We start from the raw sequence: 144,179 nt of genomic DNA, 5'->3' as shown, positions 1-144,179 counted from the left end.
AAAACAAAGATGTCAAAGGACTCAGGGGAAACCTACAAAGATTTCTGATAACTAAAATTGCAAGAATTTGAGTAACAAAATAAATAATGATAGTATTAGGTTATAGCACAAAGATAAGAAATGTGCATAAATTAATAATGATGCAAATTAATAGATAAATAGATAAATAAAAAACCTGAGAAGAAAGCTATTCTTTACAGATAAAATCCAAAGAGTATGTATGATAATGTTACCATGGAGAAGAATGGCACACAGCTATAACACTTAACCAAATCATCACACTTAACATTGTATGTAATTGAACAACAGACTTGGGTCTTTTCATAGGACACGCTGAGACATATTTAGCATGTTTCCAGGCATGCCTACCAAAACAAATGTGCATATCTGACTTTAATCATAAACATCTAACAAACCCAAACTGAAGATCATTTTAAATGACCAGTACTGTTCCATCATTTCAATGCCATGAAACACAAGGACCAGTGCCATTCTGGACTGAAGGAAACCAAAGAGACATGACAACTGAATGCAATTGTGTGGTCTTGTGGCTTTCTTTTGCTGAAATAAACCTTCCTGGGAAAAGTGGAGAAATTGAAACAAAGCCTATATATTAGATGATATGTATATTAACATTATTCATCTCTAGATTTTGATAATCATAGTTTCTTTGTGTAACAGAATATCTTACATTCAGTAAACATCCACTGAAGTATTGAGGCTTATATAGGCATCACAATTTCCCCCTTATTCTCTTGCAGCTTAGAAAAATAAATTTTACATGAGGGAGAGAGAGAGAAAAAGACCTTTGTGGAGATATTGTAAAATACCAAAGAAATTCATTTATTATTTTTTGGTTCACTTAATTTTTAAATTCAATCAATATTGAACTGAAAATATTTGTTAGTTTTATCTCCTATAAGCTTGTTCATTTCACCTAATTTTTGAGATTTACTTGGAAAATTTATTTCCTATTATTATTTTAATTTCAAATGTATCTATAATTATGCAGCGACTTTTTATGCTCAAGTGTGCTTATTAGTTTATGTCTCATATGTACTGTATAATATTTTTATTTGGTGATCAATGCTTTGAACCTCGATTTGTAATCTCTTGCATTTGAAAAGCATACCTATCTAGTCACTTCATCAGCTTCTCATACAGGAAAGCCTTTAATAAACTATGTTTGATGATTATGTCACTGAGGAAAATGGCTTTTTCTACTTTATGATTCAGGCTATTGATTGAGTGTGTACTTTTGAAATAAATTTCTCTGTCTGGTCAGCAGAATTTCAGAATGATTGATCATCAACTCAGAGGTGAATTAACAAAGCCCTTTGACATATTTCATAAGTATAGTCAAATTATTCACATAACATCATTTTCAATGTTATTACTTTTGAGCAGTGTAGCATTTGTAAACATGTGAATTAAACAAAAGAAGTCAAAATATTGATATTATATATATCTATATTTTTTAAATCACTGATGATAAGCACTATGTTACTTTTGGTCCAAATTGAAGTGTGCTAAGTATTTTTAATTTTCCAACAATATTTGAAGTTTATGGGTTTATCTAGGAAATTCTTACATCTTGATCATTTCTGGAACTTGTGTTACTCTACTCTGTATAAATTAAAATGTATCATAGACATTACATCCAATTATACAGTTGGATATAGTGTGTGTGTGTATATTATAATTGGATACATACATGTTTTCTGTCTCTGCTGACAGCACCTACAGTCTGTGACATCTAAGTAGCAACAAACATACCCAGAATCCAGGTCTTTATTTCTAAATGCTATTCTTGGAAAAACTAGGACTCCTTGCAAAAATGGCTATTTCTAAGTCTGATTGCATGAAAATACAAAATAAGGGGTTTCAGGCATCCGCTGGGGGGTACTGGAACATGGAACATATCCTGCAAATAAGGGAAGGCTAAGTGTAATTATGTCTTTTTTAACTATGAACAACTATAGCATAATTTAGTATAAAGCCAATACAAATTACATTCAAAAGATCCTCTTACCTCTCTTTTATTCTTCCTTCTGTATGTAAGCATTTTGAATTGCTTATCATTTTTTGGTTTCTCTTCATTTTTCCTTTCAGACAACATAAGCTTATAAACACATATTTATGTACAACTTTTTTCTACACCAGAGTACATTATAAGCACTCTTCTGATTATTATTTTGCTTTGATTTATGACATATGGTGGAAATAATGTGTAGCAGTGTTTATTTCTTGATAACTGCATAACAATGTATTACATGAAAGTATCATGTCTTTTAAACTGCTTCCCTATGGGCAAGTGGGTTATTTCAAGACTTTTGCTATTCCCAGGAGTATTTCAGAGAATATTTTTGTTCGTTAGTGATTTTATATTTGTGCTAGAGTAATGTTGGAGTAGATTGCTGGAAGTGGGATTTCTTTTTTCTTTTTTTTTTTAATTAAAAAAGATTTTTTTTTTTGGAAGTGGGATTTCTTGATCAAAGGATAAATTCTTAAATAACTCTGCTAGAAAATGCCAAGCTCTCTTCCAAAGAGGTTGTTAATAATTTGCATTGGTTGTTACAAATGCATAAGAATGCAGTTTATCCACAGCCTCATTCACTATATGTTTTCAAAATTTAAGATTTTTCAGTGAGGAATTGTGAATAATGGTAGTATTAATTGCATTTGCCTTACTATGTATAAAGCTGAACTTCTCACATGTTTAAGCATTCTGTGTGTTTCTTTTTCCTGTCCATATATTTTTCTGAATTTCCAATGGGTTGTTTGCTGCTTCTCAATTTTTTGAAAATCTATCACTCAGGGCACAGTCACTTTGGCATATAATCTGGTATTATGTTATTTATTTTGCTGCTCAAATTGTTCCAACTTCCAGCTTTGAAAGCTTTTTAAGGTTGGTTTCTGAGTCCTTCTGACACATCCCACCGTCTTGTTTTATGGACACTTCCTTGTTTGTTGGCACAAGATGTTCCAGGCTTATCCTGTATGTTTCCTGCCCCAATCATAGAATCAAGAAATACTATCTCAAGGGTCACTGGTTTTTTTAAATTGCAGGATGGTGAAGAAACTAAGATCTGAGAGCTTGGTGTGCTTATTGCTACTGTGGTACTGTTGCTACTCTAGACCGTTTTAGAGGATGAGGAGAGACGAGGCCTTTCATTCATTGCTGGTGGGAATGCAAAATGATAAACCTTCCCTGGAATACAGTTGGTGGCAGTTTCTTATACAACTAAACATACTGTTACCAGATGATCCAGAACTACTTTCACTGGTATTTATCCAAAGAAGATGGAAATTTATATCCAAGAGCAAGTCTGCACACAGATATTTATAGCAACTTTATTTATAATTGCTAAAACTTGGAAGAAACCTAGATGTTCTTCAGTAGGTGAATGGACAAGTAAACTGTGTTACGTACAATGGAATATTATTCAGCACTAAAGAAAAATGAGCTATCAAATTATGAAAAGACATGGGGAAATCTTTTTTTTTAATAATAAATTTATTTTTTATTGGTGTTCAATTTGCCAACATATAGAATAACACCCAGTGCTCATCCCGTCAAGTGACCCCTCAGTGTCCGTCACCCATTCACCCCCTCCCCCTGCCCTCCCCCCCTTCCACCACCCCTAGTTCGTTTCCCAGAGTTAGGAGTCTTTATGTTCTGTCTCCCTTTCTGATATTTCCTACGACATGGGGAAATCTTAAATGAACATTACTAAATGAAATAATTGAATCTGAAAAGACTACCTACTATGTGGTTCCAATTAAATGGTATTCTGGAAAGGCAAAACCATGAAGAAAGTAAAAAGATCAGTGGCTAGCAGGGGTCTTGGAGGAAGGAGGAATGAAGAGATGGAGCACATAAGATTTTTACACTAGTAAAACTCTTCTGTATGACATCATTATGATGGATACAGATCATTATATATTTACCCAAATCTATAAATTGTAGACTGTAAAGAGTCAACTGTAACTTAAATTATGGACTTTGGTGATTATGATGTGTCAACACTGATATATGGATTATAACAACTGTACCACTCTAGTAAGGAATGTTAATAATGGGAGAGGCTGTACTTGTTGGGGGACAAGAGATGTACATGAAAAATCTCTGTATTGCTTCCTTAATTTTGTTGTGAAACTGCCCTAAAAATAACATTTTAGCAAAAAAATATATATAACCAAACCAACAAATATAATAAGATAATCAGATCTTTAATGTGAACTTTTATATTAATCTGGCTAAGAGTTTGATGAGTTTAATGCAGCTATATATGTCCGATATTTCAATATATGCTGGTGTACTCCTTTCCCCTCATCTTGGCTTTATTGCTCCACAGAGAGAGTCTGCACCTTGGATATTATTCAAGTTTAATTTGCTATTTCTCTACTGGAGGGTCGTTGGGTGCTGGCAGCAGGGTGGGGAGTGGAGTGTCATATCAGGTACTGATTAAATCAGGCTTTAATGGGACTGTTTCTAGAGTGTGGCCTTTGAAAGTATTTTTGTTCCTTCTGGAATGTATGTTTTCCTGCTCTCCATTCTTTTCATCAATATAGCACATTCTAGATATTTCCATCATAGCACCTGTAACACTTTGAGTGATTTTCATATTGGATTCACTTAGGACAATCAACCATTTCAAATCTGATCTGATTTAATTCATTGCTATGACCCCTGGATTTTTACAAGATCAGTCAGTAATATGTGCTCATTAAATACTTTTACCACAGTAAAAATAAACTCTCTAACTAAAAGAGTATCTATTTCAAATGCATTCCATCATGTGGATTTTTAAATTATTCATTCACACTTATCTGAGATTAACTGAATTAATGTATTCTCATCTTACTTGATTTACATTCTGAATTTAATAAACATGCTGTGAAAACATCAGTAATAAGAAAAATATTTTTGACCACTGAGGGGAAGAGTGATATGACACTTCTTTAAGAAATTTTTCACTCATCTGCTGCAAATGAAAAGTCTCTCTTCAATGGTTATTGGAAAATAACAAAAGAAAGGAAAAACATGCTTGTCCACATTAATGATTTGTCATTGCTAGAAGATAGAAGTTATTGATCTCTCCAAAAATGACATTCAATACTTGGATAATTCTATCAAAAATTAGTAACACTTGGTTTTACTCTTTCAGATATTTCAAGTATAGAAGTCATAATATATGGAAATAAAATTACTCTTTTTATTTTTAACCTTGAAATATGATTGTAAAATTTTCACTATGACTGTTTTGTGAATAAGGCATTTATCTAAGCTATAATATTGGGCAACCTTTTTGATATTTTGACTCAATGGTGTAGCATATTAAGCAAAGTGAGGTTGGTTCCAGGACAGATTTGATTGGCTCCAAGTCTTGAAATGCCTCCAGAACAACCTCATACATCTTTAAAGGAGGATAAAGAGAGAGAATTAAACCGAAAACAAACAAAAAAAAGAACAAGATAGAAATGGATTTCTGATTTTAACCAGTCTATGGGGGTAATTAAATATAAATATCCTTCCACCCTTGATAGATCCAAAAGGCAATTCTCTCAGATGAAAGAAAAGTACACTTAATCTCCTTTCCTAAAATGTTAACTTGGTTGTCCTTTAAATAAATTTCTGTCAGTTACAGCTTTGGTAAAAAGCATTTTATCAGGAGAGCCTATTTATAGAAAAAATGGATCTATCTTACAGATGTTATAGTGAAATAAAGAATAACTTGACTTTGTTTTTGGTTTATGGGGAAAACACAAGGTTAAGAGCAGGTGATCAGCAGTCACTCGCCAGCCTCTCTGTCTCTTCTTCGTTGTTGTCTTTATCTTCCTTGTCTTGGAAACCCAGAGATGCTTTATATGCAGTAGATTACATAGAGAGATTCCATGTATTAGTTGTTTATTACCAGAAGAAACATAATGCTTCTGCAGAAATATGAGAACCTAAAACTGAATGTTCAAAAATACCTTTATTAACTCACTGCAACTTTTCAGGGGAAGAAAAGAGCTCTGAGGAAGAGTATTATAGAGCTATATTTAATTTTACTTGATCACTTTGTCAGTTTTGCAAAAACAGTCTTTCAATGTGGCTGAGTAGCATTGTTAATAAAGGCAGAACATAAAATGGAAGAATATGTTAGTTTCTTTTCCACGATATAGAGATAAAAACATCCATAACAGTGAGGCAAGTTCTGAGAATATACAGGAGAGGCAGATTTAAAGTCAGCCTGTCAATATTTCAAAATAGGAGGTGACAGAAAATATTGACATATTTCAAAAGGTTAATAATGCATTTCATAAAGTATATAAAAGTTATTTCCTTCTTAGGGCTTAAAATGTGACAGCAATGTATAGTTATACATAATCCATGTTAATAAAAAATATTTACCTTCTTGTGCTTTGAGCTATGCAGGCAAACTCTCCTTTCTCCAAATTTCTATGGCCTCAAATCTCATTATGTTTAATTATCATTTGTAATAGGAATAATAACAATATCCAATTTCCTGAGTGGTTACTCTGGCTCAGACAGTGTGACAAGGGATTTATAGACATAATTTCCTTTCCTTTCCTTTCCTTTCCTTTCCTTTCCTTTCCTTTCCTTTCCTTCTTTCCTCACAAGACCACTGTAACATATATATCCTACATTTTTCAAAAGATTTTATTTATTTTTAAAAGATATTATTTATTTTTATGAGAGAGAGAGAGAGAGAGAGAGAGAGAGCAAGTGAACACAAGCTGGGGGGAAGGGCAGAGGGAGAAGCAGACTCCTCACTGAGCAGGAAGTCCTATACAGGCCTCAAAACCAGGACCCTAGGATCATGACCTGAGCCAAAGACAGATGAGCCACTCAGGTGCCCCATTTTTCAGTTTTAAAAATTAACCATTTATAATGAATCACCTGCAACAGTTCACACAGTTGACAAATAAATAAAACACCCAAACCAGATCTAATTCCAAAGCCTAGTTTTCTATTTATGTGGCATGATGATAATTGAAATATAGTATGATAAACTTAGGTTATTATAAGACATTTAATAACCTTAAAAACCTGAAATGTATCAAATTATGTATGGAGGAGTTTTAGTGTTAAGTGAATTGTCTTATTTCTTATTTGTGTTAAGGATTGATTATTTTTCCCATAGTTAATCACATTTTGTTCATGGTAGAATTTCTAATTTTTACTACTTATAACTTAACCATGTTCTATATTGTGTTGTTACTCTTTGGGTATAATTTTCTCTTCTTGGATGGTAAAGGAAAAAATCATAACACTTATTATTTTATTCTTCATATTGCCAAATAGACTATCATACAAACAGCAAATCCTCAATATTTATTTTAAATCCATGGATAGAGTGGGCTTTTATAATATTTTAGAATAGCAAGATCCTTATTCATTTATAGCTCAGTTACTCTCCAATCAAAATACCCATTAACAAGAATAAGTGAACATTCCCTTTGTTGCACCCCATTTGAGAATGCTTATGTGTAAAAAAACATGTGAAAATCTCTGAAATGATAATGAGTTATAGGTAAAGAGGGAAAATATTACTTTGTATGTCAAGGTATTCACAAAATGCATTTATGTATATGACATCATATACATATAACATGGGAAGGAGTAAAAATTTAGTGCATTACTCTGGAAAACTGTGTGGAGGTTCCTCAAAGAGTTAAAAATAGAGCTACCCTATGATCCAGCAATTGTACTACTGGGGATTTACCCCAAAGATACAGATGTACTGAAGCTGAGACACTGGCATCCCAATGTTTATAGCAGCAATGTCCACAATAGCCAAATTGTGGAAGGAGCCTCGGTGTCCATCGAAAGATGAATGGATAAAGAAGATGTGGTCTATGTATACAATGGAGTATTACTCAGCCATTAGAGATGACAAATACCCACCATTTGTGTGGTATTCTTCAACGTGGATAGAACTGGAGGGTATTATGGTGAGTGAAGTAAGTCAATCGGAGGACAATCATTATATGGTTTCACTCATACAGGGAAGATTAAAAAAAAGTGAAAGGGATTATAGAGGAAAGGAGAGAAAATGAGTAGGAAAAATCAGAGACTGTGACAAAACATGAGAGACTCCTAACTCTGGGAAACGAACAACAGGTAGTGGAAGGGGAGGGAGGTGGGGGAATGGGGTGCCTGGGTGATGAGCACTGAGGAGGGCACTTGACAGGATGAGCACTGGGTATTATACTATATGTTGGCAAATTGAACTCCAATAAAAAAATATACAAAAAAATTAGTGCATTGAGAATGGGTTCAAACTTAAATGATTATCATCTTAATACAGACTTCTGTATTCATAGGATGTTATTTATAAACCTAAGGGTAACCACAAGTCAAAAATCTGTAATAGGTATGCAAAAAATGAAGAGGCAGGAATCCAAGCATATCACTAAAGAAAGCCATCAAACAACAAGGGAAGAAATCAAGAGAAGAGAGGGACAGACTAGAACTACAAAAACATCTGTAAAACATGTAACAAAATAGAAATGTGTACGTACCTATCAATAATCACTTTGAATGTAAATGGATTAAATGCTCCAATCAAAAGACATAGAGTGCTAGAATGGGAAAAAAAAAGCAAGACCCATCTGTATATTGACTACAAGAGAGTCATTGCAGATGTCACATCTACAATGCAGGTTGAAAGTGAAAAGATGGAAAACACATTGATCATGCAAATGGAAGTAGAATAAAGCTGAGTAGCAATACTTATATCAGACAAAATAGACTTTAAAACAAAGGCTATAACAAGAGACCAAGAAGGCCACTACCTAATGATAAAGAGAACAATCCAACAAAAAGATGTAACAATTGTAAATATTTATGCACCCAGCATGGGAGCAACCATATACACAAAGCAACTATTAACAAACATAAAGGAGGAAATTAATAGAGATACAAAAATAGTAGGAGATTTTAACACCTCACTTAAATTAATGGATAGATAATTCACTGAGAAAATTAGCAAAGAAACAGACAGACACATTGGACCAGGTAGAGCTAATATATATATTCAGAACATTCTCTCCCAAAACAGCATAATACACATTCTTTTCAAGTACACACGGAACATCCTCCAGAAGAGACCACAGGTTAGGCCACAAAATAAGACTCTACAAATTGAAAAAGATTGGAATCATATCATGCATCTTTTCTGACCCCAGTGGTATGAAACTAGAAATCAATCACAGGAAAATAATTCAGAAAGAACACGAATTCATGGAGGTTAAATAACATGCTACTGAACAGTGAATGGACTAGCCAGGAAATCAAAAAATACATGGAGACAAATGCAAATGAAAACACAATTGTCCAAAATCTTTGGGAGGTAGCAAAAGCAGTCATAAAAGGGAAGATAATAGCAATACAGGCCTATCTGAAGAAGCAAGAAAAATCTCAAATAAACAACCTAACCTTACACGTAAAGGAGCTAGAAAATGAAGAACAAACAAAATCCAAAGTCAGTAGAAGGAAGGGAATGAAAAAAGATTACAAAAGAAGTTAAATTGAGATGAGAAAAATATATCAATGAAAGCAGGAGCTGGGCTTTTTTTGAAAGATCAAAAAAATTGATATACCTTTAGCCAGACTTGAAAGAAAAAGAAAGAAAAAGAAGAAAGAAAGAAGGAAAGAAAGGAAGGAAGATGGAAAGAATTCAAATAAATAGAAGAAGCCTAGAAGATATCTGTATATTCCTAGAAACACACTTACCCCAAAACTGATTCAGGAAGAAAAAGAAAATTTGAACAGGCCAATTACCAACAATGAAATTGAATCAGTAATCAAAAAACTCCCAACAAACAAAAGTCCAGGACCAGACAGCTTCGTGGTGAATTCTACCAAATGTTTTAAAAAGACTTAATACCTAATTTTCTCAAACTATTCCAAAAAAGTAGAAAAGGAAGAAAAGCTTCTACATTCATATTATAAGGGCAGAATTACCCCAATACCAAAACCAGATAAAAATACTGCAAAAAATAAAAAATAAAAAAACTACAGGCCAATACCTCTGATGAACATGGATGCAAAGATCCTTACCAAAATATTAGCAAACCAAATCCAACAATATATTTAAAAAAAAGCATTCACCATGATCAAGTGGGATATATTCCAAGGAGGCAATGTGATACATCACATTAATAAAAGGAAGAATAATAACCATATAATCACTTCCATAAATCAGAAAAAAACATTTGAGCACAACATCCATTCATGATAAAACTCTCATCAAAGTAGGTTTAGAAGGAACATACTTCAACATAATAAGGGACATATATGAAAAACCCCACAGCTAACATCAAATGATGAAAATTGAGAGCTTTTCCTCTAAAAGCAGGAACAGAACAAGGATGTCCACTTTCACCACTTTTATTCATCATAGTACTTGAAGTCCTAGCCATAGGAATCAGATAATAAAAGAAATAAAAGGCATCCAAGTTAGTGGGGAAGAAATAAAATTTTCACTATTTGCAAATGACCTCATACTATATAGAAAAAAACCTAAAGACCTCAGCAAAAAAACTACTAGAACTGATAAATGAATTCAGTAAAGTTGTAGGATACAAAGTTAATACACAGAAGTGTGTTGCATGTGTATACACTAATAATGAAGTAGCAGAAAGAGAAATTATAAAATAACTTACAATTGCATCAAAAAGAATAAAATACCTAGAAATAAAATCCAACGAGATGAAAGGCAGTACTCTAAAAACTATAAAACCATGATGAGAGAATTGGATGACACAAACAATGGAAAGGTATTCCATACTCATAGACTGGGGGAATCAATATTGTTAAAATGTCCATACTAAACAAAGCAATCTATAGATTTAATGCAATCCCCATCAAAATACCCAAAACGCTTTTCCTAAAATCATCCTAAAATTTATATAGAACCACAAAAGACCTCAAATAGCCAAAGAAATCTTGAAAAAGACCAGAACTGAAGGTATCACAATCCCAGATTTCAAGGTGTACTACATAGCTGTAGTCATCAAAGCAGTATGATAGGTGGCACAAAAGTAGACACATAGGGGCAGGCCAGGTGGCCCAGCGGTTTGGTGCTGCCTTCAGCCCAGGGTATGATCCAGGAGACCCTGGATCGAGTCCCGCATTGGGCTTCTTGCATGGAGCCTGCTTCTCCCTCTGCCTGTGTCTCTGCCTCTCTCTCTCTCTCTCTCTCTCTCTCTCTCTCTCTCTCTCTCTGTCATGAATAAATAAATAAAATCTTTTTAAAAAAATAGACACATAGATCAATGAGACAGAACAGAGTCCAGAAATAAATCCACATACATATGGTCAATTAATCTTCAACAAAAGAGGCAAGAAAGTACAGTAAAGAAATGAGTCTCTTCAAAAAGTGATGTTGGGAAAACTGGACAGCTACTTGCAGGAGAGTGAAACTGGTACACGCACACACAGGCACACACACACAATAGAATATTATTCAGCCATAAACAGGAATAGAGTTTGCCATTTGCAACAACATGGCTAGATCTAGAGGATATAATGCCACATGAAATAAATCAGTCAGAGAAAGACAAATACCATATGATTTCACTCACGTGGTATTTAAGAAAAAAGAACAAAGGAAAAAAAGAAGAAAACAGAAGGGAAGTGATGGGAGAAAACAAAAAATATCAGGCTCCATTTTTATTTTTTAATTTTTAAAGGTTTTATATATTTATTCATGAGAGACACAAAGAGGCAGAGACACTGGTAGAGGGAGAAGCAGATTCCCTGTGGGGAGCCCGATGTGGGACTTGATCCCAGGACTCTGGGACGCCTTGATCTGAAGGCAGACGCTCAATCACTGAGCCACCCGGGTTCCCTAAAAGACTCCTTTTTTAAATATTTTATTTATTTGACAGAAAGAGAGAAAGAGAGCACAAGCAGGCAGAGGGAGAGGGAAAAGCAGGTTTTCCCTGCAGGGTTGAGAGCCCAATGTGGAATTCGATCCCAGGACCCTAGGATCATAACCCCAGCCTAAGGCAGACACTTAACTGACTGAGCTAACCCAGGAGCCCCCAGACTCTTAAAAATAGAGAACAAACTGGTAGTTGCCAGAGGGGAAGTAGGTGAGGAGAGGATGAGTGAAACAGGTGAAGGGAATTAAGAGTGGGATTTATTGTGATGAGCACTCAGAAATATATAGAATTGTTGAATCATTATACTGTACACCTGAAATTAATATAACAATGTATGTTAATTATACTTGAATTAAAAATAAAAAAATAAATTTAAAAAAGATTAGTCTTTGGTGGAAGCTGGTTAAAAACACAGTTAAGGTTAAGGATATGCTCACTCTCCAGTGCAAAAGTGAGTCAGATATGAAGTATTGATCAAATTTTTTAAAGATTTTATTTATTTATTTATTCTTGAGAGACAGAGAGAGAAAGAGGCAGAGACACAGGAAGAGGAAGAAGCAGGCTCTCCCAGTATCATGTCCTGAGTCAAAGGCAGACACTCAACTGCTGAGCTACCACCCAGGTGTCCCTTTTTCAAATTTTCTAAGAACTTTGGTACTACTACATTTTCACTTTCAATGTGTTTAAATACATTCTTATTTGAAATTGTGGAATTATTTCAACAGTTTTTAAATATGATACAATAGAATGTGATATAATTTAAATAATATTTAAATGTAAATATTATAAATATAAATAACACAAATATAATAATTGTCCTTATTAACATACTTTGGTTATAAATGATTAGGTGAATGCTTCTGAAAATTCTAAAGAATTCGATGTTTTCTCATAAGAAAGAATGATTTCCTTAAAAAATGTATGATGTTTAACTGAGTTAAAGATACTCTCAAAGGCGAATATAACTAATACATTATGATCATTATAATTAGGGTTACTATTTGTAGCTACTGATGTGTATTTTTTACCTAGAGATATTTGAATTTAATAATATTGGACACATAAATAAACTAAATAAATAAACTAAATAAATAAATAACTAAATAAACTAAAATTACATAATTTAAACTAAATTAAATAAATATACTAAACATAAATAATAAATAAACTAAAAATTACACTTGTACTGATTGTGGTACACTGGAAAACAATTGTCTGATAAGCCTTTCATTTTCATATGCTAGCATATTTGAAATGTAGTAACTGAAGAAGCAATACAATTTTTGAGAAGGTGCTTATGGAGACCAGTAAGAGCATATTTCCTGTTATTTTCATTAGTAATCAGTCCCATTATAATAATCACAATTTGTATAAAATAGGAAACATATTTCATTAATTTCTCAATATACTATGCATTTCTTCTAAAAATTGACTTATATCATCATAATTTTAATACTGAAAGAGCTATCAAAATTGCATCTTATTATTTGACTCCTTAAAGATGGTTTACATATTCTTCATCTGAAAGTAAGGAAAATATATAATATTTTTTTTAGTGTAACCTTTACTTTAAAAGTTAATTAATTCCCCTTGATTCCAAACTTTACTCAAAGGAGTTTTTTTGTATCTGTCCTGTTTTTTCCTGTTTTTCCATAAGAATCTATATAGTTCACTACTTACTGTCTTATCCTTAATTTGTTCACCTGCTGTTCTAGCAACCTTAAAATATCCAAATATTTTTTTACATTTAAACTTAATATTGAAATGGAACTTATGGCAATTAACATTCAGGTATAAATTTCTTATTCTTTCAGGAAGAATTTAAATATTTCAACATTTTTTCATCATATTTTAATTGATCCTTGATCTTCTAAAAAGGCAGTATCGAGATGCTATTATAATTTCCAATGTGTATTTGTGTCTATAAATGTGTGTGTTCCATTCTACATACTATACTTCCTGTTTTTCATTTAATAAAATATTTCAGAGATGGAGATCTGGCACTTTTGCTGCATACACACCTTCCACCAGAGGATGAAAGGGAAGGACAAAAATAGATGAGTTAACCTAATTTTAATTGCTACAACCATTTCAACTAATATTTCTTCTATGTATTGTATTCCACAGTATTGAATAGTGTTTCATATGAGCTTGATAAAGGGCTATTTATAATCTATGCATATCCTTTTTGGGGGGAGGGGCTCTAAATATTCTTTATTTTTGTGTGTGTGATTATTTTTATTTATTTATTTATATGTTTATTTATTTATTATCTGTCTTAAGTTTTTATTTAAATTCCAGTTAGTTAACATAGAGTAATATCTTGAAGCAAATAAAAGGTATTAGGAGACAAATTGACAAATGCCTAGAATTTTAAAATTAAAATTCTTAAAATTGAAAATCTGTATAGAAATTCATAAGAACTGTAATGGAAGTATATTAGAAGTTTTACTTGTGTATCTAGCTAAGTGAAGATCACTAAGATCTAGAATCTATTTCTTAAGGATAAATACTCCAGAATATATTCAATTATCAGATATTGGAAATCATGGCCTCATTTTTTTAAAGATATAGTTATTTATTTTAGAGAGAGAAAGAGAATGAACATGCACACACCCATGCATGAGCAGGGGGAGGGGCAGAGGGAGAGAAACTCAAGCAGCCTCTGTGTTGAGTAGGGAGCCTGTTGTGGGACCCAATCTCACAACCCTGAGCTGAAACCAAGAGTCAGGTGCTTAACTGACTGAGCTACCCAGATATCACATCCATTTTTAGTATAATGAATATTGAATTTAGCTAAGCATTTGCTAGATGCCTCATTGGAAAAAAAATCATAATGTGGTCTCTCTTACAATATATTTAGCTAATTTATAGAAGATTCCCATAAATAGGTTGTGTTCCTATGACTTCTTTAGAATATTAGTGAATAGATTAACATCAAAATAAGAGTAATAAAGAACTTTGTCTTTGTTCAATATCTTTTAATTAATAATTGGTTGAACAACAAGAGTAGGAAACAGCAGCAAGAGTTATATTCGTTAGGAAAGGAAAAGGAATGATAAAGAGGAGATCACATTAGAACCCACCCACTCTGATTCATATGGCTCAAAATCTCTCAACTCTTTACATTTTAATGTGTTTTTATTATATTATTTTGTGTCTTTCTCCTTACTTCTGCTAACAGATTATTACATCAGTAATATTTAATGTTTCAGAGAAAACCTTTCCATGATAAAAGAGTCCCTGTTTGCTTAGAAGTGTGGAGTGATGTAATGTGTGTAATTCCTTTGGATATTTTTCCCTCTAAATTTTATGCACACTGTCATACTTACTTTGAAATATAGAAATACAGGGATAGCAAATGGAAACACTATTTGTTTAGCAATCAGCTGCTGATAATAGATAATACTCCATATTATAGCTCAGAATCAGTATTCACTTAACACTGGCATATCTGAAGATTTGGCGATTGTGTGTTACGCTACTAGATGCATGTCTTACAGGAACTCTTACAAAATGTACCAAGATGTACAGAAGCGTTCTGTATAACTGCAAAAAACTTGAAGACCATTCTCATAACTGCAAACTATAACAAAATTGACAACATGCTGTTGTATATATTAACATGATTAATATTATACAGGAAGGAAAACATAGTAACTGCTGTTACATTTAACCGATATAAGAACCTTAGAAATGAAATAACACATGAGAGTAAAGTGCCAGAATATTTCATATAGTTAGATGGTTTTGTGTAAAGATAAAATAAAGCAAAATGAAAAATATTTCTGGTACACACATGTGTAAGTGATAACATGGTAGTGGACACTGGTGCACACACGAAAGGCTCCTTACCCCAGACACAGGGAACATTGCCTGTTGATGGCTCACAGTTTAGTCTTAGCCCAGGATTTACCCTCAATTGAGGAGACTATGGTTATGATTTCTCTCTCCAAGGCAACCTGCACCCAAAGATGGTTGATCTAGAGGTGGAAGGTAGAAAGTCCACCTCCCTTGAGATCTCAATTCAACCATTAATAGAAAGACTAACAAGCTATTAGCTATGAAGGAAATATATTAGCTCATTGAACTTGAGATACTATCCATAGGTATTCAGAAATACTCTTTCGCTTTTAGACTCTCCCCTGAACCACAGGGAGTGGTTGCAAGTACATGTACATTGATAAAGAGGAAATCATGGAAATCATAGAATCCAGAATCTGGGGAAAAATGTTTGGAATGCCAGTATACTGGCAGAGTTCTAAGCTTCTCTTCCAACTTTTGAGAAATATATTGGAGAAGATTAAAGCTTTCTTAAAACACTTTGTGTGTAGACTTCTGGAGATTGTATTCCAGGATAAGAATGAAGGTAGGGGAGGCCTTACTTTGAGATTGCACCCCCTCAATTCAGTGAGGATGGTGGATTTTTGCAGTGGCATTTCCAGACGTAGCTCTTACTATCATAGTCAAAGTAAACATGTTTTCTAACATGGGCTGCAAGTCCAGGGTAGAAATTATAATGGTGGGACCCTTAGAGATTGTTGGTGGTCTTTGATTAGTCATATGTTCTAAGGACTTTAGTGTGTGAGCAGTGAACTCAAGTTTTACTTGATCTATGTGAATGGAAAGAATTTAGTCTGGCTGATGAAGGCTGTATTTGAGAGTCATACGTTTTAATCCATTTTTATATCAGAGCCAGTTCACAGATTCAGAGTCCATAAATGAGAAGAAATTTATCCACATAAAAAAGAAACCTGAAACATTCTCAAGTATGTACTTAATATTCCCAAGGCTTTCCCTAAAAAGAAAAACAAACCTATGAAAATATTCCAATAGAACTCATAATTTGGGGATTTACCGTGAACTAACATTGAGGTGTTGTAAATCCCTGAGAATAGAAAATGTCTCTGTAGTCTACTAATCAGAGTTGGCAAAAAAGTTTCATTTTAGGACTTTTATATAGTGGGATAGATAGAGTTAGTGCCTCAAGTTTTGATCATATTCATAGTTCTCAAATCTATAGTTTTGAAGTTTGGATAGAACTACCAAAAGGAAGAAAGGAAGAAGGATAGGGAGGAAGGAAGGATAGGAAGGAAGGAAGGAAGGAAGGAAGGAAGGAAGGAAGGAAGGAAGGGAGGGAGGGAGGGAGGGAGGGAGGGAGGAAGGAAGGAAGGGTAATCTCTATAATAGTTCCCTGACTAGTGAACTAGGGCTATTATCACCAGAAAAAAAAAAATGTGTTAAAAGCCTCTCATCTACCTCTCTACTTCACTCCTTTCTAACTACATAATAGTAGTTGTTATTAAATTCTGTTTAATTCATTTGCTTATTTACTTGGCCTATGTAGGAGACATGTAGGTTCTGGAAACTGACAGTAGGTCATCATCAACTTGTTCCGGTAGTCGCTCCAATTGCAGCTGCCATTCCAAATGCAATCTCTTTAGTGAGGCGAATACACAGAGCCAACATCTAGTGTACAGATATTGATTTGGCCTTTTTGTTTTTGCTACAGTTATTAACCAAGATCATTAGAAGCCACTTGATTATACTTGTCAGTGACAGCAGTACTTCACCATCCCCTCTCAGGGCTTTGTCAGAGCTTAGGTTCTCTGTCACAATCCACTCTGAATGAAAGTTAACTATTTTGTTATCCCACAGAATATCATGTTGCTCCACTACTTCGATGACATTATTCCAATTCAGTCTAGAGAGAGGGAATTGGCAGGTATGCTAACTTCCTTAAAGGAGACATGATTGGGATCCCTGGGTGGTGCAGCGGTTTAGCGCCTGCCTTTGGCCCAGGGCGCGATCCTGGAGACCCGGGATCGAATCCCACGTCGGGCTCCCGGTGCATGGAGCCTGCTTCTCCCTCTGCCTGTGTCTCTGCCTCTCTCCCTCTCATTCTGTGTGACTATCATAAATAAATAAAAATTAAAAAAAAAAAGGAGACATAATCATGCCATGGTGGTAAAGTAACTTCATGAAGATAGAAGGATCTACCCCAGAAGTTAAATTTAGGGAATTAGTTGATTTGAAGCTTGTATCCCAAATAGCTTACAGATTCCTATACTTTGCCCCCTTATATCCAAGAAAAAAAAATTGATGAGACTTTCTGGATTCTGGACAAATATGTTTAATTATGAAATGATGTGCCCAACTATCCTAAACTGTCAATTACATTTTTTGGGTTATCATCCCATACATATATGGATGTGTAACAATAATCCATCTTTAAGTTTACTGTAGTATGGAAGATAAAATCAAACAGTCCCAAAGGTAAGTAAGTAAGGTTTTTAAGCTCCCTATTCATTTTATCTTCAGCTCACTTGTGGGGCCTAATGGCGAGTTCCTTCTGACCCTAAAACTGAGAAAGAAAAATACTAGAACCTAGTTTATAAATGTGCCTATAGTTCATATTCCATTACCTGATTATAAACTGCTGCAACATAATAGCCCTGCTTAAGAGTGCCTAGAAGGTACAGTAAAAAAGAGAAATCCACTATTTGCTGAATTTTATGCAGTAGAACTGGTTGTTAACCGTGCTTAAAAGGGAAGATGGTCTCACTGACAGAAATACACCTGTTAATGGGTAGTATTCAATATTTTGACTGAATGGTCATGTTCCTAGAAAAGACAATAAGATTGGTGGTTAAGAGGATGGGAAAGATACATACAAGAGAGTACAAGAGAGCACTAGGAATGGCACAGAGTATTGGCATATTTTCATCCCACACTATGAAACTATTCTACAGGTGACATGTGGATATGACATGCTCAGTCCCACCTAAATTCTATTTACAAGCCCTTAGTCATAAGGCAGCACCAACTATAAGGGAACAATTAGGTGGACACTATGACTTGCTATGGATGCTAAATATTTTCTCAAGTCAACATAATGATTACTTAATTGGCTCATGGAAAAATGAGCATAGTATTAGGGATGGAGATTACATATGTAATCAATAGTATGGGATTTCCTTTCACCAAGGTTGACCTTATTCTTGCCACTGGAATAAACTGCCAAAAGCAGATACCAACACTGAGCCTCCAATGGGGCATGATTCTTGGAGAAGTGAAGCCAGCCTCCCAGTAGAAGAATAATTCGGTATGAAAGGTCTCTATGAAGATCAAGAGTAGGTATATTAAGAATAGGTAATGGTTAGAAAAGAAAATTAAGTGTCAGTTGGAGCTTCCATAAGAATCTACCAGTGACAAGGCAGCTTACACAACATGAACTTTTTTCACAGTTCTGGAGGCTGGAGTCTAGATCCAATTGTTTGAGTGAGGTGGAAGAGAACAGAGTACCAGAGGAGGGGAGTTAATGGAATTGTGAGAAACTAGAATGGTCATTGTCAAGATTTAGTAGACATATATAAAACTGAAGGTAACTTTGAAATCAGTTATCTGAGATCCAGCTGTAAGAATTCTGTGTCCAACAAGCAAAACAGATGATTCTGAGAAAGTGAATTATGGACAAGACATTGAGAAACACTGGATTATAGGGCTAGATGGATCCAGAGAATGTGGAAGTCACTCAAGATGACAACAGACATAGGATGGATGGCAAAGCGAGGCCCTAGCACAAGGTTCTATATTTCTTACCTTTTGATTATAGTGCCAGGAAAAAAATATAATGCCTTGAATGTAGTTTGAATAAATGGGAAGAATTGCAGATTTAAGAAATTTGAAAATTTTACAGTAGTTAGAACACACTTCTTGTATCATGTTCAGACATGAGTTCAATGCTTTCCTAGTGGATGGGATTTTATTAAGTGATGGAAATGTTGATGAAACCAAAACAAGGGTACACAAAATATGACAAAATGAAGTAATTCTGTTAGGCCTGGAAGAGAGAATAGTCAGGGCAATTGTTTCAATATTTGGGGAAATAAAAATGGAAGCAAGCATTTTAAAAATATATATATACTCTATATACTCTCTAACTCTAGAAGGCAGAGCTAATATCAATGAGTAGGAATTAGAGGAACTTCAATTTTGGCTTAACACAACGGAATTTTTTAATAAATAGAACTTTCTGAAGACGAATCAGACCCCCCCATTTAAGCCCTGATTTTTCCACCTCTGATTGTGTTTAGGCAGAATTTGGATTGTCACTCGTCTGTGATGATGTGAAGGAATTTGTGTACCATATTTGAGACTAAATTACTTTCTAAACGTCACTTGGAATCTTTCAAAGAATAAGATTTCAAGATTTGCATTATTTTGTAATTTTAAAAAAACCAAAATACATTAAAATCTCAAATTTGTGCCTGTAATATACCAAAACAGTATGAATTATTTACTCATAGTTACGCGACCTGGAAAATAATAAAAATATGGTTCAACACTGTACTCCTTTAGAAAAGAAGTAAAATGAGCTTGAAGTAGGGATTATGGTTTTGTTTTGTTTTTTAAGTATTAGAATTCACACAGACGTTCAATGAGACTACTGTCAGCAGACCTCTCACGCACAAGTGGCAGGAGTCTGGCTGCAGGGAAGCTTCTAATCCTTTTCACTGCAGGAGTTTTCTCTGCTGTGTTCTCAGATAATCCCTGTTAACAGTCAGAGTGACAGGAACGAGTGCCACAGCTCTAAATGCTGAAATGTGCCCCTCTCTTCCCAGGCTCCACTCACCTCCACCGGGTATCTCAGCTCAGCCAGCCTGCGCCGCTGTAATCAGGTACTGGCCCTTGGTCCTTAGTGATTTGGCCTCAGAGGAACTTTCCGTGCGATGCTGGAGAGAGAATTTAACCATGAGCCCAGTTTATCACATTGTCTTGCTGGTAGCTTAGTTTATTCCTACGGAGAGTCGTCACTGGTAACGCCACTGGCAAGCATCCACGCAGTAAACCGATCTAAAAACGCCTGTGGGGGGACACTAGCCTCTTCTGCCGCACCTCACCAAGCTTCTGGACTCAAAAAACACTACGATCCACCCTCATATTTGCTCATAGCGATATCTGCAAACAAAAATAGGCTCTCTTCATGACATGGATTATTAAAATCAATCATTTTGGTACACGTCATTTCCATATGTAGATATATTTTTGTTGCAGGAAAAATATTCCTTTATAAGATTCTTGCTTTCAAAAAAAAAAAAAAGGAAGAAAAGAAAAATATATGTCAAACGCCTAGTCTAAGATAAAAAGTGATGTTTCTGATTTAACATGTTTAGTTTCTTTTGTCTTTATTTTTTTCAGAAAACTATTTAAAGGAGCATGCTTGAGGCATATATTGACAATTTAATCCTAATTAGTATACTTAGTTTGGAAACTCTTAGTTTCCATCAAAGAGTTAACAGTTATCCTGACTTTCAGTAAACTTTCTCAAGACTATAAAGTCCATTTGACAAATTTGAAGGATGCTTAAAATACGATGGCTGGAGAAACCAGTTCAAAATGAAATGAAACTTATAGTTCAAAATGAAATAAACTAGTAACTGAAAGGTACATCAAAATGAGCTACGACCGATTGTAATGTATCCATGTCAGATAACTAATTTTAGAATAGGAATTAGGTTTCATTTTCATTTTATTTATTTTAGGACTTCACATGATTCTTTAAAAAGTTTATTTTAATAAAGCAATAAAATAATGAATAAATGATTCTGTCCAAAAAATAGAGAATGCTAAAAATGTTTAACAAATCAAACTAGAAATTATTACTGATAACTTAAAATGACTGATTATTTCAAAATGTTTTGCTCTCTTTTTAAGATTTTAAAAATTAAGTACATAAAACATTATCAGCTTAACTCACCAATAATTTTAGACAATCTTATGTTTTGACTTGATCCAAAAGCAAAATTCAGAACAAAACCATTTCCATATGTAAGGAGCTTGGTCTGAAAAGAATTTTTAACTAGGACTCCTGGGTGGCTTAGTTAGTTAAGCATCCAATTCTTGGTTTTGGCTCAGGTCATGATCTCATGGTCCTGGGATCGAGCCATGCATCAGGCTCAGCTCTCAGTGTGGAGTCTACTTGTCCCTTTCTCTGCTCCTTCCCCAACCTTCTCTCTCTTATAAATAAATAAAATCTTAAAAAAAATAAAAATAAAATAAAAGAATTTTTAATCAACACTTAAGGAAAATGACAAAAAAATAATTAAAATATATTACAGCTTTTGCTACAATGACCCAAAAAGACAAATTCAGATCTCTAAAACTTACTTAAAAGAAAAATATCTGGCAGTACCTGGGTGGCTCAGTGGATGAACGTCTTGTCTTTGACTCAGGTCATGATCCCGGGGTCCCGGGATCAAGTCCTGCATCAGGCTTCCTGCAGGGAAACTGCTTCTCCCTCTGCCTATGTCTCTGTCTCTCTCTGTGTCTCTCATGAATAAATAAATAAAATCTCTAAAAAAAAAAAGAAAGAAAGAAAAATCCTGAGTTATTTCCTTAATGTTTTGCAGTATATTATGAAAAAAGTAATTATTTTACAAAATTATAAAATAGCAAAAATACTCCTGATCGATTGTATTTTCCTACTTTTGAAAGGCACATACACACTGTGTAGTGATTACTGTTCATATAACCTGGAGAGCTCAAGTACATGATTAGTATGCTTTAAGAGCAGTATTTTCTTTTTCTTTTTTTTCTTTTGAAAGCTAAAAAAGAATGAGAGTACATGAAAAGCAGAGGCAGAGGGGCACCTGGGTGGCTCAATTCGTTAAGCATCTGCCTTTGGCTCAGGTCCCCATCTCAGGATCCTGAGATGAAGCCCTTCATCAGGCCTCCTGTTCAGCGGGGAGTCTGCTTCTTCCTCCTTCCCCCACCCCCCACTCATGCTCTCCTCTCTCTCTTTCTCAAATAAATAAATCTAAAAAAAAAAAAAAAGGAAAGAAAGGAAAAAAGAGAAGTAGAGGTTCTCTTTGAAAAGGTTCTCTTTGAAGAGGTTCTTTTAGTAAAGCTAATTCTCTAAAAGTAAAGAAAATAAAAGGGTGTATTTGTGGTTAACTTATACATTAAACATGAGGGTTCATGTTAAAGCTTTATTTTTTTCTACAAACTTAGGGACTATATTTATTTCCAAGAGAGTGTAATCGATTTTTGGAGTCCACCAGGCTTAATTAGGAGCATTTCTCTACTGTTCCTAACCATAACTACTTATGGGTAAACAATGTATCAGATAAGAGATAAGGGGAGTGAGGGATGTAGGGGGAGGTGAATAATAAGCTCACAAGAAATCCTCAACCTGACAAAAAATGAGGGCAAGTATAAGATGCGATCTGAATTATAGACATTTCCATAGCAAAAGAAGAGCCTCTCCAGCCCTCCTATTTCTTACCAGTATCAGGAAAAAAAGAAAATTTTACTTGGAAAATATTGCAGTTGTGGCAAGTAAGAGAGCATGGAAAGCCTAGGAGAAAAGTTGGGGAGAGTATCTTGAGGAAATTAAGTCTCTCAAAAGCATTTGTGCATACTAGCGAACTAAGAAAGCTGCATGCATGCTGAAGGTCAGACACATTATCAGAAAAGACCAGAAAGATGCCAAGTTTTCACCAATGGCTGATCTCTGGACTCAGTGAAAGCAATAATTGAGAGCTGAGCCAGATTTCTAAATGGACTAGCTAAGTCTTAAAGGAGTGGCCAAGCACATAGTTTCTTTTTATCTATCTATCTAATCTATCTAATCTATATACCTAACGATCATCTATCATTTATATATCTGTCTTTATCTTCTTTTTTTTTTTTTGGCTCCTGACATTGACAAAAATCTTTGTCAAAACCCTCACTGAACACAAGTTAAGAAATAGGCAATTAAGAGACAACATGTGCCAAAGAATATAGAGTTTACAAAAGCAGTTTAGAAAAAAACAGCCATAGAAGAAAGCAAGATACAAAACAAACTTTAGGAGGTGAAGTATTGTGATTTCCAGAGTTGCTATAATATTCAAAAGGTCAAATTTTCAATAAAATATAGGAAATATGCAAAGAAACAAAAAATATGTCCTATCAAGGGAGAAAAATATCAAAAACAAATATGTCCCTGAGAAAATAAACATTAGACTTAAATTAACTATCTTAAATTTTCTTAAAGACTATCTTAAAATTTCTCAAAGAACATCACAAAGAGTTAAAGGAAACCAGAAGAATGATATGTGAGCAGATAGGGAATTTCAATAAAGAGATAAAAAATATAAAAAGAAACTAAATACAACTTTGCTGAAAAGTGTAATAATTGAAACGAAAAAGAATTTCTTTTTTTTTTTTAAAGATTTTATGTATTTGTTCATGAGAGACACAGAGAGAGGGAGAGACATAGGCAGAGGGAGAAGCAGGCTCCATGCAGGGACCCTGATATGGGACTCGATCCTGAGACTCCAGAATCATGCCCTGAGCAGAAGGCAGGCACTTAACCTCTGAGCCACCCAGGCATCCTGAAAAGGGGGTTTCAATAGATTTGCACAGGTAGGAAAAAAGAAGCTATGAATTTAAAGATAGGTCAGTTAAAATTATATACTCTAAGAAGCAGAAAGGAAAATGAAAGGAGAAAAATGAACAGAGCCAAGGAGACCTCTGAGACACCCACAAGTATACTAACACACATACAACAGTTATCTCAGAAGAGGAGGAGAACTAGGTATTTTCCCAAGGTATATAAAAGTACTGATTAGAAGGGGCACTGCCCCCCCCCCCAATGTTTAGGCAGCACTATCAATAATAGCTAAATTGTGGACAGAGCCCAAATGTCCATTGTCCATCAACAGATGAATGGATAAATTATAAATGTCTATATACAATGGAATGTTAGCCATCACAAGAACGAAATCTTGCCATTTACAATGATGTGGATAGAGCTAGAGAGTATTATGCTAAGTGAAACAAGTCAGGCAAATGATAGGCAAACACCATAAGATTTTTTCCTCTATTAAAAATCACCCTGTCAAAATGAGGCAACCATCAAAGTTAATTGGTTGTGCGGTTCTAGTAAATGCTGTTCACACATAATGGATCTAGTTGATTTATTTTCTATTACACTAAATAACCAAAAAAAAAAATCTCATTTTGTATATGTATTTTTTGTTAGATTTCAGTTTACTCATGAGAGTCATCCTTAAGGATATATTTCATTAAAGCAGTATGAAATAGCTTCCGTTTAACAGGCCTGCATTCATGGAAATTATGTGAAAGGCCAAGGCATGCATGGTACGATTTGGCTGATTAGCACTCATTTTACTTTCACCAGACAAAGCAATTATATTCACATAGGAAAAACTAATACTGTGAATATTAGTTTTTCATTGATTTATTCTCTTAACAGTAGCAGACTCACTAACTTACCATAAATTACTGATCAAGAACTATTTTAACACAGAGACATAGGCAGAGGGAGAAGCAGGCTCCCCACGGGGGAGCCCAATGCAGGACTTGATCCCAGGATCCCAGGATCACATCCTGAGTATAAAGGCAAATACTCAACCACTGAGCCACCCAGGTGGCCCTTAACCCTTATTATTTAAAAATAATAACAATGATATAAAAAACAAAGAAAGGCAGAGAATTGGTTCACTGTTGAGACTATAGAGACAGGATAAATGCAATCTATTTCCATGGATTGAATTTTAATTTTTTGCAAAGAGAATCATTGTACAAGACGTTATTGAAACAATTGGAAAAATTTGAATCTGGGCTTTCTATTAGGTAATAGTCTTATTAGTCATTGTATAATTTCCTAATTTTGGTAATTTTACTTTGGTTACATAATGAGAATTTTCCTGAAATGCTGACAGAAAATATTTAACTCTGTACTATAATTAAAACATAAAGCTTACAGGGGTGCCTGGGCGGCTCAGTCCATTATCCTCAGTCCATGACTTAGGCTCAAGTCATGATCTCAGGATCCTGGGATGGAGCCTGGCATTTGGCTCCTCCCTCAACAGGGAGTCTGTTTCTCCCTCTCCCTTTGCCCTCGCTCATGTCCTGTCTCTCACAAATATATAAATAAAATCTTAACAAAAACTAAAGTTTAGAGAATGTATCATTCACCCACACCATTTGTCTTTATCTAGAAAACAGTAAATAGTTTGTTATTAGCTCAATGTTCAAAATGACATTTTTGTGCCATATTATAATAAATAAGAAAATAAAGAATAATATTGGCAGAGCATATGACATCTCAGTTAATCCTCAAATTTATATGGCAAAGAAAATGTTGCAACCATTTTCTCAATAAACGTCCTGCATAAATAAATAAATAAATAAATAAATAAATAAATAAAAATTTAAATTCCTAAATGGAGCTCACAGAAGTTTACTAATTTGTGTAAGGCTCTACATCTAGCCATGGTGAGGTGGAGATTTAGTCACAGTGAGTATAATTCCAAAGTTTACAATATAATTACCAAAACTTCCTAGCTGAATGAGCCAGGCTACCAATTTGGGTGAAGTTAAAGAGGGGGAAAAAAAAGTCTTCTCCCTCAGATGTCAGTAAATTAGATGATAAACAAGCAAGCATTTTATTGCATTCTCAGTAATGTGGCCATTGTCTTATAGACTCAAAACTTTAAGAGTTTATAGTCTAGCTAGAAAATAAAACAAATATATAAGAAGCAAAAGAAGTAATTTGGACAAATTGTAGAAAATAATTTAGAAATTTGTCCTGTTCTCCTTTACTTAATATTTAAGCATTCACCTTAAAGTTCTCCTAGTCTAGGATGCCAGGATTCTGATATACATGCTTTCTCTTTACATTTTGCAAACACGCCATGGTAATCCTAACAGGGCAGTTAGCATATAACTTTTATGATTTTCTTCCATGAATGAGGTGGCTTGAGAAGAGCTGATTAAGTGTCTTCAGCCATCTTCAGAAAAACAAAACAAAACAATGAAGCAGTCTCGACTTTCTGGAACAAAGTACTGAGAATTGTAACAACAGTCCTTATCACTGCACTGTGATCAAGCTATTTCAATAGTATAAATGCAGTAAGTAATTCAGATGTTGCTTCCTCTGATGACCTCTTATGTGGCTTGAAGGGAGATCTTCATCATTAGAATGTGAAGTTAATGAGATCCATAGTAGATTAATATAAGAAAGCCCATTATATGTTCTTACCACCAACATATTGGTGATTGCCTTGATGAAGAACTAACAGATACTAATAACCAAACTAAAAGGCAATCTTCCAAACTAGAAATATGAAAATTCACAGACGTGCCTGTATTCAGAGGGTGGAGGGGAAAGACTATTTTCGTAAAACCCAACAAATACATCTCTTTGGATAACACCTATTTTCCCTCAAACCAAATGTACTATTATTTTCAAAGAGTTCTTGAATGATATTTCTTTTTTTTTTTTTTTTTGGAAAATTATTTCAATGGACTTCTTTTAAAACAAAATAAGGGGGATCCCTGGGTGGCTCAGCGGTTTCACGCCTGCCTTTGGCCCAGGGCGCGATCCTGGAGTCCCGGGATTGGGTCCTGCTTCGGGCTCCCTGCATGGAGCCTGCTTCTCCCTCTGCCTGTGTCTCTCTCTCTCTATGTCTATCATAAATAAATAAAAATAAATCTTAAAAAAAAAAGAAAATAAGTTGTAATTAATTAGAATCTTAAAATTACGGGCAGCCCACTTGGCTCAGCGGTTTAGTGCCGCCGTCATCCGGGACTGATCCTGGAGACCCAGGATCGAGTCCCACGTCGGGCTCCCTGCATGGAGCCTGCTTCTCCCTCTGCCTGTGTCTCTGCCTCTCTCTCTCGATCTCTGTATCTTTCATGAATAAATAAATAAAATATTTTTTTAAAAGAATCTTAAAATTAACTTTCAGCTTGTAGGAATTATTATTTCACATTAGTTTTGTCAATGGTGCACTTAATTTTACCTAGATAGTTCAGAGTGGAGATTTGCTATTCTTCGTAAATACTGGGCATCTGAATTGACATTTTCTGTTTTAAGAAGTTCTCACTTTATAAAGGAGGGCCTGTCGGGGATTCCTGGGTGACTCAGCGGTTTAGCGCCTGCCTTTGGCCCAGGGCGCGATCCTGGAGTCCCGGAATCGAGTCCCAGGTCAGGCTCCAGGCATGGAGCTGCTTCTCCCTCCTCCTGTTTCTCTGCCTCTCTCTATGTCTATCATAAATAAATATATCTTTAACAAAAAATAAAGGAGGGCCTGTCTTCCACTGTAAACATTGAAAAAGCCAAATACTTTCCCAGCTTTCTGGCTGATCACACATCTACACCATGTGACTTAAACTTAGTCTATCTATCATGTGTTCTTACTTTGAAATTTGATTTTCTACAATGCAACAGCTACTTTTTGATATCCTGCATAGTGTCTGCAGCTACTTCAGATTCTTATGGGTAGAAGTGACAGAAATGCTGGCAGCACCACCCTTTGTTACGTGAGCTGTGCTTTCTGTAGCAGCTCTACTTAAAGATGATGCAAGTGGTATTTCCCCAGGATGAATCCTACAGAATAATAAATAGAGCTTATTCACTTATTCATTTTTGGATACGTGTCTAGGAAGTGCTGTTCTCAGTTTTCCTGGATATGATGGAGCAATCAATAAGAAACTAAGAACCTTAACTAAATATGAGAACTTCCAAGCATCTTGCCTCTAATAGAGTAATTATAAATGGACAGTCAAGCATTAGCTGGAGATGTCTCTGCTTACAAAAACTAAACTGCAGTAGAAACTAAAATAAATCACACAACTCCTCTTCTTCCCCTCATTGCTAAAGTAAAAACTTCTTTTCTAATCTAAAAGACTTTAAATAATTATTCTGTTATCTTTTCTCTTTATTGCTGTTCATCATATTAATTTTCACCCTATTACTCATTAACAAAAATATTGAAAGAGATTTTCACAGGAGATTCCACAACCTGAAACTCTAAGATTGATTAATGTTTTCATATTATAAAGTGTTTTACGTTACAGAAGGCATTGCTTTCTGAATTTTATATTGGATAGTATATAGGAGGACTTCTCAGAATATATATGTTACTAATCAATAGTATGTGTTTATATGGTTAAAGGGAGCATCACTGCAAATATTCGGTTATTTAATTAATATTAAGAAATTATGATATAAGATGAAAGAGCTAAGTGATTACCCAAATTGAGATAAAAATATTAAGATATTCAAGAATATTGTGTGATATACTTTGAATTACCAATTACTTCTGCATCAGTAGAGCTGTGTAAAATCAGCATGTTGTTTATAAAATTAAAAGAGGAAAGTAAATGTTTTTATCTCTGAGCAGCATGTTATGGAAGATGATTTTCAATGATTAAAAAAACGCAGCAATTTTCTTTTATCTAGATGGATTGCCCACTCACCATCTTCTAGAGGCTGCCATTTATAATGATCTTACAGACCTACTTTGCATCACAAATCACTTATCCTTCAGCAAAACAAATACTGATGAAGAGGAAGATTATTTATAATTAAGTAAACAGCAAATGTTTGATATTTTAAGCAACTGATAAATTTCTTGTACCATGGTGTATATTTATATTCTCAAGATCTAGGACCAAATGTTTACTATTTACTATTTTTAGATATCAAAATATAATTTAAAATAGTATTTACCATTGATATAACAGATTTACATAATTGAAATTGTGTCAGTAAATTATGTTTAGAATGAGAGTAATATAATCATATTAGATTATTCTAGAAAGGACAATATGCTTTGAAAAAGAGATAAAGTTCTATTTCTGCAGTGGTAAAATCTCTTAGTTCAGAAACAGTTATAAATTTGGGGGCAAATCTGAGGAAAAACCCCACCTTTTGATGACATCCAAGAGTAAGGGAAAAAAGGCAAGAACCGAACCCCTGAAAGAAGAGAAACACTCTAGGTAAAGCCTTAATTTCATGGCTGGTTCACTGTACACATTCTCAAATTTGGGGCTATGGAGAGATGGTGCTCATGTAAACTCAGCCATCTTACTTGCCTGAGGAGGTAGTTTGTAGCTGCCTTGGAGATAGTTACTAAAAGGGAAGATCCTGGAAAGGAGGAAGTCACAGTGTAGTAAACCAAAATCAGATTAAAAATTTCACCATGTTTTTAAATGACTTGAAAATGTGTATGAGCAAGCCCACACTCCAGAGCACTGAAGGCAAACGAAGACCTAGAGAAAGTTTAGAATACTCTGTTCTCTCTGCTATGGTTTCTAGTTCACCCACTGAAGCCTTCACCATCTGAGACAGCAGGTTTTTATACAGCAATCTCAGAACTGAGCTCCCAACTACTCATCACCAGGTTTTGTCTTCTGTATCTTAAGCTAGTATTTGAATCATGGTTTCTATTCCACCTTAGCTGGTAACCTCCAGGTGTAATGGGCTCTATGATTATTTCTCTCTTTGAATTCACAGTTTTTCTTTCCTAGCTTCTACTCTCCTTCTCTTTCTCCTTTCCTCCCCCCTACTTTTTCTCCCTTCCATCTTTCCTTCCTTCCTTTTTCTTTCTTTTTCCTATAAGAATACCTTCTGATTTTCTCTGTCACATCAACCCTTTGGACAGGTAAAAACACTTTTATCTAGAGTTATAGTTGATCATTTTGAGAGTGGCTTCTTTGAATAGTTGACCTGCTGTATTTCTTGAAAGAGAAGCTCATTGCACAGTTTTAGAAAAATAGTAAACAATACATCTTTTTGCCTGGAGATCAAATTCATTCTGCTATGTAATTGAGTCAAAGGTTCCATGACTCAATAGTTGTTTTGTTTTTTTCTATCTCAGTATAATACTCATAAAAGGAATTTCACTGTGAGGAAAAATGACTGAGGATGTACTTATTTTATAACTAAAGTTTAACTTTCATCATAAGTAAAGAAGATCAAGCAATCAACTATCTTTATCTACCTATAGAATTCCAATTTTATTTCTGTGATGCTGTCAGGTGCAACTAGATGGTGAATTTGCAAGACTGTGATGAAAGGTATGCTAACTTTTATATTAGAGTAAATCATCACAGTTTGACATTCCTTAATAAAAAGATCAACAAAGATCAATGACTTAGTCACTGGTTTTCACAAACTTTATCCCTTTTACAACAACATAGCTATTTTCTACATTGTGAGAAACTGAAGTAAATGCCTAGAGGTAAACTAGTGACACAAAAATATAGAGGTGATGTATACATCTGGTCTGCAAATGCTGTTGAAATGTATTGTATAACTCATATTGTTATCGATCTGCAGATATTCCACATATTATTTTTTTAATATTTTTATTTGTTTACTCATGAGAGACACAGAGAAAGGAAGAGACATAGGCAGAGGGAGAAGCAGGCTCCCTGCAGGGAGCCCAATGTGGGGCTCCATCCCCACACCCATAATCACAACCTGAACTGAAGACAAACTCTCAACCACTGAGCCCCACAGGCTTCCCCACATATTATTTTAAAAGTGATTTAAAATTGATATCATTTGGGGGGCCCCTGGGTGACTCAGTTAGTTAAGCTATCCAATTCCTGATTTTGGTTCAAGTCATGATCTCAGTCAGTATCATGAGATCGAGTCCTGCATGGGCTCCATGCTCTGTGCAGAGTCTTTTTGAGATTCTCTCCTTCTCCCTCTGCCCCTTGCCACCACACTCTCTCTCTCTCTCAAATAAATAAATAAAATATTTTAAAAAATTGATATCATTTGAAAATGTGTTCATTATTGATTTCACAATCAAGCACTTTATATAAAAATATCTTTATTAAAGATGCACAAAAGGTTCTTATCACTAATGTTTCATAAACTTTAATATGAAAAATTTATCCTGTATTTAAGAAGCTATTTTTTTACATAGGAGTACATTAAAAAGTATTTGATAGCATTAAAAAAGGATCTGGTAATCTATTTTTATTTATATTTAATGTAACTATATTTATTTATTTAAGATTTTATTTACTAATTTGAAAGGGAGAGAAAGAGAGAAAGCTCGTACTAAAGTATGGGGAGTAATAGAGGGGAAAGGAGAGGGACAAGCATACTCTATGCTGAGCAGGTTGCCTTATGCAATCCAGGACCCTGAGATCATGACCTGAGCTGAAGACAGATGCTCAATAGACTGAGCCATCCAGGCTCCCTTCGATGTAACTATATTTACAAACCAAGGTTTGACCAGCTATTCTTTGCTGCAGGCACATTATCTGTCAAGATGCTTTTATAGCTCATTTTGAAGCAAATAAAACATACACGTCTTTCTTTAATGCTTGTTGTATCATTGGTGAGTCTCTTTTTAGCTATAAAAAATTGGATGCAAAACCAAGTTGTCATGCTTCATGAAAATAATTTAATGTTGAGTAACACTTTCAAGTGGCTAAAAAATGATTAAGCAGAATTGAGGGGTACACAATTAAAAATAAAAATGTCTGGTCTATATTTTCCTAACTTATGTCCTCCTAAAAGAAACCACTTCTAAAAGTTGTTGTAATCTTCTTGATAAAATTTACATATCATGCATATATGTCTGTTCCTGAGCTTGAACTATTTGTTAAACTGCTAACAAAAAATTTAACTTATGGAAACTATATCTGCCTTTACATTCACTGCTCTTAAATTTTGAGTTTTGTGGTTATTTTTATTTATTTGATATATTTAAGTTTGTTTTTTTTTATTTTATTTATGATAGTCACACAGAGAGAGAGAGAGAGGCAGAGACACAGGTAGAGGGAGAAACAGGCTCCATGCACTGGGAGCCCGACATGGGATTCGATCCCGGATCTCCAGGATCTCGCCCTGGGCCAAAGGCAGGCGCTAAACTGCTGCGCCACCCAGGGATCCCTTATTTGATATATTTAAAGAAGGAGGGTCAAGTCGGCGGAAGAGTAGGGTCCCCAGGTCGCCTGTCCCCACCAAATTACCTAGATAACCTTCAAATCATCCTGAAAATCTACGAATTCGGCCTGAGATTTAAAGAGAGACCAGCTGGAACGCTACAGTGAGAAGAGTTCCCGCTTCTATCAAGGTTGGAAGACGGGGAAAAAGAAATAAAGAAACAAAAGGCCTCCAAGGAGGAGGGGCCCCGCGAGGAGCCGGGCTGAGACCGGGGCGAGTGTCCCCAGGACAGGAGAGCCCCGTCCCGGAGGAGCAGGAGCTGCACCAACCTTCTCAGGCGGAAAGGGGCTCGCAGGGAGGTGGAGCAGGACCCAGGAGGGCGGGGATGCCCTCGGGCTCCCGGGGACACTAACAGACACCTGCGCCCCGGGAGAGTGCCCCGAGCTCCCTAAGGGCTGCAGCGCGCACGGCGGGGCCGGAGCAGCTCGGAGGGGCTCGGGCGGCGGCTCCGCGGAGGGGGCTGCGGGGCGGGAGCGCGAATCCAACAGCGCAGGCCCCGGAGCACAGGGGCCGGGACACAGCCCAGTATCCGGCCTCCCCCTGGGACAGGCAGAGGCCGAGAGGGCCCAGGACAGCAAGGACGCTCCTGCCCCGAGCTGAGCGGATCAGCGGCCCCGCCCCGGAGCCTCCAGGCCCTGCAGACCCAGAGCTTCCTAGTTACTGTGGGAGCTGACTCCAGGCTGCAGAGCTGGCCAGCCACTGGGGTTGTTCCTCCTGGGGCCTCACGGGGTAAACAACCCCTGCTGAGCCCTGCAGCAGGAGGGGCAGAGCAGCTCCCCCAAGTGCTAACACCTGAAAATCAGCACAGCAGGCCCCTCCCCCAGAAGACCAGCTGGATGGACCAGTTCCAGGGGAAGTCAAGGGACTTAAAGTCTACAGAATCAGAAGATATGCCCCTGAGGGATTTTTTTTTTTTTCTTTTTGATTTGTTTGCTTCTCCCACCGCCTTTTTTTCCCCTTTTCTTTCTTTTCTTTCTCATTTTCTTCTCTTTTTTTTCTTTTTCTCTTCCTTTTTTCTTTTTTCTTTTTCTCTTTTCTTTCCTTCTTTCTCTCCTCTCTTTTTCTCCTTTTCCCAATACAACTTGTTTTTGGCCACTCTGCACTGAGCAAAATTACTACAAGGAAAACCTCACCTCAAAAGAAAGAATCAGAAACAGCTCCTCTCTCCCACAGAGTTACAAAATCTGGATTACACTTCAATGTCAGAAAGCCAATTCAGAAGCACTATTATACAGCTACTGGTGGCTCTAGAAAAAAAGCATAAAGGACTCAAAGGACTTCATGACTGCAAAATTTAGACACAATCAGGCAGAAATTAAAAATCAATTGAATGAGATGCAATCCAAACTAGAAGTCCTAACGACGAGGGTTAACGAGGTGGAAGAACGAGTGAGTGACATAGAAGACAAGTTGATGGCAAAGAGGGAAACTGAGGAAAAAGAGAGAACAATTAAAAGATCATGAAGATAGATTAAGGGAAATAAGTGACAGCCTGAGGAAGAAAAATCTACGTTTAATTGGGATTCCCAAGGGCGCCGAAAGGACCAGAGGGCCAGAATATGTATTTGAACAAATCATAGCTGAAAACTTTCCTAATCTGGGAAGGGAAACAGGCATTCAGATCCAGGAAATAGACAGATCCCCCCCAAAATCAATAAAAACCGTTCAACACCTCGACATTTAATAGTTAAGCTTGCAAATTCCAAAGATAAAGAGAAGATCCTGAAAGCAGCAAGAGTCAAGAAATCCCTGACTTTCATGGGGAGGAATATTAGGGTAACAGCAGACCTCTCCACAGAGACCTGGCAGGCCAGAAAGGGCTGGCAGGATATATTCAGGGTCCTAAATGAGAAGAACATGCAACCAAGAATACTCTATCCAGCAAGGCTCTCATTCAAAATGGAAGGAGAGATAAAGAGCTTCCAAGACAGGCAGGAACTGAAAGAATATGTGACCTCCAAACCAGCTCTGCAAGAAATTTTAAGGGGGACTCTTAAAACTCCCTTTTAAGAAGAAGTTCAGTGGAACAATCCACAAATACAAGGACTGAATAGATATCATGGTGACACTAAACTCATATCTGTCAATAGTAACTCTGAACGTGAACGGGCTTAATGACCCCATCAAAAGGCGCAGGGTTTCAGACTGGATAAAAAAGCAGGACCCATCTATTTGCTGTCTACAAGAGACTCATTTTAGACAGAAGGACACCTACAGCCTGAAAATAAAAGGTTGGAGAATCATTTACATTCAAATGGTCCTCAAAAGAAGCAGGGGTAGCCATCCTCATATCAGATAAACTAAAATTTACCCCGAAGACTGTAGTGAGAGATGAAGAGGGACACTATATCATACTTAAAGGATCTATCCAACAAGAGGACTTAACAATCCTCAATATATATGCCCCGAATGTGGGAGCTGCCAAATATATCAATCAATTAATAACCAAAGTGAGGAAATACTTGGATAATAATACACTTATACTTGGTGACTTCAATCTAGCTCTTTCTATACTTGATAGGTCTTCTAAGCACAACATCTCCAAAGAAACGAGAGCTTTAAATGATACACTGGACCAAATGGATTTCACAGATATCTACAGAACTTTGCATCCAAACTCAACTGAATACACATTCTTCTCAAGTGCACATGGAACTTTCCCCAGAATAGACCACATACTGGGTCACAAATCGGGTCTGAACCGATACCAAAAGATTGGGATCATCCCCTGCGTAGTCTCAGACCATAATGCCTTGAAATTAGAACTAGACCCCACCAAAAAGGAGAATTACACACCAATATCCCTGATGAACATGGATGCAAAAATTCTCAACAAGATACTAGCCAATAGGATCCAACAATACATTAAGAAAATTATTCACCATGACCAAGTAGGATTTATCCCCGGAAGACAAGGCTGGTTCAACACTCGTAAAACAATCAATGTGATTCATCATATCAGCAAGAGAAAAACCAAGAACCATATGATCCTCTCATTAGATGCAGAGAAAGCCTTTGACAAAATACAGCATCCATTCCTGATCAAAACTCTTCAGAGTGTAGGGATAGAGGGAACATTCCTCTACATCTTAAAAGCCATCTACGAAAAGCCCACAGCAAATATCATTCTCAATGGGGAAGCACTGGGAGCCTTTCCCCTAAGATCAGGAACCAGACAGGGATGTCCACTCTCACCACGGCTATTCAACATAGTATTGGAAGTCCTAGCCTCAGCAATCAGACAACAGAAAGACATTAAAGGCATTCAAATTGGCAAAGAAGAAGTCAAACTGTCCCTCTTCGCCGATGACATGATACTCTACATAGAAAACCCAAAAGCCTCCACCCCAAGATTGCTAGAACTCATACAGCAATTTGGTAGCATGGCAGGATACAAAATCAATGCCCAGAAGTCAGTGGCATTTCTATACACTAACAATGAGACTGAAGAAAGAGAAATTAAGGAGTCAATCCCATTCACAATTGCACCCAAAAGCATAAGATACCTAGGAATAAACCTAACCAGAGAGGTAAAGGATCTATACTCTAAAAACTATAGAACACTTCTGAGAAATTGAGGAAGACACAAAGAGATGGAAAAATATTCCATGCTCATGTATTGGAAGAATTGATATTGTGAAAATGTCAATGTTACCCAGGGCAATTTACACGTTTAATGCAATCCCTATCAAAATACCATGGACTTTCTTCAGAGAGTTAGAACAAATTATTTTAAGATTTGTGTGGAATCAGAAAAGACCCCGAATAGCCAGGGGAATTTTAAAAAAGAAAACCATATCTGGGGGCCTCACAATGCCAGATTTCAGGTTGTACTACAAAGCTGTGGTCATCAAGACAGTGTGGTACTGGCACAAACACAGACACATAGATCAATGGAACAGAATAGAGAACCCAGAAGTGGACCCTGAACTTTATGGTCAACTAATATTCGACAAAGGAGGAAAGACTATCCACTGGAAGAAAGACAGTCTCTTCAATAAATGGTGCTGGGAAAATTGGACATCCACATGCAGAAGAATGAACTAGACCACTAGACCATTCAAAGATAAACTCAAAATGGATGAAAGATCTAAATGTGAGACACGATTCCATCAAAATCCTAGAGGAGAACACAGGCAACACCCTTTTTGAACTCAGCCACAGTAACTTCTTGCAAGATACATGCATGAAGGCAAAAGAAACAAAAGCAAAAATGAACTATTGGGACTTCCCCGAGATAAAAAGCTTTTGCACAGCAAAGGATACAGTCAACAAAACTCAAAGACAACCTACAGAATGGGAGAAGATATTTGCAAATAACATATCAGATAAAGGGCTAGTTTCCAAGATCTATAAAGAACTTATTAAACTCAACAGCAAAGAAACAAACAATCCAATCATGAAATGGGCAAAAGACATGAAGAGAAATCTCACAGAGGAAGACATAGACATGGCCAACAAGCACATGAGAAAATGCTCTGCATCACTTGCCATCAGGGAAATACAAATCCAAACCACAATGAGATACCACCTCACACCAGTGAGAATGGGGAAAATTAACAAGGCAGGAAACCACAAATGTTGGAGAGGATGCGGAGAAAAGGGAACCCTCTTCCACTGTTGGTGGGGATGTGAACTGGTGCAGCCACTCTGGAAAACTGTGTGGAGGTTCCTCAAAGAGTTAAAAATAGACCTGCCCTACGACCCAGCAATTGCACTGCTGGGGACTTACCCCAAAGATACAGATGCAGTGAAACGCCGGGACACCTGCACCCCGATGTTTCTAGCAGCCATGTCCACAATAGCCAAACTGTGGAAGGAGCCTCGGTGCCCATCGAAAGATGAATGGGTAAAGAAGATGTGGTCTATGTATACAATGGAATATTACTCAGCTAGTAGAAACGACAAATACCCACCATTTGCTTCGATGTGGATGGAACTGGAGGGTATTATGCTGAGTGAAGTGAGTCAATCGGAGAAGGAAAAACATTGTATATTCTCATTCATTTGGGGAATATAAATAACAGTGAAAGGGAATAGAAGGGAAGGGAGAAGAAATGGGTAGGAAATATCAGAAAGGGTGACAGAACATGAAGAATCCTAACTCAAACGAACTAGCGGTGGTGGCAGGGTAGGAGGGCGGGGAGGTGGAGGTGAATGGGTGACGGGCACTGAGGGGGACACTTGACGGGATGAGCACTGGGTGTTATTCTGTATGTTGGTAAATTGAACAGCAATAAAAAATAATTTTAAAAAATAATAAAAAAACAAAACAAAAAAATTATGTATTATTCTGTCAGTATTAGAAAATATATTTTAGTGTTTTAGTAAGCCTACATATTTGTCATTGTCTGTAATCTCCTTTTCACTTACCAGCTTCTATTACAATATTATTTCAAGAATTGACTAGGTTATTTATAACATTTATAGTCTCATCATTCGGTAACTATAATTCAATCTTTTGCATTTTTTGTAGGTTTATTCTAAAGGGAAAACTAGTGGACAGCATTTACACTATTAAGATTATTAAAAATATTAATGTATACATAAAATTGGATGTTAAAGCAGTAGAAAAGGGAATTTAGCCTAAATCCACTAACTGTGCTTCTCTAGGTAAATGATTCAGGGGTAAAAAAAACTTTAAGTTATTTTTATTTAAAAAAAATTTTTTTAAAGATTTTATTTCTTTATTCATGAGAGACACCAAAAGATAGAGAGGCAGAGACACAGGCACGAGGGAGAAGCAGGCTCCATGCAGGAAGGCCAGCGTAGTACTCGAGCCCGGGACTCCAGGATCATGTCCTGAGCCGAAGGCAGATGCCCAACTTCTTAGCCACCCAGGCGTTCCTTTTTAAGTTCTTTTTAAATTCCAGTTAGCTATCACACGGTCTAATCGTATCAAGTGTCTCACTACAAGTAAAGAGCTATTACAAAACCATTGACTATATTCCCTAGGCTGTAGCTTTTGTCCCCATGACTATTCATTACATAGCAGGAAGCTGATATCTCCCACTTTCTGTAACCCATGATTCCCATCCCCCCTTCCACTGTCCTCTCTGCCAACTACCAGGTCATTCTCTGTATTTATGAGCCCGTTTCTGATTTTTGTTTATTCATTTACTTTGTTTTTCAGATTCCACATATAAGTGAAATCATATGGTATTTGTCTTTTTCTGTCTCATTTAATTTACCTAGCATAATACCTTCTAGGTCTACCCATGTTGTTACAAATGGTGAGATCTTATCCTTTTTATGGCTAATACTCCTCTGTATATATATGATCTTTTCTTTATTTATTTACCTACTGATGAACACTTGGGTGGCTTCTGTATCTTGGTTATTGTAAATAAGGCTGTAATAAACAGAGGGGTACATATATCTTTTCTAATTAGTTTTCATTTTCTTTGGGTAAGTACCTAGTAGTGGTAATTACCTAGAATGGTGATTTTATTTTTGATTTTTTAGGAACCTCCTTACTATTTTCCACAGTGCTTGCACCAATTTAGATTCCCACCAATAGTGCACGAGGGTTCCTTTTATTCCACATCCTTGCCAACATTTGTTATTTCTTGTGTTTTTATTCTAGCCATCGTGACACGTGTGAAGTGATATCTCATTGTGGTTTAGATTTGTGTTTCCCTGATGATGAGTGATGTCCTGAGCCTTTTTTTAAAGGAACATTTAGAAAGGTGACTAACTTCTAAAAATCATTGTGTATGGTAATATCTCTCTTGCCTGTTTTGATTTAATTTGCAATCATGTGTTTCTAACCATAAGCTTTCAAAATTCTGGAGGTATTGGTCTCTTTGCAGTCAATATTATTACTATAATGTCTGATTCTAATGTGATTCTTGTTAGTGTCCTGTTCTTTACCTTTTAAAGCAATTAATATCCTCTTGTGCTTACCTTGCACATTTGTTTCAAGCTATAGTGATCAAGACAGTATGGCACAAAACAGGCACATAAATCAATGGAACAGAACAGAAAATCTAGAATTAGACCCACAACTATATGGGTCACAACTCTATGGTCATTTAATCTTCAACAAAGCAAGAAAGAATACCCAACGGAGAGAAGACAGTATCTTCTGGGCAGCCCTGGTCGCGCAGCGGTTTAGTGCCGCCTGCAGCCCGGGGTGTGATCCTGGAGACCCGAGTTCGAGTCCCACGTCAGGCTCCCTGCACGGGCTCCCTGCTTCTCCCTCTGCCTGTGTCTCTGCCCACCCCTCCCCTCTGAATAAATAAATAAATAAATATTTAAAAGTTTAAACAAAAAAGAAAAAAGACAGTATATTCAAAAAATGGTGTTGGGAACTGGAAAACAGGTGAAAGAATGAAACTGGACAATTTTCTTACAAATTACATGAAAATAAATTTACAATGGATGAAAGAACTAAATGTGAAACAGGAAACCATCAAAATTGTAGAGAAGAACACAGGCAGTAACCTCTTTGACATAGGCCATAGCAGCTTCTTACTAGATGCTTCCCTTGAGGCAGGGGAAGCAAAAGCAAAAATTAACTATTGGGACTTCATCAAGATTTAAAGCTTCTACACAGTGAAGGAAATTCAGTAATCTTTCACATGAATTCATAATATTCACCACTTTGTTTTGTAGTGGTTAAATGAAATTTCAGCCTCAAAATAGCATATGGTAAAATTACAATTTTGTAAGTCTTTAATGATACAATGAATAAAACAAGAAGTACTAAATAGATATGAAGAGTTGCATAAAGGTCATGTATTCAGGTGGTCACACTTCAGGGTTTTTAGTATAAAAGGAATCAGAGTTCATTTTTATTTCAATATGCATTTATATAAGCATTTGAGTATGCTTTCTGCCAAATTTCTTGGTATCATTCATAATGTTTTCACATTTCCTGTCAAAATCCTTGAGGGTTACATCAAAAATGATTCCATATCTGTCATAGTCTTAATTACTTCATATCTTCTCTATATTCTAAATTTTTCACACATTTTTAGTGGCTTTAAACTTATGGCCAAATTTACGCTTTTAAGATGTTTGTGCAACAAAATAAATGAAAAACTAAAAATACTGAATTATCAAAATGAAGACTAAATGAAAAACTAAAAATATTGAATTATCAAAATGAAGACTGAATTTTGATGAATTTATTTATGCCCATGTGTGACAAAGTGTTTTGAGAGCCCCAAAATACAATTTTTCTCTACATATTTGAATGAAATTAATTTCCCAGAGAAAATATCCATACTCAATATACATTCTCTAGTTTTCATTACATGGATCTATTTCCAGGTACCCTTATTCTGAGAAGTAGGGAAGCAAATAAATCAGAGGGGTCCATGAAACAAAAGCAATTCAATTAACATGCATGCCTTTTTCTGATGCTGAGATCAGAGAGATATTTCCCTAGGGATTTGCCATAGGAAGAGCAGTATGTAGTATAAAAGGAACAAATACCTCAGGGATGTTTCTTATACTATCTCTCATTGCATGATGATGGCATCTTGCCAAAATGCAATTCTGTAAATGCTCTTGTAGTAGGAGGTGGTAAAATTATGTGGTCTGGACTGCTAGTACACTTACACTATGGGTTAATTTATGGATAGCTATTAGAGCATTTAGAGATATGAGTGCAGTGCTTACCACTCAGAAATTTTCCCATAAATATTATGTCTCTCAACTTGCTTTTCATAAATATTGAGTTGTAGCAGATTTGAGTTATACATCCTGACAAGCAATTGGATTGTGACCATTCCATATTAATGATGAAGTGCAGACTGACATGGTTAGCAGTCAGCTGATCTGGGGAAAAGAATAAACGTGACTTGTGAAAGCTCAGGTAGCTAAGAAGGAAATATATCATGATAAGGAAACGACAACAACCAAAAAAAACTTAACACTGCACAGAGATGGCCTAAGCACATACAAAAGGGCACGTATACATTTCCCCTACCAAAAGTTACAAAATAAAGAAATATATTCTCAAGATCTTTTAAAATTTTGTTTTATTTTATTTTTGCTGTTGTTGTCCAAGGGTTATTGAAGATATTACAGCACAACGGAAAGATTCAAACAGCTCCCCGTGTTGTTTTGAGATTCATCCCAACTGCAGGCTGAGTGACCTGCAAGTTGGACAGGCTTCCAGAGTCCAAGAGTTTCAACATCAACTTAGTGTCAGGATCTACCTCGATGATTTCCTGATCCAGGGCTGAAATCTCGGGCATGTAATTCTCCCTCCTTTCTCTCTCCTCCTCTTGCAACTGGATGGAGATGGCTCTCCTCGGGCCCGCTGAATCCGCTTCATCCAATGTGTGACGTAGCCTGCGATCTCGTTGCGGAGCTTCTTGCTGGGGATGATGGCAGTCTCCTCGCACACGTGCTTATTGGTGTGGAGGTCCTTCCCCAGGCGCAGGTAGTACTTGTCGATGACTGGGACTGCCGTCTTCACGGTTTTGGTGTGAACGCGGCCCACGTTGGCGGGTATAGTACTAAAATTTTGTTTTAATCCCACTGGAGTTAACATACAGTGCTGCATTAGTTTCAGGTGTACAGTGTAGCTATCTAACAATCCCGACCTCACCTGGTGCTCATCAAGTTAAGTGTACTATTAATCTCCTTCCCCTACTACCCCATCCCCTACCCATCCTCCCTCTGGTGACCATCTGTTTTCTACAGTTAAGAGTCTGCTTTTTGGTTTGTCTCTTTTTCTTCCTTTGTTCACTTGTTTTCTTTAATTCCAACTATGAGTGAAATCACATGGTATTCGCTTTTTCTCTGATTGACTTATTTCACTTAGCATTATACCCTCTAGCTCCATCCATGTCATGACTAATGGCAAGATTTCATTTTTCTTGTGTGTGTGTATATATATACACACACACACAATATCCCACTGTGTGTGTGTGTGTGTGTGTGTGTGTGTGTGTGTATACTACATCTTCAACCATTCATCAATGGATGGATGCTTGGGCTGCTTCCATAATTTTGCTCTTGTAAATAATGCTGCAATAAACATGGGATGCATACATCCTTTTAAATTAGTGTTTTTGTATTTTTTTGGTAATCAGCTGATCATAATGATCTTGATACCAAGATCCTAATGAGCACCAAACATTGGCCCATGGACCCAACACATTTTACATTTTTTATGCTGGGATACTGTTTTAGGGAATAAAGAAGACATTTAAAATTAGAAAATTTCACAAAAACATCTAGCTTCCATAATGTATTAGAACATACAGTTTAGAAAAATATTTCTAGCTTCTTTAATATATTAGAAAATATGGCCACAGTCAATTCACAATCTTTTATGATAGTATTTTGCTGGAGTTATGCATAGTTTGTCTCATTTAGATGGTACATGCTGTATCATGAGTCCTTGTAGAGATTTGCTTTCATGGCTCCTACCAAAAACATAGCTCAATAAATGCAAACTTGGAATATTTTTTAATATTTTATTTGATATATATTATCTATATAATAAATCACACATAGAATGTGTTTGTCCATTTCACTGTTAATACATATTTTAATTGATTCAAGGTTGTGTCTCTAAATAATTAAGCCACTTTACTGTTGATGGCATATGGCCTCATTTCCATTAGGTAGATTCCTAGAAGTTACACTGGTGTCTTAGGATATGTTTAGTAGACATGGCCATTTTTCCTAAAAAAAAAAAAGAAAGAAAAAAAAAAAGAAACAGATTGCTAGGAGTGTTTGAGAGTTTGTTTCTCATCTGTTATTGACAATTTGTTTACATATTAATTCTTAGTCTATTTCTGTAGGTATATAAGGGTATCTCACTTTGATTTTTCATTTAAAAATCACTGATAACAAAAAACACAAAGTCCTTTGTCATATCATTATGAGAATGAGGCATTATCTTCATTGAATTCCTGTTCAAAACTATTACATATTTTTTAGTGAGACTGCCCTCTTTTTCTTATGGATTTGAAGGTGTTCTTTATATATATCAGATGCAAGCCATTGCATGATATATGAAAATTATTTGGGGAACAAAAGTCATTAATTTTAATGATGTCAAATTTATTAAATAAAATGTTCATGTAAGTTTAATATGATTTCATGGCTTTGATGAATCTGTGCTTATTTCAGGATTATGAAAATATTCTGTAATATTATCATCAATAAGTTTTATGGTTCTACTTTTCACATTCAGGACAGCAATCCATCTGGAATTGATATTTGTTTATGCTGTAAGGTATTTTTCAAGATCTTTTTTCTTCTATGTATCAGTTAAACCCAGCACCATTTATTAAAAGATGATTCTTTCTCCAAACACATCTCAGTGACAGGTTTTTAAATCCAGTGGCCATATTTGTATTGAAATGGGTCAGAAATCTACTTTTTCCCATTAGGTGGTTTGTCTATTCTGTCACCTTACCAATTTGTTTTACTTCTTGTGGCATTATAATGAGTCTTGATGTCTGATGGTATGTGCTATCCAATTTTATTTTCTTTAAGATTATATGGGTTTTTCTTGACACTTTTCATTTTCCTACAATTTGAAGAATCAGCTTTCAATTTTGACAAAGATGTCTATTAATACTACTGGTAAATTTGGCCAGTTATGGTATGTTTAGCAATATTGAGTCATTCAAATCCTGAACATATATTTCTATTTAATTAGATCATCTTTAATTTGTCTCATAAATGTTAGATACTTTTGGACTAACAGAATTTTAGATGTATTCCTAGGTACTTGATATTTTCTATCATTTTTATAAGTGACTGCTTTTCAAATTTTATCCTTTAATTATTTGGCACACAACTTTGTTTTATTCAAGAAGTTTGTTGGCAAAATTCATTTATTTTGTTTAATATTTTATCTTCAGATTCTTTGGATTTTTCTACATAAAAAGAAAGTAAATAAAAAGATTTCCATTTTATTCTTCAGATAACTTCAATTGTGTTTCTTTTTCTTTTCTTACTAAAGTTCTAGAGCTTTGGATGAAGTGGTAATGATGAGTATTTTTATATCATCCCTCATTTCAAAGGTAAAGCCTTAACTATTTCACCATTAAGTATAAAATTCACTGGTGCTAGTTTTAAGAAATATTTATGAGTAATATTTTTATGAGTTTTTTTCCTGAATGTGTCTTGTATTTTACCAGATGACTTCTGTGTTTCTATTTGAGATGGTCATGTAATTTTTCTTTTTCACCACATTAAATGAAGAAATAATTGAGTTTTGAAAGTAATCTCTTTTTTTAAGATTTTATTTATTTATTCATGAGAGACACAGAGAGAAACAGAGACATAGGCAGAGGGAGAAGCATGCTCCCTGCAGGGAGCGCTATGTGGGACTCCACCCTGAGAACCTGAAGTCATGATCTGAGCTAAAGGCAGACACTCAACCACTGAGCCACCCAGGCATCCCATAAGATTATAACACCAGTTTGAGTTTATACCAACTTAATTTTAATAACATGCAAAGACTGCTCCTTTAACTTTTCTATCCCTACTCCTTTCAGTTGTTGATGTCACAAAATCACATGTTCATAACGTGTTTCTTAAAAGACTAATAATGCTAATGCATTCATCTCTAATTATGTAGAAAACTATGAGTTATAAACTAAATTGATAATAATACTACCTTTTAGACTAGTACTTATTTTATTTTTTAATGTTTGCTATTAAATCATGTAGAAAACAAAAAGTTAAGTTACATACCCTTGTTACAACATACTAGCTTTTAAAATTGCCCATTTATTTACTTTTACTGAAAACTTTATTTCTCTATATGGCTTAAATTTACTGGCTAGTGTCCTTTCAACCTGAAGGATCTCCTTCTAGCATTTTTGCAGGGCAGAGCTAATTTGTTTATGTGAGAATATCTTTATTTTTTCTCATTTTGTTTTATTTTTTTATTTTTTAATTTTTTCTCATTTTGAATGACCATTTTGCTGGATATAGGATTCTCAGTTAATATTTTTCGTTCAGCATTTTGTATCTATCAACTCACTGCCTTTTGGTCTCCCAAGTTTTTGATGAGAAATATGTTAACAATCTTACTGAGGATCCTTTGTATGAGATGATTCATTTCTTGGCTGTCCTTCTAAAATTTACATTTTTCTTTGTCATAGTCTTTTAATAGTTTGATTACCATGTGTCTCATTGTGGGTCTCTTTGGCTCAATCTACTTGCACTTCATTAAGCTTCTTGGATGTTAATATTCACATATCTTTCAAATTTGGGAGGCTTTCAGATATTTCAAATATTGTGTTTCTCATCTGTTTTCAAATATTGTGTTTCTTCCTCACATCTCTTTGTGGGACTCCCATGATGCATATATTGGTCCACCTGATGGTATCCCACATGTTTCTTAGGCTCTATTCACTTTTCTTTAGTCTTTTTTCCTTTCTATTCCTCAGACTTGATACTTTTCATTGTCCTATCTTCACATTCACTGTTTCTTCTCTTACATGCTCAAATAAATCTGCCTTTGAATCTCTTCAGCAAATTTTTCATATCAGTCACTACACTTCTTAGCTCCAGAATTTCTTCTTGGTTTATTTTATGTTTTCTATTACTCAGTGTTATCTCCATCTTGTTCATACATTATTTCTTGACTTTCTCCATGGCTTCCTTTAGTTCTTTGAGTATCTTTAAGATAATTGTTTTGAAGTTTTTGTCTAGTAGATTCACTAACAGGTCTTTTTGAGGGACAGTTTATGTTGGTTTGTTTTTTCCTTTGAGTGGATCATAATTTGCTAGTTCTTTGTATGCCTTGAGATTTTAGGTTTATTTTATTTTATTTTTTTTAATTTTTATTTCTTTATGATAGTCACAGAGAGAGAAAGAGAGAGAGGCAGAGACATAGGCAGAGGGAGAAGCAGGCTCCATGCACCGGGAGCCCGACGTGGGATTCGATCCCGGGTCTCCAGGATCGCGCCCTGGGCCAAAGGCAGGCGCCAAACTGCTGCGCCACCCAGGGATCCCGAGATTTTAGGTTTAAAACTAGACATTTGAATCTAATAATGTGGTAACTCTGGAAATCAGGTCCTCTCATCCCTATCTTCCCTAGGGTTTGCTGTGGGTTTTGTTTGTTTCATTGTTGTAGACTCTCTCTGTGCTGAGGATCAGGATCAAGTGTAAAGGTAATGTTTTCTCATCTTTTCTGAGCCTGTGTTTTCCCATTGTCATGCACAAAGTCTTTCTAATTTCCCCTGCATATGCAGTGTCTTTTGAATGTGCTAGTCTTCAGTGTCTGGCTCCCAAAGGAGAAAAAGAAAAATGAAGATGGAGGGAATAAGCTGACTCTTTAAGTCCTATGAAAGTCACTTTAAATGCTCTGGAAGGGAGAAGGGCTTGCAACAATGGGAGGAGGTTCAACAACAGTGGTTGCCCCCGTGTCAGTCTGCATGTCTGATAACAATCAGTTATCGGATTTCCAATATTTGAAGGGCAGTGCCCTTTTTTTCCCATCCTGGCTCCCACATGCTCTGTGCAGCTGACCCTGAAACATGTATGTAATTGCCTGTGGTAGCAGACAGGTAGCTACTATTGTGCTAAGAACTGAACAATCCATTTAACTGCAACTTGCCACCTACGCTTTCCACTGGAAGAAGCAAGCCAGAGTTCCAAAATAGTTACAGCAGACAGGTTCTACCAGTGCAGTTGTTGACTAGGTAGGGAGACAGATTTCTGCTGCTTTCCACTGCATGGCCCTAGAGTTACTTCAAACAATTTTCTTAAAGTTCTTTTTTGTTTTCTTCTTTCTCAGATACTGAAAATAATATGTTCCAATGTCCTATTTTGTTTTCACATCTATTGACTTTACTTTTTGTTTTTGTCAGTTTTTACTTTCTTAGGCATGTTCAGTGATTGATTTAATTCTGCCATGTACTGACTCAGCTGTGGGAAAGGTTGCATTTCTGTTAGGGTTCCATTTACCTCTAAATAATTTTCACTACTAGAGCTTCATCAACTGAAACTGTCATGCATATTAGAGATTGAGACTATAACCAGGGCATTATCTGCTGTAGAAATCTTAACTCTAAGCTTTCAACTCTGCTTTTCAGAGACTTTTTGCTTTGTCCCTTAGCCTCAGGTCCCAAATAACTTCTGAAATTACCAAACATTTTGAGGGAAAAACTGGCAGACTTAAACCTCAATTCACCATTCAGAATTCTGGCTCCTTAATGCTTAATGTGTCATTGTTACTGTTATTGTATTCTCTCCAGCCTTTGATGATTATTGAAAGCTATGCTGATTTAGTCACTTTTTATTTTAATGCCTTTGCCCAAATTGTGGGAATGTTAATCTCTTGCCTTGTGCGTAGAAATAACCAATGTTCTTAAGGAAAAGTGACAGCAGAGTTGTTTACTTTCTCCATGGAAATGCCTTCTGCAACATTTTGTGCTTTTAATTTTTGATGTCCCAGCATGGCTATAACAACATTTGAACTGAGAGAGAGAGAGAGAGAGAGAGAGAGAGAGAGAGAGAGAGACCAGCCTCAAGTAATCCTACTGCCATTTATTACCTGTCCTTAAAAGCTACGCTGTGTCATTTCCTTTGGAGTTTATTGATCGAGGCAGTTACACAGATTCATCCAGTTTACAGGGGAGAAAACATAGATTTACCTCTCAATGAAAAAGTGGGAGTTAGAATAAATATTTGTACAGCTATCTTTGAAAACTACATTCTGCAGTATCTAGATTATTGTGATTACTAACTTTATATGTCTTCTTGACTGGGTAAAGATGCCCAGATAGCTGGTAAACATTATTTCTGGGTGTTTCTTTGAGTGCATCTCTAAAAAAGATTAGTTTTTGAATCAGTAGACTTAGTAAAGAAAATTGCCTTTACTAATGTGGGTGAGCATCTTACAATCCCCTGAGTGCTTAAACAGAACAAAAAGGTGGAATAAGGGTAAATTTTCTTTGTCTGCTAGAGCTGAGACATCTGTATTCCCCTACTGTCATAAATGGGTGCTTCTGAATCTATCTTGTACCCTCTTCTATGATATTTCTAGTTCTTGAGGTTTTAGACTCAGACCAGGACTTATGATCAGCTCCCCTATTCTCAGGCTATCAGACTTGGACTGAACTTGACTGCCCTTCCTGTTTCTTCAGTTTGCAGGTGGCAGATCATAGGACTTCTCAGCCTTCACATGTGCAGGTCAATTCCTATAGTAAAAAAAAAAATTACCTCCATACTAATTTAAAAAGACATTACTTCTCTAGCGATCACTTTCAAACCCAAAGTTCAATCATATCCAATAACTAAAGAACTGATGTTGCCTTGCATCTGGCAGTTTCCTTCAGCAGGATAAATATCTAGCTATAACATTATGAAATCTGAACACAGTACAAAGATTAAGGCAAACAATGCAGCAAAACAAAACCAATGGTATTAAAATTAACTTGAGGTCAGTCTATGCCACCAATGCCTGTACCAGAAATGCTTTAGAGTAGCTGAATTCAGGGTGAATCAGAGGTCTACATGTACTCCAGTAGAAAGTTTAAGGTAGATGAATTCAATCTGTAAAATGTTAATGGGTAACAAAGCAATGTCAAGATTAGATTTCATGACTGTAAAATAGGCGCTATCATGAGGTAGAGAGAGGCAGTATAAAAATCTCTTGCTTGTCTGCATGCAAATAAACGCCATCTCTCTGTTCTTCTATAAAAAAAAAAAGTCATGCACTTAGAAAGCAAACCTTCATATCTATGCTAAAATGGCAACTTCTGGATGCTGGGTGCTCAGCACCAAGTGTTGTACTCATCATCCCCCTGGATTATATTTTTGGTTTAAGTTAAGCCTGAGGCTGGTGAACAGTAGCTACACACCTACATTGTGTGTTCTATGAATGCTAGCTCTCTTGAATTTGGATACTGGTTATTTTTTATAGAGTGTAAACCAAGTTTTATATTCTATAATGCAAACAGGTACCTATCTGTTTCTAAATAAAACTGTTTACATTAAAAAAAAGTTATCTTTTTTTAGATATCTATCTATATCCATACCTACTGGTTACCCAGAATATGATCTTTCTACATAGATCAAGTAAAAATTGACTTACCATTTGAAAATATATCACTTTAAAATAAATAAAAACCCAGGTTTCCAATCTTAAATTTTAAAGCTCATGTGAAGTTAAAGCAACAGGAAGGTATGTGACAACAAAATTCCCTTTGGCTTTACAGAAACTAATTTGACCTTCCTACCCCTCATCTAATCTTTTCTTCTTTCTTTTTTGGAATCCTGGTGGTATTTATCTTCTGTCAAAATCAGCCATCATGTGATTTAGGCTAATGTTAAATTAAAAACTCCCAACTGGTAAGTGTACTTGTAGCAGGATTTGAGGGCAAACTAGTTTCTTGTTATGTATTATTCCATTTAATTAAACTGTTTTAAAGCATAGATTCTGTTATCCAAATGGTAAAGATAAAAACTTTCAAATGATACTTTTTATGCTGTTGGTATAAAAATGGTTATCCAAATAGTAAAGATTAAAAAGCTTACCTTTAGCCTGAAACCCAAGAGGTGACAATGCCTGGATCTAAATTAGGACCTGGAATAGTGCTTGCTCCCAGGAGCCAGACTGGAAAACCTCATGATCCACAAGACACTGGGCAGAGTTATATAGATGGGTGCCTCTATGATCAAGAATAATTTTTTCTAGATTGACACTGCTTTAGTTTTGCCTAACAAATCATGAAACCAATATCTGAAAGAATCAAACTACTAAGTAACTTAAATGCATCCCAGAACAAAGCTCAATATTTTTAGGCATATAAAATATCCAAGACTCCAGCCAGGTAAAAATTTATAACGTCTGGCATCCAGAAAAAGATTACCAGGCATATCAGGAAAATAAGATCAATAAGGAGGAGAGAAATAAATCTCTTAAGCTCAGTGCAGATGTTGGAATTAACAGTGAAATACATTATATCAGTTATTAAAAATGTTTTCCATTTTTAGTTTCAGGTCCAACATGTAAAGGCCTTGAAAGTTGCCTTTCATAGCTTTAGAACATGTATAAACTGAAAAAAACTGGTTCTTAATGATTTTTATTGAAGTTTACAGGAAATTGAAGCAGCAGACTGCCCAAGTTCTGGAAAACTGGGCAAATACAGAAAATCATAACCAATATCATCTTACCTTGAGCAGAAGCCACTGGAGCAATAGGAAGGTAGAAAGCCATAAATAATTTTGACAAATTCCGGATAAGGTAGCATAAGCCTGAGAAACTCTAAGGGCTTAGTCTTAGGAAGCCACCATACTTCCAGTGGTTTTCACCTCCAAGTGAAACAATTTCTCATTGGGAAGAGCCTAAAAAAATCCTCTACTTGATCCAGCAGGAAGAGGGAAAAGTAACCAACTTGAATTATGCCTGGAGTGTTGTCCCAAACAAAAGCCTACAACTAAGAAAAACTTTACCTGCTTCCAGCCCCACTGGCCTTCCTGACTCACACTTGTGGAGGATACAGGGACATAGGACCTCTAAAGACTGGCATGCATACATAAGATAATAGAGTGCTTCACCTCTCCCACATCTTAGCACAGATTTTCAGACTTGCAGTACAATAACAGTGAATTATAGGCAGAAGAAAAATTATGCCAGATGGGAATATTCATCTATGCAAAGGAATAAAAAGTACCAGAAATGGTAACTACATATGACATTTTTTTCTTATTTTTTAAAATGACTCTTTAAAAATAACCATGGAATATGGAATGTAAAACATATGTAAAAAATCAACAGTGCAATAATAGGATGGAAGTCTGCCTGAGATAAATAAAAGTATACTATCTTAAGACACTTACAATGTAAGCATGAAGTATGCTGTCACTTGAGAGTAGATTGGTAATTTAAATGTGTATTCTATAAAACATAAAACAAGAACCAAAGTCATAAAGAGCTAATTCACTAATAAAGTAGATAAAATGGAAAAAATAATATTCAATTAACCCAAAAGAAAGCAAAAACAGAAGGAACAGAGACAAAAAAAGAGATGGAGCAAACAGAAAATAAATTACAGGTTGATCCATCTGAGCCTAACTGTAATGGTAAACACATTAACTATAAGTTGCTAATTAAAAATTCAAGACAGTTAGATTTGATTAAAGTGTAAAGCCAAACTGTACTGCGTATAATGAAAAAACAAAACAAAACAAAACAACAACCACTTTAAAAAAAAGGTACAGCTAAAAAATAAGAAAAATATAGACCACAATAAAGCTAATCAAAAGAAAACTTGTCTATGTTAATATCAGGTAAAGTAGTTATCAGAACAGAGAATATGCCCAAGGGCAAAGAAAGTCATTTTAGAACAGTAAGAATTTGATTATTGAAGAGGATTTTTTTAATCTAAGTATTTACATACCTCATATTGAGCCTCAAAACATAAAGATGCAAAATAATACAAATGCAAGAGAAATAGACAAATCAGTATTTATAGCAGTAACTCTCACTCAACAATAAAACAAATATTCAGAATGTCAATAAGGATATAGAATACTTCAATAAAGCACTTTGACCTAATCGACATTTATGCATGTCAGAATACTCATTTGCTTCAAGTACACATGGAATATTTATCAAGATAAGATATATTTTAGATTATTAATCAAATATCAATAAACTTAAAAGGGTCCAAATCTTACAAAATATGTTCACCACCAATATGGGACTAAATTATAAACCAATGAGAAGACAACTAGAAAATCCTAAATATTAAAAAAAAATCCTAAATATTCAGAAGCTCAATAATAGACATTTAAATAACAAATAGATGAATGAAGAAATCCAAAGGAAAATTAAAAGGCACTTTGATGGAATGAAAATGAAACAAAGTATTTGCAGGATGCCACTTTAATATTATTTACAAAAAATTTATAGCAATAAAGGCTCATATTAAGCAAAAAAAAAAAAAAAAAGAACTCAAGTCTCAAATCAGTGACCTCAATTTCATCTTACAACACTGGGAAAGAGGTCACCTGGGTGGCTCAGCTCAGTTGGTTGAGTGTCTGCCTGCTTCTCCCTCTCTGCCTGCCATTTCCCCCTGGTTATGCATGCTCTATCTGTCAAATACATAAATAAAATCTTATAAAAAACCAAAACAAAACACTGGGAAAGAGAGCAAATTAAACCCAGAGAAAGTGGAGAAAAGGACATAATAGAGATTAGAGTATAAATTAGTGATATCAAAAGCTAGAAAAAAAAAAAGTAAAAAAAAGAAAGAAGGAAAGAAACCAAACTGGCCCTTTGAGGAAACAAAATTGACATACTTTTAGCCAAACTGATCGGGGAAAAGAGAGTGACAGAAAGAGCCAACATCAGGAATGAGGGGGGTCACATCATGATATCTACTACAGATTTTTAACAAATAGTAAGAGAGTATTATGAATAATTTCATGCCATTAAATTTGAAACTATGACTGAAATGGCCAAATTTCTTAAAAGACACAAACTACCAAAGTTCATTTAAAGAATAAACAGGTATTATGAGTAGCACTCTATTAAAGAAGTTGAATTTATAGGTAAAAAATCTTCCCACAAAAAAAACTTAAGGCCCAGTTCTCTTCATCTGCTAATTCTACCAAACATCTCAGGAAGAAATAGGAAAAGTCCTACACAAACTCATCCGGATCATTTTAAGAGAAAGAAAATAATTTCTAACTCATTATATAATACTACTATTACTTTGCTACTAAGTCTAGACAAGAATATTAAAAGAAGGGAAACGACAGCTGATAGCCTTCATGAACACAGATGCTAATATTCCAAACAAGAGTTGGCCAAGTGGATTCCAATCATACACAAATACAAGAATGCATCATGATGAAATAGGGTTTATCCCAGAAACTCATGGTTCATTTAAAATCCAAAAATTAATCACTGTAATATTGCAACACAACAACACTCATTCAGTTAGGTATTATCTCTATCTACTTTCACAATACATTGGTGGAAAAGAGCAGCCAGGAAGAAATATTATGGCTTACAACATCCAATATTTCTTACATGGTCCTATTGAGAAGATTGCTAATTCCTAGTCTATGTGGAAAAATCTGAAAATCCACAAAAAAGCTACAAAAACTAACACATGAATTTAGCAAGGCAGCAGGATACAAGATTAACATACAAAAATTTTCGTATATCAACAACAAAAATTGGAAATTGCAATCTTAAATGCATAATAACATGAAAGTATGAAGGCCTTAGGAATAAATCTGAGAAAAAGATATGAAAAACCTGTATACTGAAAGTAACAAAAAGCTCTTGTGCCATATGAACAAAGGCCTATATAAATGGAGAAATGTACTATATTTGTGGTTGGAAATAATGAGGGTTATTAACTAAGATAGCTACTCTCTCTAAATTGATTCTTAGCTTCAATGCAAATCTCATCAAAATTGTAAGAGGCATCTTTCAAAAAAAATTGGCAAATCAAACGTGAAATTTAAATGGATGTACAAAGGACTTTGAAATGCCAAACAACTCTGAAGGAGAATAAAGTTGGTTTGTTGGGAAAATTAAGATTTTAGCATCTATAGAGAACTTCAGCTCATGCTTTGCTTATTGTTATCATTACTGGCCTCTGCACCACAGCCTTGGGTAATATAAATAAAACCAAAGCCAACATGACAAGAGGCTTGAAACTGCACCAGTCAGAAAGGACAAAACAGTCAGGTATGTTTTAGGGTGTACTTAATCTAACTGGCCCAAGAGGAAAAGCAGGGCTAAAAACATGCATATTTGATATATTTATGTGCATATGGATTTTTCTTGTTTTAATGAAAAAGAAAATAAAATGTATGGGCCACCTGAGTTCTATGTGCACATTACCTTGGTGTCTTTATAACCAACATTTCTGACCAGGGGAGAGGCCAGAAGTACTCAACAAATGTGCATATAGCTAAATGTAAGAATAACAATCCTTCAGAAAAAAAGAATAACTAACATTATCTAAAGTCTGCCAGTTCAGGAAGAAGATGAAACCTTAAACAAATATTTAGAATTTTAAGCAAATTGAATATAAAAGAGGAGAAGATTGGATAAAATACAGAAAGAACACCCCAACGCTATAAACTCAGGTTGTTCACAGGATACAGCCTTGACAGATATGTATAAAGAGGAGTGAGAAAAAGCATTTTTTTTCCTGAGATGTTATTTACCGAGAGTAACTGCTAAATTTATCAAAAAGATTGGTGGCATGCTATTAATACTAATGCCAAAAGACTAACATGATTATTCTGCATTCCTCCTTACATAGAAAAATGAACTGATTTTTGTCCCCATTTTGGTGCATAAAACAGACTTCACAGACTAAAGAAGATGCAAAATACTGAAGTCCTTCTTTGGGGAATTTGTTACTGTTCTGGAACAATGTTTTTTTGTCGTTTGTTTGTTTGTTTTAAAGATTTTATTTATTCATTCATGAGAGACAGAGAGAGACAGAGACACAGGCAGAGGGAGAAGCAGGCTCCATGCAGGGAGCCCGATGCGGGACTCGATCCCGGGACTCCAGGATCAGGCCCTGGACCGAAGGCAGGTGCTAAACTGCTGAGCCACCCAGGGATCCCCTGGAACAATGTTTATTTAAGTTGTGAACTTTACCCTGGAAATGCTTGCTGCCAGAAAGTTCGCCTCTGGAGACCAAGCCCTACATTTCCTTGCTTGTTGGCAATGACAGCAATGACACTAACAATCACAAAAGTGGGTCATTCTTCTTCTTTTTTTAAATCTTTTTTTTTAAAGATTTTATTTATTTATTCATGATAGTCACAGAGAGAGAGAGAGAGAGAGGCAGAGACACAGGCAGAGGGAGAAGCAGGCTCCATGCAGGGAGCCCGACGTGGGATTCGATCCTGGGTCTCCAGGATCGTGCCCCGGGGCCAAAGGCAGGCACTAAACCGCTGCGCCACCCAGGGATCCCAAAGTGGGTCATTCTTATGAGAGTTGTGTCTAGATAGTGAGTAGAGAAAACATGAAGGAGGTTATAGAATATTGATGTAAAGAACAGCCTCAACTCTATGTTTGAAAGGGCAACTCTGTAAAATTAGAGGTGTCAGAGTAAATGAATTGCCCAACAAACAAAAAAATAGTTGCACATAAAATATGAACTAGCACGTAAATTCCACCAATCTCTTTGACATTTTTAATAGAGCTATTGATTTACATTTGTGACATAGTGCTATACAAAGTAAGTAAAACAGACATGACTGTGTATGATGCATGAGAGAGAAAATTCTCCTGAAAATGTAATTCATTTTTCTGAATACAAGATTTATCTTGTCATATTTGTCTAATGGCATCATCAGAATATATAAGATATTTTATACATCTATGGCTTCATATCTGTTACCAATACATTTTTATTTGTGGGTAGATATTGATGGTTAGCATTCTTTTTTACCAAGTCTCATTCATCCTTGCTTTGCAAAATATGTGGTTCTCCTTTGAAAGTGTTCCCAAGCACATGTTCCCTCCTGGGGTGGCAGAATGATAAAACTGAATAAAAACTGATGTATTAGCAGTGTGACCTAAAACACTTAATTCACAAAATTAAATTAAAATTCCTAATTTGGTTTGTCCCAACCTTAAGAAAATTTTTATATGTGGGGATCCCTGGGTGGCTCAGCGGTTTAGCACCTGCCTTCAGCCCAAGGTGTGATCCTGGAGTCCCGGGATCGAGTCCCGCCTCGGGCTCCCTGCATGGAGCCTGCTTCTCCCTCTGCCTGTGTCTCTGCCTCTCGCGCTCTCTCTCTCTGTGTGTCTCTCATGAATAAATAAATAAAATCTTTAAAAAAAGAAAATTTTTATATGTAACCCTGGTTTTGCCTCTCATCATATATTTCGTTTCTCTATAAGTGCTTCTTCTCTTTCTGAACAACTTAAACTATGAATAGCCACGTCATCAAATCCTGCTCTTAAAAATTATCTGATATCAACTGATCACTAAATGCATATTTAATTATTATATTCTTGTACTGATTACTGTAAATGTATACTGAAAAACTTCTCTTTCTCTGTGATGTTTACAGTTTTGCTCTTATGAGAAATCTCAGAACCTATAATAAATCACCCTGGGGAGCTAATGAAGACACAGGGCAATGATAGTGGCTTTAATGTTTGTTTGTTTGTTTGTTTGTTTATTCTTTATAGGTTGGGGAAGGGCAGATGGAAAAAGAGAAAGAGAATCCCCAGCAGGCTCCATGCTCAGCATGAGCCCATCCAGTGCTGGATCTCAGGACACTGAGCTCAGGACCTGAGCTGAAATCAAGAGTCAGATGCTTAACTGACGGAGCCACCTATCCCCCTCAGGGCATTATTATTCTGTAAAGACAGATTGGCATGTTAGAACTTTCTTGTTTCCTTACAATTTCTCTCCACTAGTTTTTGTCTCCATTGTTGGAGCTATGTGTAATCAAAACAATTTCAAGTTATTCTCTAAATGATATTAAAAGAAAAAAATTCCGTTATTAAAATAAATAAGCTGACTTTCATCGTACACACTATTGGCTATAGACCCCAAATAATGAAGAAATACAGAAACAAAATTCAAGGTAAGGTAAGGGATAACTATCAGTGCTTTTAGTTTAATATCAATAGCCTAATCTATCACTTTCCTTCCATAGAGCTACATTTTCCCTTTTTCCATGACATAGGACAAAGAATAGAAGGGAATCATTTGCTTTTCTGGCATTGGCACATTTGTAAACAGACCTTTTAATCCTGATGTTTTAAGTAATGCTGGTTAGCAATAAATTCCCAGATCCCATCCTTTACACACACACACACACACACACACACACACACACACAGAGAGAGAGAGAGAGAGAGAGAGAGAGAGAGAGAGAGAGTCATGCAAAGAAACTATGGAGTTGCCAGGTTGGGATATTGTTCTGTTTTGGCACCTCATTAATTGAGTCCTGCTGGGATTCGCTTTGGAAATGATATATTTAATTTCAGCAAAAGAGAAAGAAAAGGGAATCGAAACAACGTAAGTTTTTAACCTGGAACCGTCTGTTGGTTTGAATCCTCATAATACAGACTTTCAGTTCTTTCTAATGGTAAATAAATAAATAAATAAATAAATAATCCAATAAAAGGAATTTGGGCTTTTTTACTCTTTATCTCCCTGACAGAATGTGAGCCATCCCACACAACCTAAATCAGAGTAGGAATAAATCAGTCACCAGAGCACAAACTTAATCTTTTGGCAGCTAAACAGGAGCTAAGGGAATGCAGTGCTTCCTTGCATAAAAATTTTTTCATATGCGCAACGGACCAAAGCAGTTCACACAGAATGAATATAAATTTTCTTTCCCATTAGCATGTGAAGCTGTTTTCCCACCACCTTTACAAACCACAAATCTCAATTGATTTTTCATTTGCCCATATGACATATTGTCCAGTTTTCTTAGATTAGGCAAATTGTCTAAGGACTTTCATAATAGTCCTCATAAATTTTAGAACTCACTGAGGATATAAATTTCAGTTTTGATATAATCTGCATAAAGTTAGAAGACCTACCTTCCTCATTACTCTGAATACTGGATTTCTACTGATTAAATTTTATATGTTAACTTGGTGTCAAGCTAAGTCAGCTTTGTTTGACTCATCCATTTACTTGACTAAATCATAAGTATCCTTTATATCTGGAAGGTGAATCCATTCCATGATGCAATAGTTCATTTGTTGTGCTTAAGTATAAATGTATTTGTGTACTCCCCAGATCTTAGGGACATGTTTAGCCCTTTTCTCTAGATTACTGGGATAATTTTTTTAATAAAGTAAGCTAAGGGATCCCTGGATGGCCATTGGTTTGGTGCCTGCCTTTGGCCCAGGGTGCGATCTGGGAGACCCGGGATCGAATCCCACGTCGGGCTCCCAGTGCGTGGAGCCTGCTTCTCCCTCTGCCTGTGTCTCTGCCTCTCTCTCTGTCTCTCTCTCTCTCTCTCTGAGCTATCATAAATAATAAATAAAAATAAAAAAATAAAGTAAGCTAAATAAATAGAAAGTAAAAACAAATAAAACACCAAACATAAAAGAGGTAGGGGAGGAGGGGAAGACGGCGGAAGAGCAGGGTCCCCAAGTCACCCGTCCCCACCAAATTACCTAGATAACCTTCAAATCATCCTGAAAATCTACGAATTCGGCCTGAGATGTAAAGAGAGACCAGCTGGAACGCTACAGGGAGAAGAGTTCGCGCTTCTATCAAGGTAGGAGACGGGGAAAAAGAAATAAAGAAACAAAAGGCCTCCGAGGGGGAGGGGCCCGCGAGGAGCCGGGCTGAGGCCGGAGCGAGTGTCCCCAGGACAGGAGAGCCCCGTCCCGGAGGAGCAGGAGCTGCACCAACCTTCCCGGGCGGAAAGGGGCCCGCAGGGAGTTGGAGCAGGACCCAGGAGGGCGGGGGTGCCTTCGGGCTCCCTGGGACACTAACAGGCACCTGCGCCCCGGGAGAGCGCCCGAGCTCCCTAAGGGCTGCAGCGCGCACGGCGGGGCCGGAGCAGCTCGGAGGGGCTCGGGCGGCGGCTCCGCGGAGGGGGCTGCGGGGCGGGAGCGCGAATCCAACAGCGCAGGCCCCGGGAGCACAGGGCACCGGGACACAGCCCAGGATCCGGCCTCCCCCGGGACAGGCAGAGGCCGGGAGGGCCCAGGACAGTGAGGACGCTCCTGCCCAGAGCTGAGCAGATCAGCGGCCCGCCCGGAGCCTCCAGGCCCTGCGGACAGAGAGCCCCGTAGTTACTGCAGGGGCTGACTCCAGGCTGCAGAGCTGGCCCCGCCACTGCGGCTGTTCCTCCTGGGGCCTCACGGGGTAAACAACCCCCACTGAGCCCTGCACCAGGCAGGGGCAGAGCAGCACCCCCAAGTGCTAACACCTGAAAATCAGCACACCAGGCCCCTCCCCCAGAAGACCAGCCAGAGGGACCAGTTCCAGGGGAAGTCAAGGGACTTAAAGTCTACAGAATCAAAAGATACTCCCCCGTGTTTTTGTTTTTGTTTTTGTTTTTTATTTTTCTTCTTTTTGATTTCTGATTGCTTCCCCCACCCCTTTTTTTCACCTTTCTTTCTTTTTCTTTCTCTTTTTCTTCTCTTTTTTCCTTTTTTTTCTTCTTTTTCTTTTTTCTTTTTCTCTTTTCTTTCCTTCTCTCTCTTTTTCTCCTTTTCCCAATTATACGGCTACTGGTGGCTCTAGAAAAAAGCATTAAGGACTCACGAGACTTCATGACTGCAGAATTTAGATCCAATCAGGCAGAAATTAAAAATCAATTGAATGAGATGCAATCCAAACTAGAAGTCCTAACGATGAGGGTTAACGAGGTGGAAGAACGAGTGAGTGACATAGAAGACAAGTTAATGGCAAAGAGGGAAACTGAGGAAAAAAGAGACAGACAATTAAAAGACCATGAAGACAGATTAAGGGAAATAAATGACAGCCTGAGGAAGAAAAACCTACGTTTAATTGGGGTTCCCGAGGGCGCCGAAAGGGCCAGAGGGCCAGAATATGTATTTGAACAAATCCTAGCTGAAAACTTTCCCAATCTGGGAAGGGAAACAGGCATTCAGATCCAGGAAATAGAGAGATCCCCCCCTAAAATCAATAAAAACCGTTCAACACCTCGACATTTAATAGTGAAGCTTGCAAATTCCAAAGATAAAGAGAAGATCCTTAAAGCAGCAAGAGACAAGAAGTACCTGACTTTATGGGGAGGAATATTAGGGTAACAGCAGACCTCTCCACAGAGACCTGGCAGGCCAGAAAGGGTGGCAGGATATATTCAGTGTCCTAAATGAGAAGAACATGCAACCAAGAATACTTTATCCAGCAAGGCTCTCATTCAAAATGGAAGGAGAGATAAAGAGCTTCCAAGACAGGCAGGAACTGAAAGAATATGTGACCTCCAAACCAGCTCTGCAAGAAATTTTAAGGGGGACTCTTAAAATTCCCCTTTAAGAAGAAGTTCAGTGGAACAATCCACAAAAACAAGGACTGAATAGATATCATGATGACACTAAACTCATATCTGTCAATAGTAACTCTGAACGTGAACGGCTTAATGACCCCATCACAAGGCGCAGGGTTTCAGACTGGATAAAAAAGCAGGACCCATCTATTTGCTGTCTACAAGAGACTCATTTTAGACAGAAGGACACCTACGGCCTGAAAACAAAAGGTTGGAGAACCATTTACCATTCAAATGGTCCTCAAAAGAAAGCAGGGGTAGCCATTCTTATATCAGATAAACTAAAATTTACCCGAAGACTACAGTGAGTGATGAAGAGGGACACTATATCATACTTAAAGGATCTATCCAGCAAGAGGACTTAACAATCCTCAATATATATGCCCCGAATGTGGGAGCTGCCAAATACTTAAACCAATTATTAACCAAGTGAAGAAATACTTAGATAATAATACATTTATACTTGGTGACTTCAGTCTAGCTCTTTCTATACTCGATAGGTCTTCTAAGCACAACATCTCCAAAGAAACGAGAGCTGTAAATGATACACTGGACCAGATGGATTTCACAGATATCTACAGAACTTTACATCCAAACTCAACTGAGTACACATTCTTCTCAAGTGCACATGGAACTTTCTCCAGAATAGACCACATACTGGGTCACATATCGGGTCTGAACTGACGCCAAAAGATTGGGATCGTCCCTGCATATTCTCAGACCATAACGCCTTGAAATTAGAACTAAATCACAACAAGAAGTTTGGAAGGACCTCAAACACGTGGAGGTTAAGGACCATCCTGCTGAAAGATGAAAGGGTCAAGTAGGAAATTAAGGAAGAATTCAAAAGTTTCATGGAAACTAATGAGAATGAAGATACAACCATTCAAAATCTTTGGGACACAGCAAAAGCAGTCCTAAGGGGGAAATACATCTCAATACAAGCATCCATTCAAAAACTGGAAAGAACTCATATACAAAAGCTAACCTTACACATAAAGGAGCTAGAGAAAAAACAGCAGATAGATCCTACACCCAGCAGAAGAAGAGAGTTAATAAAGATTCGAGCAGAACTCAACGAAATCGAGACCAGAGGAACTGTGGAACAGATCAACAAAACCAGGAGTTAGTTCTTTGAAAGAATTAATAAGATAGATAAACCATTAGCCAACCTTATTAAAAAGAAGAGAGAGAAGACTCTAATTAATAAAATCATGAATGAGAAAGGTGAGATCACTACCAACACCAAGGAAATACAAATGATTTTTTTATATTTTTTATTTAAATTTATTAACCAACATATACTACAACATTGCTAAATCCATTTTTTTAATAAATTAATTTTTAATGGTGTTCAATTTACCAACATACAGAATAACACCCAGTGCTCATCCCGTCAAGTGTCCCCCTCAGTGCCCGTCACCCAGTCATCCCCACCCCCCGCCCTCCTCCCCTTCCACCACCCCTAGTTCGTTTCCCAGAGTTAGGAATCTTTATGTTCTGTCTCCCTTTCTAATATTTCCCACACATTTCTTCTCCCTTCCCTTCTATTCCCTTTCACTATTATTTATATTCCCCAAATGAATGAGAACATACACTGTTTGTCCTTCTCCGACACTCTACTTCTACTTCACTCAGCACAATACCCTCCAGTTCCATCCATGTTGAAGCAAATGGTGGGTATTTGTCGTTTCTAATGGCTGAGGAATATTCCATTGTATACATAGACCACATCTTCTTTATCCATTCATCTTTCGATGGACACCCAGGCTCCTTCCACAGTTTGGCTATTGTGGACATGGCTGCTAGAAACATCGGGGTGCAGGTGTCCCGGCATTTCATTGCATCTGTATCTTTGGGGTAAATCCCCAACAGTGCAACTGCTGGGTCGTAGGGCAGGTCTATTTTTAACTCTTTGAGGAACCTCCACACAGTTTTCCAGAGTGGCTGCACCAGTTCACATTCCCACCAACAGTGTAAGAGGGTTCCCTTTCTCCGCATCCTCTCCAACATTTGTGGTTTCCTGCCTTGTTAATTTTCCCCATTCTCACTGGTGTGAGGTGGTATCTCATTGTGGTTTTGATTTGTATTTCCCTGATGGCAAGTGATGCAGAGCATTTTCTCATGTGCGTGTTGGCCATGTCTATGTCTTCCTCTGTGAGATTTCTCTTCATGTCTTTTTCCCATTTCAGGATTGGATTGTTTGTTTCTTTGGTGTTGAGTTTAATAAGTTCTTTATAGATCTTGGATACTAGCCCTTTATCTGATATGTCATTTGCAAATATCTTCTCCCATTCTGTAGGTTGTCTTTGAGTTTTGTTGACTGTATCCTTTGCTGTGCAAGCTTCTTATCTTGATGAAGTCCCAATTGTTCATTTTTGCTTTTGTTTATTTTGCTTTCGTGGATGTATCTTGCAAGAAGTTACTGTGGCCAAGTTCAAAAAGGGTGTTGCCTGTGTTCTCCTCTAGGATTTTGATGGAATCTTGTCTCACATTTAGATCTTTCATCCATTTTGAGTTTATCTTTGTGTATGGTGCAAGAGAGTGGTCTAGTTTCATTCTTCTGCAAGTGGATGTCCAATTTTCCCAGCACCATTTATTGAAGAGACTGTCTTTCTTCCAGTGGATAGTCTTTCCTCCTTTGTCGAATATTAGTTGACCATAAAGTTTAGGGTCCACTTCTGGGTTCTCTATTCTGTTCCATTGATCTATGTGTCTGTTTTTGTGCCAGTACCACACTGTCTTGATGAACACAGCTTTGTAGTACAACCTGAAATCTGGCATTGTGAGGCCCCCAGATATGGTTTTCTTTTTTAAAATTCCCCTGGCTATTCGGGGTCTTTTCTGATTCCACACAAATCTTAAAATAATTTGTTCTAACTCTCTGAAGAAAGTCCATGGTATTTTGATAGGGATTGCATTAAATGTGTAAATTGCCCTGGGTAACACTGACATTTTCACAATATTAATTCTGCCAATCCATGAGCATGGAATATTTTTCCATCTCTTTGTGTCTTCCTCAATTTCTTTCAGAAGTGTTCTATAGTTTTTAGGGTATAGATCCTTTACCTCTTTGGTTAGGTTTATTCCTAGGTATCTTATGCTTTTGGGTGCAATTGTGAATGGGATTGACTCCTTAATTTCTCTTTCTTCAGTCTCATTGTTAGTGTATAGGAATGCCACTGATTTCTGGGCATTGATTTTGTATCCTGCCACGCTACCAAATTGCTGTATGAGTTCTAGCAATCTTGGGGTGGAGGCTTTTGGGTTTTCTTTGTAGAGTATTATGTCATCGGCGAAGAGGGAGAGTTTCACTTCTTTGCCAATTCGAATGCCTTTAATGTCTTTTTGTTGTCTGATTGCTGAGGCTAGGACTTCCAATACTATGTTGAATAGCGGTGGTGAGAGTGGACATCCCTGTCTTGTTCCTGATCTTAGGGGAAAGGTTCCCAGTGCTTCCCCATTGAGAATGATCTTTGCTGTGGGCTTTTCGTAGATGGCTTTTAAGATGTCGAGGAAAGTTCCCTCTATCCCTACACTCTGAAGAGTTTTGATCAGGAATGGATGCTGCATTTTGTCAAATGCTTTCTCTGCATCTAATGAGAGGATCATATTGTTCTTGGTTTTTCTCTTGCTGATATGATGAATCACATTGATTGTTTTACGAGTGTTGAACCAGCCTTCTGTCACGGGGATAAATCCTACTTGGTCATGGTGAATAATTTTCTTAATGTGTTGTTGGATCCTATTGGCTAGTATCTTGTTGAGAATTTTTGCATCCATGTGCATCAGGGATATTGGTCTGTAATTCTCCTTTTTGGTGGGGTCTTTATCTGGTTTTGGAATTAAGGTGATGCTGGCCTCATAGAACGAATTTGGAAGTACTCCATCTCTTTCTATCTTTCCAAACAGCTTTAGTAGAATAGGTATGATTTCTTCTTTAAACGTTTGATAGAATTCCCCTGGGAAGCCACCTGGCCCTGGACTCTTGTGTCTTGGGAAGTTTTTGATGACTTCTTCAATTTCCTCCCTGGTTATTGGCCTGTTCAGGTTTTCTATTTCTTCCTGTTCCAGTTTTGGTAGTTTGTGGCTTTCCAGGAATGCGTCCATTTCTTCTAGATTGCCTGATTTATTGGCATAGAGCTGCTCATAATATTTTTAAAATCATTTGTAGAGGAGGGGAAGACGGCGGAAGAGTAGGGTCCCCAAATCACCTGTCCCCACCAAATTACCTAGATAACCTTCAAATCATCCTGAAAATCTATGAATTCAGCCTGAGATTTAAGAGAGACCAGCTGGAATTCCATCAGGGAAATACAAATCCAAACCACAATGAGATACCACCTCACACCAGTGAGAATGGGGAAAATTAACAAGGCAGGAAACCACAAATGTTGGAGAGGATGCGGAGAAAGGGGAACCCTCTTACACTGTTGGTGGGAATGTGAACTGGTGCAGCCACTCTGGAAAACTGTGTGGAGGTTCCTCAAAGAGTTAAAAATAGACCTGCCCTACGACCCAGCAATTGTACTGCTGGGGATTTACCCCAAAGATTCAGATGCAATGAAACGCCGAGACACCTGCACCCCGATGTTTCTAGCAGCCATGTCCACAATAGCCAAACTGTGGAAGGAGCCTGGGTGTCCATCGAAAGATGAATGGATAAAGAAGATGTGGTTTATGTATACAATGGAATATTCCTCAGCCATTAGAAACGACAAATACCCACCATTTGCTTCAACGTGGATGGAACTGGAGGGTATTATGCTGAGTGAAGTAAGTCAATTGGAGAAGGACAAACAGTGTATGTTCTCATTCATTTAGGGAATATGAATAATAGTGAAAGGGAATAGAAAGGAAGGGAGAAGAAATGGGTAGGAAACATCAGAAAGGGAGACAGAACATGAAGACTCCTAACTCTGGGAAACGAACTAGGGGTGGTGTAAGGGGAGGAGGGCGGGGAGTTGGGGTGACTGGGTGACGGGCACTGAGGGGTCACTTGACAGGAGGAGCACTGGTTGTTATTCTGTATTTTTTTAAATGAACACCAATAAAAAATAAATTTATTTAAAAAATAAAGAAAAGAGGTAGAAACTCAAAACATAACAGAGCCATTGATACCGGTAGTAACAGAGATATTTTTTAGCAATAAGAAAAAGATATATTTCCATTAAATGAATGAAATAGTTGACTATTCGTTAGGAACAAAATAAAGCAATAGTCCTAGCTCTAAATACACAATATGCATTTCAGATAGATTAAATATGTAAACACTAAGAAAATTAAAAGTATTCTTTTATGATATTATAATAAAGAATGCCTTGTATGCATAAAAGGCCTTCTACCAAGAGCTGCAGCCATGAAGTGACAGATATGGCATTGTAATAATTCATTATAAAGTTAAAATTAACACCAATTGATAAACTGGACTGTTTGCAACATAGATGCATTCACGAGATAAAGTCATTTATAATACAAAAGAGCTTAAAATTCAATTCAATTCAAAAAAGACAACGCAATGGACATTTCAGAAAAGGACAGGGTTAATATATGTAATTAGTATATGAAATATGTTACAATATTATTATATGATACACTACAGCTTGCAATCACAAATAAGACATTTCATTTATAATAGAGATATAATAAATATTTTAGCCTATTGGACTGACAAAATGTTATTCAATTGATAATTCTTTTTTTTAAATTTTATTTATTTATGATAATCACAGAAAGAGAGAGAGAGAGAGAGAGAGAGAGAGAGAGGCAGAGACACAGGCAGAGGGAGAAGCAGGCTCCATGCACCAGGAGCCAGACGTGGGATTTGATCCCGTGTCTCCAGGATCGCGCCCTGGGCCAAAGGCAGGCGCCAAACCGCTGCACCACCCAGGGATCCCATTTTTTTTTAATTTTATTTATGATAATTCTTAAATGACTATTGATAATACTTCACATTATTAAGGGCTTATGGAACCAGATACTCTCATACATAATGTGGCAGCATGAAAATTGGTAAAATTGTCTAGTTTTTAACAATGAACATCAAAAATATCAGCAAATGACTATTGATCAAATATATAAACAAATCATTAATCAAATAAATTATCAAGTAAATTCATAGAGGGTGATATTAAGCAGCTATTGAATTATGATACACATACATTCTTTTTTTTAAGATTTTATTTATTTCTTCATGAGAGACACAGAAAGAGAGAGAGTGTCAGAGACACAGGCAGAGGGAGAAGCAGGCTCCATGCAGGGAGTCCAGTGCGAGACTCGATCCTGGTACTCCAGGATCATACCCTGGGCCAAAGGCAGGCGCCCAACTGCTGAGCCACCCAGGGATCTCCCACATACATTCTTAATATAGGCTTGGACTTGTGCTCTATCTACACCAATGTGTTCAATTATTTGGACTGTTTTTTTTTTTTTTTTGAGGATTCTTTAATGGCCTATGACTCTTTCCATTGAATTTCCTGAGGCCAATGACATTTCTTACAGAGTGTACTTATGATTTGATGCTCAGCTGGTGGTTTTCTGGGGTTCATCCCATGCACAAGCACACACACACAGACACACACATGCATATATGCATATACTCACACACACACTTTTGGGATCATGATCCACCATCAAATAACTTTGTTTAGGACTTTTCAGGATATTCCAAATATGACATCCCTCTGAGATGTTCACAGGAAACACAGATAAATTTCCTCCCTTATGTCAAAAAGCAATTCGCCTAGCATCTAATTAGAACAAAGATTGAGAGGAGTGTGAAGACAGATCCAACAAAGCATGTTATATATACTTACCTCAAAAGCAGATTACCCTTAAAGTCAAACAGACATATATATTCCCCATTTAGAAGCAAGTCGTGTCCCAGGGCACCCTATCCTAACAGGGGGTCACACTGGGGGGACCTGGGCTGGACTTCGTGTTCTGCTGGGCCACTTACTTTGGGACTTTTGTAGGACATCAGGAGTTCTGACACAGGAACTCTTAAAAAGATGTGCAAGCAATCTCTTTACCTTTTGAATTGTGATGGAGTCTGTCAAAGAAAAAAACACCATCAGTTCTCTCAAATGACAGTTACCTATAAAACTAGCTCACCTGACAAGCCCCCGGTCGCAGTGCTTCACAGTATCAGGTTACCCAGGCAGACCATTAGGGGGAGGCTCGCCTGCCCCTGGGATGGAGAGCTGGTTCCACCCCTGACCTGGCATGTGGGAAGCTGTGGGAAACAGAGCCAATGTTTGACCCAAGTGCCCTTTGACAATGGGTTTTCATTCCTTTGCACTGGTGTTTAATATTCCCTTCTTGATATGAATAAACCAGAAATCATATTCTGTGCACAGAGGAGTAAGTGGGAGTAAAATCATTAACTATCTAAACCTTTGTGATTACTCCCTTATAGATTCAAATGAGACGTTATAGAAACAAAAGTCACACATCAAATAGAAAGCTTCGTAAGTCCATTTTATAAAGTGTTTCCTCATCTTTAAAGAGTATTACAAATCAAGCAGGACCATTTTGAATTAAACTTTCATTAACTGAAGACTTACTTCTTCAAGAGCAGTCATAGGGGTGCCTGAGTGGCTTGGTTGGTTAAGCTTCTGCCTTTGGCTCAGGTCTGGTCTCAGGGTCCTGAGATCAAGCCCCAAGTCAGGCTCTCTGCTCAGTAGGGAGTCTGCTTTTCCCTCTTTGCTCACTCTCTCTCTCTTTCAAATAAATAAAATCTTTTTTTAAAAAAAAGCAGTCATGGATATAGCTGGCTATAGAATAAAGAATTATGTTCCATTTGGGTTCACTGTTCAGTCCCTGTTGTCTTTGCTTGTCTAAATGAATCTTCTCCCTTATCTGGGGTGGTCAGTTAGTGCCTCTCTATTCTGTTCTCTTTCTCTCTATCTCTCTCCTCAGTCTTAGTGCTCAGGTTTGGATTAATTCTAATCATTGACTCATGACTGTTACTACCCTCATTAGTCAGGGTTCTCTGGGGAAACAATAGATAGATGATAGATAGATAGATAGATAGATAGATAGATAGATAGATAGATAGATGAAAAGAAGAAAGAAAGAAAAAGAAAAGAAAGAAAGAAGGAAAGAAAAGAAAGAAAGAAAGAAAGAAAGAAAGAAAGAAAGAAAGAGAATACAATGAGGCCTCATCTGACCTAGCAAACATAGAATGATTTACTCTAGAATAGAGAGAGTTCTGTATGCACATTGTCTATTTCTGAGCTATTACATTGATCAATCTGCTTCTCCAGATGCCAATAGTACAGATTTAATCACTATAACTTTGTATCAGGTATGGCATGCTATTCTTTTTATTTTGTCTTCTCCAGCAATGTCCTTGCTATTTTTGATATTGTGCTATTCTATATAGAGCTTAGAGTCAACTTTCAAAAAATACAGCAATAATTAACAGGACATATATTAAATTTCACTGAATCAAAAGATCAATGTGTTAGGGCAACTGATCTTTACAAAGGGAATAATTATCTATTTATAAAAATCTTTAAAACCACAAGTAAAAAGTCTTTTTATTACACAATTAGTATATATATGAGTGAAAACAGTGAGTTTTCATAGCGATTGTACACAAAAATGTATATATAAAAATATATAGCAATGTCTACAAAAATTATGTTTTCTGTTTCTATTCTGTTTGTATAGAAATTCAAAGTGTTGTGCATATTGCTCTTTTACTTAGCTACCTGCTAAATTCATTTATTATAGTATCAATTAATATATAGATTATTTATGACTTTATATGCAGGCGATTGTATTATCTATAAATATGAAAAAAATGAATTGTCCTTTCTATGCATTTAATTTCTTTTATTTATGGATAAGCTATAAACTAATAATATATGAATGGAAGTAGTGAAAATAAGTCCTTTTTTCTTGTTTCTAATTTTAAAGGAAATGTTTCAAGTATATCTGGATGTATACTACTGTAGTAGTTTCACGTTTAGACACACTTTGTCATGTGTGTAGACTAGTAACTGAAAGAAGCTTATAAAGCAATGAAACAGTTTCTTGAAAGTTTGGTAAAAATCTTCTCTAAAACCATCTAAACACAATGATTTTTTTTTGAAGTACAGTCTTAATAACCCTTTCAGTTTATAATGGTTTCAATTTATAACAGTTTAAGGATTCAGTAAGGCATAATATACGTCAATGCAAATTATTTCAGTACATCATAGTCATAGGATTATGAAGGATTTAAGAATTTTCTATTTCATCTAAGTCAACATTTTCAAATGTTTTGCTATAAAGTTATTATATGGGATGCCTGGGTGGCTGAAGGGAGCCTTCTTCTCCCTCTGCCTATGTCTGTTCTGTGTCTCTCATAATTAAATAAATAAAAATCTTAAAAAATAATAAAATAAAGTCATTAATATAATGCTTTCTTATTATTTGGATCTCTGTTGTATATATAGTTATGTTTTTTCATATAAACCTCTATTAACTCATTTGATAATCGCTAAAACCCACTTATATGCATTATTTTCTTCGTTTTACAGTTTAGAAAATTTAGTCACAAAGTAGCTAAGTAGACATCTAATGGTTGGCAAAGTTAGGATTTGAACTTTACCAGTCTAACTCAGGTGCTCATCTGCCACCTTATACTGCTTTATACAGGATTTTTATCTGTGTGCATAAGAATTTAATCATTTTTTACTGATTCATTTGTGGATAGAATTGAAGCAGGTTAAAATCACTGACTGTGGGAAGTCCGGGTGGCTCAGCCTTCAGCCCAGGGAGTGATCCTGGAGACCTGGGATCGAGTCCCATGTCAGTCTCTCTGCACGGAGCCTGCTTCTCCCTCTGCCTGTGCCTCTGCCTCTCTCTGTGTTTCTCATTAATAAATAAATAAAATCTTTTAAAAAAATCACTGACTGTAATGTTAATCTAGTTATAAAAGAGCCATAAGATACATGGACACTTGGAGATATTTCAGCTATTCATTTTTGAAGGAATATTTAATTTTTTATTACTTAAGTACAATTTTAATAATTATTATTATTTCCATCAATTTGACAGTATTCATTTACTAATTATATTATAATAGTTACTATAATTATTTAAAATCACTGTATTATTTCTTCACACCCTTCTGTACCAACTCAATCCCTCCTTATACACAAGTTTCTAGGGACGACTGGGTGGCTCAGCCGTTGAGCGTCTACCTTTGGTTCAGGGCATGATCCCTGGGTCCTGTGATTGAGGCTCACATAGGGCAACCCACAGAGAGCCTGCTTCCCCCTCTGCTTAGGTCTCTGCCTCTCTCTGTCTCTCATAAATAAATAAAAAAATCTTTTTAAAAAAGTTTCTGAAAGTTTTATTTTTTAAAAATTCTCAAATTACTCCAATAATAATCTCTGAATTCCATTTGTGGTTGTTATGATGTAGTTGAGCATTAAATCTTTCTCAAAGGCATTTGTGTTTGTGTTGGGTTGTATCTATCTACCTAGGGAGCAATTTTGTGTGGGCTGATATCTAAGGCTGCAATTTTCTTTAAAGCAGGGAAACATGGTTTGTTTCCAAATTTTTTGTGGCTTCATTTCCAATAGGTACCTGTTACAATATTGATAAATCATAATTCAATACATGGCTTTTCACTATAAATGTGAAAAATTTATGATGATAAAATTGAGTTTCTTGTAAGATGGGGTGCTTTTCTTTTGATAGGGGAATGGATTTTTAATTCAGACTCATTGATTCCATAATCCTGTCAATTTTATTTATTTTTATTTTTATTTTTTTAAAGATTTTATTTATTTATTCATGATAGACATAAAGAGAGAAAGAGAGGCAGAGACACAGGCAGAGGGAGAAGCAGGCCCCATGCAGGGAGCCTGACACGGGACTCGATCCCAGGACCCCAGGATTGCGCCCCGGACCAAAGGCAGGTGACAAACCGCTGAGCCACCCAGGGATCCCCCCTGTCAGTTTTAAATAATAATGACAGTAAGTAAAAGAAAAATCTTCAAAGCTAGTATCCCTTCAAACGTATGCATACATGTCAGAAGTGAACAAAAGAACAAAAGTATGGTTTTCTTCAAATTTTTCCCAAACATTGTGTATTTATACCCTATCACATCAATGCCCACAGATCTTTGGTGGTTACTTTTTTGGAATTAACATTTGCTATGCATATATTTCTATCCCTGTCCCCACTGGCATGAATCTAAAGAAAGCTACTATTTTACATTTTATGACTCCATAATGTAAAGTAAAGCTTAATTTTGCATTTCAAAATATCACAACATAGAGTTGAGTGGGAAAAAAGGGGACATAAATGTTAGAATTAATAGCATGACATGTGAATTTATGCTATTACTGGCATCTATGACTGAAAAACTTTGAACACAATCTGGAAACTTCACTTAAATAGTACATATTTGCAGTATCGGACTCTAGCATATACTAATTCATTAGCTCTCTGATGGTTTCTATAAGATTTCTCCTCTTCAACTTTATTACTGTCCATCATTGTACAATCCAGTCCTTCTGTTATCATCCATTTTCTCTTCTTCTGCCAAAATTTAACACTCCACACACAAAAAAAACTATTCACATTTAAATTATTAATCCCCTCTCAATAAACATGGGAATCAAAATTTATGCCAGATTGGACACTTAATTTTTAATAACATTGTCTGTTTTATTTTATATTTGCATAATTTAAATAGAATATATCTTACTTAAGGGATAGACTTGCTACTTTTAGCTGCTTACAGCCCTAGGATAGTTCAGAGTATGTTTTCAATAGATAGCTGTTGGTTTTTTAATTGGTCTCTCATCAAAAGCTGCAGATATTCTCATTAATTCTGATAGGATTTTGGACTGATACTAATGGAAAACCATGTATCAGATTTTTAAATTATTTTGTCCTACAAGAAAGATTAATCAATTTGGGAAGTTGGAGGTTCAATGGCTTAAATGTGAAATTCTGAAATATTGTAGAGAAGCACTTGGAATTCGAACTCTTTCCAGGCTCACGATGAAAAGAAACATTGTTCATTTATTACTGGGCTCAAATTGTGGAGAAGGTTTGTGCTATTTGTGCTTTTGCTTACAAATTCGACATAAAAAATACAATTTTATTTTGGTTCTTAATTGAGTAAAAATCTACTTTTGATTACTATCTTACACAACATACTGCTTGAATGATAGCAGTAAAGTAATAACACAAATGCAACTACTGGCTAGCTAGCTGCACTTTTGTGACTGGAAGTGGGGGTTGAGGGGATGTAATGAGTCATTAACAAGGTATGGGATGAAAAAGGACTCATGACCACGTGGCATCTATTTCAGTAATTATTTTTAAATTACTATTCTGCTTTCCACTAAATTTTCTTCTCCAACTCTCCAAATATTATTCCTTTTACTGTCATAGATATCAGCCACAGCAGAGGAAATGAATTATAAGTACATAATTCCCTTTGAAATAGAGTAATGTTGTAACTAAATCACCTTGAGCTCTATTTCTGAGTAATGGAAGATACTTTATTCCTGAAGAGAGAAATACCACTCACATATACTAGAAAAAAAGCTATCTGAAAATAAAAAAAATATTTACAAGGATATGAAGACCTTGGATAATATTGTTTCCTTGTGGTACTATATTTATCAATTCTGGCACATTTTAAAATTATAAAATGAGTCAAATATGATTTTGATACAATCTAGAAACATGTGATTCTTTCCATTCTTCTTTATAAATCAGCTAATATAACATTGAGAACCATGAAGGTCATTACTAGGTCCAGTGTTCCTTCTGCCTTTCCAATCACAGATTCTGAGCCCCTCCAGGGAGAAATAGTAACATAATAACATTTCCAGATAGAAGTCTGAAGTTGGTTGAATTCTGTTTTTTCAGAAAGATAAATTTTGTTCTTATGTAAGGTGCTAAGATAAAGTAAATATATTGCAGTTATAAGTTGTTTTTCAATTCTGTCAGCTTGCTTATGGAATTAATGTATCCAGTTCTATCAAATGGTTTGTCTCAATAACTGTATTAAAATCTCCCAATTTATAAATCAACAAAATTTTCAGAGCATCCCTAGCTAACTGCAGGTTGAACAACAGAAGACTCAGATCTAGATCACCAACATTGCCTCATGACTGTTTTTTTTACCACATTATCCCCAACTAGCCTATTACATCCTCTATAAAATTAGTCTATCAGCAGCATATTTCTCATAGGTTTGTTGTAGGGAATGGATAAAATCATGTATGTAATGCATTCAAAATAGTATTCGATGCCTCTTAACACAGTCAACCAATACTGAATATTATTTCTTCAGAAGGCACTATTATTGTTACGGCATTCATTTTGCAAGTATTTAGGGAATGCCTACCGTGGACAAGTCACTACTTGAGCTACTGAGGTTTCAGGGGGCTTGAAGACAGACCATAGCCATTGCTTTCATAGAGCTTGCCTACTACCATGAGAAATAGCAATAAAGAAGACAATAATAGTGTAAGCCAGACAGGCAGTAGAGCTAAAGAGAAAAAAGAAGAAAGAAGAAGAAAGAAAGAAAGAAAGAAAGAAAGAAAGAAAGAAAGAAAGAAGGAAGGAAGGAAGAAAGGAAGGAAAGAAAAAAATAGTGTGTATGCAGGGGTGAAGGTTGAAATTTCTGGTAAGACGGAAGACAAGTCTACAATGTACACATTTTTAAGACAGATGAGTGAAGAGGATCATCTAGGGCAGAGGAACAAGTGCAGAAACTGCTTCAGGCATGGGCTTGGTGTGTCTGAGGAAGAGAGAAAGGCCAATGAGTAGTGTGGAAGAAGAATGGAGCAAAAGGGGTGCTGAATGGAGATAGTTTTCAGGACTTTTGATATCTGGAGGCTTTAGTGAGTAACAGGGAGGACTTTGGCTTAATGGTGAGCCATGTGAGCATGTGCAAGGTGGGAATGGTTTACCTTTAGCCCTTGTGGAACCTTCTTGGCTGCTATATAGAGAATAGACTGACAGAACAGAAGGGGCAGCTATTAAGAGGCAATTGTATACTTCAGCTAAAAACAGAGTCTAAAAGCCCATCATGGTAGTGCAATTGTGGTGTATCATGGTCTAACATGGATGAGTTCTGGAGACAGACCTGATGAGATTTGCTGGCAGAAGAGATGTGAGGGGTGAGAAACCAGAGATACCAAAAGTGATGCCAGAGTTTTGTTCTGAGCAACGAAAGGATGAGCTGCCAAATGTTTTAGGCACATTAAGTTTGAGCTGCTTACTATATATCCAAGTGAACATGCCCATGGTATGTCCGCAATCTCCCTGAGCAATCCAAACATTTTGATTTATCACATTCAAATCATTTACCTGATATCATTTAACTGACTGGTCACTATAATGACTTGTTTTAGGTCTTGGCATGTTTTTGCTGTTTACACATAAATTTAAAGATGTTATTTTGAGTAAATTTGTACATTTTTAATAATACAGGAATATGTACATCCATATATAAGTGACTACAAATATGAATGTGTGTATACTCACATACACGAGTGTTCTACATAGCACATTATACACAAATGATTAAGGGGACAGTGTATCAACATTAGGAAACTTGTAAAAAAAAACATTAGGAAACTTGTACTTAGCTTCATGGTTACCTAATTTTTCAGAGGTCCTTGTATGGCAGATAATGATCTGAGTGGCTTGTCTAGCCAGGAAATTCTTTGAAACTAAAGAACAATCAGACATAAGGAACCCTTGTTTTGTATAGGGAAACCATCTGTTGGCTTCTTCCTGTTGACTGCTACAGCCACGACTACACATTCGGATCACCTGGTGTTGGGGTCCTATTCCCACTGCAACAAATTATGACAGGCACATTTATCTTCTGGTTATATTGGCTAGAAGTCTGATATGTGGTCTCCCAGGGATAAAATCAGAGTATCCACAGGTCTGAGTTCTTTTCTGAAGACTGTAAGATAAAAGAATCCATTTCCTTGCCTCTTCTCCAGCATCCACAGGCCACCTTCATTCCTTTGCTAATGGCCCCATTCATGAATTCTCAAAGCCAGCAAAGTGGGGATGAATAGAGTCTTTCTCACGGGCATTGCTCTCCCTTCTGTGATCATGTCTCTCCGACATGAGAAGCATTCTCTATTTTTAAGAACTCACGTATTTACATCAGGCCCATGTTGATAACCTGGGATAAGCTCCCCATTTCAAGACACTTTGAACATTAATCACATCTGCAATGTCAATTTCTCCTTGTGAGATAATGACAGGTACTAAGCATTAGGATGCAAACATCTTTGAGTGGCTGTTATTTTGCTTGCCACCTATGGGAACTTTTCAAAATACACAGCTACTTGGGATATACCTTACAAATTCTAATTTCTTTGTTCCAGATTAAGACCAAGGGATCAGATTTTATTGAAGCTTTCTGGTTATAAAGCAGAACCAGACTTATGAATCACAGCAGATTATGGCTATCAGTCTCAAATTTTAGTGTGCTTAAGAAGCACCCACATACCTTGTTAAAAAAAATGCAGATTTAGATTCCAAAGTTCTGGTGTAGAGGTGCTTTACTAGTCAAAGTTCAGTCTGTGGACCAGCATTAGCCAGGATCTTGTTAGAAATGCTGAAACTCCAATCTACTAAACCAGAATCTGAATTTTACCAAGTTCCTTAAGCAACTTGTAGGAACAAAAAAGTCTGAGAATCACTGCCCCATGTGTCAGTATCAGATAACCGCCATGATGCCACATCGAAGCATGATGAGCTTTACAAGACCATTCACCTTAAAGGCAACTTAGTTTTACATTTTTCCGATGTAGTAATTTATGAATAGTAGCTTCTCAGGGTACATTAGAAGTTTGGTTATCCAATATCTCCTTTCCAATTGGAAATACTCCCCACCTTGATGATAAAGTTATAAATCACCTTGCTGTTAATAATTCAGAGCAACAATACCTACCTCACCCACAAACACCTGTAACAAAAAGCTGGATGAGGTAGAGAATTTAATGGCCAAGCCCAAGATATTCCTCTTCTCAGACCTCTAGAATTTCTATCCTTGCCCTTAAACCCATCTGCAGTGGCCACCTCCATCCTCCCACAACTTAGTGATAGGCCCATAAGTGAAAATGCACAAAATGAGTTTGGGAGAATTTAGGATTATGAATATAATTTCCTTAACCTCTCGTTTCCATGATGACCTGTGTGTAATTTTGCTGAAAAGAAACTCTCCTTAGATGGAAATTTCTGATGAAACAATCATTAAATTATCTAGCCATTTCTAAAAGGTTGGTATACTCCCTCCAGGAGAAACTATTTGAAACTACTTTGAGAGCAGAGATTCTCAAATGCTAGTAGGTATCCTGGAAACCAGGAAGGCTTGTTAATAGACAGAATTTGTTTTACAGGAGGCAGAACTTTATACTTTAAGGATAAGTTTCCCACTCACATTTCTGTATATAAATTATTATCCAATCTTTATCTAAAAGAATTGGCCTTTATTATTCCTTATTATAATAATGTCACTGGTATAAAAAATGAAAAAAGCTTTTAGATTTTAGCTAGATATTAGCACAATATATAGCACTGGACATTTTTCATTGACCAGTAGTAATGCAATCAGTTGTACATTTTGCAGTGAGGTCGATTAAGGTAGACATTGGTCAAATGGGATATAAAATATTTATTGATCATATCACTCCCTCACTACAACACATCTGTACATCAAAAATATTAACAAGTAACCAATATAATGTTATTCATAAAATATTTTACATACTTCTATCCTACTAAATTTTTGGATTCTGACATACATTTTATTCTTAGAGAACATTCAGACTAGCCATTCCAGGTGTTCAGTTGCAACAGGACCTAATGGTTTATATTGGGTGGTACAGGTTTACAGGATCCTTCAAATATCAGTTGTCATTAATGTTCTTCGTAGGCCTTGCAGGAATACTAAATATGAATGTGGAGAAAGTTTCAGCAATTCATTCTGAAATAAATATTGATGGGAGAATATGTCAACTTTTCTTCCTATTTTTTAGTACTATTTCAAATTTATGTGTTTTTTTTTTTGTTTGTTTTTTTTTTGTGCTTCTGGTACTTTCATTAATCATTCTCCACATCCTTGAGTGGCACCCAGAGTTGTAGATCTGACAAAGCCATGGTCCCTGTCCCCACACCCCAGTCTAAGTAGAAATCCTAGTAATATATTATGAATGATAAATTAGAATCCCATTACTTAATTCTTTTTACTGGCCAATGGAGTCTTTCCTAATGAAACTTAGCTTGTAAGTCTGCATATAGAAAGTATTGGTTGCTCCCCCATTGAAATCAGCTATTTCTGCAATAAAGGCATGTGGGTACCTAGGTAGGTAGGTGGTATACCCTCAGTTACGTCCATGGACTTTCTCTAAAATTGGCTCTTCTTCAGGCCTATTCATGAGTCTGTGACTCTACCTTTTCTCATACACTTTCTCCTTGTTGGTCCATTGCTTACTAACTGCCTTACCAATCAGATATTGACTATTTATTTGGTCCTGAAGTATATGCCAGGAATTAAAAGGCAGCATAAATTGAGATGTAAGTGGACAATCTCATAACCACTGAGTTTAACTGATATACAGATTAATTGATATCTCTGTGGCCCAGACTCTTCCTGCTGAACAACACCAGCCTTTGTAATCAATTCTTGTATATCTAATAATGTTGATCTTTGTACATCCTCTTCTCTAATATTTCCTTTTAATATCTCATTTTATTCCAAACATTTTTGAAGACTACAAAAGTACAAAATGTTGTTTAATTAAAATTAATATACAGATGCTATTGTTTGCTCTGTCCCATTTCTGGTATGAAATGCCCAAATACAAGGAGTATTTTTCTTTCATGGAGAGAATCTAGTAAGCATTTTTTTTCTAATTCATTGGTAACTGGATTCCAGGGAGGTATATCTCTCCATGTGGGTTTCCAGAGGTCTTCAATATCCCTGATAGCAGTCTTATTTTATCTTTAAAAACTATCAATTCATTCAAGAATATATTTGCCACCTTTTGAGAGGGATGGTTCATTCATTATATGTCATACAAATAACCTACTAGTATATCAAAATTAGTAAACTAACATGCTATTTATACTTTGAACTATAGTTATAGAAATGAAGTATTCTGCAGTTCTACTGAACTCCCCGTGTCTCAGTGATACACTACTAGACCAGCACTGTTTAATAACACTTTCTGAGATAAATGAGACATTCTCTATCATTCTGACTCAGCATGGTAACCATTAGCCATATATGGCTTTTGAGCACTTAAGATATAGCTACTTGGAATGAAGACTGGGATTTTTAATTTCATTAATTTTAATTAATACAAATTTTAACTTAAACTGCCACGTGTGACAAGTGGCCATCACAGTGCTAGACCATGCACTCAGATCTGTAGCATATTAGTTAATCCAAAGTCTACAAACAATGGGAGCATGTAGAGCCCTCAGCAGAACTAAAGGAGCCTGGGAAATAGTCACCAACATCCTCCTATATTCGGAAAGACATTTGGTACCTATCAGTTCACAATACTAATCAACTAACATCTCTAAATACATGTAGCTTAATTCAAGAAACTTCATTTATAGAAATGATGTTTTAATGTTTAGATAACTTCTAAAGCTAAGAAGTTTAGAATTTTGAATGTCAATTCCACATGAATCATTTCTATTCTATCCTGCACACATGTTAATGAGAACATTTTTTTCTTCACTTTATTCAGAACAGTCTCCTTGCTATGAAACTTAGTGCCTTCCTACAAGTATTTCCAACCTTACTGAGGCTTATCTATTTCCTTGAAACTGTCAGTCCCATTCTGACTTCAGTTTTATTAACTTAGAGCCCATGATTTATCTTTTCAAATTACCAATAATGTTAATACCCTCAAGCTTTTTGGTCCTCTATTATATAGATTTGAAAAAAAAAAAAAAAACAAGTAGGAAAAAGCCTGGATCAACCTGCTTCTGTGCAGGTTACCACACTGAGTACTGCTAAAGAAATGGCATTCATCTATGATTCATTCATTCCTTCATTCATGAATTCACTTTTTTTTCTTTTGAGAGAAAGAGAGAGAGTATGTGTGCACCCACGTGAGGGAGAGAAAAGGGAGAGAGAATCCTAAGCAGGTTCCATGCCCAGTGTGGATCCCAATATGGGGTTTGACTTCACTACCCTGAGATCATAACCTGAGCAGAAATCAACAGTCAGAAGCTTAAGTGACTGAGCCACCCAGGCATCCATGCATTCACTTCTTCATTAAGTTTTTGTTGAGTATCCACTTGACCTATGCATGTTACCAATGTTGAGAAAAGGAAATAGCACTGAAGCAAACAAAGTCCCTGTTTTGAAGGACTCTATATTCTGGTAGGATGAATGGCAATTCAAAGAAAATAGCCAAATAATGAAATCTGTCAGTCCAAAGCAATTGACAGAAAGAAAAAGAAAATAGAATGAATGAATGGTGAAGAATCTCAATGGTTTGTGTACCATATTTTATATTGTAATAAAAGCTAAGTGGTATTTGACAGCTGAATGGATCCATAAGGGTACAGAAAAGAGGGCATTTCTGGCTTTGTGGTGGGAATGCACTTGACCTGTTGGAAATAAAAAGCAAAGGGAATGAAGTGGATTTTGAATGATAAAAGCTACAATAAGAAGAAGAGTTTGTGGAGAAATGTGTAGGCCATGAATAGGAAATGTTTTATTTTATTCTGAGAGATGTGAGCCTTTGGAGGCCATGATATGACTTCCGTTTGCAGGGATTGTGACAGGAGGACAGGCTTGTTACAATAACATATAGTGGAGATTAGCTGGTGGATGTGGACATTATAAGACATGATCAATTGTAGATGTATTTAAATTAACAACCAACAGAACTTGCCAATAGATACAAAGTGAAGTGTGAAATGCAGACAAGGAGACCTCCAAGGTTTTGGCCTACATGACCAGGAGAATTATATAACCATGAAGATCACTTTATATATATCAGGGTGTATTCATGGTCTTCACTTTTAACTGGACACAAATACTTCTTCATATCTTGAGTCCATTATCCTTCCTATTCTCTACCATGACTCTTTCAAAATTCTGTGACTCTGCTAAAACTTCCTCATATTCGGGAAGACTGGGTGCCTCAGCGGTTGAGCACCTGCCTTTGGCCTAGGCCGTGATCCTGGAGTACCAGGGTCGAGTTCCACGTCAGGCTCCCTGCATGGAGCCTGCTTCTCCTTCTGCCTGTGTCTCTGCCGTTCTCTCTCTCTCTGTGTTCGCATGAATAAATAAATAAAAATCTTAAAAAAAAAAACCTTCTTCATATTCAAAAGACAAGCTCTGTTCCTTCAAAGTGTGTCTAAACCTCAGTATGTCTGGGAAATGAATTTAATAGCAACAACAGGGACGCTGGGGTGGCTCAGCAGTTAAGCGTCTGCCTTTGGCTCAGTGCATGATCCTGGAGTCCCAGGATCGAGTCCCACATTGGGCTTCCTGCATAAAGCCTGCTTCTCCCTCTGCCTATGTCTCTGCCTCTCTCTCTCTCTCTCTCTCTCTCTCTCTCTCTCTCTGTCTCTCATGCATAAATAAATAAATAAATAAATAAATAAATAAATAAATATTATTTTAAAAAATAGCAACAATAATGAGAGAACTGAATGTTACGCTCATTGGCTGCAATTACATGATTAGGAATTGGTTTCCACTCGCTTAACAATGCACTTAAAGTGCTTAGCATAGTACCTTGCACATATTAGGTGCTCAATTGTTTTATGGTGTTTTGATGAGATGAGTCTTTATGTTGTAACAACTAACTACATGTTCACTCATTTAGCCTTTGTTCCAAATGTATGAGGCCGGCTAAAGATTTATAGAAGAGGAAATTAAGATAGAGATAAAGCAATAGGCCAAGGTCACATATTTAGTAGTAGTAAAGCTGGGATTGGACCCAGAATTTAGGTGTTTTTTATTTTAATTCCATAAAAGTTGGCACATGGTTATTATATTAGTTTCAGGTTCACATTTCTTTTTACAAACATCATCTCTCTACCTCAGTTTCCAGGGGAATGAGGAAGATGAGTAAGGCTTATGGATTGACAAGACAGTCAGGGCTAATGGAGAAAACCACGTAGCTGAAAGGTTGTTAGGTTACGGAATGAAGCTCCTGGACAGAGTTGATGTCAGGTTTGAGATATGAATCCTGAATGGGGAGGGAATGCAAATTATAAAGATTATTTGACAGCAATAAAGCTGAAAACATTTAGTCTGTGTGTGTATTTGCAAGTGTGCACATGCCCTACAATCTCTGCAGCCTCAAAACGATTATGTTTTACCCTGAAAGGAATATCTTCACAATTTAAATTAATAATGAAAATTCATTCTATATATGAAAAGAGCTCTTTTACTGGTGGTAATAGCAATAGTGGTGGCCACCTGAGAAAACCCTAAATTTTAACTCTAAAAAATGGCTCCTCATACCAAACATGCATTGTGCTCAATTTCAACAGTAAGAATACTTATTTTAGCATTAACGGATGGTAACTTGACTTACTGTAGTGATCATTCCACAGTATACACAAATACCGAAGCATTGTTGCACACCTGAAACTAATATGAAGTTATATGCCAAGTATGCCACAATATAAAAAACAATGAAAAATTATATTTTAATCAATTATTTTATAAGCATATTGCTATAAGGTTAATATGTCAACTTAAAACAGAAACTATTATTAAAAGTTACCATTTGCCTAAATATTTTCCCACTTGAGTTTTGTCTTACAATACCTATGATAATTTTATCTTGATTCAAATATAGAAATGGAATATGTTTAATTCTTAATTCAAAACAGTCTCAGATGATCATACTCTTTCCCATTATATGGTAATAGAAAAGTGACTTGCAATTTAACAAAACATCATGGGTATGCAAATATGCATCAACAACAGCTTTGTGTATTAAAAGTCAATCAATATTGGGTCATTTCATTATCAGGATGTCAGAAGATTGCTGTTTTATTAGAGTAACCCTTCATCTGGTCTTAGGCAGATATATATGTAAATATTGCATTAGAATGTAATTAGATCCCCCCCCCAGTAGGAGACAAACAACAAATATGTCTGATTAAAATTAAAGATGACATATTAAGTAAAAGTTGCATAATTACAACTCCAGTTTAAACAATGACAAGCTACCTAATCAAATATTTTCTAGGTCTTTCTTAAAAGATGGTTGCTAGTGAATTGCTGCTTTACCAGCTCTGTTGTCACGGTGATAGTCATTTTTAAAGTTCAGCGAATTGAGAGAGTGCTTTTGTTCTGACAAATAAAATTTAAAAGTTAAACAGTCCTGACCATTTGAATCATAAAATTTCTTACATAACACTTGAGCTTCCATTATCCTGTCACTCTAAGCTTGGACAATTAATTTTCTAGGTTTATAAAATGAGCTCCTAAAATCCCTCACACAACTTTCCCTAAGGTAGAGGAATATAAGCTGGGAGTAGGAGATGAAGAGTAGAGAATATGAGAAAAAAATTGCACACTTCTCATATTCTCGTCCTAAGCCCTGAAATATTTGTATTTGTAGAAGGAAGCTAATTGTTTTTGGAAGAGTATCAATGGAGGTTTGCAAATTGGGAATGTTATCATAAGTCAAAGATGAGTATGCTTCTATTTGTGTACCCAGAATGACAAAATACCAGAGGATTGTTTAATATTGAATGATGAACCAAAATTTTATTTTACTTATTTATATTAAGAGTTATAACTACCAAGGAGTTTACTACATTAATCAGCATGCTTACCGTCTAATAAAAAAATCTAATTGGAGTACAAATTGATGTGAGGAAACCTTTAGTTAATAAAGAATACAAATAACAGAACTTGAGTGCTTTGAAAGAATGGTGTTAAAAATTATAACGGTTTGATCAATATCAGCCGTAAATACTTAATTAAGAACCTAACATGCCTAACTTGTGCTCCTGTCAATCATGATTTCAACTCGCTTCAGTTCTTAAAAAGACAAATTAGCTGACATTAAATGTAAGAATTTATTTTATATAAAAATATCAATGGACATCTTTAACTTATTAGTAATCAAACTTCTTGTGCTCACAAGTTACTTCACATTGCACATATTAAAATTAAAGTGATTCCAACATTTAAAATTACTATTACTAGGCATTTATTTTCCTAAATACTATTATTTTTAAAATTCATTATCCCTGGCTACATTTATGACTCGCCATTTTATTTTATCTCATTAGAAAAAATCTGCTATGACCTATCTTTTATTCATTTTGTATTTACTCTGTTGAACTTCGGAGTATGGCATTTCTGGCCTGCCTCTAAGTTCTGTGGCTTCACCTTTATGGGGCAATATAATTTCCAAAGTACTGCTTGCCCTTAATGACAATATAACAAGAGTTTTGAAGAGAATTTAACCTAAAGATAGGAAACAGTTAAAATATCTTCTAGAGGTGCCTGAGTGGCTCAGTCAATTAAGCATCCTACTGTTAATTTCAGCTCAGGCTATGATCTTAGGGTTGTGAGATAGAGACCTGTGTCAGGCTCTGTGCTGGACATCAAGCTTGCTTGAGATTCCCTCTTTCCCTCCCCCTCTCACCCCTCTTCTCTCCTTCTCCTTCTGTCTCAAATAAATAAATAAATAAATAAATAAATAATAAATAAAATGTTTACTGAATTTGTCTGTTGGATATTCTTCACAATGAATACTTAAATATTCTTCAAAAATATTCAGTTGAGTTAGCTTATGAGTTTAGTTTTTCACTGAGTAATCATAGTTAAACTAATAAATTACAGATATGAAATCAAAATTTTAGGGCAGGAAGTTCCTTAAGAAACCTAAATGCCAGGGAGATTTCATAAGTTGGACAAGGTCATGGAGTTAGTGGGGTAGGTGAGACTTTATGTATCCTGATTCCAAGACAATTGCTTTTGCAATGTGGATATTTTCTGACTACTCTTTGGTTATATTTATTTTACATCCCCTAACATAGCTCAAAGTATGAGTAATTATAGTGGTAAAATGGAACTCCAAATAATTTGAGAGATTGCTCTGTATGCTATTGGTGAACTTCAGTCATGACCTGTTGGCCATACAACAGTGACTCACTGACAACGGAGGTAGCACTTTGTACAGGAAGGCAGGTAATGAGGGATCATTCAAATGTAGGCCCAAAAGCCTATATCTCTACTTACTAGCTGCACATCGTGTGCTAAGTATTTACTTTCTTTGAATCTCAGTTTCCTGATCTTGTGGTTCTCACGTTTAACTATTTCTACATCTTGTTCAATGTTTGGCACACAGTAGATCATCAAATACTAGGATTTTCTTCTCCAGAATATGTCTCATGAGGACCATATGTCCTCATAGTTTCACAATGAATGATTGCAGAGATTTATCAGTACTGGGAAGTCTATAAAACATTTTATCTCTGTGAATTGAGAGGTAAAAATAGTACAGTGAAGAAAACCAAAGTTTTTTTTTCAAAGTTGATTAATGACGCTAGGAAGTAATTAAATTCAAGATGTGTTGATATTAAATGTTTCACACTTTATTAACAATATGACCCCTTTGTACCGTAGGGACAGGAATAGAAAATAAGAAATTGTAAGTTTTTCTTTATTCTTTTGGTGGTGAAAAATCAAAGAGAGAAATATTAAGACATTTGGTGGCATTTCTTAATTACTATTACTGAGTCACAGGAGTAGTTAAGCCTAATATTTAGATGCCTGTGAGGGACTAAATATGTCTTCAACTATGTGTTTCCAAACTATGTAGAAGTAAAACCAGTTTGAAATGTCCTATGAATGCATCATTGACACATTCTCCTTAAATATGTCAAATAAAGAAATGTACTATTAAATGGGATATCATTTGCATACCTCTTTATAGGTTCCTAATCACATTTGATTTGTCCATCTATTATATTTATTACCTTCAATTTTATCATCTCTATGCTTTCTCTTCTCCCTCATTCTCTTTAGAACAGAACAATCATTGTGGAGCACACCAAATGTGAAAACTGTCCTTATTTTATTGCCATAAATAAAGGCAGCTGAGTAGTTTGGGTCTGTTGAACGTCCAACCTGCTTTTACAAACTAGGACAAATTAGTTAAGTTGCCTGAACACAGATTTAAAAAAAAAGCATACAGAAATCAGGACCCATAATACGAGACCCATCCTCACAGAGACCTACGTAAGGCAGGGACAATTTTTTCCTGTCTTCCCATAGAATAACCCAGTGTTGCCAGTGATCAAACCTAATAAAAATGAATGGTATCCAACAGTGGATTATCATATTTTAATACCATGGTTTCTTCAATTAAAGCTCCCCATATCCACTGTTATTGAAATCACTGGTTCCATACAATCAACTGGAAAATATTTAGCTTCTATAAATCTAGTGAGTATGTTTCATCCAGTGCTTACTTCTGTAGCTTCTCAGCCAATTTGCCTTCAAAGGGCAATACACCTTTATCTGACTACCTATATGACATCTCAACAACACCTCCCACTCACACCATCTTTGCATCTAATCACACTCAACTTTCTCCAGGTTCATAGGAGTGACATTACATTGATGACATCCTTTTCTGAGGAGATTCATTTGACACACTGGAAACACAAATGTAATTGACAAAGCAGCTCCCAAAAAGGGATGGGTCATAACCCTACCCATCATACAATTTCAGCAAAGTTCCTGGGCATTACTTGGTCAAACAGTGTGCTCCATCCCTGACACTGTCAAGAAATAACTATTGATCCTCCAGAACCCACAACGATAAAAAAAAGACCAGCATCATCTAGGCCTTTTCAGCTGCTAGAAGCAATATGTTCCTCATTTACAAACTATTTCAGGGCATCAGTACTGCTATTCTCAAATTGGTCTACTTTAAACAGGGTCTCCAATAACAAAAGGTCTAGGATCTTTCCAAAATTAGATAAAAAAGAACTCCCCTTAGCGTTCTTCAGACACTCCTTCACTGTAGAGGATTTAGCAACTTTCTCTTCATGCATCCTGGAGTCTCTGGGCTACTCACAATGGCTATAAGTTATCCATAGGCTTCTTGTGCAAAACACCACCTTCTTTGGCCCCAGATACACTTTGATAGCACAGCCATTGCAGATTCCATATTGGGCCTTTGGGAGACTAAAGCTAACTGTTCCTGACTAGTGATCATTGGGATCCACTTGCCTATTATGCTTTGGGACATGGAGACAGCATCCATGGGTTGTCTTCCGTATAGTCACAGAAACCTTCTTACTGAAATGAAGATGATACTCATAGGAGAAAATATCTGGCATATTTCACAGGCAGAAGTGGCTTCCTTTGTCACCTCTCTCTTCAGTGGCCATTTGGAGGGCCCCTGGGATCAATGAGTAGACAGAAAAGATAGTTTGTATACTTTACTAAACAGTGTCAACATGGAAAGTGATGGAGTCACAGGTGGTTTACTGCTGTCTATCCTTAATAAGAATCTCCCCTAATCAAGGACAATCCCCAAAGATCAGCACCATTGGCCAAATGTCCAGGAGTTATCTTAATACTAGAAAATGCCCTGGCCAACATTTGGCCCCACCTACACATTTTCTGAGACCAGAAAGTCTCAATCTGTGAGGAATCTTTAATCTCTTGGTGTGGCGGAGGGATCATTATTTTCAACATGGACCGATTCTGGGTTAGAGGTTATTCTTTTTTTAAGATTTTATTTATTTACTCATGAGAGACACAGAGAGAGAGGCAGAGACACAGACAGAGGGAGGAGTAGGCCCCATGCAAGGAGCCCAATGTGGGACTCAAACCCGGGAATCTGTGACCACACCCTGGGTCAAAGGCTCTGAGCCTCAACCGCTGAGCCACCCAGGCATCCCTGGGTTAGAGGTTATTAATCCCGTTTTCTGTGGGGCAACTGTAAGACAATTTATTGTTTGGAATGTAATCAGTATATAAGCTCTGACAGAATAGAGCTTTTGCCCATTTTGTGCAATTTTGTATCTATGGAACGTAGAACAGTACTGAGATACTCAAGAACATTTGTTGAATGAATTACTTATTCGGCATCAAAAACCTCCTGACATCATCCTTAGTCATCCTTCCTTTCCAGATCCCCAAACTACAATGAATAAGTGATAAATTGTTAGAGAAAATTAGTTGAGAGCCTCAGAAAACTAAGGTAGTGATGATTTTTTTCATTCATCTGAAGTAAATTAAAAAGTATATTTATGCCCATTCCTATCAGTTGTTGTAAAGGGAATATACTGACCCTGTGAAAGAAGGGGCAGGAAAAAGCAGTTATAATTTCTTTTGGTAGTTTAAAGTATTTTCAGAGGTTTTGTGATGGCTTTCTGTATTCACATTTATTCCCTAATAAATCATGTGAGGAATCTTACACAAAGCTTACCTGATCTCATAAACCGTATGTCAGTTAATTGACTGAATTGTAAATACAGCCTGGTTATTGCTGATTTAGTCTGACAATATTATCTACAACATGCAGTTATATAAGATGCAAATTCACAATGGAAGGTTGTTTTAAGATGATTATTTCTCGAAATCTATCATTTCATGAGCATATATGGTTTACCATATCTATGCAAAATCAATTTTCACACTCAAATAACAAATTAAATTTGAATCATGAAATGAAAATCAGTAAGCATACATGATGTGATTCCACAAAATAAAATCATTTAAGTGAGAATAAAAGGGATTTAAAATCATTTATTCATTTAGACATAAAAGGCTCTCAGCTGAGGTGATTCAGTGAGAGATACACAGGATTTGTGCTCCATGGATTCTTAAATTAATATCCCTTACAACTCATTACCTGATCCTTAAACATCTCTGAGGTTAGCTGTGTATGACTCAGACTTTTTGTCATACTGCTACTATACTATACTTTCTCTTTCCTAATGTATGTGCCTTAAATCTCTTTCCCATTAGGATTCAGGAAAGAAAATGAGCTGTATAATCAGACTATCCAAACAGAGTGACTGATGTGAAAGATTAAAGTTAGAAAAGTGTGGGTCTATGTAAGTTATCTATTGAGGTTCAACAAACCACTCCAAAATTTACTGACTTTAAATGAACACTCATTTCCTGGCCCATGATTCTGAGAATCAGCAATTAGGATGGACTTAGTTAGGCAGTTCTTTTTCTCATCTAGAATCATACCCATGACTGCAGCTGGCTTTTGTTTCTGGCTATTGAATGGAGCACCTCAATTCTCCTTGTGAATCCCTCGTCTTCCAGTAGGTGAGACGGAGCTTCTTTAAATAATCATCTTATGGAAGTATTTTTGAGACATCACAGCCAACGCATAAACTCTATTAAGTTTCCATTTGTGTCAAATTCACTCAATGACCATTGTCTACAGGAAGTCCTCTGGCCATGCCTAAAGTCAATGAGGGAATAAGCTATACATGGGCATGGAAAGTGATACATTTGACTATAGCATGACTCTTAAAATATTATAAAATTCTGATGAATCCAATCATATGTTTTGCTTTAAGAAATATATCCTAAGTTGAAATATACAGATAATGCTTTTTTGCATGTTTTTGAAGTAAGACTTATAAAAGTTATACTACCACTATATATGCGGACTCTGTAGGTATGCTACGTATAACTCAGGGATCATAACCAAAGATGTTAAACATTCTTTAAATACTTGTAAGAACTGAACAAACTGGATGCTTTTCAGAGACATGTTCTAGCATTCTGACCAATACAAAGGTAATTTTTTATCTGTACATATTTCTTAGTGAAGTTCTAACATCACTAAAAAGTAATTCAGCTCACTACATTCTCATCCTAGAGACTTTTGAGTATAAATGACAATATTTATTGTTGCATTCTAATGCAAATTAAGACTCCTTAACGTCCCCAAATTCTCATTTCCCTCAGCCTATTAAATGTTTAATTTATTTAATTGACTACTTAAATTATATTGGAATTAACCTCAGTAATATTAATTAACTTTGAAGATGGTCATATTTAATTATGAATTACTATCACTTGCTCCTTTTTAAGTAGTTTCCACTGTGAATTTTTGTCCAATGAGAAGGCAATCAAAGATCTTAACAATTATTAAAGATCATACAAAGTTAAATTCATTTTTCTTTATTTTTACATGCCCTTCTAAACTATTAAATAGGTCTCTACATATCTTATCTGACATGATTGCATCAAGATAGGGAATGCTAAGGGTTAATTCCAGATCTTTTCATAATTTACTGGACTCAGAGTCAATCATTCATTTTCTTCTACCTCAATAGACATCACATTTAGACTGAGAAAAATGCTTATTCTTTATCAATGAAATTTTATGGGAATAAAAATCTTTGTTCCTTGTGTGAAGGGCACCATGTCAATTCCCATTATCAGTAAGGGTTAGAATAAGACTGAATTTCCTCCAACATCACAGCATATGTGAGATGGAATTCACATATACATTTTGAGCCAGTAAGAGTTTATGAAAGAAAACAAAAATTGAAAGAGAAAACTCCCGACTAAACCTCAACACATGATATAATACTTATAGTACACAGGCTTAAATTGAACAAAATAAGTTATGATGATGTTCCAAACATGCTAGTTCTATATCCCTAAAAGGAAGCTCTTAATGACATGGTATGAGGGCGATGTCCTCTGCTAACATGCACCTGCACATGCATACACCCCCCACATTGAATATGTGAAGACAATTGGCATTTCAATCATTGTTCCACAAGCATCACAGTTTTGTTGTTGTTGTTCTCTGCTGATTTACTCGTCATTTAAATGATCGCTGAATATTTGAATCAAAAATAATACTCCCAACTCTTCATCTGAGCATCATAGAGAAGGTCTGTTGCTTCTAGAACTCAGGAAGATGAGGAGGAAATAAGACAGCTGATCTGAAAATGTGAATATTAGCAACAGGAAACCTCACTAGGATGGAGTATGGAGATTTCAGCAGAAGGAGCTCTCAAACCCTCACTAGTAGTCAATTGCAGACCCAATAGGAAGAGATGGACTGGACCTCACAGGGATTTGACCTTGCACCAGATACTACTCTACTCTTCAGTCTGAGACACTTTCCTTATCTCCCGGGGGCAACAGCTCAGCTAATGAGAACCACCATACTTCAAACTCCCAGTTTACTCCAAAGACTTCTTGTTATAATAGCCTTTCCAACTCACCCCCTTTTCAAAAAAAAAAAAAAAAAAAAGTGCCTCTCCTTTGTTTCATTGGTCGTGCCTATGGTTTTGTCTAGTTTGTTTGTCTCAGATTGTAATTCTCTCTTATTCCCCAATAGCCCAGGTTTTGCTAGTGAAATAACTAACATTTTTATTTTTGAGGTTAAAAAAATCAAAAGACCTCACATCTACCAGTTTATGAGTCTTCTGCTAATTCTTCTCACACGTGTAGCTAAACATTTTAACACTACGATATTTTGTTCTTACAGAAATAAAATGCTTTTTCAGAAAGTTCATTGTATTTTCAATCAGCTAAGTTTATTTCTTTAATTACTTTGCTCACAAAATTATGCAGACTTCAAATTAATAATTCCCTATATGGAACACTTATTCCAAGATTATTTTAGACAAGAATTTACAAAGAAACTCAGTTATTTTTTAGCTTATCATACATTTTGTTTGCTTTCAAAATAGATGATTGTGTTATCTTCTCCAAAAACTCTTAGATACATTTTAAAATTAATATACTCTGTACAATATGGTGAATCCTGGAGGTTCCTGAATTATATACAATTTAAAAAAATAAAACAGGTACTTTTAAAAATATATTTTTTTTATTTTTTTAATTTTTATTTATTTACGATAGTCACACACAGAGAGAGAAAAAGGAAGAGACATAGGCAGAGGGAGAAACAGGCTCCATGCACCGGGAGCCCGACGTAGGACTCAATCCCGGGTCTCCAGGATCGCGCCCTGGGCCAAAGGCAGGTGCTAAACCGCTGCGCCACCTAGGGATCCCCCTTTTTAAAAAAATTTAAAAGATTTTACTTATTTATCCATGACAGACAGAGAGAGAGAGAGACATAGACAGAGGGAGAAGCAGGCTCCCTGCTGGGGAGCCCATGCAGGACCCAATCCCAGCACCCAGGGATCATGACCTGAGCCAAAGGCAGAGGCTCAACCACTGAGCCACTAAGGTGGCCCATATTTGTTTAAAATTAAATTTGGGAGGCACCTTGGTGACTCAGCAGTTGAGCGTCTGCCTTCAGCTCAGGGCACGATCCTTGAGCCCCTGGATCGAGTCACACATCGGGCTTCCTACATGGAGCTTGCTTCTCCCTCTGCCTCTCTGTGTGTTTCTCATAAATAAATAAATAAATAAATAAATAAATAAATAAATAAATAACCTTTAAAAATTTAAATTAAATTAAAATTTTATTATCCTTCCTATCCTGTATTGTACTTTTAATTTCAACTGGAAAATATTAAAATGTTTAAATAGACTTTTTAAAGAATGTGGACAGTTTTAAATACATATTGACGATTTTTAAATAAATATTTAAACAAATGTGTCAATGATATTTTACAATAGTACATTTTATGTGACAATCAATAAAATTAAAGTCAATTAAGTAAGTACCAATCGTTGTAGATTGTAAGATTATCCTTAAGCTCGGTATTGAATTCCAATGTGGAGAAACATATTTGAAAGGCACTTAAATCTTATTGATTTATAAGATTTCTCAGTAAATTCCCGGCTTTTAGACATTTAACCTTCTAGTTATCTATTGATTTATTAATACTCAAAAGAATCTATCTCCTCTGTTTCCAAAGAGACTGCTTAGACTATAAGAAGTATATCAGTAAGTGCAGAATGAGATGAATAGATAGATTTTAGAAAAAAGATAAGTAGGTAGTTAGGTAAACAGAGGACCAACAGGCAAGGACTATTCCATATGATTCCCTATCACTCTCTTTACCTTATGCTCAATAGCTGAGAATTACTAAAAGCATATCTGAGGAGACCAACACTGAAGCCAAAGCACTAAATAGATTGACCAGACTCTGATTTTTAGAAAAAATTCTCTGTAAATAAGATCATGCAACATTTATCTTCCTGCGTCTGGCTTGTTTCACTTAGCATAATGTTATCTAGGTTAATCCATGTTGTTACAAGTAGCAGAATCTCCTTAATTTTAAGACTGAATATGAACACACACACACACATAAACACAGAGACTATTGTGAATAATGCCGAAATATACATGGGAATGTCAACATCTCTTCCAGATACCAATTTTGTTTCCTTTAAATATTTGTCCAGAAGAAGGGTTGCTGAAATACATGGTACATCTATTTTTAGGTTTTATTTAAGGGACCTCCATACAATTTTCCACAATGGTTATAAGGGTTTATATTTCCACCAACAATGTACAGGGGGACACTTTTTAAAAAAGATTTATTTATTTACAAGAGAGTGAGAGTGCATGCAAGCAGGGGAGGGGCAGAGAAAGGGGGAGAAGCAGACGCCCCCCCCCCCCCCCAAGCTCTGAGTCTGATGCAGGGCTCCATCTCACCACCCTGAGATCACAACCCCAGCTGAAATTAAGAGTCAGATGTTTAACTAACTGAACCACCAAGACCCCCCTTTGGTACACTTTTACAAAAGAAAGAAAGAAAAAGAACATTTCCCTTTTCTCTCCACTTTGCCAACATTTGTTATTTTTTGACATTTGACATAAAAACAGCTATCGTAACACGTATGAGGTGATATCTCTTTGTGACTTTGATTTGCGCCTCCTTGATGATGAGTGATGTTAAGCACTTTTTTAAAGTACCTATAAGCCTTTCTAAAGAAAGATTTTTGTTATTGTTGTTATTTGTTTATTGAGAGAGAGAGAGAGCATGCAAGCAGGGAAGAAGCAGAGGGAGAGGGCAAGCAGTCTCTGGAAACAATATGGGGCTGATTCCAGGACTTTGAATCATGATCTGAGCCAAAATCAAGAGTTAGCCCCTCTTGCTAGGCCTCATCATGCTATGTACTAGTCGGTAAACTATTAAGAGATAAAGAATGGCAAGGGATAACTAGGAAGGTGGCTAATTAATCTCTGTCCATGGAAAGTCACAAAGCCCATTGTCTTCCAGAGATAGTTTCTAGCATGGAGGGCAAATTTTTGAAAATGTTAAACCCTCTGAAGACATGTGTAGAACCTGTGCAAACAGCAACATATCAGATTTCTATAATATGAATAAATGATACTTTCATACTTTGGTATGGTAATCTCAAGCAAGCTGTTTTTCCCCACTTTCCACTAATCCATAAACATCCATCAAGGGATGTTTACCCACTTTTTGATGCATTGCACCTCTCATACCAGTTCATAAAATCTGACATAACCAGTGGAGCACCTGAAAATCTGAAGTCTCCAACAAGACTGCACCAGTACACTTCCTGTCTATAGCTTTGCAACAGTAGTTTATCTGTTGCATTAAAAATAATCTAGTGCTGTAAGTCTGTACTATACTCTATACCACTTGTTCCACTGTTGATGTGTGACTTTTACCTACAATGAATTTCAATACAATTAGATAGTATGCAGAAAGTGAATGTATTCTGACCATATGTCATTAAAAAAACTGCAAATAGTGACAGTTGTGCTTTTTTCTTATTGGCAGAGATGACATGCAAGTGATCAGAACTGAGTCATAGTGCAAGAGACAAATTATTTCAAAGACACTCAAATAGGTCAGTTTGCTCTGTGTCAGTTGGTAGAAATGCATGCTTCAGCTGTAAACTCTGATTCTTGCATCGAACTCAGGTCTGATATTTCAATTCTGAGACTTTACTAGAAATTTTTCCTCAGTTCTGACCATCAGGCGAAAATAAGTTCCAGTTTTTAATATCATTGTTTTTAAATATTATTTTTCTGAAATATTCCTTTGGTATTTAGAGAAAAACATTGCCTTACTGCATTGTTTATTTGTGATCCTCCAACATCTATCATAATGCTATGTTTATAGTAGAAATTCAGTATTTGCTAAATGAATAAAGCTGGAAGAAATTCAGTCATGGACTGCTAATGAAAGAACATTTTTAGCCAAACACATATATTTTTAATTTTCTGGAATCAACAGTAACATTTTGCAGGAACTTAAAAATTGAAACATGAAAGACAAAGTCTTATTGCTATTGCAATCACAGTGATTAATGGATCATAATATTAGACCTTATGAGAAAACTTTCACATCCTGTTAGGATAGACAATGTTGGGAAATAACTACTTGCATGGTAAAAACAAGAAAATACCTGGAAAAAAACCTCATACGCTTTTTATATGAGGCTATCAAAGTGTAGTAGATACAGGGAGACTTTGGGAAATGAACTTTGGACATCAAGGGGCCTGTCATATAAAAGCATAAAGACAGAGTGGCATGCCCAGGCAAAGCAGATAAAAGAGGAAGCAGACAAAAGAGGAAGGTGACTGTACATAGAGATATATTATAGGGAGAAAGAGAAATCAGCTGATGCTTAAAAATTCTGTGGACTAAAAGGGAGAATTGAAATTGAAGGAACACTAGATACAAGAATATACTCATTAGGCGAATCATTCTCCCTGAGTTTTAGTAAGTGAGAGGAAGTGATGAAGGGGCTGAAGAGCACAAAGAAGAAACAGAGGTCTTCACAGTCTCAGAGTTCATGGATGCCAGAACTGGTTGAATCCAAAAGGGGAACCAAAATACCTACAAAAACAATCCACACTCTTGGAGCTCACATGCCAACAAGATCAAGAATGTGGTGAAGACCCAGAATGTTGAGAGTTTGGATAATCACAGAAGAAATCAACCTAAATAAATTAACTGAAAACATATTAAAAACTTGAATGTAAAATCTGAAACCATCAAATTATTGGAGGAAGAAACCAAAAACATAGAATAAGTTCCTTGATATAGGTCTTGACAATGATTCTTTTTAAATTTAACACCAAAAGCAAGACAACAAAAGGAAAAGTAAACAAGTGGTACCGCATCAAGGTAATAATCTTCTACAAAGCAAACAAAATCATTAATAAGATGAAAAGGCAGCCTACTGAACAAGAGAAAATACTTGCAAACCACATACCTGGCAAGGAGTTAATTTCCAAAATATATAAATAACTCATACAAGTCAATTGTAAACTAACACACAATCTGATTAAAAAGTGTGAAGATATAACTAGATATTCTTCCAAAGAAGACATACAAATGGTCAACAGACACATGAAAATGTGTGCAAGGTCACTAATCCTGAGGGAAATGCAAATTGAAAATATGAGATATTACTTCATATCTATTAGAATGGCTACCATCAGGAATATAAGAGACAACATGTGTTAGTGAGCATATGGAGGAAAGGAAACTTTGTGCACTGTTGGTGGAAATGTAAATTTGTGCAGCCAATGAAAATAAGCATGGAGTTTCCTCAAAATATTTTTAGTTAGTTTATTTTAGAGAGAGAAAGTATGAGCAGGAGGGACAGAGGAAAAGGAAAAGAGAGAAACTCAAACAGATTCTGTGCTGAGCATAAAGTCCCATGAGGAGCTTAATCTCATGACCCTGAGATCATGACCTGAGCCAAAATCAGGAATGGGACTCTCAACTGACTGTGCCACCCAGGCACTGGATCTTCAAAATATTAAAAACAGAAATACCATATGATCCAGCAATTCTACTTCTGGTTATATATCTGAAAGAAACAAAATCACTATCTCAAAGAGACGCTGTGCCCTCCATGTAGATTGCAGCATTATTTACAAAGGCCAAGGCATAGAAACAATGATAGACAGATAAAAGGTTAAAGAAAATATGATTTAGGGGATCCCTGGGTGGCTCAGTGGTTTAGCACCTGCCTTTGGCCCAGATCCTAGAGTCCCAGGATCGAGTCCCACATCGGGCTCCTTGCATGGAGCCTGCTATCCCTCTGTGTCTCTGCCTCTCTCTCTCTCTCTCTTTCTGTCTCTCATGAAAAATCAAATAGAATCTTAAAAAAAAAGAAAACATGATTTATATATGCATCTGGGTATTTTTCAGCTTTAAAAGAGGGAAATTCTGCCATTGTGACAACACGAATGGACCTTGAAGATATTATACTAAGATAAATCATACAGAAAGGCAAATACTCTATGTTCTCACTTATATGTGGAATCTAAAACACTGAACTCATACAAACAGAAAATATATTGGTGGTTGCCAGAGGCAGTGGATGAGGGAAAGGGATGAAAGGTATAAACTTTCAGGTATAAAATAAGTAGGTTTTGGGAATGTAATATACAGCATGATGTCTATAGTTAATAATGCCATATTATGTATTTGAATGTTGCTAAGAGAGTAGGTTTTATAAATTAGATAAACAAATATATATATATATATATCTACATATATAGCTCTTCAAAATATTAAAAACAGATGTATATATGTTTTAATAAAATATTAAAAACAAATGTGTATATATATATATATATATATATATATATATATATATATATAAAGAGAGAGAGAGGATGAGAGAGAGAGAGAGAGGTGTGTGTTTCCACTGTTCTACATACAATGTCAGGAACAAAATAAAAATATGAGATGATCATAAATAGGGGGAAAGTTGGCTTGTAATAAAGAGAATATATAATCAACAAAAATGGCTCCCTATATGGCTCAGTTATTAAAATCAGAAAGCAAGATATTTAAAACAGTTATTGTGAATATATAAAAGAATTTGCAAGAAATATGGCTGTGATGTGTTAATAGATACAACACTTCAAAAAATGATAATATACACAATAAAGAAAATTCAAAACAAAAATTCAACAATTAGAATTAAATTTTCACTGATTAGACTAAACAGAAAATTGGACTGTGTAGGAGGGAAGAAGAGGGACCTCAAAGATATGCCAATAAGATGTATTCAGGTTGAAGCAAAGAGATTAATAGGGTTTTTTAAAATGAGTGGAATATCAGTGACATGAAAGATAATATTAAATGTTCTAACACTTGTAAATTCTCATTTCAGAAAGGAGAAAGATGCAGGAAAAATTTTTGAAGAAATAATTGTTTAAAGTTTTTTTTTCTTTCTTTTTCTTTTTCATCATCAACTCAAGTTTCCTCTATCATCTAAACCAGGGTATAAAAGTGGTCAATTCCAAGCAAATTATAGTTGAATTATGTAAACATATGAAAAGAAAAAAGTGTCCTTGAAAAAGAAATAAAAATTTAAAATTAGCCAAACTGAGGGGAAAAGTTCAAATTTTCCTTATTGTGAATGAGAGAGGACATAAGACATCAATAGAGACATTACAATAACTAAAAAATAAATAAATAAATAAATAAATAAATAAATAAATAAAGGAACATTATGAACAATTTCAGGTACACAAATTTGACAATATTGAAAAGAAAATACTTTCAAAGATACAACCTATTGATTAAGCTAACAGAAGGAAATTATAGACAATCTCAATAGATGATATCACTTAAGCAAATTGAACTTGTAATTACAAACTTTGAATAAAAGTGCCTCTAGGATGGGCACCTGAGTGGCTCAGTCAGTTGAGCTTCTGTCTTTGGCTCAGGCCGTGTTCCAGTGATTCTGGGATTGAGCCCTCCATAGGGCTCCCTGCTCTGCGGGGAGCCTGCTTCTCCCTTTCCTCCCCACTGGTGCTCTCTATCTCTATCTCTATCTCTGTCTCTTTCTCTCTGTTAACTAAATAAATACAAATCTTGAAAAAAATGACTCTAGGACACAGTGTCCTTTCACTGTGAATTCTATAATTATTTTAAGGAAAAGAATACCAATTGCATACAATTTTTTCACACCATAGTGGAAGAAGGAACATTTCCAAATGTGTTTTATGTTGTCAGCATAACCCAAGTATATTCATTTTTTACTGCTACTTTAATAAATTGCACAGATGCAGGGTCTGGAAACTACAAAAATTTATTATTTTCCATGTATGTAAGTTAGAAATTCAACATGAACCTCACCAGGCTAACATCAAGGTGTTTGCAGAGCTTTGCTACTTTCTACAGTCTCTAAAGGAGAATCTGTTTGCTCACTTTTCATCTTACAAAGGTTGCCTCTCTTTTTTGGATGATGGAGTACTCCCTCTATTTTCAGAGCCAGGACTAGAGGGTGGGGTCCTCCTGTCACAGTACTTCCACCCCTCCGTAGCCACATCTCCTTCAAAGCTCAGCTCAGAAAGATTCTCCACTCATAAGAACCATGGGATGAATTGGGGCCAGCAGGATAATCCAGAATACACTCCCCATCTCAAGGTCCTTATTTAAATCACATTTGCATCACTTTTCGACATGCGGTAACATACAAGATCTGGAGGTGAGGATGTGGATTCCTGTGGGGGGCCATGACTCAGTCTATGGCAGTAAGTCAACATTGTGGCCTAGAAAGACACTACAAAAAACAAATGACCAGTATCCTCATAAACACAGACACAAAATCCTGAACAAAGTATTAGCAAGTAATAGCAGTTATGTCCTGTCTTTGCTATCTCACCAGAAAGAAGGGAAAATTGGATGACTTCTGTGAATATCTTCTTTTCATGTTATATAACTGATGAGGTAGAATAGTTATTCCCAAGAGAAAGAAAATAAAGAAAGCCCTGCAACTATGCAACTGCCTTGTATTTATCCTTTGAGACTTTTTAAAATATATATTTATTTATTCATTTGAAGGGGCAAGGGGGGGATAAGGGAAGAAGGAGATAAGGAGGGAAAATCTCAAGCAGACTCCATGCTCAGCACAGAGCCTGCCACGGGGCTTGAACTTAAGACCCTGAGATCACAACCTGGAGCCAAAAGCAAGAGTTGGGAGCTCAACTGACTACACCACCTTGGTGCCCCCCACCCCTTAAGACATTTTGCAGACCATGAGGCAAACAGGAAAATCTACATAGACTATAATATCCTTCCTAAGTTGAGGAGGTAGACATGAGAAGTCAGGGAGCATGAAGCACCTAGAATATATGAGTCAGAGGAACAGAGAGGAAGGAACAGAGAAAAATTGCAGAACAGTGGTCTACCAATGTTATTGTCTAAATACTAACCTTAACAAGTCCCAAGTTGTGGCTAGGTGAAAATGTCTTAGAGCATTCACATGCATCAGGGCCACTGGAGTTCCAAGCGGACCAAGTGAAACACTTCATTGAACACGCCAGGCATTCCATAGAAATCCCAGAAGGGCCAAAGCTTAGTAAAAGAGCTAGAATTGGCCTACAGTAAATACTGGACAGCTGTCATGAGAGAGCTAAAATATGAGTCTCAAAAAGTTTAAGTTGATCTGCAAGTAGTTACCCATCTGCCAAAACAAAACTCAAGCAGCAGCATCTGATAGAACGTTATGATCTGATGGAAATATTCTTTTTCATGTGCTGATACAGTAGCCATAACATGTAGACATCACACGTTTAAAATGTCACTAGTGACTAAGAAGTGGAATTTTCAATTTTATTTAACTTGAATTAATATAAATTCTAATTTAAATGGCCAATTGCCAAATGCAGCTAGCAGTTACCGAATTAAACATTGCACCTTTAAACAAAGAGAATAAAATTCAGACGTTCACCCATGTATCATTTGCAAGTGCAGGATCCAATAATAAACTAACAGACATGTAAAAATACAAAATATGAAACATACTGAGAAGTTAGTCACTAGAAAACCACAGAAAGGACAAATGTCATAAAATAAAGGTAGGCATAAAATAATGAGGAAAGAAGCCAAAGCTATAAAAATAAATAAATATATTGGCTTATTTGCTGTGCTTTACATGTCAGTCAATGAATCAGAGATCATGAGTCAGTGTGCATTATTGCAGTTAAGGAAGATGTGGATCGTTTGCTTTTTTTAGTTCCTGGAAAATCACATTTCTGAACCTCTGTAACATTATTCCCCCATGTTATCCAAAGAAAAAGTACTAAATATTAGTTATTACTTTTACACAATAGCTCTTGCTGCCTTTAATCTTCTAAACAGGGTATTCTTGGTTTCTTGCTTTGCTGTTAGAAATCGCAGCTTGCCTCTAAATGTCCTTCGTAGGACATTTGAAGTCAATCAATATACCTCAATGTATCATCTATCTAAGGAACTCTTCTTGATGAATGGTTTTTGCATTTTAACAAACTGATTCAGTAAAAGAGCTTTATATTTTCTTATGATGATTTTAAGTCTCAAGCAAATGGCACACAATATATTTAAACAATTATATGTAGAATTCTGCATAATTGGATCATTAAGCATAAAAATTAATTACTAACCTGAATTAAGAAAAATACATTTGAAAACTCAAAGAAGCTGTTAAAATTTAAAATATCTCAAGATTTTTCTTCCACCTTTGTGAAATTATGTTTTGATTGTCATGCTTGTGATCATTTTTATTACAGTGTCACTTTTTTAAAAAGATTTGTTTATTTGAGAGAGAGAAAGAGAGCATGTTCACAAGCGGACAGAGAGGCAGAGGGAGAGAATTTTCAAGCAGACTCTTGGCTGAGTGTGGAGTCTCACACGTGGCATGGTCCCATGACCCATTAGATCATGACCTGAGCCAAAATGAAGAGTTGAACGCTTGACCAACTGATCCACCCAGGTATGTATCAATTCCCGTGTATTTTTATACTATTGGGTTTTCTTAAATTGAATTGTGTTGAATTTTGCTAGTTTATTGTTGTTTATTGTCCTAAAACCACTAATTATCCAGTATTATATTTGGGAGAAAATTCATAGTGAATGTGAAAATATAGCCAAAGATATATAGCAAAGAAAATATTTTCAGGGTTATAGGATTAATGACCATTTAAGTCCATCTCTCTATGTATGCATATTTAAATCTCAAACATACGTAGTAACAGAAAAATATGAGAACTACCATTTGAGATATCATTGTACTTTCTTTGTGAAGGGAAAACTAGTCATGTTTGGAATGATACCCTCTATTATCTGTAAAGATAAGGTTCCAGGGCACCTGAGTGGCCCAGTCAGCTAAGTATCTGCCCTTGGCTCAGGTCATGATCCCATGGTCCTGAAATTGAGCTCCATGTCGGGCTCTCTGCTCAGCGGAGAGCCTGCTTCTCCCTCTCCCTCTGCACATCTTTGTTTTTACAAAAACGTTAAAATATAGATACTTATACAATTACTACAGTAAAATAGGTTAAGAAAATTTTCCCAATGAAGGCTGACCTATACAATCAACTCACTTTTCAAGGAAAAATGCCCAATGTTCTAATTTTCTATAGACACAAAAGTATTGTGAGGGCAGAAGAATCAAGTCTTTATAGAAGTGGGACCCTGAGTTAAATTAGATGGATGTCATTTATTACTAAATTATAACAGGTAGGGATTTGATTGAAATGAACATATTTTCATTGATCTTTCAAGTTCATGAAACTTTAACATCCAGATTCCTTTTTTTAAAAAGATTTTATTTATTTATTCATGAAAGACACAGAGAGAGGGGCAGAGACACGGGTAGAGAGAGAAGCAGGTTCCACGGAGGGAGACTGACGTGGGACTCTATCCCGGGACTCCAGGACCATGTCCTGGGCCGAAGGCAGGTGCTAAACCACTGAGCCACTCAGGGATTCCCTAATATCCAGATTCCATCTGTAAGTTCATGGTTTCTTAAAATTTACTCTTCTGGGAAAATCTGGGAAATTTGTAAAAATTCCAATTCTGAACTTGGGACCTAGAAATTCTAATGTTGTAGTATGGGATACCTAAGCTAGGGCCCAGGAATCTGTATACATAAACAACCAGTCTGGGGAGATTATTCTGACTTGTGCTGTTCTTTAAGAAACAATGATCTAGAAACTCAACAAGGAGAAAGAAACAAAGCCAGAAAATCCAAGCAATGTATGAACTACAAGTTGAAATATTTGTTAATGGAAAATTTCTGAGTTTCTCCAAAATATTCGTAAAATAAAACCATACTGTTACTAACATAAGACAATGGCCATTACTTATTGATTCCATATAAGAAATTTAGAATTGAAAGCATATAGTGACCAAAAGAGCTATTTATAAATAGAATTCTTATTTTGATTGCACATTCTTATTTCATGTGCTCTCTCTATAAAAATACTAGTTATCAAAATTAAAAGCAATTGTCCTCCTTACAGATCTATTTTAAATACCTTTTAATATTAAGAAAAAAATTAATCACTTCCCAGCTTATGTTCTAGTTCTCACTTCAAATCTCAACCAAAGAACACAACTTTCTGAAAATAACATTACTCTGATGTCATATTTTATTTCACTTGAGAAGTTGTTGAAAGGCATCTGGGTGGCTCAGCTGGTTAAGCAGCCAACTCTTGGTTTCAGCTCAGGTCATGATTTCAGGGTCCTGGGATGGAGCCCCTCCATGGGGCTCTGTGCTTAGTGGGGTAGTGGGGGTCTCCTTAAGATTATCTCTCTCCCTATCTGTTCCTCTCTCACTCACTCATACTCTGTCTCTCAAATAAATTTTTTAAAAAGAAAATATTTCTGTTGATTTAGATAATTCTGGTATTGTTTCAAAGAAAATTGGATTTGTGCATTAGATGAAAATCATGATGACATTTATGACAGAGGGAATTTACTGAAAAAAAAAATAGCTATGTACTGGGAACAAGCATTATCAATAGAAATTGAAAACCAATCCTTTTGAACATGGTTAAAAAAGCAACTTCATCTCGGTAATACTTCAAACTTTGTTAAGAGTCAGAAAGAAAAAAAATAATGAGGACATTATTAAAAGAAGTTTCCTGACATTTAAGCACCTGTTCATTTGTTTTATAAATTTGGAATGAAATAGGTCATTTTTAATTGAAGGATTACCTTGATTCTAGAATCAACACTCCTCGAGAAACCATCGTGGACATGTGTTGGTGCTCATACATAGCTGCAGGAGCACATCTATTGCCTTTCTCTCTGTGAAATGTAATTAAGTTTAAGCTTATTAATTGAATTGGATTATAAATATAAATATAAACATATATAGCCGCTGTCAGGTTCAATCAAGTAAAATGTGAAAATTGGCCACAGAAGAGTTTTTGAGATCCTCCTTACTTTAATGTTCAATTATGTTATGAAACATCACAGAACCAGGTCACTCTGTTTTTTTCCTTGACAAATGAGCCTGATGTGCTCATGCTTATTTTTTCTTTCAAATAAAAGGGGGATTTCCCATTGGATGGCAGAGTACCAGTATGAATATCCAAATATCCATCACATCAGGCATCTATGTTATTGTCTTAGGACCCCTGTGTCCTTTTCTACAGACTGTGTGCCATCACACACACTTCCTAATGCTTCAGTGGAAGTAGCCACACCTATATCATGAACCCACTTGCTTGGGCTTAGGTGATGGGTCTAGGGACACGTCTGAATCAAACAACTCCCAAAATTTGGGGTTAAACATTGAACTATTAGGCTCAGTCCATCTGCTCTCTTCAACAGAGTTGTGAATATGAGAACTGTGTGAGAAGCTACTTTTTACCATATGAACTGAAAAACATAGAAAGTAAGTTTTCTTGTAACAACCTTAAACTTCTTATGCCAACTTTTTTGTCATTTGCTTGGTATTGCTTAGCAATGTCCAGTTGGAAGCAACCAAGTGACCATTTAGTTGCAATCAAGTAACATCCATTTAGAAGCTTACAATGCATAGCTAATACTGTAAAATTCAAGTGTAGCTCAGTCAGTGTTCAGCGAGCCATTCTGCATTGCCCTAGTGGGTTCTATAGAATAAACTGAAGAAATACATTCTAATACTAATCACCTTGGCACCACTCAGGCAATCAAGGTTTGCTAACTGTAAACATCCAGTGCCCTCCCACTCATAGGACCAAGCTCGACATCAATCCCCATGAGCTGCATTTTTTGCCACCCTTACTGAAAAATAGACAAAAGAGTTCTTGGTACTGGTTGGGCTCCATAACAAACTCTGCTTAGAGAATTTACAAATTATTCAGTGTGAGGTGTTGGGTTTTGTTTCTTCTATGAATATATATGAATATATATGAATATATATAGAGATATATTCATAGAGACAGAGAGAGAGAGAGAGAGGCAGAGACACAGGCAGAGGGAGAGAAGCAGGCTCTACACAGGGAGCCTGATGCAGGACTTGATCCCAGGTCTCCAGGATCACACCCCAGGCTGCAGGTGGCGCCAAACCACTGCCACCAGGGCTGCCCCATGGTAGATATTTTTGACTCAGCCCGCTCATACCACCTACACCCTACATTGGACAAAATGACTAGAAGGAAGAATTTACCGAGAAAGAAAAAACTGGAAACAATACTCTCTGTCACAGAGTTACAGAATTTGGATTTAAATATGATATCGGGAAGTCAATCATGAGCAGTTATAAAGCTACTGGTGGCTCTGGAAAAAAGCACAAAGGATTCTAGAGACTTCATTACTGCAGAATTGAGATCTAATCAGGCCAAAATAAAAAGTAGACTAAATGAGATGCAATCAATACTGGGTGTTCTAACTGCTAGGGTTAATGAGGTAGAAGAGAGAGTGAGTGACATAGAAGACAAATTGATGGCAAGGAAGGAAGCTGACCAAAAAAAGAGAAAACCAATTAAAAGCCCATGAGAAAAGGCTTAGGGAAATAAATGATAGATTGAAAAGGAAGAATATATGTCTAATTGGGATTCCAGAAGAGACTGAGAGACAGAGAGGACCACAAAGTATATTTGACAAATCATAGCTGAGAACTTCCCAAATATGGGGAAGGAAACAAGCATGCAGATCCAGGAGATAGAGAGCCCCCCCAAAAAAAATCAATAAAAACTGTTCAACACCTCAACATTTAATAGTGAAACTTGCAAATTCCAAAGATAAAGAGAAAATTCTTAATGCAGTTTGAGACAAAAGATTCTTAACTTATATGGAGATAAATATCAGATTAACAGCAGGCCTCTCCACAGAGACCTGGCAGGCCAGATAGGGCAGAAAGGATATAGTCAGGATCCTAAATGAGAAGAACACCCAGCAAGAATACTTTGCCCAGCAAGGCTGTCATTCAGAATAGAAGGAGAGATAAAGAGCTTCCAAGATAGGCAGAAACTGAAAGCATGTGTGACCACCAAAACAGTTCTGCTAGAAATATTAAGGGGACCCTGTAAAAGAAGAGGGAGCCCAGAGAAACAATTCACAGAAACAGTGACTGAATAGGTAATATGATGACACTAAACTCATATCTTTCAATAGTTACTCTGAACAGGAATGGGCTAAATTATCCTGTCAAAAGATGCAGGGTAATGGACTGGATAAAAAAGCAAGATCTATCTATATGCTGTCTACAAGAGACTCATTTTAGACCTAAAGACAAGTCCAGCCTGAAAATGAAAAGGTGGAGAACCACTTACCATCCAAATGGTCCTCAAAAGAAGGCTGAGATAGCAATCCTCATATCAGATAAATTACAGTTTGTACCAGAGACTATAGTAAGAGATGAAGAGGGACACTATAGCATACATAAAGGGTCTATCCAACAAGAAGACCTAAAATCATGAATAGTTATGCCCCAAATGTGGGAGCTGCCAAGTATATCAATTAATAACCAAAGTAAAGAGATACTTCGATAATAGTACACTAATAGTAGAAGACTTCAACATGGGACTTTCTGCAAATGATAGATCTTATAAGCAGAACATCACCAAAGGAATGAGGGCCTTAGGAAGAAGAATAGGCGAGAACGACCCCCGGACCGGCCAAAGCCCGCGTGCCACCGCATCCCCGCGTCCAGCGCTTACGTCCCACCGCCGTCGCCACCATGCCCAAGAGAAAGGCTGAAGGGGAGGATGCTAAAGGAGATAAAGCCAAGGTGAAGGATGAGCCACAGAGAAGATCTGCAAGGTTATCTGCTAAACCTGCTCCTCCAAAGCCAGAGCCCAAGGCTAAAAAGGCCCCTGCAAAGAAGGGAGAGAAGGTACCCAAAGGGAAAAAGGGGAAAGCTGATGCTGGCAAGGATGGAAATAACCCTGCAGAAAATGGAGATGCCAAAACAGACCAGGCACAGAAAGCTGAAGGTGCTGGAGATGCCAAGTGAAGTGTGTGCATTTTTGATAACTGTGTACTTCTGGTGACTGTACAGTTTGAAATACTATTTTTTATCAAGTTTTATAAAAATGCAGAATTTTGTTTTACTTTTTTTTTTAGGCTGTGTTGTTAGCACACGGAACACTTCATTGTTGTTTTGGGGGAAGGGCATATGTCACTAATAGAATATCTCCGAAGCTAGATTGATAACAAGAGGGAAAACACCTTCCCCTTCTAGTTTTGAGAAACTTCCTCTTGGCTCCCAGGAGGAGGGATTCCTTGATGTTGACACACATGAGCCACCTTGGTGGTGTGGAAAAACTAAAATTCATTTTTTTATGTCCTCTTGTCCCTCTCTGCCTTCAACATAGACTTGACTCCCTTAAACCCAGAGACCTGTTGGAACCTGATCCCATGAAATGGTTCCCAGTATGTCAGGCAATCTGGACTTTACGGTGTCATCACTGAGATGGCGTCCCTCAAAAGAGTTCCTTTTTTTAGCTTGTGGATCTTCAGATTGATAATTCTGCCATTTTCATTTCATTTCCTGAAAGTCAGGGTCGGCTTGTGAAAAGTTGTTAAACAACATGCTAAATGTGAACTGTCAACCCTCACTCTAAACTTTCCCTGTTCAGAGCATCACATGAAGACTTCATTGGGTTTTATAGTGGCTTTCTGATTTTGGTAGTCCATTGAAGAAGGGAGTTTGAAAGTTGTTGTATACTGTTAACAATCGTCCGCCCAAGTCCTGCCTGAAATACCATGATTGTTTCTGAAAAGTATCTTTAATAAAGCTGGATACAGTTTGAAAAAAAAAAGGAATGAGGGCCTTAAATGATGCACTGGACCACATGGATTTCACAGATATATACAGAACTTTCTATCCAAATGCAACTGAATACATATTCTTCTCAAGTACACGTGGAACTTTCTAGAGTATAGGCCACATATGAGTCACAAATCAGGTCTCAATCGATATCAAAAGATTGGGATTATCCCCTGCATATTTTCAGACCACAATAATTTGAAACTGGAACTCAATCACGAGAAGAAATTTGGGAGAAACTCAAACATATTGAGGTTAAAGAGCATCCTACTAAGAGATGAATGGGTCAACCGAGAAATTAGAGAAGAATTAAAAAGATTCATGCAAACTACTGAAAATGAAGATACAACCATTCAAAATCTTTGGGATAAATCAAAAGCAGTTCTAAGAAGGAAATACATCACAATACAAGCCTCCTTCAAAAAATTGGAAAAAACTCAAATACACAAGCTAACCTCACACCCAAAAGAATTGGAGAAAGAACAAGTAAAACCCACACCAAACAGAAGAAGGAGATAATAAAGATTTGAGCAGAACTCAATGAAATAGAGACCAGAAGAATTGTAGTACAGATCAACAAAGCCAGGAGTTAGTTCTTTGAAAGAATTAATAAGATAGATAAACCACTAGCCAGCCTTATTAAAAAGAAAAGAGACAAGACACAAATTAATAAAATCACGAATGAAGAGGAGAGATCACAACCAATACCAAGGAAATATAAACGATTTTAAAAACATATTAGAGCAGGTATATGACAAAAAATTAGGCAATCTAGAAGAAATGGATGCATTTCTGAAACCCACAAATTATCAAAACTGGAACAGGAAGAAAGAGAAAACCCGAATAGGCTAATAACCAGGGAGGAAATTGAAGCAGTCATCAAATACTTCCCAAGACACAAAAGTTCAGGGCCAGGTGGCTTCCCAGGGGAATTCTATCAAACATTTAAAGAAGAAGTAATACCTAGTCTGTTAAAGATGTTTAGTAGCTGTTTCAAAGGATAGAAACAGAGGAAATACTTCCAAATTCATTTTATGAGGCCAGCTTCACCTTGTTTACAAAACCAAAGACCCCACCAAAAAGGAGAATTATAGACCAATAGGTTCCAACAGTACATTAAGAGGATTATTCACCACCATGACCAAGGGGATTTATCTCCCAGATGCAAAGGTTGTCCAACACTCCTAAAACAATCAACATGATAGATCATATCAACAAGAGGAAAAACAAGAACCATATGATCCCCTCAACAGATGCAGAGAAAGATTTGACAATATACAGCATCCATTCCTCATCAAAACTCTTCAGAGTGTAGGGATAGAGGGAACATCCCTCAACACCTTAAAAGCCATCTATGAAAAGCCCACAGCAAATATCATTCTCAATGGGGAAGCACTGGGAGCCTTTCCCCTAAGATCAGGAACATGACAGGGATGTCCACTCACCACTGCTATGCAGCATAGTACTAGAAGTCCTAGCTTCAGCAATCAGACAATGGAAAGAAAAAAAGTCATTCAAATTGGCAAAAAATAAGTCCAACTCTCCCTCTTCACAGATGACATGATACTGTATATAGAAAACCTAAAAGAGGGCAGACCTCTTTTGGCTGCCGCCTGCAGCCCAGGGTGTGATCCTGGGGACCTAGGATCGAGTCCCACGTGGGGCTCCCTGCGTGGAGCCTGCTTCTCCCTCTGCCTGTGTCTCTGCCTCTCTCTGTGTGTCTCTCCTGAATAAATAAATAAAATCTTAAAAAAAAAGAAAACCCACAAGACTCCACCCCAAGATTGCTAGAACTCATACAGCAATTCGGCAATGTGGCAGGATACAAAATCAATGCCCAGAAATCAGTGGCATTTCTATACACTCACAATGAGCCTGAAGAAAGAGAAATTAAGGAGTCAATCCCATTTACAATTGCACCCAAAAGCCTAAGATACCTAGGAATAAACCTAACCAAAGAGGTAAGGGATCTATACCCTAAAAACTACAGAACCAAAGAGGTAAAGGATCTATACCGTAAAAACTACAGAACACTTCTGAGAGAAATTGAAGAAGACACAAAGGGATACAAAAACATTTCATGTTCATGTATTGAAATAAATAATGTGAAAATGTCTATGCTACCAATTTACACATTCATCTCAATCCCTATCAAAATCCAATGGACTCTCTTCAGAGAGTTGGAACAAATAATCTATAGATTTGTGTGGAATCAGGAAAGATCTCAAATAGCCAGAGGAATATTGAAAAAGAAAACCAATGCTGGGAGCATCACAATGCCGGGTTTCAAGCTGTGTATTACAAAGCTGTGATCATCAAGACAGTGTGGTACTGGCACAAACACAGACACATAGATCAATGGAACAGAATACAGAACCCAGAAATGGCCCCTCAACTCTATGGTGAACTAATATTCAATAAAACAAGAGAGAATGCCCACTGGAAAAAGGACAGTCTCCTTAATAAATGATGCAGGGGAAATTGGACATCCACATGCAGAAGAATGAAACTAGACCATTCTCTTACACCATACACAAAGACAAACTCAAAATGGATGAAATATCTAAATGTGAGACAAGAATCCATCAAAAGTCTTAGAGGAGAACACAGGCAGCACCTTTTGGAACTTGACCACAGCAACTTCTTTCAAGATACGTCTATGAAGGCAAGGGAAACAAAAGCAAAAATGAATATTTGGACTTAATCAAGAGAAAAAGCTTCTGCACAGCAAAATAAACGGTCAACAAAACTAAAAGACAACCTACAGAATGGGAGAAGATATTTGCAAATGACATATCAGATAAAGGGCTAGTATCCAAGATCTGTAAAGAACTTATTAAACTCAACACCAAAAAAACAAAAAAACAATCCAATCATGAAATGGACAGAAGACATCAACAGACATTTCTCCAAAGAAGACATACATATGGCCAACAAGCACATGAGAAAATTCTCTGCATCACTTGCCATCAGGGAAATACAAATCAAAATCACAATGAGATACCACCTCACACCAGCGAGAATGGTGAAAATTAACTAGGCAGGAAACCACAAATGTTGGAGAGGATGTGGAGAAAGGGGAACCCTCTTGCACTGTTGTTGGGAATGTCAACTGGTGCAGCCACTCTGGAAAACTGTGTGGAGGTTCCTCAAAAGGTTAAAAATAGAGCTACCCTATGACCCAGCAATTGTACTACTGGGTATTTACCAAAGATACAGATGTGGTGAAATGCCAGGACACCTGCACCCCAATGTTTATGGCAGCCATGTCCACAATAGCCAAACTGTGGAAGGAGCCTCGGTGTCCATGGAAAGATGAATGGATAAAGAAGATGTGGTCTATGTATACAATGGAATATTATTCAGCCATCAGAAAGGTTGAATACCCACCATTTGCTTCGATGTGGATGGAACTGGAGGGTGTTATGCCGAGTGAAGTAAGTCAGTTGGAGAAGGACAATCATCATATGGTTTCACTCATTTGTGGAATATAAGAAATAGTGAAAGGGATTATATGGGAAAGGAGGGAAACTGAGTGGGAAAAACTAGAGAGGGAGACAATCCATGAGAGATTCCTTACTCTGGGAAAGGAACAAAGGGTTGCAGAAGGGGAGGAGGGTGAGGAGATGGGGTGACCCGGTGACAGGCACTGAGGAGAGCACTTGATGGGATGAGCGTGGGTGCTATACTACATATTGCAAATCAAACTTAAATAAAAACAAATTTAAAAAAAAGAACATCAAAGCTGTGGTTAAGAGATTTCAATAAAATGGAGTATATTAGACTACTCAGAATTTAGTCTGTTAGGAAACTCTGAATAGGCATTTGCTGCAAAAAAAATCAGCCACCTAGGAAGCCTGCTGCAGTGAAATTTCGGTATGTGTGCAGGAAGCCTAATTAGAGTTAATGAGGCTTGATTATTATTCCACGCTAACATTCTTCAAGAATCTACATTTTTAAACTTTCTAATTCTGAAAGTTTTGCACATTTTGTCTCTACTTTGTTTTGTTTTTTAACACATAATCCATGTTAGAGGTTGAAAGTAATAGACAAGCTCATTTCATAATTAATGTCATCATGTCTAAGTTACGAAGAAAACCTAATCTGTCTGCAAATTAATTTTTGTTTTTATAAGCCATGTATTATTTTTAATCAATGGAAGATGTGCCATTCCATTTTGTTCCCAAATTAATAGTAGCTGCTATTTACTGATAACTATATAGACCAAATTTACCATTTTTTTCCTTTCCACTGGGAATGTGGAGAATGAGAAGTTCTTGAAAAATGTCCACAAATAAAATTAAGCCTCTACAATATATTCCAAAACTTGTGTTTCTGAACTAACTAGAATATTGTCTTTCCTTCCTCTTTCAAAGGCATATCCAATTTTTTTCCTAGTTCTGGATATTATTTAGAAATAGGCTTGGCTAGAAGTGACTAAAAATTTCTAATCATGGTGGCTTATATAAAATACATACATATTTATCACTCCCACAAAAGCCTGGGTAGGAAAATCAGGGCTGGTTTGGATCTTAATGATTTCAGAGGCACGGGGTCCTGATAGACTAGTGTTGTGCCCTGCAGGCCTGAATGTCATGATCTGAGATGATGGGATATAAGACCAGACGATTGTACAAAGAAAGAGAAAAAGCAGATATTTTGCTTTCTGGCAGGAGTGCAGACTATGGTAACTTGTCAATCACTCTGCTGTGTGTTTTTGTAATTCATTAGAGCAACTATAACTTTACAGTGAAAATTGTAGAATTTACTCATTACTATTACTTTCTTAACTCAGTCATTCACCAAATATTTATTAAGTTACTACTGAATTATAGGAAGGAAAACAATGCTGCAAAGATGAAGAAAACAATCCCCACAGGCAGGCAGGTAAGAGGAGTGGAAAGGATTGTAGAATCTATTAGGATGTAACGCTAGTATGTCATGGTTTATTTCATTATATGAGTAACAATGAACTTTTAGATTTCAGAACAGGAAGACATTTATTCTAGATAGTATAATTCAGGAAAAAATTATGTGACAAGTGTTTTTAGTCTAAGTCTCAACAATAGAAAGTGTTTCATAAAAAACAGATTGAGTTCCACTTGCCAAAGGATACAGTAGTTTTTCTCCCACCAAAACAAGAAATCACAGGAAAAAACAAATATAAGATAGTTCCCTTTAAAACCATTGAAAGTTTATGGGCACAGAGAAATCTACTAAGACTAAATTCCAGAACACTGTGCTCTTCCCAAACGATCAAATGGCAGTTTGCTTCCATTCCTGGGCTAGTTGTTGAAGTTGGAGATAAGCCTGTCCAAAAAGCTTGACTGAGAGCTTTTATTTCTCTAAAAGAGAGAAATGAAACAGAGTTCTGAAAAATGTGAAGGCCAGCATGTCAAGTGTAACTCTGGAAGAGTCTCAACTACCAAGAGAGTAATTTTATTACATGGGACTTGAGCTGAGCAAGCAGGGGCTGGCTAAAGGACTAGGAAAGAAAGCTATTCTATGATCTCACAGCCCTGCTGTCTCATGGTCTTCTAAGCTCAGGATTTCAAATTTGTGGATTCCAAACATTCACCTTTTTACAGTCTCAGTGTCTAACAATCTAAAGCTCTGAAATCAAGTAGACACAAGGTCTCGATTTGCAGTGACAGGCACCAGCAACCTATTGTAACAAGAGAACAGAACATATCTTAAAAGTATTTTGAATATAGAATAAAGACTGAAAGCAAAGCTGCAACCAAAATCCAGGCTATTTATTTTATTTTATTTATTCATTCATGAGAAACAGGGAGAGGGAGGCAGAGACATAGGCAGAGAGAGAAGCAGGCTCCCTGTAGGGAGCCTGACGCAGTATTCATTCCTATGACCCCAAGATCATGACCTGAGCCAAAGGCAGACACTCAACCACTGACTCAGGTCCCCCAACTCTAGGCTATTTTAACTCCAATCAAGTTCAGTGATGTTAACACCATGGCCATGTAGAAACTTGAGGGCTGGTCTAAGGGTAATTTTAATTTTTCCTTAGTTCTCACTCTTAAATGCCAAGACTCTGGGAGAGGTTGTTTTATTTTTTATAAGGATTTTTAGAATATTATTTATTCATGAGAGACAGAGGAGAGAGAGAGAGAGGCAGAGACACAGGCAGAGGGAGAAGCTGGTTTCATGCAGGGAGCCTGATATGGGACTTGATTGTGGGTCTCCAGGATCAGGCCGTGGACTGAAGGTAGCACTAAACTGCTGAGCCACCTGGGCTGCCCTGGAAGAGGTTAAAACTGAAATCTGGTGCCCAACAAGCTCAAACTTGATATGCTCAAACACATCAATTGCACATTTACTTTATCTGCCTAAGAAAAAAGGGTGGTAGGCCTGGGGACAGGGGAAAGAGGATCTAGATCTATATCTATCTAAACTATTCACTTGAGATCCATTCTCATTGTTTTTGGAGACACAATACAGTATTAAATAAAAAATTATGAGACATATAAATAAAAATGCATGAATTTATCAAGAGAAAAATTATTGAACAAAATTAGATAACCTAGTTGTAGGAAATATCAGAAATCAACCTTAAATTGCTCTGATGAATATGTTAAAAGAACTCAGGGTAAAGATTAATATAATGAATTGGAAATTAGAAATTACACTGGGGAGCCTGGATGGCCCAGTGGTTGAGCATCTGCCTTCAGCTCGGGTCATGATCCTGGGGTCCTGGGATCAAGTCCTGCACTGGACTCCCCACAGGGAGCCTGCTTCTCCCTCAGCTTGTGTCTCTGCCTCTCTCTTTGTGTCTCTCATGAGAAAATAAATTAAATCTTTTTTAAAAAATGAGAAATTGGAGGCAGGGCAAGATGGCGGAAGAGTAGGGTACCCAAGTCACCCGTCCCCACCAAATTACCTAGATAACCTTCAAATCATCCTGAAAACCTACTAATTTGGCTTGAGATTTAAAGAGAGAACAGCTGAAACGCTACAGTGAAAAGAGTTCGTGCTTCTATCAAGGTAGGAAGACGGGGAAAAAGAAATAAAGAAACAAAAGGCCTCCAAGGGGGAGGGGCCCCGCGAGGAGCCGGGCTGAGGCCGGGGCGAGTGTCCCCAGGACAGGAGAGCCCCGTCCCGGAGAAGCAGGAGCTGCACTAATCTTCCCCGGCGAAAAGGCATTTGCAGGGAGTTGGAGCAGGACCCAGGAGGGCGGGGATGCCCTCAGGCTCCCAGGGGCACTAGCAGACACCTGCGCCGCGGGAGAGCGTGCCACACCCCGCGGCCGAGCTCCCTAAAGGGCTGCAGCGTGCTAACGGCGGACCCGGGAGCAGCTCGGATGGGCTCCGGGGGTGGCTCCTTGGAGGGGGCTTGCGTGGACCCGCGAGGAGCTTGGGCGTTGGCTGCAGAGGCAGAGGCTCTGCGGAGAGGAAGCTTCACCACCCGGAGCGCGATTCCAACAGCGCAGGCCCGGGAGCACAGGGCACCGGGACACAGCCCAAGATCCAGCGCTCCCCCTGGGACAGGCAGAAGCCAGGAGGGCACAGGACAGCAAGGACACTTCTGCCCCAGCAGCCCCGAGCTGAGCAGATCAGCGGCCCCACCCCGGGAGCCTCCAGGCCCCTGCAGACTGAGAGCTCGGATAGTTACTGCAGGAGCTGACTCCAGGAGGACAGCTGGCCTCTGCTACTGTTGTTGTTCCTCCTGGGGCCTCACAGGATAAACAACCCCCACTGAGCTTCACAGTGGCCTCACAGGATAAACAGGCTAAACAACTTCACTGAGCCCTGCACCAGGCAGGGGGCTGAGCAGCTGCCCGAAGTGCTCACACCTGAAAATCAGCACAGCAGGCCCCTTCCCCAGAAGACCAGCTAGATCAACAGGGAAAAACAATTATTGACCAGCAGCACGGAAGTTCCAGGGAAGTTGAGGGTTTACAGTATACAGAATCAGAGGATTCTCCCCCTTGTTTTTTTGTTTTCTTTTGATTTCTGATTGCTTCCCCCCCCACTTTTTTTTCCTTTTCTTCTCTTTCTTCTCTTTTTTTTCTTCCTTTTTTTTTTCTTTTTTCTTTTTTTTCTTTCTCTTCTCTCTTTTTCTCCTTTTCCCAATACAACTTGTTTTTGGCCACTCTGCACTGAGCAAAATGACTAGAAGGAAAAAGTCACCTCAAAAGAAAGAATCAGAAACAGCCCTCTCTCCCACAGAGTTACAAAATCTGGATTACAATTCAATGTCAGAAAGCCAATTCAGAAGCACAATTATAAAGCTACTGATGGCTCTAGAAAAAAGCATAAAGGACTCAAGAGACTTCATGACTGCAGAATTTAGATCTAATCAGGCAGAAATGAAAATCAATTGAATGAGATGCAATCCAAACTAGAAGTCCTAATGACGAGGGCTAACGAGGTGGAAGAACGAGTGAGTGACATAGAAGACAAGTTGATGGCAAAGAGGGAAACTGAGGAAAAAAATAGACAATTAAAAGACCATGAAGACAGATTAAGGGAAATGAATGACAGCTCAGAAGAAAAAAACAACCTACATTTAATTGGGGTTCCTGAGGGCACTGAAAGGGCCAGAGGGCCAGAATATGTATTTGAACAAATCATAGCTGAAAACTTTCCTAATCTGGGAAGGGAAACAGGCATTCAGATCCAGGAAATAGAGAGATCCCCCCCTAAAATCAATAAAAACCGTTCAACACCTCGACATTTAATAGTGAAGCTTGCAAATTCCAAAGATAAAGAGAAGATCCTTAAAGCAGCAAGAGACAAGAGATCCCTGACTTTCATGGGGAGGAATATTAGAGTAACAGCAGACCTCTCCACAGAGACCTGGCAGGCCAGAAAGGGCTGGCAGGATATATTCAGGGTCCTAAATGAGAAGAACATGCAGCCAAGAATACTGTATCCAGCAAGGCTCTCATTCAAAATGAAGGAGAGATAAACAACTTCCAAGATAGGCAGGAACTGAAGAATATGTGACCATCCAAACCAGCTCTGCAAGAAATTTTAAGGAGGACTCTTAAAATTCCCCTTTAAGAAGAAGTCCAATGTAACAATCCACAAAAACAAGGACTGAATAGATATCATGATGACACTAAACTCATATATTTCAATAGTAACTCTGAACGTGAACGGGCTTAATGACCCCATCAAAAGGCGCAGGGTTTCAGACTGGATAAAAAAGCAGGACCCATCTATTTGCTGTCTACAAGAGACTCATTTTAGACAGAAGGACACCTACAACCTGAAAATAAAAGGTTGGAGAACCATTTACCATTCAAATGGTCCTCAAAAGAAAGCAGGGGTAGCCATCCTTATATCAGATAAACTAAAATTTATCCCGAAGACAGTAGTGAGAGATGAAGAGGGACACTATATCATACTAAAGGATCTATCCAAGAAGAGGACTTAACAATCATCAATATATATGCCCCGAATGTGGGAGCTGCCAAATATAATCAATTAATAACCAAAGTTAAGAAATACTTAGATAATAATACACTAATACTGGTGACTTCAATCAGCACTTTGGCAAATGATAGATCTTCTAAGCACAACATCTCCAAAGAAACGAGAGCTTTAAATGATACACTGGACCAGATGGATTTCACAGATATCTACAGAACTTTACATCCAAACACAACTGAATACACATTCTTCTCAAGTGCACATGAAACTTTCTCCAGAATAGACCACATACTGGGTCACAAATCGGGTCTGAACCGATACCAAAAGATTGGGATCGTCCCCTGCATATTCTCAGACCATAATGCCTTGAAATTAAAACTAAATCACAAGAAGAAGTTTGGAAGGACCTCAAACACGTGGAGGTTAAGGACCATCCTGCTAAAAGATGAAAAGGTCAACCAGGAAATTAAGGAAGAATTAAAAAGATTCATGGAAACTAATGAGAATGAAGATACAACTGTTCAAAATCTTTGGGATGCAGCAAAAGCAGTCCTGAGGGGAAATACATCGCAATACAAGCATCCATTCAAAAACTGGAAAGAACTCAAATACAAAAGCTAACCTTACACATAAAGGAGCTAGAGAAAAAACAGCAAATCGACCCTACGCCCAGCAGAAGAAGAGAGTTAATTAAAATTCGAGCAGAACTCAACGAAATTGAGACCAGAAGAACTGTGGAACAGATCAATAGAACCAGGAGTTGGTTCTTTGAAAGAATTAATAAGATAGATAAACCATTAGCCAACCTTATTAAAAAGAAGAGAGAGAAGACTCAAATTAATAAAATCATGAATGAGAAAGGAGAGATCACTACCAACACCAAGGAAATACAAACGATTTTAAAAACATATTATGAACAGCTCTACGCCAATAAATTAGGCAATCTAGAAGAAATGGACGCATTCCTGGAAAGCCACAAACTACCAAAACTGGAACAGGAAGAAATAGAAAACCTGAACAGGCCAATAACCAGGGAGGAAATTGAAGCAGTCATCAAAAACCTCCCAAGACACAAGAGTCCAGGGCCAGATGGCTTCCCAGGGGAATTCTATCAAACGTTTAAAGAAGAAATCATACCTATTCTACTAAAGCTGTTTGGAAAGATAGAAAGAGATGGAGTACTTCCAAATTCATTCTATGAGGCCAGCATCACCTTAATTCCAAAACCAGACAAAGACCCCACCAAAAAGGAGAATTACAGACCAATATCCCTGATGAACATGGATGCAAAAATTCTCAACAAGATACTAGCCAATAGGATCCAACAACACATTAAGAAAATTATTCACCATGACCAAGTAGGATTTATCCCGGGACACAAGGCTGGTTCAACACTCGTAAAACAATCAATGTGATTCATCATATCAGCAAGAGAAAAACCAAGAACCATATGATCCTCTCATTAGATGCAGAGAAAGCATTTGACAAAATACAGCATCCATTCCTGATCAAAACTCTTCAGAGTGTAGGGATAGAGGGAACTTTCCTCGACATCTTAAAAGCCATCTACGAAAAGCCCACAGCAAATATCATTCTCAATGGGGAAGCACTGGGAGCCTTTCCCCTAAGATCAGGAACAAGACAGGGATGTCCACTCTCACCACTGCTATTCAACATAGTATTGGAAGTCCTAGCCTCAGCAATCAGACAACAAAAAGACATTAAAGGCATTCAAATTGGCAAAGAAGAAGTCAAACTCTCCCTCTTCGCCGATGACATGATACTCTACATAGAAAACCCAAAAGCCTCCACCCCAAGATTGCTAGAACTCATACAGCAATTTGGTAGCGTGGCAGGATACAAAATCAATGCCCAGAAATCAATGGCATTCCTATACACTAACAATGAGACTGAAGAAAGAGAAATTAAGGAGTCAATCCCATTTACAATTGCACCCAAAAGCATAAGATACCTAGGAATAAACCTAACCAAAGAGGTAAAGGATCTATACCCTAAAAACTATAGAACACTTCTGAAAGAAATTGAGGAAGACACAAAGAGATGGAAAAATATTCCATGCTCATGGATTGGCAGAATTAATATTGTGAAAATGTCAATGTTACCCAGGGCAATTTACACGTTCAATGCAATCCCTATCAAAATACCATGGACTTTCTTCAGAGAGTTAGAACAAATTATTTTAAGATTTGTGTGGAATCAGAAAAGACCCCGAATAGCCAGGGGAATTTTAAAAAAGAAAACCATATCTGGGGGCATCACAATGCCAGATTTCAGGTTGTACTACAAAGCTGTGGTCATCAAGACAGTGTGGTACTGGCACAAAAACAGACACATAGATCAATGGAACAGAATAGAGAACCCAGAAGTGGACCCTGAACTTTATGGTCAACTAATATTCGATAAAGGAGGAAAGACGATCCACTGGAAGAAAGACAGTCTCTTCAATAAATGGTGCTGGGAAAATTGGACATCCACATGCAGAAGAATGAAACTAGACCACTCTCTTGCACCATACACAAAGATAAACTCAAAATGGATGAAAGATCTAAATGTGAGACAAGATTCCATCAAAATCCTAGAGGAGAACACAGGCAACACCCTTTTTGAACTTGGCCACAGTAACTTCTTGCAAGATACATCCACGAAAGCAAAAGAAACAAAAGCAAAAATGAACTATTGGGACTTCATCAAGATAAGAAGCTTTTGCACAGCAAAGGATACAGTCAACAAAACTCAAAGACAACCTACAGAATGGGAGAAGATATTTGCAAATAACATATCAGATAAAGGGCTAGTTTCCAAAATCTATAAAGAACTTATTAAACTCAACACCAAAGAAACAAACAATCCAATCATGAAATGGGCAAAAGACATGAAGAGAAATCTCACAGAGGAAGACATAGACATGGCCAACATGCACATGAGAAAATGCTCTGCATCACTTGCCATCAGGGAAATACAAATCAAAACCACAATGAGATACCACCTCACACCAGTGAGAATGGGGAAAATTAACAAGGCAGGAAACAACAAATGTTGGAGAGGATGCGGAGAAAAGGGAACCCTCTTACACTGTTGGTGGGAATGTGAACTGGTGCAGCCACTCTGGAAAACTGTGTGGAGGTTCCTCAAAGAGTTAAAAATAGACCTGCCCTACGACCCAGCAATTGCACTGTTAGGGATTTACCCCAAAGATTCAGATGCAATGAAACGCCGGGACACCTGCACCCCGATGTTTCTAGCAGCCATGTCCACAATAGCCAAACTGTGGAAGGAGCCTCGGTGTCCATCGAAAGATGAATGGATAAAGAAGATGTGGTTTATGTATACAATGGAATATTCCTCAGCCATTAGAAACGACAAATACCCACCATTTGCTTCAACGTGGATGGAACTGGAGGGTATTATGCTGAGTGAAGTAAGTCAATCGGAGAAGGACAAACAGTGTATGTTCTCATTCATTTGGGGAATATAAATAATAGTGAAAGGGAATATAAGGGAAGGGAGAAGAAATGTGTGGGAAATATCAGAAAGGGAGACAGAACATAAAGACTCCTAACTCTGGGAAATGAACTAGGGGTGGTGGAAGGGGAGGAGGGCGGGGGGTGGGGGTGAATGGGTGACGGGCACTGAGGGGGACACTTGACGGGATGAGCACTGGGTGTTATTCTGTATGTTGGTAAATTGAACACCAATAAAAAATTAATTTATTCAAAAAAATAAAAAATAAAAAAAGGAACAACTGATGCTCAGAAATTGCTACATCAGGTAAAAATTTTGGGGGTTATTCTTAGAGCAAGAGTTATATGCCATTCAAATTCTGGAGCTTGAGAGGAATTGTGTTTGCACACAATATTGAACACAGTACAACTGTAAGACTAAGGAACATGGAATTAAAGGTATTCTTAGCCACAAAAAAAAAAAAAAAAAACCCTGGAGTTAAGCAGAGTTTTTTGACTTGACACGAAAAAGTACAGTACATTTTAAAAATGACAAATTAGACAATATCAAAATTAAAAACGTTTGGCCTGTGAAAGCCTTTATGAAGGGAGGAAAAATACAAGACACAAACTGGAAAATATTTTCAAGTCAAGTCAAGTTAGCAAAAGACTGATGTCTGGAAGATACAGAGAACTCTCAAAATTCAACGGTTAAAAACAAACAATCCAACCAAGAAATGGGAAAATAAGCAAGATATATGAAGACACATACTGCTAAAGAGGTTTCATACAGATGGAACATAAACATATAAAAATATATTCAACATCATTAGCCATCAGTTAAATACAAATTAAAAGTACAATGTGATGTCACTTTGTATACCAGTATATCAGAACTGCTAAAATAAAAACGTATCAGTATCATATGCTCTCAGGGATGTGGCGAAACCATCACTCACACATTTCCAGTAAAAATATAAAAGGTTATAGCTACTCTGGAAGTTTTAGTAGTTTGCTACAAAATTACACATAAATATAAACCCCAGTGATTGTATTCCTGGGTACTTGTCTCAGAGAGATGAAAACTTACTTTCACACAGAAACATCTATGTGTTTGTTCATCGAAGCTTTATTTATGGTAACTAAACATGGAACCAGGCCAGATGTCCCCTGGATAAACGTAACTGTGGTACGTACATATCATAGGATACTACTCAACAATAAAAAAACTGCAGTGTTGATAAGTACAACTACACGATGAATCTCTGGGGAATTACGACTCTTGCTCATTTATGAAATTAAGCAGATCCCAAGGTTGCATCTTATATGATTCAAGTTAAATCATATCTTTTGAAAGGAAAAAATTTCAGAAATGGAAAAACTAGATGTTGCCGGAGATTAGGGACAGGTTTAGGGGTGTGAGGAGACGGGGTGTGGTTATAATAGGGCAACATAGAGATCATTGTGGTGCTCCTAGTCTTTAATATCTTGATTATGGTGGTGGATACACCAACCCAAACTGATGATTAAATCGTATAGAAATTACCACACACACATTTGCGTGCGCGCGCGCACACACACACACACACACACACACACACACACACACACAAATGAGCACAAGAATAAGTGGGGAAATCTAAGATCACTGAATTGTATCAACAGTATTATCCTGATTGTTTCATTTACTGGGTTTGCAAAATATTGCCATTGGGGGAAATTGTGCAAAGTATACAAGGGCTCTCTCTTTTTTTCTTACAGTTGTATCTGAGTCTTCATTGTTTCAGTAAAAATTAGTTCAGAAGTTTTTTATTTCTCTGTATTTTGAAAAATTTGATAGTATAGTTATTATTTATTCTTTAAATTTTAGACTGAATGCACTAGAGAAGCAAACTATCCTGGTGATTTTCTTCATTAGAAAGTTTAGGCTTAAAAAAAAAAGAAAGTTTAGGTTAAATTATCTAATAATTACGGCCTTAAATCAATTTTGGTAGTTTTTGCCTTCTGAGAAATTTCTCCCTTATGCCAAGATTCTCAAATGTATTTCCATGAAGTTGTTCATAACAGTTGTTTAATATCTTATTAATGGTCTGTAAGTTCTGCAGTGATGTTCACTCTGTGTGTCACTTCATAGTGTGGGTCTTGTTTTCATTCTTACTTTGTAATACAATCTAGCTGTTTTCAAATTTTATCGACTTTTTTCTTTAAAAATGTGCCTATGATTTAATATTTCTCTATTGTACTTTTTCTATTTCTCTGTTTTCTGGTCTAATCATTTTTCCTTCTATCTCTGTTGAATATAATTTGCACTTCTTTTCTGACGTTTTGATATAGAATATTTACATCATTAAATTTAGAATTTGGGATCCCTGGGTGGTGCAGCGGTTTGGTGCCTGCCTTTGGCCCGGGGCGTGATCCTGGAGACCCGGGATCGAATCCCACATCGGGCTCCCGGTGCATGGAGCCTGCTTCTCCCTCTGCCTGTGTCTCTGCCTCTCTGTCTCTCTCTGTGTGACTATCATGAATAAATAAATAAAATCTTTAAAAAAAATAAAAAATAAAAAAATAAATAAATTTAGAATTTTATTCTTTCCACCATAAGCACTTATGACTGCAAATGTCTCTCCAAACAGTATTATTCGCAAAGCATTTGTATAAGTTTTGTTTGAATTTTAATTCAATTTAAAATACTTCCAACTTTCCTGTGATTTCTCCTTTTACCTACTGGTAATTTATAAGTGTATCATTGAATATATGCATATTTTAGGATTTTCTGCCTACCTCTGTTTTCATTTCTAACTCTATTCCGTTATTGTCAGAGAGCAAATTCTTCATGATTTTAATTATTTGAAGTATATTGAGACTTTATGTCCCAGCATATGTAATATCTTTTAATTGTTTCGTATTCACCTTAGGAGAATATATATTTTGCCTTCATCAGTAGACTGTTCTATATGTCAGTTATGTCAAGGTGGTTGATCATTGTTTCTAGTCTTTTATATTCTTATTGATTTTAAGTCTGTTGCTTCTAGCAAATACTGAAAGAGAAGTGGTGAATCCACCAATGGTTAATTGCGAATATCTTTATTTCCCCTTTCTGTTTTGTCCTTTCTGGCTTCCTATATGTTCAACTCTATTACGTGTGTTCTAGAATATTATATTCCTTTATCATTACAAAATGTCCACTTTTGCTACTGGCAGTATTATTTTACATTCTTTACCTTTGTCTGATGTGAATTTTTCCACTCCAGGAACCTTATAATTAGTATTTCTGGGATATTTTTTCTATCCTTTTGCTTTTAACCTATCTGTGTCCATTACATTAAAATTATTCTCCCTTGCAATTCATAGCTAAGTCTTGAACTTCTATCTATCCTCCAGTATCTTAACTAAAACTTTTAGAACACTTATATTTACTGCAATTAACAATGTATTTGGTTTAAATAAGCCATCTTGGTATTTATCCACCTATTCTTTTTTTTTCTTATTTTTCTGTATTTTTGTGGATTAATTGACCATATATTGGTATTCCGATTTATCTCTTTCAACTTATAAGTTGTTGTTTTTTTTCTTTTTATTTCTTTGTTTTATTTTTGAAATGGTGGTTCTGGGACTTACAGTGTGTTCCTTTAACTTCCCACCAGCCATATTGAAATAACATTTAATGCCATTTCAGCTATATTCTAGGAAGCTTAGACTAGAATATTCCAATTTCCCCTTCCAAGACTTTGTGCCACAGTACATGCATAATTTACTTAAATTAAAAAGCATGCCGTATATTAGTTTTTTTTTTCTTTAAAAATCAAGTTCTAAAAAAATATTCATTTAGAGAGAGCATGGGAGGGAAGGGCAGAAGGAGAGGGAGAGAGAGAATCTCAGGCAGACTCTGCTCTGAGCACAGAGCCCAATGTGGGGCTGGTCTCACCACCCTGCGATCAGGATCTAAGCCAAAACTAAAAGTGGGATGTTTAACTGGCTGAGCCACACAGGTGCCCTTAAAAATCAGTTTTTAAAGTAATTAGTAAAATAAATGTATGTTTATTATTTTTCCCCATATTTACCATTTCTAACATTCCTCTTGCATGTGTGTTTTTTCCTCCTTCCACTCCTTGGGCTCTACTTCTGTTCCTTGGACTCTAATTTCATGCATATGAGACCCCTTAATGCTTTCCAATGGGTCCATGATTGTGAATTCATTAATTTTTTCAGTCTTCTTTCTTATTGTATTTAAATTCAAATAATTTATCTCACTATTGGCTTCAATTTTACTGATCTTTTCTATTGCAAATTTAATGCTTTTAACCTTACACTGTTATTTTTATATGTAAAATTCCTTTTGTTTTTGTATCTTCTAGTTCTCTTTTAATTATGCTAACGCTTTTTGTAAGCTTGAACATAGTTATAATAGCTTTTTAACATTTATCTGTTAGTTCTATAGTCTTTGTAATTTTGGGGTCTACTGACTGATTTTTTATGGTTATATATAATATTAGAGTTCTTGGCAAAGAACTATAATTGAACTTTTATTGGATTGTGTGTTTTTGATATTATGTTGGGTATTTGGATAATATTGTATAGCATATAATATGAGGAGCTTCCTTCTGGCACACAGGTACATTTCATATCTATTGGCTTTTAAGGTTTGCTTTTAAGCTTTGCTTGTATGGGATAAGAGCAGCCTTCACTCTGGGATTGCTTATCTCTGCTGGTGAAATGTGATCTTTCTGAGGTCTCCACTGAACACTTCAGATTACCACATAGGGCCATCCATGTGCCTGGATACGCTGTGAACATCTTCCTGCACTTCGTGAGAACTGGTAATTGTTCGGGTCACGCCCGTCCAGTCATTTTTCCTAGCCATGAAAAGCTCTACACGATATGTACACAGCCTACTACTTATCAAAACTTAAAGGGGCACCTGGGTGGCTCAGTTGGTTAAGTGTCTGCCTTTGACTGGGGTCCTGGGATGGAGCTCCACTTCAGGCTCTCTGCTCAGCAGGGAGTCTGATTCCCTCTCTCTCTCCCTCTCTCTCAAATAAAAAAATAAAAATAAATAAATAAAATCTTTAAAAAATTTGGGGGACCTAACAGATTTCTGAAAGCTTTTTTTCTGAATAATTCTCTCATCTGCTTCACTACTTTCTTCAAATCACTTTGTATTCCCCAAGCTTTGGCATATGACTCCTCTCAACACAAGACTGTGTGTGTGACACATTTGGTCTGGAAACTGCCCCCAGGCAGAAAGCTAAGGCAATCTAAACCACCATCATATCTGTTTTCCTTATTTCATTGATCAGAGTCCTATACATCTGCTGACAATGTCTAAAAACAGTTTTATATATTTAAACCCAGTTTTTCAGTTGTTTACAAATAGGAAGATCAGTTCTTATTACTCCTTTATGGCTTGAAGACACCAGGAAAGATGCTGATGGCAAGTTCTAGATCTTTAAAGGACAACAGGTAAATTCAGATTTTGTATTTTTTATTGAGTCATTGTTCAGTGTTTGTATTTCTCAAGGAATTTGTAGATTTTATTTAAAATGTAAACTTCGTCGGCATATGTTGTTCATAATATCTCTGCATTATCAATTTTTAGTGTTTCTAGGATGAGTAACAGCATTCTCCTTACATTCTCATTGGTGATTTGAGTTCCCCTTTATTTGTTTTCCATCACAGTCTAGCTAAGTATTTACCAATTTGATTAACATTTTAAAAGAACCAATATTTGACTATCTGTTTTTCTCCTTGATCTTTCTTCCATTTCACTGATTTCTATATTTATCTGTATTATTTCCTTTCTCCCAGAAATTTTGTATATACTATAGTCTTTTTTTTTTATAAGTTAATTTTTATTGGTGTTCAATTTACCAACATACAGAATAACACCCAGTGCTCATCCCGTCAAGTGTCCCCCTCCGTGCCCGTCACCCATTCACCCCCACCCCCCGCCCTCCTCCCCTTCCACCACCCCTAGTTCATTTCCCAGAGTTAGAAGTCTTTATGTTCTGTGTCCCTTTCTGATATCTCCCACACATTAACTATAGTCTTTTTAAATTAAGTTTCTAAAGGTGCAATATTTATACCACACATTTTCTAAACTTTATTTTGCTCCAATACACTCAAAAGTAAAAATGTCCCTCAAACGTATTTAGAGCTGTCCTCAATTACTTCTGCAACTTATAGTTTTCTTTATTTTTTAGTTCAAAATATTTTCTGATTTCCCTTGTGCTTTTTTTCTAATCCATGATTTATTTGTGTCTTGCTCAATTTTCAAATATTAAAACTTTTTTCTACACATTTAATTATTATCGATACCTTTGTTATCAGCAAAAGTGCTGTGTATCATTGTAATTTTTTAAAATTTCATTTTGATATTTTGTGGGCCAGGCATTTTTCATTTTAGTAAAGTGTTATGCAAACTTGTAAATGTTGTTTGTTTTCGTATTATTGAGGAAGGTATTTTATAAATGTAACTTTGGTCAACTTGTGGGAGAGCATTTTATAAATCTTCTGTAGCCTAATTTAACATCATGGCTCTTTATTATCAAGACAGTATTGTTAATACATTCAACTTTGAGTGTAGATTGTATATCTCTTTATTTATGGATGCTTATTTTAATTTGCTGTATTTTGAATCTTTGTTACTGAAAATGAACTTTTAGTTTTATTGTGGCTGATTGATGAATTAATCTTTTTATCAGAATAAAGGACCTATTTTTATCTCTGGTAATAGTTATTTTGTTATAGTCTACCCTGAAATTAAAATAGCCACTCCAACTTTATTATTCCTTGTTTTTGCATTGTGTACCTTCTTACACTCTTTTACTTTCAATTTTTATAAAAACATAGGCTGTGTCTCCCACAAACAAAGTGGCAAATAGAGAATGCTTTTCTGTCCAATCTGACAATCTCTGCCTCCTATGTGGGCAGTTATTCCATTACTGTTTACTTATTTATATAATTGAACTAAATCTACCCTCTTTCTAGTTCCTTGTTTTTTTTTTGGTTCCTTATGTTTTTTGCTGTTCCTTCCTTTATTTATGCCTTTTTGGTACTACTTATATCTACTTCAGTATTACATTTTCTTGCTACTATTGATATATAACGATAGTTGTTTTTTTTGCTGTTAAGGATTTTAATTTATCACTATCTACCTTCAGGTAATATTTTACTATTTTCCTAACTAATACGATTCTACTTACTTCTTTTATTGTTCATTAGGCTTTTGTTGTCATCTAATATATTTGTCCATATAATTTTACAATATACATTTTTATTATTTATTGCTTTAAAAATAATAGGTATTTAAAGAAGTGATATAAAGAATATATATAAAGTTATACACTTAACACTATCTGGTACTTATTCAGCATAATTTTCTCTCACCTAAAAAGTTAATATTTCCCTTTTTTTTTAAGATTTTATTCATTTATTTGAAAGAGAAAGAATGAGACAGAGCATGAGCAGGGTGAAGGTCAGAGAGACAAGCCAACTACCTGCTAAGTGCAGAGGGCCATGGGAGCTCAATACTAGGACCCCAACATCTTGACCTGAGCCAATCGGATGCTTAATCAACTGAGCTACCCAGGCATCCTTAACATTTCTTATACTGTGATTCTCCAGAAACAAACAGAAAGTTTGTTCAACATTTTTTTTTGGCATCTTTCAATTTTTTTCTGTAATTTCTCTCTCACTTTTTTTTTAAGAGTTAGGATGGAAGTCCATCTTTTATTATTTTTTATTTGTTATAAATTTATTTTTTATTGGTGTTCAATTTGCCAACATATAGAATAACACCCAGTGATCATCCCATCAAGTGCCCCCCTCAGTGCCCTTCACCCAGTCACCCCCACCCCCCACCAACCTCCCCTTCCCCCCGACCCCAGTTCGTTTTCCAGAATTAGGAGTCTCTCATGTTCTGTCTCCCTTTCTGATATTTCCCACTCATTTTTTCTCCATTATCCTTTATTCCCTTTCACAATTTTTTTATATTCCCCAAATGAATGAGACCATATAATGATTGTCCTTCTCCAATTGACTTGCTTCACTCAGCTTAATACCCTCCAGTTCCATCCACTTCGAAGCAAATGGTAGGTATTTGTCGTTTCTAATGGCTGAGGAATATTCCATTGTATCCTGATCTCAGGGTGGTGAGACCAACCCCACATTGGGCTCTGTGCTCAGAGCAGAGTCTGCCTGAGATTCTCTCTCTCCCTCTCCTTCTGCCCTTCCCTCCCATGCTCTCTCTAAATGAATATTTTTTTAAAACTTGATTTTTAAAGAAAAAAAAAACTAATATACGGCATGCTTTTTAATTTAAGTAAATTATGCATGTACTGTGGCACAAAGTCTTGGAAGGGGAAATTGGAATATTCTAGTCTAAGCTTCCTAGAATATAGCTGAAATGGCATTAAATGTTATTTCAATATGGCTGGTGGGAAGTTAAAGGAACACACTGTAAGTCCCAGAACCACCATTTCAAAAATAAAACAAAGAAATAAAAAGAAAAAAAACAACAACTTATAAGTTGAAAGAGATAAATCGGAATACCAATATATGGTCAATTAATCCACAAAAATACAGAAAAATAAGAAAAAAAAAGAATAGGTGGATAAATACCAAGATGGCTTATTTAAACCAAATACATTGTTAATTGCAGTAAATATAAGTGTTCTAAAAGTTTTAGTTAAGATACTGGAGGATAGATAGAAGTTCAAGACTTAGCTATGAATTGCAAGGGAGAATAATTTTAATGTAATGGACACAGATAGGTTAAAAGCAAAAGGATAGAAAAAATATCCCAGAAATACTAATTATAAGATTCCTGGAGTGGAAAAATTCACATCAGACAAAGGTAAAGAATGTAAAATAATACTGCCAGTAGCAAAAGTGGACATTTTGTAATGATAAAGGAATATAATATTCTAGAACACACGTAATAGAGTTGAACATATAGGAAGCCAGAAAGGACAAAACAGAAAGGGGAAATAAAGATATTCACAATTAACCATTGGTGGATTCACCACTTCTCTTTCAGTATTTGCTAGAAGCAACAGACTTAAAATCAATAAGAATATAAAAGACTAGAAACAATGATCAACCACCTTGACATAACTGACATATAGAACAGTCTACTGATGAAGGCAAAATATATATTCTCCTAAGGTGAATACGAAACAATTAAAAGATATTACATATGCTGGGACATAAAGTCTCAATATACTTCAAATAATTAAAATCATGAAGAATTTGCTCTCTGACAATAACGGAATAGAGTTAGAAATGAAAACAGAGGTAGGCAGAAAATCCTAAAATATGCATATATTCAATGATACACTTATAAATTACCAGTAGGTAAAAGGAGAAATCACAGGAAAGTTGGAAGTATTTTAAATTGAATTAAAATTCAAACAAAACTTATACAAATGCTTTGCGAATAATACTGTTTGGAGAGACATTTGCAGTCATAAGTGCTTATGGTGGAAAGAATAAAATTCTAAATTTATTTATTTTTTTATTTTTTATTTTTTTTAAAGATTTTATTTATTTATTCATGATAGTCACACAGAGAGAGACAGAGAGGCAGAGACACAGGCAGAGGGAGAAGCAGGCTCCATGCACCGGGAGCCCGATGTGGGATTCGATCCCGGGTCTCCAGGATCACGCCCCGGGCCAAAGGCAGGCACCAAACCGCTGCACCACCCAGGGATCCCAAATTCTAAATTTAATGATGTAAATATTCTATATCAAAACGTCAGAAAAGAAGTGCAAATTATATTCAACAGAGATAGAAGGAAAAATGATTAGACCAGAAAACAGAGAAATAGAAAAAGTACAATAGAGAAATATTAAATCATAGGCACATTTTTAAAGAAAAAAGTCGATAAAATTTGAAAACAGCTAGATTGTATTACAAAGTAAGAATGAAAACAAGACCCACACTATGAAGTGACACACAGAGTGAACATCACTGCAGAACTTACAGACCATTAATAAGATATTAAACAACTGTTATGAACAACTTCATGGAAATACATTTGAGAATCTTGGCATAAGGGAGAAATTTCTCAGAAGGCAAAAACTACCAAAATTGATTTAAGACCGTAATTATTAGATAATTTAACCTAAACTTTCTTTTTTTTTTAAGCCTAAACTTTCTAATGAAGAAAATCACCAGGATAGTTTGCTTCTCTAGTGCATTCAGTCTAAAATTTAAAGAATAAATAATAACTATACTATCAAATTTTTCAAAATACAGAGAAATAAAAAACTTCTGAACTAATTTTTACTGAAACAATGAAGACTCAGATACAACTGTAAGAAAAAAAGAGAGAGCCCTTGTATACTTTGCACAATTTCCCCCAATGGCAATATTTTGCAAACCCAGTAAATGAAACAATCAGGATAATACTGTTGATACAATTCAGTGATCTTAGATTTCCCCACTTATTCTTGTGCTCATTTGTGTGTGTGTGTGTGTGTGTGTGTGTGTGTGTGTGTGTGTGTGCGCGCGCGCACGCAAATGTGTGTGTGGTAATTTCTATACGATTTAATCATCAGTTTGGGTTGGTGTATCCACCACCATAATCAAGATATTAAAGACTAGGAGCACCACAATGATCTCTATGTTGCCCTATTATAACCACACCCCGTCTCCTCACACCCCTAAACCTGTCCCTAATCTCCGGCAACATCTAGTTTTTCCATTTCTGAAATTTTTTCCTTTCAAAAGATATGATTTAACTTGAATCATATAAGATGCAACCTTGGGATCTGCTTAATTTCATAAATGAGCAAGAGTCGTAATTCCCCAGAGATTCATCGTGTAGTTGTACTTATCAACACTGCAGTTTTTTTATTGTTGAGTAGTATCCTATGATATGTACGTACCACAGTTACGTTTATCCAGGGGACATCTGGCCTGGTTCCATGTTTAGTTACCATAAATAAAGCTTCGATGAACAAACACATAGATGTTTCTGTGTGAAAGTAAGTTTTCATCTCTCTGAGACAAGTACCCAGGAATACAATCACTGGGGTTTATATTTATGTGTAATTTTGTAGCAAACTACTAAAACTTCCAGAGTAGCTATAACCTTTTATATTTTTACTGGAAATGTGTGAGTGATGGTTTCGCCACATCCCTGAGAGCATATGATACTGATACGTTTTTATTTTAGCAGTTCTGATATACTGGTATACAAAGTGACATCACATTGTACTTTTAATTTGTATTTAACTGATGGCTAATGATGTTGAATATATTTTTATATGTTTATGTTCCATCTGTATGAAACCTCTTTAGCAGTATGTGTCTTCATATATCTTGCTTATTTTCCCATTTCTTGGTTGGATTGTTTGTTTTTAACCGTTGAATTTTGAGAGTTCTCTGTATCTTCCAGACATCAGTCTTTTGCTAACTTGACTTGACTTGAAAATATCTTCCAGTTTGTGTCTTGTATTTTTCCTCCCTTCATATAGGCTTTCACAGGCCAAACGTTTTTAATTTTGATATTGTCTAATTTGTCATTTTTAAAATGTACTGTGCTTTTTCGTGTCAAGTCAAAAAACTGCTTAACTCCAGATTTTAACTATTTTCCTTTCTTTTAGCTTTTAGCAAACATATTATAATTTTATATTTTATACCAAAATCTGTTTTCCATTTGAGTAAATTTTTGAATAAGGTAAAAAGCTTATGTTGAGTTCATTTTTTCCCTAATAGGTGTCCAACTCCTTCTCGCATTGTTTAAAAGGCTACACTCCCTCCATTGAATTGCTTCTTCTGTATCTTCATCAAAAATCAGTTGACCACGTTTGTGTGGATCTGTTTCTCTGTTCTCTCTTTTGTTTTATTAATTTGTGATCTATATCTCTACTAATATTACACTCTTGATTACTCAGCTATAAGGTAAGCCTTAAGATCAGGTACAGTGTTCTTCCCAATTTGTTTTTCCTTGTCAAGACTGCTAAAACTATTTTAAGGAAAGTGCCATTCCATATAAATCCTTGACATCACCCTGCCAACAAAATTTCTTGCTGGAATTTATGTAGAAATTGCATTAAACCCATAGATCACTTTGGGGATAATCAAGTTCTTTACTTTGTTGTGTCTTCCATTTTATGAACACACTTGGTGTTGTATTTTTCTCCATTTTAATTAGGTCTTCTTTGATTTTTTTCATCAGAATTTGGTAATTTTCAGCACACAGATTTTGTACATGTTTTATTAAATGTGTACTAAATACTAAGCTTCTTTGAAGCTATTATAAACATTATATTTTAATCATTTTTTCAAGTTCCTTTATAATATATACAAATGAAATATTTATTTATTTTTAACCTTTCAGTCTTGACACTGTTAAATTCACTGTACAAAATTTTTGGAGGTTCCTTAGGATTTTCTATGCAATCATATGCAATAAAGACAATTGCATTTCTTTCTTTCAGTCTGTATTATTTTATTACTATGCCTTACTGTAGTGGCTAGAACTTCCAATACTATTTTGAATAAAAATGAGAACAGATTTCCTTGCCTTGGTTCTAAATTTAGAGAGGGAGCCTTATCACTTCATCATTAAAGATGTTAGCTGTCGCATTCTTTTAAAGATGTTATTAAGTTGATAAAAGTCCTCTTAATCCCTAAGTTTATGTTGTATTTATATTTGCATTCAATGTTATGTAATTTTATTGCCTTTGAGACATGGTCTTTTACTCATAAAGTCATTTAGAAATGTCTTGTTTAATTTCCACATGTTTAGAGATTTTCCTATTCATTGATTACTAATTTGATTCCATTAATGACTCTATTGTTGTTCTTCAAATGATTTCTCCGTGGCACCTGGGTGGCTCAATGCATTAAGCATCTGGCTCTTGGTTTTGGCTCAAGTCATGATCCCTAGGTCCTGGGGTGGAGGCTGGTGTTGGGCTCTGCACTCAGTGTGGAGTCAGCTTGGGATTCTTTCCAGCTCTCCCTTTGCCCCTCCCTCCCTCTCTCTTTCTCTCTCTCAAATCAATTTTAAAAACTTAAAAAAATATATTAAAAAATATTCTAAGTCCCACTCTCTTCCCTCCTCCTAGAATTCCAATGATAGCACTATCAGACATTTTGTTATTGTCCAAAAGGTGCCTGAAGCTCTCCTCATTTTAAGGAGACCTCTTTTATCTCTCTCTCTCTCTCTCTCTGAAAATCTTGACAACTGTTTTTGCTTCTATTAAATAATCTGAGGGATTTGAAGGCCCTAACTTTTGAATTCCAATTAATTTCTGAAAAAGGCCATTAGTAAATTAGATCTTGTCAGTCTTTCTGAAATCAAATTCCTACCTTTCATATGCTAAAGTGAAAAGAGTTTATCTTATAATAGTAAGATATAAAGACATGACTTTTTATAAGCATATAAAGCTTTTGTGTTCAGATGTTAATTGTGTTATGAACTTATCTCCCCAAGAAACAAGTTTGGCTCTTGTTTTCCTTTGTCATGACCCCGCTCTTTTGTTTCTTAAAATCTTCTTTACTATCTGGCACTATAAGATGCTCTTGACTCAAGCTGTATTTTCCTTGCCCCAGCCCTAAAATCAACCATTTCTGCAAAGAGCCATAATTTCTTCTATTGGCCAATGGTATTTAGAAACCAAAACCTGGATGTTAACTGCTTTTTGTTATTGAGGTGTAGCTGCTTCTAGGCACTCAGTGGAAAAGTCTTGACACTATTTCTTCAAATATTTCTTCTGCTCTAGTTTCTCTTTACTCTTATTCTGGGATTGCAGTTATGTCCACTCTGAGATGGACAATTATGTCCATCTCAGAGTGTTTAATATCATCCTTCAGGTTTTGGATACTCTGGTCTTTTTCATCCTTTTTCCCCACTTTTTTTTCTGTTTGTAATTTGTGTTGGGTATCTTCCAGTTAATTAATTTTTCCTTGGAAGTGTCTAATAAGATTGTCAGAGACATACTACATTTTTGATACTGTGTTTTGACTTTTTGTTTTTTTCTAATAATCTCCAACTTTCTGCTGAATTAACCTAATATTGTACACTACTTATCTTTGCCATTAAAAGCTTTAACATATTGACGGTAGCTATTTTATTTTATTAAAGATTTTATTTATTTACTCATGACAGACACACACAGAGAGAGAGGCAGAGACACAGGCAGAGGGAGAAGCAGGCTCCATGCAGGGAATCGGTGGTGGGACTCCATCCTGGGTCTCCAGGATCACACCCTGGGCTGAAGATGGCGCTAACCGCTGAGCCACTGGGGCTGCCCAATGGTAGCTATTTTAAATTCTTTATCTGAAAATGTCAAGTCAGTATCTGCGTATGATTCTGACAATTATCTCTTTTAATTAAGCTTTGTCTTGCCCTTTCCTATACTTTTTTGCTACGCTATGTTTGAATTTTTTGTTGTTGTTGAAGCCCGTAGATATTGTTTATGACAGTGAATACTGAAGTAGGTGTATTCTAGGTATAGAGATGAACATGCCTTCCTTCTGTTAGACCTTTAGTTTGAAGTTTGTGTTAATCTGGTCAAGAGCTTGGGTGGGTTTGACATTTTCGGTTGCTGTGGTTACCAGAGATGGAGTTTGCTGCCAAAGCACCAGAGACTTCAAGTTCCTCTAGTGATACTTCATGTTTGTGTCCTTGCTTGATTCTGGTATTCCCTTTGTGCTGCTCCCCGGAATTTTTCTTTGATTCTCTAATTATATTCCTCTTTCATTTTGAGAGAGGCCGTTAGCATGATGGTGAGGAAAGAATACACCTTGCCTGATGTTCTCATCAACTTCTGTATTAGACACAAACCGTGATGTGTATCCCAGGGACACGGCCTTCACAAATGTTTCTGTCCCTCCTCCCGGGCTGGAGCTGAAGCTTCCCTATTTTTCCCTTTGCTCCTTTCTTCTCACTGCAGGGGCGATTCACAAGTATCCTTGGACTACAATTTTGAGGACATTCTCCTTGCAAATTAAGCTTTTTCTCATTTTTTTTTGTGTGCTTATTTATTTTTTATTGTTTCTACAATGGTAGTTCTGGATGGAATCTTGGTTAATGGGCTCAGTTCCCCTCCCCCACATGCAATGGGATTATTCCAGTGCCTGACCCTGAAGCTTGAGTTTATTTTTCTGTAGTGTAGACAAGGTGAAGGGGAAAGAGGGGGGACAGTTTGTTTGTATTTTGACAACTGCTCTCCCCCTCCAACATGTAAGAAACTTCCTCTAGGTTACTTCCAAACATCCCAATGAGAGCCTAATGGATTTCATGGAAGAAAGCCCCCACATGAGTGAGAAACCATCTATGTCTGCATTTCCTGGGGGTTTCACACTCTCAAACTAATCCACACTCCACTGTTAGCAGTTCCCTAAACCTTTCCAGGTTAATCCTTCAACTGATTTATATGGAATTCAGGGTGTCTCTCATGTCCGTTTCTTTTTCCAATGACAATCTCTCTTGGGTTGCCCGATTGGTTGTTTGCCCTGTGACCTCAGATGACCAATGAGTATATGAAAGTCCTTTACTTGAAGCCTGTGCACCTTTTCTCTTATAGTTTTAGAACAAAGCTCTTTTCAGCCCTCTGCCCCTCAGTGCTGAAGCCAGAAGTCCCCAAAACATCCCAACCAAGGAAGATGTAAGCCACAAAAATTATGACTGAGCTATAGATGCAGTCCTCAATAAACGTTTAGTATCATTCTTCTAATATATGGTGTGCATACATATAGTTACAAAAATATTGATATAAAAATAATTTTGTAGCACATAAATGTCCTAAGAGTTCTGAGGAAATCAAGACTACTTCCAGTTGGGCCAAGTTAAGACATAGTTTCGTGTGAAATTTAAATATTTGATAAAGACTGAAATAATGTTTGGTATTAACAAATGCTTATGATTATTTTACTTAATTATTTTTTCTTTGCATATTATAATTATTTATGACCTCTTTTCCTAGATACTCTTACCTTATTATTTATTTTTTTACTCTCCCAAAATCTTGATTTAATAAACTAATATGAACAATGAGGGGAGGAATAAAATACAGAGTATACTTTATAGCTGTAATGCAATCAATAAAAGGATCACTCTTAAAATGTATTTACATCTAAATCAATAGTTGATGGAAATTTCAATGAAAGAGTTGAGAAGTCAAATGAAATTTTGGATTAAGTAAAATAAAAAGCTTCCCACCAACCCTCTCTCTGATTTGTAGAATAAAAATAATTGCATAAAAGTTGCTCTTTTATTTAAAATAAAACATTTTATTTAAGTTACAATTTGTTCTAGAGTAATGTCAAGAGAATGATGACCCTGCACACACATTCTATTGGATTAGCCATTCCTTTTCATTGCTAAACACCCAATTTTGGTTTCAACATTTAATTTTTTCCATAGAAAATAATTCATGCAAGATTTTATTTAAAAATTTATATTGTAAATACATACTTTCCTTTTGAAAACTCCTCAGGAAATATAGAATAAATAATAAAAAGTACATGCAATCCTATAATTCAGTGATACACATGTGAAGAATAGTAAAATTTCTTGCTCTAAATAACAGTGATCTTTTGCCTTCTGGTATGAAGGACTAACCCACTCCCTCTAAATTCCTTTCTTCAGTCAACAATTCTGAAAACAAAACATGGCAGACAGATGGGTTAGAGCACTGAAAAAAGAACTTTACAATATCTGTCTGAGTAAAGTCAACCAAACTTGCTGGTGGCAATCTACACTTTTATTTCTTTCTACTATAAAGTTCTTTTAATTTCCCATGCTTAGACATTCTCCCTATTCAACTATTCAGATAAAGTATCTAATTTTTTCTAGTTAGGTCTTGGAAAATTACTAAAAGTTCAGTACAACAACAATATGCAAAGATATAACATTTTCTAACCTTTATTATATTGTATATATATTGAGAGATATATAACTATACTTTATGTGTATATGTTCACATATGCACATATTATATGGCTATAATATATTTTTAAACAATAGTGCAATTTAAGTAAAATTTTGTAAATTCTTTTAACAGATTGAACACCTATACATATGCGAGCAGGTGTGTGTGTATATATATATATCATATATATATGATATATATATGATATATATGTATATATACATATATTTTTATATGCACACATAATTTTTAAAACAAAACGTAGCAGTACATTGTATATATTGTAAATTTAAAGTTTATTTTTATTTATCAACTTTGAGATTGCTTCCTTCATGACAGAGGATGAAAAAGTCGAAGGACCTAATATAAATCACTTGTTAATGCTGGAATTTGCTTGATTTTCTTCTTAGGATAAATGTTTACTCATATTATTAAGGTAATACATATGCCTTATACTGAAGTATTTTTATGTATTACCAATATATCCTCAAAAAGTATTTACCTATTAAGAATCTCAATTATAAAGAAGAAGAGGAAGGGGCGCCTGGGAAGCTTAGTCAGTTAAGCCTCTGACTTTTGACTTTAGATCTGATCATGACCTCAGGGTCCTGGGATGGAGCCCCATGGTGGGCTCTGCACTTAGCAGGGAATCTGCTGGAGATTCTCTCTCTCCCTCTCCTTCCACCCCTCCCCCTGCTTACATGCACTCTCCCTTTCTCTTTCTCAAATAAATACATTTTTAAAAAGAAATAAAGAAGAGGAGGAAAAGAAGAAAAATGGAAAAATAATAAACATTTCCTAATATAAATTAATTTCTGGTAATTTACTGATTGGTAATTGGAGGCATAGGGACTAAGAGTGAACATGGGGAAAAAAGGAAAAGGAGGGGCAATTTTCTATGAAGCATTTCTTAAAGTAAAACACAAAATGCAAGGAGGATGATAACAGTGTTTGCTAAACCATTTTGTCTCCAGCTTTTCCATCACAATTTTCCACCACAATCCTTTTTTGAAAAGCATTTTTTACTTTAGTGATTTCATTTTTGTGAACAGCAATTTGCTGAACTATAACTCAGGGAACACTCCCTGTGAAGCCAGAAGCATAAGTAGTAAGTAGAAGTGGTAAGCTAAGAGACAAGATATTTCAATCTACAGGAGGACAATATTTTTAGTGAAAATCAACAAGAACCTGTTTCATTGTAGCAAAAGGCAATACTGATTCCAGACAAATCCCAACAGCACAAATGTTATGATTGCTAACACAGAATCTGAAGGTGGGGATCTAATATTATAAAAGCAAGTAAGTTGTTATACAAAAATATACATCTGTGAAAATATGAATATGTTATTTTGATATGGAATTATTTATAGGCATAAACTATTTCTCTATAAATCCCAAAGCCCATGCTGGTTGTTTTCGGCAACAGCAAATACTAGGCTTCTTGTATCATCTGGGACTATTCAGTTCATTCTCTTGGATTAATACTATTAATAATTTTGTTTTCCTTATCTAAATAACTAAAATGAAGTTTCCATGAGTCTGAGCATGACATGATGAAACTATAAATCCTGGGCTGTTCACTAGTGTTCATGGAAGTATCATGGAACTGACTTTGAATTACCAAGATCTGCTTTCCAAGGTTAGAGTGAGAAATAATTTTATTTTACTTGCAACATAGGATGTACTGAATAGAATCCACATGGCTGCCCTGCACACACAGAGATGCTCTTCCTGTATGCAGAAATAATTGCAAATGCCATGGAAAAGCAACCTTCTCCTAAGTAGAGTTGATGTTGTTGCATTAAGACTGACTGTTGAGGGGATCCCTGGGTGGCGCCGCGGTCTAGCGCCTGTCTTTGGCCCAGGGCGCCATCCTGGAGACCCGGGATCAAGTCCCACATCAGGCTTCCGGTGCATGGAGCCTGCTTCTCCCTCTGCCTGTGTCTCTGCCTCTCTCTCTTTCTCTGTGTGTGACTATCATATAAATAAATAAAAAGAAAGTATTAAAAAAAAAAAAGACTGACTGTTGGAAAATTGCAGAAGGAACATTGCGGCTCATTTACATTTACTCACTCAATGATTCTGAACAGGACTGTTGTAGGTTCCGTGGTACAGATAAGGTCTTTAGGTATGCAAGATGATAAAGCAAGAAAAAGAGTGCAATCATGAACATAAATATTTTCTTTGGTCATCCATTATAGAAAGCCAAAAAGAATATTTATTTGGTTTTACTAATTTTACTATTTACAGGGTTATTATTTTCTAACTATGATAACCATATAAATTATATAGCATTATCATCAAAGAGTGTATTTTTTTACTGTTTCTATTTTATTTTCGAACCCCAACCACAAATATCCCATATTATAATTTTATAAATAAAATCTGGACACTGGATCATAAGATCATTACAGTATACATTCTGATATTAAGAATTTTAAGAGAAGCATTCTTTAAGGAACAGTAACAAAAAAAAAAAAACAGACATTCTTTTCAGGACATACTACACATCAGAAGACCATTTTGGTCATTTTGTGAGAAAAAAATAACAGGTATGAGGATAGTCTCAAAAAAAGGACTGGTAGCATGATAGCTCATGTGACTGAACAAGTAGTGGCTGATTCAGGATAGGACTAAAAGTATCTATTCCCTTGGTTGGAAGGAAATTAATCTCTGTGCATGGTTAGGAACATATGCAGGTACATAGTAGAATGGTGGCTCTGCAGTGGTCTGTTTTGCATACACCACAGCATTTGTTAACTCATTGCTGTGTATCTGTAGCTCGCTGGGGAAACTGTGAGCCTAAACTCTATGTGACCTCTCTTTGAACTGACATTTGTCTTCATTGGCACCTAAATGTCTAGCAATGAAATTATACAGCAGAATGACCACGTAGACCTTTGGAAAAACAAACATATAAGCAGCACCATTTTAAACCATGTACCCTTCAATGAACAGATGTCTAAAAAGTCCCAGGAATGGTACAAAAATTAATACTTCATGACTCATTTAACTTAATATTGGTTGACTTAATGTTGGGATATGAATAAAAATAATTTATTTTATTTACATTTTATCTTTTAAGGTTTTATTTACTTATTTATTTGAGAGAGAAAGAGAGAGGGAGAGAGAGTATGCACAAGAGAGAGAGCCTGAGGAGAGAGGCAGAGAGAGAGGGAGAAGCAGACTCTCCACTAAGCAGAGAACCAAATCCAGGGTTCTGTCCCAGGACCCCAGGATCATAACCCGAGCCAAAGGCAGACGCTTAACCCACTGAACCACCCAGGTGCCCCTATTTACACGTTAATAAAGGAAAAACAAAATTATACCAATAGCTGTAGAGAAAGTACAGTTCAACATCCATTAATGATAGTAACTCTGAGCAAAATGTTGACACATTAGAACTTTAATCTGATAAGTATCTTCATAAACCTACACATATCTTCATAAATCTATCTATCTATCTATCTATCTATCTATCTATCTATGAAAATTGAAAGCATTCCGTTTACTATCAAAAACAGGAAAAGGATGTGCTCTACTATCACTTCTTTTCAGTATTTTAATGTAAGTCTCAGGAAATGCTGAAATCAAGAAAAAATATGCGATAATTAGAAAGAAAGAAAGAATAGAGATTATTATTGGTAATAATATTGGGCACATAGAAAACCTCAAGTTGAATTTTAATACATGTAACAACTGTTAAAAATGCATTATATGAAAAGCTATAATTTTCAAACCCCCAAATCAATGAAAAAATGACCTGGGAATAATGCTATTAAAATCTGTGTAGCAATTTATCAAAAATGTTAAAGCTTTAAATATAGGGGATCCCTGGGTGGCGCAGCAGTTTAGCGCCTGCCTTTGGCCCAGGGAGCGATCCTGGAGACCCGGGATCGAATCCCACGTCGGGCTCCCGGTGCATGGAGCCTGCTTCTCCCTCTGCCTATGTCTCTGCCTCTCTCTCTCTCTCTCTCTCTCTCACTGTGTGCCTATCATAAATAAATAAAATAAAATAAATTAAAAAAAAAAGCTTTAAATATATACTAAGAATATATTGTTAGATTCCAATTATCATCAAATATTTCTATAAATTCACACATTTCAAAAACAACACCAATTTTGGTGTTTTACATTACTTAAGCAATTAATTCTAAAATATGTGAGAGAGTCAAGGGTAGCTAGGATCATCTTAAAAAAAAAAGAGAAACCATGAAAAAATGTTCCTTAGTAGATATCAAGGTTAATAGACCTAACATAATTGAGTATGTCTATTGGAACAACGGTAGGTGAATTGATATATGAGACAAATTACAAATTTCTGAAACATAGCACTCTTGTTTATGGGTCACTCATTGGGCCACATCTGACACCCCAGATAGAGGAAAATGAAAATCCATTCATAAATGTGCTGGGAAAGGAAAGAGGATGAATGATAACATAAGCTACATCACACTTTAACACAAAAGCAATTCCTAATGAATTACAGATACAGATGAGAGAGACAAACTATAAAACATTGTCAGAATATATAAAATGATGATTGGCTTTTTCTTGCTGTTTTCCCCCCCACCTCCCTGAAAACTCCTTAAAATCTAAACTTAGTTGGACTGCTCCAAGGGTTAATACTTATACCTTTTCTCTATCTATGTCCATTGCATTGGTTATTTCTCTGCAGACAGCTCCCAAACGCATATTTCCAGGCTGGGAGTCTCTCCTTGAATTTCAGACAATTTATTGCTCTCTTCACTCATGGTTAATGGCCATTGCAAAATAATATGCCTACAATCAAACTCCTATCTTCTCCCCAAAATTGTGTAAACCCAAAGGTTCTCCAGCCTTGATAGTGGAAAGTTGATCCTTTTAGTTACTTGGGTCAAAACTGTTTAGTTACCTTGAGTCCTCTCCCTTAGGCACCACTTGTAATCTCAAGAAACTTACCTCCAAACAGATTTTACAAACTCTCATCCATACTGATTGTATTTAATGAACTATTATTTAAGATCTGGAAAAAAGTGGACTACAGCTCATGCAATTTGCTGACATATTTTTACATATTTCTAGAATTTTGCTGCTTACTGAATTACCATAAATTCAATTTTAATTGTGTCAGGAGCCCACCCAGGTGGGAAGCACAGTCGACAGAGGGAAATAAAAATAAAATAAATTTAGTGTAAAATAAACACTAATAAATTCTTAATAGAGGAAATACTTGTTAAGTAAGAATAGGTTAATTACACAAATTCATAAAACATGAACCAATCAAAACCTTTAACCAAGGGGGATTGGTAATTCATTCACTAATGGACTTTTTATAAAGCAAAACATGTAAAACATATAATGTTAATTGTTTTATTCCACTTTGACAGATGCAACATAAAGTACTACCTTACATTTTTGGACTTAATCCAAGTAAAAGTACATTTTACTATTTTTTTGGGGGGGGGAAGGCTTTGTATTTTTTATTTATTTATTTATTTTTTATTTCTCTTTCTGTTTCGGCTCCAATTAGAGTCCCTGTATGCTTAATATCAAAATCATAACGATTAAATGTATTAGTTTAGTTAGCCTGGCAGAGCTAAGGAAGAAATCCTAAGTCTGCCCATTCACCACATCTCCAAGGTACAGTTTTTAAACCTGAGCTTCATACAGAAAATGTATATTCATTCTTCAGACTAGTCTGGCCAGGCTCACCTTCTGTGTCTGGCACCTTGGTCCCAGGACTGAGCTGCCTGGGGTTCATCATCCCTCCCACAGCTGTGCTGCAGACATTTGTAGTTCTGCCTGCCTTCTACTTTTCCCTCTCAACTCCAGATGTACCCATTGAAACACCTGCAGCTACTTCTACTAGAGAAATATGTTTTTTACCTAATTTGATGATTGTTCATAGAGGTCTATGTGACTTAAAAGTCATGAATTGGAAAGTTTATGAGTTTCATAAAAGGGCCTTTATTAGTTGTTATTAGTACAGAAATGGACATTGTAGAATTAAGAAAATTGCAAGATATTTTATTATTTATGTATACACATGTATGCCTACTTTTTCTCCAGAAAAGATTTAAGATATCTTATAAATAAGCTGAAGGAAGACATAATCCTCTCATAAAGTGGCACCTTTAATCTAGCCCCAGTCTTAGACTTTAGGAAATTCCCCACGTAGGTCCAAGTCAGTATAGACATCAAACATAGCTCCTTTCATTTTGTACTCTGATGTTCTCAGGGGTTCTGGGTTGCCTAATACAGATTCTGTAAGTTAATAGCTTCTCGTGGCAATGACTTAATGAACTGATTTTTAAATATTTTCATTTGAAATAAACACTACACTGACCGGCCTCTCAAATTGTTATAACAAGACAAGGAAACCAGCAAAGTCACAGACTTAAAAAAAAAAAAAAAAAGAATATTCCTATGATCTTACCAGAGAAATAGAATCAGCACAACCAGAAATACATAAGATACATAATACATTATATATATAAAATTCATACATACATGTTTTATGTACACACACACATAGTCAGTTGGCTAATGTAAAATAGCAAAATATTTCATATATGCTTTTCTGTGCTTCTTTCATAAATCTAGGACCTCCAAAATCAGTGGACCTTTTAGCATGGTCATCCAAGAACCATTGTATGAAGGACTATCCCCTGGTATGATCTATTGTCTATCTCCCTCTGATTCAATACATAATATTAGAAAGGTATTCCCCAAATCCAGAGGCTTCATGTGCTGGATTTCATGGACATAATAATACCTAATTCTTTATATATGGCTTGAAACAGGGTCTGAATAGTGAGAGTTGCCTGGGGATGGGGGTGATATTGTTATTTGTGGGATTTTTAAAGATGTTATTTATTTATTTGAGAGAGAGAGAGAGCACAGTGGGGAGGAGTAGAGGCAGAGGGAGAAGACTCCC

The 144,179-nt window shown here is 36.3% G+C and overlaps 1 protein-coding gene and 1 pseudogene across 1 annotated transcript; one reads left to right on the top strand and one right to left on the bottom strand.

Moving 5' to 3' along the window:
• Positions 1-41,727: 41,727 nt before the first annotated feature.
• On the bottom strand, positions 41,728-103,507 carry LOC129499124 (40S ribosomal protein S17-like; annotated as a pseudogene).
• A 2,918-nt stretch (positions 103,508-106,425) lies between these two features.
• On the top strand, positions 106,426-106,798 carry LOC129499197 (non-histone chromosomal protein HMG-17-like). Its single transcript, XM_055308896.1, has one exon. The coding sequence runs from the start codon at positions 106,426-106,428 to the stop codon at positions 106,699-106,701; it is 276 nt and encodes a 91-aa protein (XP_055164871.1). The 3' UTR covers positions 106,702-106,798.
• The last annotated feature ends 37,381 nt before the right edge of the window (positions 106,799-144,179 follow it).

Source organism: Nyctereutes procyonoides, unplaced genomic scaffold, assembly GCF_905146905.1.
Source record: "Nyctereutes procyonoides isolate TBG_1078 unplaced genomic scaffold, NYPRO_anot_genome, whole genome shotgun sequence".
In the NCBI taxonomy this organism is placed as follows: Eukaryota; Metazoa; Chordata; class Mammalia; order Carnivora; family Canidae; genus Nyctereutes; species Nyctereutes procyonoides.
Note: the sequence above shows the minus strand (reverse complement) of the source record. Positions and strands in the feature narration are given on the sequence as shown.

Bases quoted from the DNA above. Each gene is read 5' to 3' on its own strand.
- LOC129499197 (XM_055308896.1), top strand. From the start codon at position 106,426: ATGCCCAAGAGAAAGGCTGAAGGGGAGGATGCTAAAGGAGATAAAGCC.